A 144,179-nucleotide genomic window follows, 5' to 3' on the forward strand; every position below is an offset into this window, starting at 1 on the left:
CTCCGAAGGATTGGGAGGTGACAAACTGCGCCAGTGACGTGCAATAGCTAGCGTTGAGGCTAACAATATGTGTGAGGTCAGTGTTCTTGCCTTAGGTGGGATGGCGTCAAAGCCCAACAGGAGAAGTGCTAGGGCTGGGTCGGGGTCCACCATCTTGCCTGTGATTTGGGAGACAATGGAGAAGATTTTCTTCCAGTAACTAGTCAGCGATTTACAAGACCAGAAGAGATGGAATATGGTCCCATGTTGTCCACATCCTCTCCAACAAAGTGGAGACAAGGAAGGGTAGAACCTGGCCAGTAGTTGGGGGGTCCTATACCATCTTGTCAGGATTTTCTGGAACGTTTCCCAGTGATTAATGCAGTGAGAGGAGGAGTAGGCAAATTTAAAGGCCTGAGCCCATGTGGCAAGGGAAAATTCTCTACCTAAATCTGTTTCCCAGTGATGCATGAAGGGAGTCTTACAGAGTTGCGTTTTATGGTGGAACAGGGAGTAAAAGAGGGAAATGCCCCTCGTGTGTGGCTTTGGTTGAGTGAGGTGGTTCCAAGCTTGAAAATTAACAGTGATAGTCGGGGGGGGATGCCTCAGTAAGAAGGAAGAGATACGGGAATGAGAGAACCTGGCCTTGGCCGGGAGACCATACTTGGTGGAGAGGGATTCAAAAGTCATCAATTGCGTGCCTGTATAAAGTTGATCAACCCAAAGAATGTCCCCTGTCTTGAGATGGTTGAGGGATAGGTGGGGGATCAGTATTTCCAGGGTTGGGATAGGTATTCTAACCTTGGTGGTGTTAGAGTCTGATTGTGAGTGGGAGATCAGTGACCTCCAGGCAAGGATGGAAGCTTTGGTGGGGGGTGGGAGGTTGGAGAGGTTAATCGGGATCCATGAGTCCGCCAACAGTAGGAGGGAAAGATCGGGGGTGTGCGAGCAGGATGCCTCCAATGAAGCCCAACAGGAGTGATTCGGGTCCTTAAACCAGCATGAGAGTTGGGTGAGTATAGAGGCTTTATAGTAGTCCTCAATATCGGGGAGGCCAAGGCCACCCACTCTCCTATGGAGAGAGAGGTATTTTGCAGCACATCTGGCTCGCTTCCCCTGCCACAGGAAGCGTCTCATGGATGAGGACAGTCTGTTAAGTTGAGGGGCGGATAGGGGGATTGGAAGGGTCCGGAAAAGGTAAAGGATTTTGGGTAGTAGGAGCATTTTAAAGGTGGCTACTCTACCCACCCACGAAATCTCGTGTTTAGTCAGGGACGCCACATCTTTGTTTAGTTGGGTCAAAAGGTGGTCCAGGTTAAGGGAGGACATTTTGGGGGCAGTGGGTGCAAGGAAGATCCCTAAATAGGGTATACTCTGATCCGTCCAAACGTAGGGCAAAGAGGTAGATAGGTGTTTTTTGGCCGAGGCCCCCACCCCCAGGTCGAGTATGACTGACTTGGCGAAGTTCACCTTGTAGAAGGAGACATTACTAAATTGCTGTAGGAGGTCATGGGCAAAGGGGAGGGATACTGTCGGATTTGATAGGGAAAGTATTATGTCATCCGCGAACAAGTTGATAGTGTGGGATTGTCGGTTCAATTTGAAACCAGTTATATGCGGGTGTGAACGCACGGCTTCAGCCAGTGGTTCTATGGCCAAATTGAAGATGGACGGTGACAGGGGGCAGCCCTGACGGGTCCTGTTTGTAATGGGGAAAGCTTTGGAGAGCATACCGTTGGTCAAAACTTTAGCCGAGGGGCAGGAGTAAAGGGCCAGGATGGACGACATAATTGGGCCCTGGAACCCAAATTTGTGCAGTACTGCCCTGAGATACCCCCAGTGGACCCTGTCGAACGCCTTCTCCGCATCTATGGACAGAAGAAGAGAAGGCGTCCGACTGGCCCCAGCATGGTGGATCAGATTAAGCATACGTCGCGTAGCGTCCGATGGCTGTCTGCCCTGCATAAAGCCGGACTGGTCTGGGGCAATCAAAGAAGGGAGAATACGTTGAAGTCTGAATGCCAAGAGTTTGGCATAAATCTTAACGTCAAGGTTGAGGAGGGAGATAGGGCGATAATTGGAAGGGGAGTCTGGGGATTTGCCAGGCTTGGGGATAGTAACCACATGGGCCAACAGCATCTCCTTGGGGAAGGAGCCACTGACAGCTGCGGCTTGGAATGTCGTTAGGAGGTGTGGGGACAAAATAGGGAGGAAGGACTTAAAGTATTCCGAGGATAGGCCGTCCGGGCCCGGAGATTTGCCAAGGGGCAAGGAGCGGACCACAGCCGAGATCTCCTCGGTAGTGAAGGGTTGGTTCAGGGATTCCAATTGCGTGGAGGATAGGGAGGGAAGACGTAGCTTGGACAAAAAGGAGTCTATAGTGGTGTTCGCGGGTTGGGGTGTAGAGGTGCAGGACCCTAGATTGTACAGGGAGGAGTAGTAATCAGCGAATGCATCAGCAATTGCTTGAGGGTTAGTCAGAGTATCGTGGGTATGTGGGTGAGTAAGGGACGATATCTTGGTCTTGGTTCTACGGGCTTTCAGGCGGTTAGCCAAGAGCTTGCCAGCCTTGTTGTTGTTAGCATAGTAGTTAAGCTTCAGCGTGCGCATGTAGCGGTCATGTTGGGAGGACAAAAGTTCCTTAAGCGAGTTGCGAAGGTTAGAAAGTTTGTCGGCCAAGGCAGGGGAAGGGGAGGATTGATTCTGGGCATCAAGGGCACGGATATCTGTAAGGAGGGTATCAAGTTTGGAGCGGAAGGACTTACGGAGCCTGGAGTTCAACTTCAGGAGGATACCCCTAATAAATGCTTTGTGGGCGCACCAATTATTAAGGGGGCTCGTGTCTGAGGGTAAGTTTAGGGAAAAGAACTGCTGTAGGTGTTTGGAGACCTCATCGCGAGTGGCGGGATCATGGAAGAGAGATGCGTTGCATCTCCACACTCTTGCTAGGGAGAGGGAGTTACTATCCTCGAGTGTGAGGGAAATCGGGGCATGATCCGACCACACGATGTCGTGAATAGAAGAGCCAGAGACTCTTTGTAGTAACCATTTGTCCACTAGGAAGTAATCTAGACGGGAGTAGGAATTGTGACTGGGGGAGTAGTAAGTGTACGACCTATCTGTGGAATTTAGACAACGCCAGACATCGTACAAATCCTCAGACTCAAGCAGGTCCGCCAAGGCGGCGGGCCTCCTGTTGTGGGAGGAGGAGGTGTCGAGGTCAGGGTTGACAGGCGCATTCAAATCCCCACATAATAACAGGTTACCATAGTTGGAGAGGGAAACTTTCTTCAACAAATTACGCAGAAATTTCTTTTGACGCATGTTAGGGGCATATGCAGCTACCAAAGTGAGAGGCATGTTATTAATGACACATTTCAAAACAATATACCGACCGTTCGTATCAATGGTAGAATCTGTGAGGGTGAACGTGACAGTGTCTCTTATCGCTATGAGAACTCCTCTCTTCTTCTCTGCGGCGGAGGCTCGGAATACATGGGGGAAGGCTGGGTGGGAGCATTTCGGAGATGACTGGCTGTTGAAGTGCGTTTCCTGAACTGCAAGGACATCCGCATGGAGGTCTAGAGCTTCCTGCCAGAGGGACCTCCTCTTTGCCGGGTGGTTGAGACCACGGGCATTTATCGAAACAAATTTAACCCCCATGGGGAGAAGCCAACAAAAGATTTAGTAGCCAAAGGTGGTGGAAAACATCAACTTGCAGCAGGCCAATAGTTCGCAGAGCACAGGCAGGCCGGTCCGAGGAGTAGTAGTGGATCGGAAGGATGGCAGTCCAGTAGTGACGGGGTATGAGCAGAGCTACAGTCCAGGAGATAGGGACAAAAGGTAGAGCACAGTCAGCAAAAGGGAGGGTGGTACCAGAACTGTGGTGGGTAGGATACAGGCGTGGGAGCAAGGGGTAGCCATAATGACCTTGTATGGTACATCCAAAAAAGATTAGGAACAACCAAAAAAGGGGTAAAAAAGTGGCCCCAGTGAGGCCAGAGCAGTAATCACTGCGAGCAGCGGGGGGGAACGGGTACATCAACAAGTACCCGCAAAACACTCAGGATTCAGGTCGGTGGTGGGAGGAAAGAAGCATTTCTGGTTCCCTTGGTTTTCTTGGGCGGTTTCTTGTAGGAGACTGTGTGCCATTCTTGGCGGAGATGTTCCGGAGAAGGAGCAACAGAGTTGTCGCGGGCAGGTTGCTCTTCAGGCAGAATGTTCCAGGTCCGCAATAGGCGGATGCCGTCTTCTAGGGAGGAAACATAATGTCTCGAGCCCTCACGGGTGATTTCAAGCTTGGCCGGGTACTTCCAGCGGTAAACAAGCTGGTGGTTCCGCAATGCCTTTGTGATAGATGAGAGGTTGCGGCGCCTCTGCAGGGTAAACTGGGAGAGGTCCGGCAGGACTTGGAGATTCGCAGCCTGGGGGGGTAGTTCCGTGCGTTTGCGGAAAGCTGAGAGGAGATGTTCCTTAACTTGGAAAAAGTGGACACGCAGCAGCACGTCACGGGGAATCTCAGAAGGCAGAAAAGAGGGTTTGGGTACTCTATGGATCCTATCAATCGTGAGATCCGCATTGGAGAGGGATGGGAGTACCGCTAGGAAGAGGTCCTTGGCAAAGTGTGGGAGTTGGTGAGGCAGGATGGTCTCCGGGACTCCCCTGATTTTCAGGTTATTCCTGCGGGACCTATCTTCTAAGTCCGCGATCTTTGCTTGCATGGAGGAGATGATGTTATGGTGAGAGGCATGAGAGTCCACTAAGGTGTTGAAGGAAGAGGTGAATTCTCCCATATGCTGCTCAACAAGGTTAACCCTTTCACCAAGGTGGGAGATGTCTGCCTTGCATTCTCTAATACAGGATTGCATGTCCAACTGGATGGATGATCTGAGGGTTCTCAGCATGTCCAGCATGAGGGTCACTGAGAGAGGCTGGTCAGATGGGGTGAAGTTGCCAAAGGGATCTGGAGAGGGGGCCGCAACCGTGTCCATAGGGGATGAGTAGGCCTCATGGAGCTGGTGGTCAAACCGCGGCCTAGATTTGGCCGGGCTCCTCGATGTAGGGGAAGACGGCTCAGACGTGGGGGAAGGAGAGGAGGGCAGAAGACTTGCCTGGAGTAGAGGATGCCGTTGCTCCTTGTCCGGTCCGTCCATGGATGGATGCGCCTGTGAAGTCTGAGGCGGAGGGCCGGCCGCGGCGCCATCTTGGCAGCGATCGCGCTGCATGGGAGAGAAGAAGGTGGACAGCTTCGGTATGTGCAGCGGATCGAGGCGGTGTCTCCGCATAGCAGGAGTCCCTGTAAGCGGAGGGTGTCAGGCAGCAGCAGCTGGCGTGGAGATCGGGAGCTGGAGGCTTGATATGTGCCGATATGGTCCTGAGTGGAGCGGAGCTCAGAGACTATGCGGCCATGCTAGACGGCGGTCGCCACGCCCCCCCCAATTTCTTCTTTTCAGTGTGCAGCTACCGCTGAATAAAGTTGCACATTGTTTACCATTGTTGATCTCACAGTGGGATTTCAAGGATGTCACCAGATTCAGGTAGGAACTTAACCTGCACACTTACCAAAGTCTGGTGTGCTACTTGTGGATAAGTATATATGGAAGTGAGCAATATAGGCACATAGGTGTATTTGGTGTATATTTTGCTGGAGTCTTGACTTTACATCAGTAAAGATTATTATTTCATCTTTTTATAAAGTTCAGAATGGATGTTTTGTGACTGTTCACATAAAAAGGTATTCACTACTACGATAATTCTGATTTAATGTATCATAGGCATGTATAACAGTTCTCTGTTCACATTTATTAACGCTGCACTGTTTTCCTTTTTTTTTATTATATCCGTGTGAAATATGTTTTTGGTGCTGGCTCGCTTTTGTAGTTTAATTATTAAGTAATAAATGATCTTAACCTATCATTAATATAGTATCTTTGTATTTTTAGAATAGGCACCTTTTTGTATGTATTGTTCACTGTACCCACATGCTTAGCAAGGCCAACATATGGTGAATAAGGTGTACATTTAAATGTGGGTCTCATACTAATATTGTAATTTAGCTAGCTAATTGTGTTATATTTTCACAGTCCACTTGGAGACCTTCAGTATAACATTTTGTACAGAAATGAAAATATATGTATAAAGAAGACCATTTTCCGACTGAGTGCTTGGACTTTGGTTTGGAACCTTTAATCATTTCTTTATAAATGGTAATTATAATATTTGAATGTATATTTTAACTAGAGAAGATAGTAAGCCACATGCATCCATCTTTTATTCTATTCAGAATTTCAATCATGTATTATATCAAACTTATTTATTATTAAAAATTAATTGCAAATCACACTGCCTGTATGAGCTGAACACTGAAGTGGTTTTGTATTATATGTTAGTATTCAGAAAATGTTTTCCAATTTCAACTAAAGTCCAGAGCCTTTCATCTGACTTCTATTTTTCAATAAAGAAACTAATGTACTGTTTTCTTTGAAATGTAAAAATCCATCAGAGTGGATAAGACATAAATTCATGTGTGTTTGGTCTAATACAAATCAGGAACGGTGCACTGAAAAGCAAGACATATTAATCTAAAGCATTCATATTTCACAGTGAAATATAACAAATATTTCAGACTTTTCGTTTCAATTTTTATTTAACTTTTTTTGCAGCAACATATACAAATATTAAAGAGCAGTTGTACATATAAAAAATATAATACACAGTATATAGCGCATGATATGTCAGCAATAAAGAAAAAAAAAAGCCTTGTCATTTAGCATTGTGAGTATTGCTCAATAAGCATGAGATATTCTGTTTTCTTTTTGTCTTCTTATGTAGCAGTGTATGCACTGTTTGATCACTTGATCATGCCTGTATCACTTAACCAGGGTGAGTGGATTGCTAATGTTGAGGATAGATCTGCATCATAGAAATCTTGTCTCAGCAATATCATTATGAAAAGTAGCAGTGAGGAAAAAATAGACTTTACAGGCAGAGCTGAGGGGATGAGTGAGAAAAAAAAAAAAAGAGAAAGAAAAATAGGAACAGTGGTAAGTTTGGGAATGAGTGATGGAGAGAAGGGGTGGACAGGTCACCACCTCATAGTAAGGGACCGTTGTGATTTGTGGTGAGCAGAACTTAGTGTGGAAAGAAAATGTCCCTTTGGCTATAGCCTTTTCTGTCTACAAATTACTAATGTATCTAAAAAATGTGAAAATAAGCCAGGGTAGTTGGGTCTACCGAAGTTGCTCTGAATTCTTCCATACTAATTGCTGTGTTGACCTTTTGAATCCATACCGATGTTGATTGTGGGTGGGGGGGGGGGCGTAACTTAGATTTACATTGGAATGGGATTAGGGTTACCCAGTTAAAAAATGTGTAGAACCACAGATGATTTATATTTCTCAAGTAAAGTGTATGAAGTATACAGTAGGAAGATAGCTAGGGAAAAGTTCAGATCTGCATATTTATTTTTTATTATAAGGTTTCAAATATCAGTCCATTATAGATGGTTTTTCCATACTTCAAAATCTACATATTCAGACTGTAAATTTTTTGCCATAGGGTAACTTAAAACATATATACTTTTGCCTACACATTCTTTGCTTTAGATACATATTATATTTATAACATTAAATATTTCTAACAATTTTTTTTAGAAACAAATAAAACTTTACATGGCAAAATGAAAATTGTCACCATTTACTTCCACAGAAGCTTGTACACATCCCTGTACAGTTAGTTCAGGTAACATTTGATCTAAAGATCTGCATGCGCTGAGTTTACATGAGGAGGAAGGAAAATGTTTTGGCAGTGTAATAAGTGATACGTAACTTTAAGGTTAATAAAGTGAATTACATTTTATGTATGTGTTCAGTTATGTCTCCTGAACTATATGGCAGCCAGATGCATTCTATAAGGCATATGTTAGGCAAAAATTGCTTAACTGGTTCATCCAGAAGCTTGGATAAAGCACTTCATACTTTCTCCTTCTTGTTTAATTTAATTAAACATAGGATGCTGAAAATACAATTATATATAAAAAAGAAACAATTAGCATATTGTGCTGTTTATTAATGAACTAAGCATGTTATTTAAAAATGTATTCTCTATTCATATCCAGATTAAGAATCCTGCAAATCAAAACATCTATGCACATATCATGGTATTAATCAGTTATCACAAAGCAATAATTTAAGACAACTCATGATCAGAGCACTAAATTGGTACAAGACCTTTATACCCTTCATTAGCCACTAAAGCAATTACTGCATGTTTTTAAGTACAAAAGATGTGCAACACTCAGCATTTGTAAGATCTACTAATTATTCTGCATGTTTAACCCACGTTAATTAGTCATATTTGTTTCTTGCAAATTCATTCATCTCATACTTGGCCTTGTCAGTAACTTTTACATTAAAGAAAGTGATATGCTAAGAGATTAGTTATTTAACTAAGCCAGGTGAAATCATATTTCTTTCTATCTACAATTGATTGGGCTTGTGTTTGCTTGAAAAGTGTAAAAATGTTTTATATAAAGATATATTTAATAAATTACCTCTAAATTACCTGCTTAAACTGGTTGTTAGGAAGCCAGCAGCCACCAGATTCCTTGCAACAAGTGATGCATCCCTCCCCTCCGGGAAATCAGCTGGGGATTCCTACTAAATTCACAGCTGATTGCAAACAAAGAGGTGGGGATGGTGACTAGATTTAAGTGGACACCTGAATGTTCGGCTTTGAGAAGTTCGGCCGACCTTCACGAAAATGTTCGGGTTCGGGATCCGAACTCGACCCGAACTTGACCACTAACCCTAACCCTATTGAAGTCAATGGGGACCCAAACTTTTGTCCACTAAAAAGGCTGTAAAATAGCCCTGGAAAGAGCTAGAGGGCTGCAAAAGGCATCACAATGTAGGTAAATCCCCTGCAAACAAATGTGGATAGGGAAATTACTTAAAATAAAATAAAATAAATAAAAATTAACCAATATCAATAGGCAACTTGGAGGAGGAGGTGGAATAGGAGGTTGGGGTGGCGTCAGGTGGGAATGCTATGGGAGTTGAAGTTCTCATCACAGCCAAAAAGGATTCATGTCTGCCTGCAGTGCCACAGGCCTCATTCACAGACTCAGGGCCATGGCAACCATACATGGGAGTTGAAGTTCACATCACAGCCAAGAAGGATTCATGTCTGCCAGCAGTGTCACAGGCCTCACTCACAGACTCAGGCCAATGGCAACCATACATGGGAGTTGAAGTTGTCATCACAGCCAAGAAGGAATCATGTCTGCCTGCAGGGCCACAGGCCTCATTCAAACATTCAGGCCCACGGGACCCACAAAGAGGAGAGTTAAAATCACGCCAATACAGTATTGATTTAACCCAGCAATGCCACAGGCCTCATTCACAGATTCAGACCCATGGCACCCACAAAGAGGAGAGTTACAATCATGCCAAAACAGTATTGATTTCACCCAGTAGTGCCACAGGCCACATTCACTAATTCAGGACCATGGCACCTAACAGCAACACAGGCCTCAGGTCAACCTGCAATGGAACAGGCCATTATCATTTATGTAGGCCCCTGACACCCAGATAGAGGAGAGAGGTCCCATAGCAGAAAATCAGGCTTCATGTCATCCAGCAATGGAAAAGGCCACTTTCAGTTATTTAGGCCCCAGCAGCCAGACAGAGGAGAGAGGTCCCATAGCAGAAAATCAGGCTTGATGTCACCCGCCAAAGCAGCAGGCGATTAACTGAATTGTAGGCCCCTGACACCCAGACAGAGGAGAGGTCATTTGACAGCATAAAGAGGTTAATGTCACGCATCAAAGCAGCAGGCGATTAACTGAATTGTAGGCCCCTGACCCCCAGACAAAGGAGAGCTTCATTCAACTTGGGGTTGCCTCCAAAATAATGGTACAATTAAAAAAAGAGGAATCAATAAAGAAGTGCCCTGGAGTACAAGAATGTATGGTTGAGGGCGAGGCAGTTATTAATATCTATTCTGCACAAGGTACGGAGAAGTCCTGTGGGTTCCATGCCTGGTTAATTTTAATGAACGTGAGCTTGTCCACGTTGGCTGTGGACAGGCGGCTGCATTTGTCTGTAATGATGCCCCCTGACATGCTAAATACACGTTCAGACAATACACTTGCAGCAGAGCAGGCCAGCACCTCCAAAGCATAAAGGGCAAGCTCTGGCCATGTGGAAAATTTGGAGACCCAGAAGTTGAATGGGGCAGAACCATCAGTCAGTACGTGGAGGCGTGTGCACACGTACTGTTCTACCATGTTGTTGAAATGCTAAGAAGGCAAGGGTGACCAGCGCTATGGAAGTATATAAATAATATGTAGTAAACAGGTGTAAGCTGCCAGCAACAGAACCCCAAGGGGTTAAAGTAAGTGAAAAGTGCAAAGAAGTTGCCCCGGCGCTACCTCAAAGTGACAATTGTCGCTTATTTAAAATATATGTGCCATAATGTGAATGGTTCAGAAGACAGTGAATAAAATTGAAATAAAAGTGCACAAATAAAAATAAATAATATTCCTTTTGTGACCAAAGATTTTTCTTGTAAATAAATTGTGCTGGGTATAAAAACCGATGTGAGAAGGTGCTCATGTGCCAATAATTAAATAAATAAATAAATATGCAATGATAAAATGGTGATGAAATTTTATTCCAATGTATAAATACAGTGCATAAATAAATAGGTACAGTGCAAAGAAAAACTGGATGGTGGTGCCACTAGAATGGTAACCCAGTGTAAAATTTATTGTAATAGAAGTGTCAATGGGACAAGTGAACACAAAAAAGAAATTCCCACTGTGAAAAACGTAAAGTGAAAAAAATAGAAAAATAATAATAAAGGGTTGCGTACACTAGTGTGGCCACTAGATGTCGCAATTGCAATATAACCTGTTGATGGTATGTACTGGACTAGATGAGCACAGTCACGCAGGTTCCTTCCCCTCGGCGAACAGGTACACGCCAATTGATGTTATGAAACATAAGAGAAAGGGAACCCCATTTGTGCAATAATTAAAGCCAATAGCGAAAAAAGGCATAGATACACTCACAGTGTAGGCTGTTGGTGATCAGTTGCGGTCCCCCGGGAAGCTTCCGCGTTCCACGGTCAGATGCTGGTAAACCGGAAGTGACGTATGACGCAATGGACCCGCCCTACGCGTTTCGTGAGAGGACGTCTGCTAGGTAACGATAAGCTGTCCTCTGTAGGTGGTGTATCATCTGTGTACTCCATATCCCCTCAGCCACGCTCCAGTGATGGCCCTGAGCTGCATAGGGTGCCACCCTGCAGTGAAACCGGTTCCTCCTCCTCTACCTCATCCTCCTCCTCCTCCAGAAGTGTGCCCTGGCTGTCCACATGTGTACCTGGCCTCTGCTGGTGCAGGAACCCACCCTCTGAGCCACTTCTGTATGACCTGCCTGAAACCCTGTGAAATGGCCCCTCTTCCTCCTCCTCCTGTGCCGCATCCTCTTCCATCATCGCCATAATATTTTTTTCAAGGAGACATAGAAGGGGTATTGTCATGCTAACAATGGCGTCATCAGCACTGGCCATGTTGGTTGAGTATTCCAAAGACCGCAACAAGGTACACAGGTGTCGCATGCAGGCCCAGTCACTGGTGGTGAAGTGGTGCTGATCCGCAGAGCGACTGACCCGTGCATACTGCATCTGAAACTCCACTATCACGCGCTGCTGCTCGCACAGTCTCTCCAGCATATGTAAGGTGGAGTTCCAACTGGTGGGCATGTCGCATATGAGGCGGTGAGCAGGAAGGCCGAAGTTACGCTGCAGCGCAGACAGACGAGCAGCAGCAGGTTGAGAACGCCCGAAAGCGCGCACATACGGACTGCACTTTCAGCAGCAGCTCTGACATGTCTGGGTAGTTTTTAAGAAATTTCTGCACCACCACATTCAGCACATGCGCCAGGCAAGGGATGTGCGTCAAACCAGCCAGTCCCAGAGATGCAACGAGATTTCACCCATTATCACACACCACCAGGCCGGGCTTGAGGCTCACCGGCAGCAACCAGTCATCAGTCTGCTGTTCTATTCCCCTCCAAAGCTCCTGTGCGGTGTGGGGTTTGTCACCCAAACATATGAGTTTTAAAATCGCCTGCTGATGTTTACCCTGGGCTGCGCTGAAGTTGGGGGTGAGGTTCTTTCGATGACCGGATGTGGGGGTGGTAGAAGAGGAGTAGGAGGAGAAGGAGGATGATGCAGAGTAGGAGGAGTAAGCAACAGGAGGCAACGAATAATGCCCTGTGATCCTCGGTGGTGGAAGGACATGCGCAAAAACCGCTATCCGCCTCGGGCCCAGCCACCACTACGTTTACCCAGTGTGCAGTTAGGGAGATATAGTGACCCTGGCCGTGCTTACTGGTCCATGTATCTGTGGTTATGTATACCTTGCCACAGATGGCGTTGTGCAGTGCTGATTTTATCCTCCACTTGGTTGTGCAGGGAAAGGACGGCTCGCCTGGAAAAGTAGTGGCGGCTGGGAACAACGTACTGGGGGACAGCCACCACCATCACCTGTTTGAAACAGTCCGTCTCCACCAGACGGAATGACAGCATTTCAAAGGCCAGTCATTTTGAAATGCTGGCATTCAGGGCCAGGGCTCGAGGGTGGGTAGGTGGGTATTTCCTCCTTCTCTCCAATGTTTATGTTTGGGAGATTGACAGCAAAATGCTGCCGTGTGACATGTTGGAGATGCTTGGTGATGGTGTCGTATGTGGTGGTGTTGGTGGAACATCCTCTGTTTGCTGGTCGCCAGGTGTCACGGTGACGCCAGCAGTGGAGGGAGAGGCCGGGGCAGCAGCAGAAGAGGGAGCAGGAGGAGCATGAGAGAGTGCCTTGTTTTTAAGGTATTTACTCCAATGCAGTTCATGCTTTGCATGTAGATGCCTGGTCATGCAGGTTGTGCTCAGGTTAAGATCCTTTATGGCACAACATGCAAACCACTCGTCTCTTGTCTTCAGGACATTGTGTGAAGGACTGCCACACCAATGAACTCCTTGGAGCAGGCCTTGGTGTGCTCTGTGCCAGGTTGCGCTGGACAGTAGCAGGTGTACTGTCTCTGGAATGGCCGCTGCGCTTTTGTACCCTGCTTCCTCTTTTGTTGTGCTGTTGCCTCTGTGCGACCACAGCCTCTTCCTTATAACTGCACGCCTCACTAGCATGACCTTCAGTCCAGTCTGGGTCTAGGACTTTATCAACCTCCACATCATCTTCCAACGATTCATGACCCCTCCCCTCTTCGTCGGTCTGCACATTGCAGAAAGCCACAGCAGTTGGCACCTGTGTTTCGTCATCATCAGAGACGTTTTGTCCCATGTCCTTATCATGCAACAAAAGTGGTTGAGTATCAGTGCATTCAAGGTCTTCCTCTTCTGGGGTGGGGCTAGGTGGATGGGCCGGGGAAACCCTGGCAACAGAGTCATCAAAAAGCATAAGACTTTCCTGCATGATTTGGGGCTCTGACTGCTTGGCTGATTTGCAAGGGGGTGAGGTGGAAGACTGATGGGCATGGGCTGCAGGTGCCAACTTTGAGCTTTCTGCAGAGGACTGGGTGTTAGATACTGTGAAAGAACTGGAGGCACTGTCAGCCACCCAATCTTCTATCGCGTGTACATGTTCTGGCTTCACCATCCATAGAGCGGCATTTGGGCCTATCAAATAATGCTCCAGATTCTGTCGCCTACTCGCACCAGAGGAAGGTGTTTGACTTGGAGCGATAGTTGGCGCTGAACGGCCACGTCCTCTACCAGCAACAGGAGCTCCACCAACACCACCACGACCATGCCCATGTCCCTTATTTGATGTTCTCCTCATTATTTGCGTTCACCCACCAAGCTGAAAGATTGGTCTCTCTCCGGTGTCAATTTACCTGGCAGTAGTCAACAAATACGTTCGTTAAAGCAGTGCCGTGTCATAAAAATGCTCTGTGGACCCAGAATAATGTTTTAGTGCCCAAAATACACTGATTCTCAATTTCTATGCGGAAATGTAAAACATTTTTTGGTATGCTGTATGCACAAGTGGTTTGTGGAACAAAAACAAATATTTTTGTAATAAAATACCGAAAATTTGTATTTCACTGCTGTAAATTAAAATTAATTATTTATACGCCGGATGAACAACTGTTTTATCGGCCTAAAACGCGTCCATTTTCAATAACACCCCATAATGCAGCTTTTAACTGCTGTACATTAACAGTATATATTTATACTATGTATGGACACCAGATTTGGGGACCCAGAGCACAGATTTGGTCACCAATATTCACAAATGCAGTAGTGAACTGCTATAAATTTAAATTACTTTTGAAACGCTGGATGCACAACTGTTTTTTCTGCCTAAAACACGTCTTTTTTTCAATAACACCCCATAATGCAGCTTTTAATTGCTGTACATTAACAGTATATATTTATACTATGTACGGACACCAGATTTGGGGACCCAGAGCACAGATTTGGTCACCAAAATTCACAAATGCAGTAGTGAACTACTATAAATTGAAATTACTTATTGAAACGCTGGATGCACAACTGTTTTTTCTGCCTAAAACGCGTCTTTTTTTCAATAACACCGCAAAATGTAGCTTTTAACTGCTGTACATTAACAGTATATATTTATACTATGTATGGAAACCAGATTTGGGGACCCAGGACACAGATTTGGTCACCAAAATTCACAAATGCAGTAGTGAACTGCTATATTTTGGAAAAAATTATTGAAACGCTGGATGCACAACTGTTTTTTCTGCCTAAAACACGTCTTTTTTCAATAACACCTGTGACAGGAAGTCAGGAAAATCTGTGGATGTAGTCACAGACAGGAGATACATTTCCACCTGGTTTAGAAAATTCACCAATTACTATAGGGTGTCGGCTGCAGAGGTAGCCAGAACTGTCTAAGGACGTTGAACAGACTTCAGCTGTTCAGAATGAGGAAATTAAGGCCTCTATAATTGGTCCAGAGGAAGTCGATTGATTGCTGCCTCCTGACGCTGTTTGAGCTGGGGAGAGGAGGACAGTCAGATGTGTGCCTCCCGACGCTGTGTGGGCATGGGAGAAGGAATGCCCCCTGAAGATGTGTGAGCATGGGGAAGACCTCCTGGAGCGATGTGCGCTGAGGAGGGTAAAAAGTGTGAAGACTTCTCAAGGTGAGGAAATTAACAATTTCTATGTGGAAGAAATAAATGAACTGTTTGCTATGTGAAGAGACAAGCAAAGGGACATGTTCAATGTGAAGAGGAAAAGGGACATGTTCAATGGACATTTGTTGTGTGAAGAAAAAACATGGACTATGGAGTGTCTGCTGTAGGATCAGCAAAGTCTGCCCAACAGTAGGTTGGAGACAGACTTCCTTAGGTAGGTTCCTGTGTGTGAGAAGGTAGCCACCCACAGTGGCAAGGATTTATTTTGTGTTTTATTTTTATTTTGATGTTTTGACGCTTGCACTTGTGTGAAGAAAATTGCATGAATAAACCAAACTGTTGTTTGCAACCACTTCTCGGCTATCTCCCTGTGTAACTAACCCCCCCCCCAAATGGGTCATCCACACCCGCCACCGAGCTGAATCCCCACACACCCCAAAACGCAGCTTTTAACTGCTGTACATTAACCGTATATATTTATACTAAGTATGGACACCAGATTTGGAGACCCAGAGAACAGATTTTGTCACCAAAATTCACAAATGCAGTAGTGAACTGCTATAAATTGAAATTACTTATTTATACGCCGGATGCACAACTGTTTTTTCTGCCTAAAATGCGTCTTTTTTCAATAACACCCCAAAATGCAGCTTTTAACTGCTGTACATTAACAGTATATATTTATAATATGTATGGACACCAGATTTGGGGACCCAGAGCACAGATTTGGTCACCAAAATTCACAAATGCAGTAGTGAACTGCTATAAATTGAAATTACTTATTTATACGCCGGATGTACAACTGTTTTTTTCTGCCTAAAACGCGTCTTTTTTCAATAACACCCCAAAATGCAGCTTTTAACTGCTGTACATTAACGGTATATATTTATACTATGTATGGACACCAGATTTGGGGACCCAGAGCACAGATTTGATCACCAAAATTCACAAATGCAGTAGTGAAAAGCTATATATTGGAAATAATTATTGAAACGCTGGATGCGCAACTGTTTTTTTCTGCCTAAAACACATCTTTTTTCAATAACACCCCAAAATGCAGCTTTAAACTGCTGTACATTAACAGCATATATTTTATACTATGTATGGACACCAGATTTGGGGACCCAGAGCACAGATTTGGTCACCAAAATTCACAAATGCAGTAGTGAACTACTATAAATTGAAATTACTTATTGAAACGCTGGATGCACAACTGTTTTTTCTGCCTAAAACGCATCTTTTTTCAATAACACCCCAAAATGCAGCTTTTAACCACTTAAGCCCCGGAAGATTTTACCCCCTTCCTGACCAGGGCGTGACTTTAACGGACAATTGCGCGGTCGTGCGATGATGTACCCAAATTAAATTGACGTCCTTTTTTCCCCACAAACAGAGCTTTCTTTTGGTGGTATTCTATCACCTGTGCGATTTTTTGATCATGCGCTATAAACAAAAAAAGAGCGACAATTTTGCAAAAATAACAATATTTTTCACATTTTTTTATATCAAATTCCCCCCCCCCCCCCAAAAAATGTAAAAATCTAAATTTTTTAATATTTTAGGCCAATTTGTTTTCTGCAACATATTTTTTGTAAAAAAAATCTCAATAAGCGTATTTTGATTGGTTTGCGCAAAAGTTATTGCGTTTACTAACTAAGGGAAAGATTTTTGTCATTTTTATTGTTTTTTTTTAACGAGTAATGGTGGTGATCTGCAATTTTTTTTGCGGGACTGCGACATTGCAGCGCACAGATCGGACCCCTGACTGACATTTGTGACACTTTTGGGGGTACCAGTGACATTACTACAGTAATCAGTGCTATACATATGCACTGTTATTGTAAAAATGACACTGGCAGGGAAGGGGTTAACTTTATTGGAGAAGGAGGGGTTAACTGTGTCCCCAGGGGCGTGATTCTAACTGTAAGGGGATGTGGCTGTTTGTGTAACTACAGAGATATACGATCCTACATAGCAGGACTGTATGATCTCTGCACTTACACAACAGTATATTATATATTAACAGTATATATTTATACTATGTATGGACACCAGATTTGGGGACCCAGAGCACAGATTTGGTCACCAAAATTCACAAATGCAGTAGTGAACTGCTATATATTGAAATTACTTATTTATACATACACCGGATGCACAACCGTTTTTTCTGCCTAAAACGCGTCTTTTTTCAATAACACCCCAAAATGCAGCTTTTAACCACTTAAGCCCCGGAAGATTTTACCCCCTTCCTGACCAGGGCCTATTTTGCGATTTGGCACTGCGTGACTTTAACGGACAATTGCGCAGTTGTGCGATGATGTACCCAAATTAAATTGACGTCCTTTTTTTCCCACAAACAGAGCTTTCTTTTGGTGGTATTCTATCACCTGTGCGATTTTTTGATCACTGAACTGCTATATATTGGAAATAATTATTGAAACGCCAGATGCACAACTGTTTTTTCTGCCGACTTTTTTAAATAACACCCCAAAATGCAGCTTTTAACTGCTGTACATTAACTATAGTACTATACATAGTATAACTATATGTACTATTTGATAGCTGAAATGGAATATATGGTTTAGTGCATTGTATACACAAGTGCTCTGTGGCACCACAGATCCCAGGCTAGACAAATGGACTATGTCACCCCTTAAACATACAAAAGGCAATATAGGGGACTTGAGCAGCCAGAAAAAAAAGTTTTTTTTCCTTCACTGAGCTGGCTGGGCTAATATGGCCACCGAGCACCACCTCAGTAACAGATGGATTACAAAAAAAGATTTCCCTTGCAGTGGCTGGGTACAGAAATGTTGGATTGCTGATGCTCCTTCCCTCCTTCTCTATTTGCCGTATCTTGTGGTTAAAAGTAGCACAGGTTCTTCTAAAATGTGCCCTATTCTGTCCCTGATCATGGCACCAGCATCCTTTCCCTAAGCTCACAGCAGCAGAGTGACGTGCAGCAGTACATGACTCCAGCTTATAAAGAGGCTGGGTCACATGCTGCACTCAGTCAATCACAGCCATGCCATTAGTAGGCATGGCTGTGATGGCTTCTTAGGGCTGTGCAGCCCTTCAGAAAGCATGAAGAAATCGCAGAATAATGGACCCGGACCCGAACGTTTTTGAAAATGTCCGGGTTCCGGTCCGTGACCCTAATACCCCAAAATCTGGTACGGACCCGAACTATACAGTTCGGGTTCATTCAACTCTAGTCAGTAACACTGGTTTATATGTATCAGGTGCAGCCCATTCTGTGCATGACCCAAATGGTTAGTCCTTTTCAACATTCATGGAAAGTAACATGATCTCTCAAGCTGAAAGACCAATCTTAATGTATAATACAGATTGACTGCATGAGCATAAACAATTATAAAAAAACAGTAGCCTGTCATGGTGGAATCAAACCAAAATAAAATTAAATAAAAGTTATGCAACCCAGAATGCTGCAAATCGCCACACGCCCCCTTGTTGTAAAAAATCAAATTACTCTTAAAACCTTTATTAAAACAATACTATTAAATATACAAATAGTGCAAAGAATTAGAATAACTCCATGAAGGAGAAACATTTTAAAATAAACATAGACCAAAGGATACATTTAGCTGTTATTAATAAAACAAAATTCCAATTAATGTGTAGTCCAAATGGATGAAATGTTGTAAGTGTGAAAACCCTCAGAGTCTCTAACTTAAAGATTCCTTGGATCTGATGACTACCTCTCCAGTTTGGGCTAAAATTATCAATGCCCACTAATTTGAGAGAGGAAGGATCCCTATTGTTGTACAGCCTATAGTGTTAGGATAAACTGTGGCCCTTGAATCCCCTCCGGATGTTTGCTATGTGTTTGGTAATTCTGACCTGCAGTGCCCGTGAGGTCCTCCCAACATATTGAAGATGGTATGGGCACTGCAGTAGAAAGACCACATATTTGGTAAAGCATGAAATAAAATCCTTAATGTTATACATAGTCTGTGTGGTCCATGATGTAAATTCCTTAGTCCTAACAGTGTTATTACCAATAGTTCTGCACATGGTACATTTACAACATGGGAAAAAACCCTTTAATCCTCCATACAAGGATGGTCTGACAAAAGGGTCAATCACATTCGGGGTGATAAAATCTTTCAGCGTCCTGGTTTTCTAGTATAGGATTTTAGGATTATAGGGTAAAAACAGCCAAGGATATTGTCATTTTGCTAAACCTTCCAATGCCACACTGATTAGAGAAGGTAGGGAGAAATTAAAATCGATGGTCATTTCTGGCATTAACCTCTCTTCTAGCTTTTCTCTCTAAAAGAGACTTCTTATCTACTAATGAGACTTCAGTAATTACCCTGTCTAAAAATCTCTGTTCCAGAATCTGAGACTGTTGAAAAAAGTCCTTTATTTTAGAACAGTTATGGCAGATCCTCCGGTACTGGCCCTTGAAGATCGCCTTGATCCATGATGGATGGTGAGAACTACCCTGGGTAATGAATCCCTTTCTATCCATTAGTTTGAAAAAAGAACTTGTTTTAAACTAGTTACCCTTTCTCTGTAAAACTAAATCCAGTAAATGGACATGTAGAGAACTAGACTCAAAAGAAAACTCAAAAGAAAACTTAATGCTTCAATCATTGGCATTAAGTTCATTCATAAGCATGTGTAGAGAGTCAACACCACCTGCGCAAAAAGAGGACATCATGCATATGGTGCCTCCAATATAGGGAGGTTTTTACTGTAGATGGCCAACTCTTCTCACCTCGCTATGAATAGATTGGCGAGGTTGGGGGTAGATTTTGCCCCCATAGCCACGCCTGGTTCCTGTAAATAGAATTGCTCAACAAACAACACATAATCATGGTTCATAGCAAATACCAGGAGATGTAAAATTAAATATTTCTGCATCCTTGGTATAGATTTAGTCATACCTAAATAATAAGTGGCCGCCTCTTCCCCCCTCTCGTGTGAGAAAATACTATAATAAGAGGAGACATCTGCCATTATCAACAACAGACAGGCTCCTACAACCATAATTAAGTTCATTATTAACTGGGTGGTTTCAACTAAGGGTTGTAAGAAGAGATCAACATATTTTCCAGATGTGGGTCAACCCCACTGATATCGGGACAATCTCTGGGGTTTTGGGTGTATTTGTGTATTTTAGAGGATCTTTTTGTCTTGTTTAAAAAAAAGTGATTATGTGATGTCTTTGAATAAGATTCTTTCAGATAAAGACACATATCAGCTGCTAAAGAATGACCCTACTATATAAAAGAATTGGAACATAATAATAAAGAGGGATATAAAAGTGGTATCTTAAATAAAAAAAATTTAAAAAATCATTTAGTTCCCACAACTCCCAGAATTCCTATAATGTATTTTTTACCTAAAATGCACAAAGACACCACACAAATTCATCTGGTAAGAGGCTGAACTGTTTTGCTGGGTGGAAGAGTTATAAGGAGCAACATTTACCTTCACCTGCAAAATATTGCACGGACTTTGCACATGATAAATATTGAATGGACACTGCACATAACAAAACTCTTTTTGCACTATTGATTTGCACATTTATATATGGTTTATATTGATTTGTGTGTTTACATAAGCACTGGCACTTTTTGTATACCAATTCATTGTTGAGGAATTTTAAAGATAAAGCTCACCAATTTATTTTTAAATATTTTTTTGTTTGTGAATTGGGATTTTACTTTTTGATATCTACTGTATGTATGTGTGTAATGGAAAACTGGAGCTTACAAATGTTTTAAGTAATGTATATGTTTCTTATTTGTCTCAAACTAGTAAGCTAGTACGATTTTAATAGAAACCTAGTGAAAACCTAGAAAACATTAAAACTCTGCAGTAAAATAGCAACATTTTCCTTTATAAACTTTTGCAAGGGGAAAGCACTTTGACACATTTTGCTTTTGTTAACACAACAATACAAGTATTTTTTTCCCCCAGAAAACAAACACTGTATACATTTATAAAATATTATATTAGAACAGCTATACTTAACCCCTTCCCGCCCATCATATAACAGAAAGACAACCGCAAAGTGGTTAAACTATCCTGACTGGGCGTCATATGACGTCCAGCAGGATGTGCTGCTAATGCACGCCCCTGGGGGCACGCACCATGGCAATCAGGGATGACGAGTGTCCCTGATCAGGGTAAACAGCCAATAAAATTGCCTGTTTGCCACTTGATTGGCTGTGCCCAATCACAGCCGGTCACAAATGTAAACAGAAAAGCCATTACCAGAGATCTCGGCTTCTTCTCCTTACACACCGATCTTGTGAGGAGGAGAGCAGGGATCAGTTAGTTACTGCTATTCTGTTACATTTTTACACCTTACTGTGCACCACACGCCCCCCCCCTCTAATAAAGAGAACCTGTCACCGGGGATCTGTCAAACAGCCCATCTGGATCTGTCACAGCCCATTTAGATCTGTCACAGCACATCTGGATCTGTCTGGATCTTTCACACCACATCTGGATCTGTCTGTATCTGTCATGTCCAGATGCAATTCTTACTATGTCGGATGATGAGAGCAGCAGGGAGCTCTCATTAACTGATTCTGGTTCGGAACTGGAGCCAGTAGAGAGTAGTGGATTGGAAATTGAATTAGAGGAGGAAACAGTCTCTCCAGAATAAAGAAAATATAAGAATAAGGGGAACAACAAGATCAGAAGACCTGCCTACCACCAGCAGCGTCATACACCCCAACGGCACCAACACAAACAGAGCTAGACCCCAGGAAGAGGAGCCCAGTACCAGCACTGGAATAACAACCCAAAGCTGAAGAATCAGGGCCCAAACCTACCTTCCTGATACCCTGGTAAACCCCTTATGGTTACCTGCCAGCTCCGGGTCAGCTATTATCCCCCCTTTCACTGCACAGCCAGGTGTGCAGCCCAACACTACAAATTTTTCGCTATTAGATTATTTTTGTTTATTTTCCCCACAAAATTTGCTGTAGTATATGGTGGACCAAACAAATCTTTTTGCAAAGCAATTTATTGCCTCCAACCCCAATTTGTCCTGCGCCCGTATGTTCTATTGGCGACATCTCACACTAGATGAATTCAAATTGTTTTTGGGCCTTACATTTAATATGGAGCGTAGAAAGAAAAACAAAGTGCATGCCTACTGGTCCTTTCACCCCATCTACCACATGCTGATTATTCTGCTGTCATGTCCAGGAAACACTATGACATTATTATGCGTTTCCCAAAGATTATCCCAACCATGATAAATTGTATCAAATACAACCTCCTAATAAATTCTTTTTCAAAGCCATTTGCTAAAGTGTATATTCCAGATCAAAATATTTGTGTGGACGAATCCCCTATCCACTTTACTGGCCAGCTGCACTTCAAACAGTATATTCCCAGTAAGAGAGCCAGGTACGGGTTGAAACTGAATAAACTATGCAATAGGCCCACTGGATATGTACATGCCTTTCGCGGCGTGTTGAAAAAATGTTGAATAATATAACTGCAATACCTGTTGGTCATTTGCCCCCCCCCCCTCATATTAGCAGATGTCTGGCTTAAAAAGCTCCCATGGCTATCCATGCTTTGTCCTGTAATGTGGCTAGAACATTTTAGCCCTTGGAGTCTCACCCCCAGCATCGCTGCAGGGGGATTGCTTCCTCTACAAATCTCTGTGCATGCACAGTTTGCTAGCATAAGGACTGGACAGGGCACAGATGTGTCTAATTGGTCAGCAGTTCCAGTTCTACTTGTTGAAGCTACAAATTAATTCAGTTGGTCTCACACTTCTGATGAACTGGCTCACACCCAATATGAGCCTGCATGGCAATTCCTGTACATGGTTCTCAAAGGATGGCAGTACAGCAGGTAGTGCACTTCTCAAAGCTTTCCAATGAAAGGCTGGCTTGATGATAACACTCTGCATTGCAATAGCTAGTCATTAGTAATGAGCCAAATTCACCCAGGTTCAGTTCGGGATACATTTGTCAAACTTTACCTCATGTTGACTCTGAACTTTATTAAAATCAATAAGTGCTGAATCTTAGAAACCAGTAATGGCCATTTTCTAGGATAATATGCAAGAAACTGTGAAACAAATGGCAATGGGAGGTGGTCAGTGTCCTAGGAGACATGTACCAAAAGAAAACAAAATGTTTTTTCTTGGTGTTTGGTTGGATGCAGACATTTTAATAATGCTGAAAGTGAAACATTAGCTAATAGTTGAATGTAAACAAAGGGGCGGTGCCATCACTGACACTATTTGATCAATGACTTCACCCCAGATCCCTATGATGTCACCGATCAAACATGATTATGTCCATATCCTACCCCCCCTGTTTACATTACTTTTTCTTGAAACATATCTTTATTGAGTTTTCAAAAATAACAGTAACAAAAAGAAAAACAAATATTAAGGCAACATACTGTACAACCAGAGTATAAAGGACATGAGTTGAAAACAGGTAGTTTAAAGATATACATGTATCATTAAAGGGTTTCTATAGCAAAGGATTTCAGCGTACCAATCTACCCAGGCTTTCCACTGTTTATCAAACAGGTTGGAGGAACCTTTCCTAAAGGCTAAAAGTGGTTCATATTGATAATTGAGGTTGACTTGAGCGACCATTTCAGACAGGTTAGGGGGGTTTTTGTCTTTCTGATGATTACCAGTTTTGCTGTTAGTAGCATGTGGGTTGTTAGTGCCCTAAGTGTAATGGGGTAATTGTCTATACCAATGTGTAGAATTACTAATGCTGGATCAGGAGCTGTCAATATCCCCGTAATTTCTGCAAGGATCTGGAAGACCTTTCTCCAGTAACTAGTGAGGCTCTTGCAGGACCATAGTATGATAAATCACCCAAATGTTACATAGTTACATAATAGGTGAGGTTGAATAAAGACAATAGTCCATCCAGTTCAACCTGTGTAGGTGTGTGTGGCTGTAATCATCTCACATAGCCCTGAATGTTCTGATCCTTGAGATGTACGTCTAAGAGTCTTTTGAAAGCCACCATACTTCCCGCAGAAACCACCTCTTGTGGTAGAGAATTCCACAATCTTGTAGCCCTAACAGTAAAGAACCCCCCACGTTGCCTGAGGTTAAAACGCTTCTCCTCTAATCACATTCTATGCCCTTGAGTCCTCATGCAATCCCTTCGACTGAATAGCTTTTTTTCTAAGCTGAGATCCCCATTGAGATATTTATAAATTGCTATCATGTCCCCCTCAGGCGTCTCTTCTCCAGGGAGAATAAATCAAGCGATTGCAGACGCTCTTCATAATTAAGGTCCTCCAATCCCCTAATCAGTTTAGTTGCCCTTCTCTGGACTCTCTCCAGCTCCAACACATCCCTCCTGAGGACTGGCGACCAGAACTGGACAGAATACTCCAGATGCGGTCGGACCAGAGTTTTATAAAGTGGAAGGATTATAGTCTTATCTCTGGAAAAACATCCCTTTCTATATGCATGCTAATATTCTGTTGGCTTTGGCAGCTGCCGCTTGACATTGCATGTTATTGCCTAATCTATCATCAACCAAGACTCCCAGATCTTTCTCCATTTTTGATTCCCCCAAAGGTTCCCCTCCTAAGGTGTATTGTGCTTTTGTGTTTTTAGTCCCGAAGTGCAACACCTTACACTTTTCCACATTAAACCTCATTTGCCATGTCGTTGCCCACTCCGTTATTTTGTCCAGGTCCTTCTGTAGGATATCTGCTTCATGCTGTGCAGTTATTGCTCTGCCCAATTTTGTGTCATCTGCAAAAACTGATATCGAACTACTGATTCCGACCTCAATGCTGTTTATGAATAAATTGAACAAGGTTGGTCCCAGGACTGAGCCTTGGGGGACCCCGCTTACCACCTCAGACCAGTCTGAATATGCGCTGTTTATTACCACCCTTTGGACACGCCCTTTTAGCCAGTTTCAAATCCAATAGCAAACCCTGCTGTCGATACCAGCAGACCTTATTTTATAAATTAAGCGCTTGTGGGGAACTGTATCAAATGCCTTAGCGAAATCCAAGTACACCACATCCACTGGTCTGCCCCTATCTAGCTCACAGCTCACCTCCTCGTAGAATGTTAAGAGATTGGTTTGACAAGAACGCCCATTTGTAAACCAGTGCTGATTACTGCTGATTAGGGATGATCGAACGGTTCGGGTCGACCATCGGTTCGGCCCGAACATTGACTGTTTGAAATTCGGCCGAATTTCGAACTTTTTGCTGAAAAAGTTCGGAATTCGGCAACCAGAACCAACCAAAATGCAATGGGACAGGAACTGGGCTTTAAAAGCCTGTGATTGGACCAGAACCATCAGTAAAAGCCAATTGAGGTGGCAGGAGAATGCTAGGAATGTGATTGGAGTGACTAGGGGGTCCAGAGGCCAATCATTAGTGAATACACCCCCCAGTATATAAGATAGCCCCGCCAAATCTCTAGCATTGTAATACAGGGGCTGTGGAAGAGAGTGGAAGCAGTTCTGTTACTCCTGCTTCAAAGTGTCATTTAGCAATTATTAGTGTGAGGAAAGGGGTATCTAGTGTAGTTAGGGTACTATTTTCCACTATAGTTAGATTCAAAAATATAGTTTCTGTAGGGAAAGTGTTAAGTGTCAGGGGACTGTAGTGTAGTGTAGGGTTAACTGACTCTGACTGCTATGGCAGGGTGACCAAACCCTTCCATGGCAGGGTGACCGCTATAGAGAAAAGATTGTTTCTCTTAGATCTGCTATAGAACAGGAGGGTGGCTGTCACACCCGGCTTTTTGTTGCAGGCGTTTATAGGGCTTTTTTGTGGACGTGTTTGGAGGCAGGCATAACATCAGAACTTCTGTGTAGGGGTATATACACACACACACATGTATGTATATATACACATACACATATATTGGTGTGAAAGTAGCAGAACACTATGCTTGCGCTAATGAAATTATTAGCAGGCATATGGCTTCGCTCCTTTCACACCTATATGTGTGTATGTGTATAAATACATATAAGTGTGTGTGTATATATATCCCTATTCACAAGTTCAGATGTTATGCCTGCCTCCAAAGACCCCCAAAAAAATGCCCAAAAAAACGCCTGCAACAACACACCTGGGCGTTTTTGTAGCAGGTGTTTTTTTGGGCATTTTTTGGGGGTCTTTGGAGGCAGGCATAACATCAGAACTTGTGTATAGGGGTATATATATACAAACACTTATATGTATTTATACACATACACATATATAGGTGTGAAGGTAGCAGAACACTATGCTTGCGCTAATGAAATAATTAACACCCATATGGCTTCGCTCCTTTCACACCTATATGTGTGTATGTGTATAAATACATATAAGTGTGTGTGTGTGTATATATACACCTATACACATGTTCAGATGTTATGCCTGCCTCCAAAGACCCCCCAAAAATGCCCAAAAAAACCGCCTGCAACAACACACCTGGGCGTTTTTGTAGCAGGCATTTTTTTGGGCATTTTTTGGGGGTCTTTGGAGGCAGGCATAACATCTGAACTTGTGTATAGGGGTATATATACACACACACTTATATGTATTTATACACATACACACATATAGGTGTGAAAGGAGCGAAGCCATATGGGTGTTAATTATTAGACAGGTACACTTATTAGACCACCGAGACACTAAAAACTTTTTTTTGTGTGATTAATAGTCCCTGGGGCATGACCCAAAACCCTAGGCACTTTTTAGGGGCATTTATTGGGTTTTAGGGCTTCAAAATGGTGTTTTTTGATTACCAAAGTTCGGGTCCCATTGATTTCAATGGGGTTCAAAAATCCGGGCCGAACTTTCGGGTAGTTCGGGTGTTCTGGTCGAACCGAACTTTTCAAAAGTTCGATCATCCCTACTGCTGATGATGTTGTTGTCTTTAGCAAACTCTACGATATAGTCCCTTATCATCCCTTCCAGAAGTTTACATACTATCAATGTCAAACTGACAGGCCTATAATTTCCCGGGATATGCCTCTGCCCCTTTTTGAATATTGGAATCACGTTAGCTTTCCTCCACTCCCCTGGTACATCTCCTGTCCTAATACTGTCAGCAAAGATCAGGAACAGTGGTCTAGATATAACCTTACTGAGTTACTTGAGTACTCTCGGATATACGCCATCCGGACCTGGTGATTTGTTTGTGTTAAGGTTATCCAGCCTTTCCCTGATTTCACCCTCTGTTAGCCATAGTGGCAAGTCCTGTGTATTACTACTAACCATACAGTCATGGTCAGTGTACCCCTCCGTTTCCTGTGCAAATACTGACGAGAAAAAAGCATTCAGCAAGGTTGCTTTTTCAGTGTCCTCTGTAACCATCCTTCCATCATCGTTAATTATGTGTGAAATATGCTCTGCCCTAGTTTTTTTGCTGTTGATATATTTAAAGAATTTCTTTGTTTTTTTTTTACTATCCTCCGCTATTTGTCTCTCAAAGTTGATTTTAACCATCTTGATTTCGTGTTTACTTTTCTTATTTGCCTCCTTGTATTGCTCGAAAGCCGATACTGTCCCCTCTGATTTATATTTCTTTAAGGCCAATTTTTTTCTCCTAATAAGTTTTTTAACGCTACGGTTTAGCCAGCCAGGTTTGGCTTTGTCTCTTCTAAATTTATTTCCCATAGGAATGCACTGCAAGATGCATTTGCTTAATATGTTCCTAAAGCATTCCCATTGTTCCTCTATGGTCAGTGATCCCAGGGTTTGGTCCCAGTTTACCCATTCCATCAATGAGTACAATTTTGGAAAGTTTGCCCTTCTGAAGTTTAGGGTTCTTATGTTCCCCACTTGCCTTGTTATATTGTTATTTACACTAAATGTGATCATCCTGTGATCGCTAGAGCCCAGGTAGTCCTGGACTCCTACCTCCGAGATTAGGTATGGGTCATTAGTGATCAATAGATCCAGGACTGCGTTTTCTCTAGTCGGAGAATCCACCAACTGTGACGTATAATTATCCTGTAAGGTTTCCGAGAATTGACTGGCCTTCTGTGAGTGTGCAGTCCCCTCTTCCCAGTCAATGTCGGGATAATTGAAGTCCCCCAATATGATGACTGATCCCAGCTTTGCTACTTTACCCAATAGTGCTAAAAATTCCAGCTCTACCTCCTCCCCTTGGCTAGGTGGCCTATACCAAACCCCCACAATTACTTTTCCCTTTTCTCCTTCCCTATGGAGTTCTACCCACACTAACTCTAAATCCATACTCATCCCTTCCGTAATATCACTCCTCTCTATCACCCTTACATTGTTCATGACATAGAGACAAACCCCTCCCCCCTCTTTTTCCTACCCTGTCCTTCCGGTACACCGAATACCCTTGGATATTGGCCAGCCAGTCATGTGAGTGGTCGAACCAAGTCTCCGTTATTCCCACAAGGTCTATGTCATCCTCATGTACTAACATTTCCAACTCATCCATTTTATTATATAGAAGAGGAGAAGGTTGAGACTTTAAATGAGACATGTGACAAAGGCCAAGGTTGTTAAAATGGTAATAATAAATTTATTATATAAATTCACATATACATAACATTTATAAATACAGTAAAAAAGCAATGATTCTGAGCTGGAGTACATACATACATCCAAATTGCACAATACATTGGTCAAAATTGTACAGCATGAGAGTATCAAAATAACCCATAATATGGGTAATGGTCTGCATCAAAATAGGCTCGACATGTTTCTGTGGACTGATATTCCACTTCATCAGGAGCATATGATGCAAATCTGCAAGGAATATATGTATAAAAAATATTGCAAAGGATGCAAAAAGGGTACAAATTAAAAATAAAAATAAAAAGAATATAACAGAAAATCAAAAATGGAAAAAATTCCACCCAGATCTACTTACAGGGCAGCTCAAATCGTGGCAGATCATATGGGTACATATTGCTGGCAACGGTCAACCAACCAGTCTCACCGGGAGCTGTGGGGACGCAAAAGAAGGGGCGAAAACAGGCATGAAACATGGCGCATGAGTATAGAAGAGGAAAAAGGAAATGTAGAAAAAAGGAAGGGGGAGTGGAGCAGTGAAAGTGGTAGAGTTTAGGACATACCTAGGGACTTGTAGGTGGACTGATACTGAAGTTCATATAGCATAGAGTCAAAAAATATACAAAAAAATATATAATGATATGATAAAAATAATCCTAGGTATGTACCGAGGTAAGAGTGATGCAAAGTGGTGTCAGGGACAGATACCAGATAACCCCAAAAAATAAAAGAAGCAAAGAGTATCACCAAAAGAATAATAAAGAGAAAGATTCCCAGGACAACCTCGTGAAGAAAACCAAAAAGGTGAACAGTGTATATAAAAATTTAAAATATTTGGAGGTAGCCATATTGGCTAACATACCATGGGAGGTGATTGAAGTTTTATCGTGAGGTGTGCTGAATCGATAGGGCAATGGAGCCAGAGTTGGATTAGGAATCCTAGAGAGAAGTGCGCCAGGAGTATCAGCCATCAGCCCCCTCAGCATACCCAGCGCCACACAAGCGTGTGGAGGGAGAGGCATACCTCTACGGAGTGTAGACGCCTGCTGGCGATCGACCTCCTGGGGGGTGCCTTAACACACGCCAGATGGAAAGTGCGCGGCCAATCCCACGGCGCCAGGAAATGGCGTCATGGATATGGCGCGAAGCGTGGCGCCGATGCTCAGCGGGACAACCACCCCATCGACCACGCCCAGATGGGCTGGGGAGAAGGGGAGGAGTCCCGATGTCATCCTCATGTACTAACATTTCCAACTCATCCATTTTATTAGCTAGGCTCCTGGCATTAGCATATACCCCTCTTAGTTTTACAGATGTTAATCGTGATTGGTGATTATGTTTATTCCTGTTTGGTCTGAGGTTTTCCCGCACAGACCTACCAGTACGTGATAGATGTTAGCTAGTTGCCCGCAATTCCTCAACACAGAGGAAAGTTTGAAGGAACAAATTTTGCTATTTGTTGTGGTGTTCTGTACTATCTCGATACTGTTTTTTGTATTAACTCCCAATGATTAGTACAATGAGATGACCTATGATTGGATCCAAGTGCTTGTGACCATTGTCATGTGGAAAATTCTTTACCCAGATCGGTTTCCCAACGTAACATTGGTGGGGATTTTTCCAGTAATCGTTTGTTTTGGAGTAAATTGTAGAAGAGAGATATGCCTCTTTTTGCTTCAGGAGAAGTGGCGTAAAATCTCCAAGCCTGAATGTCTACAAGTGAATTTGGTAGGGGGTAGCGCAGTAGAAAGCTTTTAATGCGGGTGTGAGTATAAGAGATGCTGGACGGTAAGTGGTATTCCTTAATTAGAGCAGGCAGCGATTTGGGAGTGTCATTTATCATTAAGTTTTCAATCCACAGAACACCATGATCTAACCATATTTGCACTGATAGGTAGGGGATAAGTAATTCAAGGGTTTGGATAGGCATTTGGACATCAGTAGTGTGGTGGGTATGTTTGGACTGGAGGAGGAGTTTCCTCCATTCTAAGATCGATATTTGAGTCGTGGGCGGTAAAGATGTTATGTTGATCTGATTCCAAGTGTCAGCTAAGAGGAGGTGATACAATTCAGATACCTAAACAGTTGACGATTCTATAACTACCCAACTTGCTTCTGATGGATCTAGAAACCAGTGTTTGAGATGAGCTAGTTGAGTAGCAATGTAGTAGTCATCTATATCTGGCCAGCCCACTCCACCTGCAGATCTATGCTTGGTAAGGTGTTTAATGGAGCATCTCACTCTTTTCCCTTGCCAAATAAAATGTTTGATTTTATTGATTTCCTTAATGTACAGTGGTGATCGAAAGTTTGTGTACCCCAGGTAAAAATGTGCATTAATGTGCATAAAGCCAAGAGAAGATGGAAAAATCTCCAAAAGGCATCAGATTACAGATTAGACATTCTTATAATATGTCCACAAAAGTTAGATTTTATTTCCATCATTTACACTTTCAAAATAACAGAAAACAAAAAAAATGACCACAGCGTTCAGAGAGACCAGTGCACTTACCTGATGCAGTGGCAATTGTTCGCCTTTCGGCCAATCAGGAAACTGGTCTCGGACCCGCTTCCTGATTGGCCAGGAGGAGGATCAGGAGCAGGATCCGTGTGACAATAGCGAATATTCATTCGCTATTGTCACACAATGGGTGGGCTCAGGGTGCACTGCTCTGCGCCCCGTGTCCACCCTTTTCTGAAGCCAATGCACCGGCCACCACTGATGCTCGCGCTGCGAGCCTGTGAGGGACGGGGATGTGTATTAGGTGGGGGTGGAATGGGGAGGTCCCAGGGGCCCAGTAAACTTAGTGTAATGCTCGCGCTGCGAGCCTGTGAGGGGCGGGGACATTCAGGAGGTGGAGAGGAGCTGTACTAAAGAATGCAGGCTGCGCTGTGAATGGCGGCGGCAGCATTATACATTCCCCATACAGCACAGCCCTTACTCGCCATCCTCATTATTCCAAAGGCGAGTGGAATGTTTGAGGGCTGCAGTAAACCATATGCCCTACTGCCTTTTAGCATCTCATCAAAATCACCAGGTAATATTAATAAAAACTGAGTAAAGCTAAAAAAAAAAGTTGTCATATTTGTGGCTAGGAATGAGCTGAGGGTTCAATCAGAACCTAGGTTCAAACTAATCTTTGACTGTTTGGGTATTTGAACAAATGTCTGAACTTTTGCCTGTTTGGACCCTTGTTTAGCGGGAGCCAAAAATCATATATACGTAGGAGTGGTATTTCCACTGTTTCTACTTATAACATCATCTTGCTGTCCCGGGTTGCTATAGAAGCCCTGGGTACTTGCACTCGCTGCATCCCTAGGAATGGATGACATCACCAGGTATCCCTTGTCATCCAATCAAAGGGTGGAGACAGCAGTGGCATCACTGCCCAAATATGGCCCCTTCTTTTATATAGCTGTTAAAAGCTAAACATGTCAAACATTTGGGTATCTTTATTTCTAGGTGATATATTTTTTGTTTTTGGTGAATGACTATGGATAGTATGTACCCCAATGCTTTCTTCACAGGGGGGGGTCAGTAACTGGGGACCCACTTATTATTTAAGGGGCCTTCAAGTTTCCATAAGCTCACACAAGCACTTGGCAGGAGGACAAGCACACACTCATCCATCCTTTGCTGGCTAGACAGGCTGCATGCTCGGATTAAGGGCCTGTTATGGACTTTTATGGGTACCATATTTAAAGAGTCTGGTATGAATTCTGGGGGGGGGGGGAGTTTCAAAGTTTCAACAATTGTTAATTTTTTAAAACATTTACAGAGAAAAAAATAACACAGTTTAAAGTGCCAGAAAAAAAAAAACTGCAAATTTAAAAATGAGCACAGAGGCCCCTCCAGAGGTCCCCCCACAATACATAACAGATCATTTGGGGTCTGCTATCTATTGTGGGAAACCTTTGAGGTCTGTGTGCCATTTTTTCTTAGAAAAGAAAAAAAGAAATGGAGCCAGGAGGGAAAAGTAATTTGCCAGCAATGTAAATCTCATTTTGCATTTGTAAATGTCAGTGCTTTAAAAAAAATCGCTGCTCCCAGTCACATGGAATTTAATATATTTTTTTTTTTGCGTTGGTGCATGTTCCCCAGGGCAGTCCCACGTGCTATTTATTTTACATCGTCTTCCCAATTACCCCAGAAAATTTACATTTTTCATTTGAATTTGTATCCTATTGATTTCAGTGGGGTTCAGTTTCAGTATCCAAGTTTTTTTGGATGTTAAACAAACCCTGCTTGAACCAATAAACCAAATACAGGGCAGATGAGCTCATCACTATTTGCTTCTTCTACACTTTTCCTGCAGAGGTAAGCACCAAGTCACGCATCATTTTTTAAATTCCATTTCAATTCTAAGTCAATGGTAGGGGAAAAAATATCAGAATATTAGTAGCAGAACACATAATGAATAGGGGTGACCTTCAGGTTTGGGTTGACTATGATTCTGACCCGAACCAAAACGGTTCTCAGTATGTTGTCTAATTAAACACTTAATACGTTTGCCTGTATGCCTGCACCTTAGGCTGCTGCAGCTTGATGTCATTCATTTAGTGGCAGCATTACTACTTCCACTAAATTACAGCTTCCGATTGCTCACTGACAAATGGTAAAGTCAGTGGGCATCCCAAGTGACAATACTGACTAAATATGGTCAATACATCAACCAGCATCAGTGGCCAATTTGTTGACCTTCAACAGCAAGCTGGGGATCTGTCATTTATTTGAAAAGATTATAATAAATAAATAATTATAAATTATAAAAGTGTGCTTCCTAAATGATAAACAAACATATCATATCATCATATACAATAAAGTGTAGCACATGAAAAACAAATGGTGAAAAAATATTGCAGAAATGAAAAAAGTCTCTTTCAACTGAAGATAAGTGATAACCATTGATTCCGGGTCGGAGTCACCAGTGAAGGAAATCAAGCAAATGTGGTGTCACTGGTGTGAAAGGTACTCGGGTGGCCTCTTACCGCAAAGTAAATCCAAATATCATAAGGATGGGTGAACTAACGGTGAGTAGTGATGGTGACACCCTAAAGTGAAGGTGGGTTCTTACCACAAATGAGGGAGTGGTGAGCTGTGGCTGTAATACAAAGGGATCCAATTCCTGGTCAGCTTGGAATGGAAAAATTCTCAACTGGGATGGATGGATCAAGCGACTCCTTACTGCAAGGTTCTGGAATACTCCTGGATATGGGAATTCATGGAATATCCACCATGGAAAAAGGAGGGGACTGATGCGTTACCCAAATAATTTATTGAACAAAAAAATAGGCAAACACTTACATACGTCTGTAGTGCATCAGTATAGTATATGTATTATTGTATATGATGATATGATATTTTTGTTTATAATTTAGGAAGCACACTTTTGAAATGTATAATTATATATTTATTATAATCTTTTCACATACTTACCATATTCACAGTGCTGCTTCTATTTTATACTATTTGGTTTTGCACACCTTTTCACTTTCTATTTGATCTGTCATTTATTGACAGGAGTGAAGTAGATCATCATGGTGGCTGTCACTTCTACAAGCCACCAGAATGTTCTTAATCACAATCACTTAATCTTAATCACTGGATTTACGTTTCCGAGTGATGTGCTTGATGTTGAATTTACAATAGCGGACAACATTTATTTTTTTTATTTATTTGTAATAAATTACTTTTTAATGTGTGTGTGTGTGTGTGTGTTTTACTTTGCCATTAAGTATGAATGATTAAAAAGAGGTATTATTTCCCTTTATTCATTCCAAAATTGGAAAGACATCTGTGATCCCCCTCTTTCAAAAGGGGGGTTTCCGATTCTGATAAAGTCTTAGTTGCAGACCCCCACATTCAGGCTGCATGCTTGGATAAGGATCTGTTATGCAACACGGTCAGAAGGGGCTTTGCCAGGGGTGCCCCTGGCAAGGTATCCTCCATGCTAAGGGTGTATGGCATCAGGAAGGGGGGCTGTGTAATTGCCGCATGATAAAAGTCTTGCTTGGATTTGGGGGGGACTGCATGCTATTGTTTTTTTTTTTTTAATGGAGGTCCACCTTAAAATTCCATTATAATCCCCTGTCTTAGATAAGTGGTCTGATATGGATTTTATAACCCCACACCATTTGTTTTTCTTTTTTGTTTTTTTTTCATAGCATGCCTTTTAAAAATCAGCAAAGCAGACCTGATCTAAATGGATCAAATTAGGGGAAAAGGCACACAAACAAAGGGCTATAATTTTGGTAAATTGTGTAAATCTGAATTTGTCTATAAATAATGCAAATTGTGTGATCCTTATCAAATTTAAGAATAACAATGATCTGAGAAGAAAATATATAGGTCAAATTAGGCTGGGTTTTAAGAGAACAACTGTATAGTTTGTGTAAATAGGATTTAATGTTTGAATGTTATATAATAAAGATAAGTAAAGCAATTACTGGAACTTTCCCGCTAAGTAGTTGTTTTATTATCTGCATAGTAACAAGTGTTGAGAGAATCCAAATCTGTCAGGGTTAATTTAGAAAGGCGAACTGGGAAAGATAGGTTTGGCTGTGGGTGGTAAGTGTGGGATCTTAGGTGGTATACACTGATTCCAACAGATAATATAAATTGGTGTACTAGTCCTGAAAAATGGCTGCTACTTTGACAGGATCATAATGTTAAATACCGTGTTTGTCCTTAATGGAATTATAGATTTGGTTGTGTTTTCCTTTGCAGGCAAGCATTGTGTGAGTGTTGTTACTTCTTTCATAAAACCTTTGATGAACATTTAGGTTTTTTTTGCAGGGATTGGATATGGAAGGTTTCAGTGACAAATTATTTTCCAAATATTTGAGCTGGTTATCAAGTTGGATTCTCTAACAGTAGGTATCCCTTTTTAGTTTGGAGGATAATGCTAAACAGTGACCTCTAATTAACATTTATTGGGTCTCCCATAGTGTGCTAAGTTGTTGAATGTATTTGAATTGACAATATTGGTTTAGGTTGTCTTCCAGTTGTGATTTGGTTGCCTCATTTCTGGGGAGCGATTGGTTGAGTCTTCGTTGGTATTGTCTTGAGGAAGTGGGTTTATGGTGCATGGTCTGACCAGGTTTTAGACCTTATGACAGATGTTAAAGTGTTTTGGAAGGTAGAGAAATTAGTGAGGATTTGATCAATTCCGGTGTGTGATTTGTCTACAGGGATTTGAAAGATATATCTTTTTCAGAGAGATTCATTGTTTGCCAGGAATCAAATAATGTGTGTTGTTTGAGGAATAGTTGAGCATTCTTGTGTAGGTTGGTGAGTGAGGTTTTTACCATTTAAATAGTTTTCTTCTTAAAAAAGAGATGTGCCATGTGTTAGGTGCATATATATTGCATGGTGTAAGTACTGTACTGTGTAAGCACTGTACATTAGACCTTCGTTTGTCATTTAAAATTATATACCAACCTTTCTGGTCAAGAATGTAGGTTGTGGGAGTAAAATAACATGTAGCTTTCATAGGAAACCTTGGAAGGAATCAGGAGAGAGACTGACAGGAACAGAAATCTGTATACCATAGACTGAAACTGTGAGGTAACTTTTTTACTGTTCCATGCTTGAGTGATAACTTTACACTTCTGCAGAAGAATGGCAGGAGCCAATCACATTGAGAGAAAACTGAATATACAAGAAAAACAAGGTTACTTTTACTTTTGTATCCAAATATAAAGCCAGTGGCTACTTTTGTATCTGAACAATCAGAGTGCATAGTGCTGTGTCAAGAACAAGGAGGGGATGCCAAACTACAGGGTTTTTTTGTGTGGACAGAGTACATTTGTAAAGTAAATAGTTACTATTTGTATCTGAAAAATCAGAGTGCACCGTATAGTGTGAAGAACAGGGGAGTGATTGGAAAAGTTACAGGTGTTTTTATATATATATATATCTATATATATATAGTTATATATACATTTTTGTGTGAAGAATAAGGGGGGGGGATACTGGGGCTACAGCTAATTATGCTGTTGTGTATTTCATAAGAATTGGTGCCTCAGCCTTTTTAACAGTTTGTGCATTGGCTCTATGGAATGCAGTGGCTCCATGCCAGATATACCTACAAACACATTCAGCATAAACCCTCAAAGAAGTCTCACCTGTGCTGCATAATGATACTACATCCAACACTCCCCTCTCTAGGCTTTTTAAACAATCTTAAGCGGGGAGACATGAATCAACATGTGAGCAGCACAGATCCAGGGCTCTAAAATAGCTGATTAATCCTGCAAAGATCCTGGTGAATCCTATTTAATCCTGTGGTCAGCCCTGCCCCCATTAGTCGCCCAACACCACCTGGTTCCTCATCATGGTAAAGACAGGACAAAGGGTCTGTGAAAAACCTGGGAAATCACCTGGCTATGTTTGCCAGTGAACCCCTGCAAGATGATGCAGACTGTATGGAACCCACAAGGCATGGTTGAGGGTATCCAACAACAGCAGGCCATAGTGGAAGAGAAGCCTTTTCCACATTCATGACCACTACCTCGAAGAGGCGGATCACTACTTCAGAGTAATCCACTGGAATTGTTAGAGGTGCATAATATTGAAAATAGACTGGGGGAAAGAGAGAAAATTCACTAACATAGATAGTGGCAGCCATACAGCAATGCCAAATTACTCTCACAGAGCATACACATTGGATATATATGGGATCAGAGTAGACCTTGCTTTTCTCAAACAAGACATGTAGAATGTGAAGGAGAGAGCAACACTTGCTGAACAACATATAAGTGACCTTGAGGGCATTATACAACCACTGAGAGGAGATGTGAGGAATACCAAGAAATGATTAACTGAGCAAACAAGTTGGAAGATATAGAAGGCCACCTAAGGCAGAAAAATATTAATTTATTTGGTATCACCAAGGAAGCAGGTAAAAAAAACTGTGAATTTTTAGGTGATTGAAAGGAACAATATCCATGTTTTAACATCTCCTAGTGAGGAACTCACTGGCAAGATACTAGAGGGTGTGCTAAGACTAATGATACTCCTAATCATAAATTACTCTCTTATGGAGCTTTTCCACTGCATGGAACCAAACGGTTCGGCTCGCTTTTGTGCTTTTCCACTGCTGGTACCGCATGGTACGGTGTAGGAACGGTTCGGTACGGTACGGTACGGCGGTGCTTTTCCACTGCATGGAACCGAACGGTACGGCTCTCTAAAACAGTACCACCTCGATTGTGGTTCCAAGAGGTACCATACCGGTACCATATCCCACAATCCTTTGCATGCAGTCACTACTAGCCACTGATTGGTCAGAGAATCGTTGTTATCCCACCCACTTAACTTTAGTACTACTTTAGTGGAAAAGCAAACCATACCAAACCGTACCGAACCGTTCCAACACCGTACCATGCGGTACCAGCAGTGGAAAAGCAAACTGGGCCAAGCAGGGTCAAGCAGGGCCGAGTAGAGCCAAGCCGGTACTTGCAGTGGAAAAGTGCCAATACAGTTACAATTATCTCCTGTTTCTAATATTCCTTATTCTATCTGAGACTTTTCATATTTTGGAAAAAACGACACTCCTGTTGCTTTTCAAGATGTGTGCAATCTAATGAACACTTCAGGATTTTATTCTACCTCGCCTATCAGTCTACCTGTGTTCATGATTTGAATTTGTATCTCCTAGTACCTGGGTGGAAAGATAAGGATACATGTTTATTTTTTGGGTTACGGTTTGGCTGTTAGGAACAAGTGTTATGTTTGCAATGATGATGGGATGATGTGCACCTGCACAAGTCTTTTTCATGACAACCCAGAACTGACTACCGATTTCTGTATCTGGATGGAGAAGTCAAACATTCTACAAGAGGACAATGAGGTGTAGAGGGTAGTCTCTATGACAGAAGCAAGAGTATTTCTGCTTAATAGGCTTTGAAATTAAAGGTTTATGCAGAAAAAGCGCCTCCAGGCTGCAAGTCGGTAGAATGGATGATTGTATAACTGCACTTTCAAAATAAATTAAGACCCCCAGTGTAGACAAAGTTTTAATTCCCTTATCTTGAAATTTGTTTCAGGTGAAAAGCTCACAGCAGTTTGGGCAGTAAAATGTTTGGGTTGCTTTATAGTTTTTGGAGTGCAGAGACTAACCAGCCACAGCTGGAAATGTTTTTTTTTTGCTTTACAATTTGCCGGTATAAAGTGTACGCCAAATGTGATGGAGCCTTTGACCCTGAATCCCTCCCAGATAGTTTAATATTGTGATGAGGAATTTATAAATAATTTTAAATGTCATACTCTTTTAAGTTGTTGTCCTGGAATGTACAAGAACCTTAAATACTCCTATAAGTGTAAGTCACACTTTTACCTCACAACTGTTCTTATCAGTGTAAACCACGCTTGCACCATACCACAAAGCTATATGCCTCAGTGTAAAAATATACAAAAGAATTGTGAAGAAAAAAATTAATAAATTAATAATAAATAAATAAATAAAAATTGAATTAAAAATATGAATATTACAAAAATAGTGCTGCTGCCCCTTTAAAAATTAACCAAACCAAAATACTCAGCCATTAGATAGCGTTGCCCATCCTCATACCTGTGGTGATTCAAACTGAATAAATGTGTAATGTGGTTCTCTAGAATTTATTACACATTGATTCCGTTTGGATCACTACAGTCCAGGGAATGTGCATATTGTGGCAGGTCAGCTCTGTCACGCGAAATGCCCCAATTCACCACAGGGAAAGCCAATTTGCGGGTCCGGCAGCCGCGATTGCTGCCGCCTCTTATTTAGGAACACATGTCTCTGTGTTCATTCAGCAAGCCCACCCCATCACAGTTAGAAAGCACCCTCTAGGGACACATTTAACCCTTTGATCGCCCCTGGTGTTAACCCCTTCCCTGGCAGTGTCATTAGTACAGTAACAGTGCATATTTTTAGCACTGATTACTGTAGTAATGTCACTGGTCCCCCAAAAAGTGTCATAAATGTCAGTTAGGTGTCTGATCTGTCTGCCGCAATGTCGCAGTCTCACTAAAAATTGCTAATCACCGCCATTACTAGTAAAAAATAAATAAAAATGACATAAATTTTTCCCCTAGTTTGTAGACACGATAACTTTTGCGCAAACCAATCAATATACACTTATTGGGATTTTTTTTTTTACCAAAAATATGTAGCAGAATACAAATTAGCCTAAAATGATGTAAAATTTTGATTGTCCGTTTTTTTTTTTTTTTTTATTGGGAATGTTATATAGCAGAAAGTAAAAAAAATATATATATTTTTTTCAGAATTGTCGCTCATTTTTTGTTTATAGCACGAAAAATAAAAATCGCATTTTGTGGGGACAAAAAAAACAACACATCAATTTTAATAGGGTACAGCGTTGCACGACCACGCAATTGTCAGTTAAAGTAACACAGTGCCGTATCGCAAAAATGGCCTGGTCATTAAGGGGGTGAATCCTTTCGGTTCAGAAGTAAATTTCTGTGTATTTTGGTTATAGTTTCAGGCCCTGGTTTAGTAAAACCTTAAGCCTGCGGTCACACCGGTACAATTTAAAGCAGTGCAATTTAAAGCCCGACTTCAGCATGACTTCAGCACTACTTCTGTGAGATTTGTAACGATTTGATAAGACTTCAGTGCTACTTCAGTAAGAGGGGCTGTCCATGTCACATCGAGGAACACTATTAACCTCCCTGGCGGTATGATTATGTCCAGATTTCTGTGCTAAAAGCGGTACATTGTTTTGCACGGAAATCTGTTCTTTTACATTTTAAAACTCACCTTCCCCTGCGATCCCCCGCCGTCCTCCCCCGCTGTCCTCCCCTGCCGTCCTCTTGCTGTCCTCCTGCTGTGTGCTCGGCCGATGCCGGGCCCTGTCTTCCGGTTCCCTTCCCTGCGAGCATTGCGACGCAGGGGGTGGAACCAGCGGCAATTTCAAAAATGTAATTACACTAAATGACATGATACAAAGTTGTGATCCTAACGGATTACACTGTATCATACAATTTCACCACAGGATTGCACCTGGTGACTTTTCCAGTCCCCTGCCTGTGCTTTTCCAGTTCTTTGTGCCTGGAAAATTGAGAAAATATTTCAGTCACAAAGCACTGGAAAAGCACAGGCAGGGCACTGGAATAGTATCCAGGTGCAATCCTGTGCTGAAATGGCATGATACAGTGTGATCTGTTAGGATAACAGCTTTGTATCATGACATTTAGTGTATTTACACTTTTGAATTTACCACCGGTTCCACCCCCCTGCGTCGCAACGCTCGCAAGGAGGGAACTGGAAGGCAAGTGCCGGCAATCGGCCGTGCACAGAGTGGGGAGAGACAGTGAGGACGTCGGGAAGGACGACGGGGGAGCGCAGGGAAGGTGAGTAACATTGCGGGTAATCCCGAGTGTGGCTCGGGGTTACTGCTTTTGGTACTGAAAATTAACCCCCAGCCACACTCGGGAATACCGCCAGGGAGGTTAAGACACTGCCATAGAAACACATTAGATGCTACTTCAGGTACGATTTGTAAATCACATGTCGTACTTGAAGTTGTACCAGTGTGACTGGGGCAAAATGCCCTTTACCATACGATCAAAACAAATCTTCCAGAAAGATATGTAATTCTTGTACTTACAGTTCACAACATCACATTCACTATAGAGAATGTTTAGATATCACCTCCTTTCTCTAGCTCACAATTCTTGCCACAGCCTTGCTAAAAGCAAAAGGCATGTTGCTAGTAGTGGGAGATTTTATTATTGCTTTGGATGTTTTTCTAGATAAACAGGTTTTGTATAAATTGACACCTCTTCGCATTCCCCATTTCTTCACCTTATTACATGTAAACTTGTGGATGTGTAGCAGTGAAAATACCCTAAGGGGAAGGTTTTCTCCTGCCTCTCAGAAACCTACCACACACTATCCAAAATGCATTTTGCGTTGTCTACTACTGATAGTTTAAGGCAGATAGGTGATATGCTGTACTTACCAAAATAAACTTTTTGTCATTCTCTGGCTGAGGTGTGTTTTGATTTAGGTCCTAGGTCAGGTATAAAACCCTGGATAAAAAAACAGTAACAGAAGCTGAAGATATTTATGTTAATGAGATATAATTACGTCATATGGAATGTCAAGAACATCGTCTACTACCTAAAAAAAAAAAAACAACAAAAGACAACTACATAAAAATACTCAAATGTTTGAATTTGGAGAAACTAATTGTCATTCTTAGCTCAGCCAGAATATTTACCTTTTTGATTGTTTGGACAGACCAAGAGGTTATTGTGAAAGGCATGCAATATATTATTTTGACCTTCTTGTGTGTTTACACAAATTTCTATATGCCCCATTTGTCATTCTCTAAAAATAATTATGTAACTCTGTTCTCAACAGAGGTCCCAGCACTACTCAGCTCTACTCAGAGGAGATCACTTGAACATATCAATAAAGCTACCCTCCAGGTTATACCCGCCAAGGCATAGCCACTGGCACACATGATTGACCCTATCAAAAGCTTTAGCCTGATTCAATGCCAGCAAAAGCATTCTTTAACCCAAAGCTTTACAACACTCAAGAGCCTCCTGGATGGCTAACACTGCTTGATTTTTACAGAATAGGAACCAATAGGAATAGGAACCAATTTTAACAAGTTAATACCAGCCTGCCACAGAGAAATGCCACTTTTACTAGGTTTGTATCTATTTAGTAGTATCCACCATGAATAGTATTAGTGGAATCCAGTGCTGAGTAATGTATTCATTAGATTTAGTGGAAACCTCTATACCAAGATAATAAAAGGAGATGACATGTATTATATGGGAAAGAGTGGATAGTAGGGGCATTAGGAGTACATAATTTAACACAATGGCAGATTTGTGCCAATTTACTTTAAAAGCAGCAAATGAGCTGGTGGTAATTAGTTAGTAAATTGGCTAAAGATTCACTCTAAAGTGTCAAAAACATACAATGAAATGCACTCTTCCAAGTCATTGTATCCAAGGCTAACACATAAAGGAAGGTTTTGTGCCAAGACAGCCATTGGTTCAAAAGCCAGAGTAAGATGGGCAGAGGACAAAGGAAACTCTTGCCCTGTGCCCCCATGCAGAGGGATTTGAACTCCTGATAACTGCAGAGGTGTGCTTCTATAAAAATTGGAGCCAGGCTAGAAATTTGGTGCTGATTTTCCATATGAGCAAAACCTGAGTTGTAATTTCAGAAATAATCTATAGATAGTCATGGAAATCTTCATTTTTGTAATGAAGCCTGTTTGACTTTAACATATAATAGTGGCAATAGCTTAGGACAGTTGAAGGGCAAAAATGTTACCAAAGATCCTAATATTAGTGTAGCACCCTGCTATGTAGGTGCCAGAGAGAGAGAGTATAGTTTTGGATTTTTCTGCTTACCAGAGAGATTGCCAGGTAAATCTATATTTTTCTCTGCCTACCAGAGACTAGTATCTACTAATGAGGTCTGATCATGGTGCTCAGGTGCAGTTTAGTTTGACTGAAGTGTTTCACTATTGGTCCAATAAGGAGGCATATTGGACAGTGGGAGGAAACCTGACAAATGAGTGCACGGGCATTTAGTACAGCCCTGGTGATTGGCAGAGGAATTTCCTCGGTGCATGCTGGAATACTGCATAAATGCCAAGGGCACATTTGCTTAGGGTCTTTCTGCTGAAGGGGCCCAGCAGGGGGGGGGGGGGGGGTGGCTGCCCCTTCTCTGTAGAAGTTGTCATGCAGGTGGTCAATCTGAGGGCCTGAGAGTTAGAGAGAAGCTGAACCCGGAGGTCCTGCAGAGCTGACTGAAAGGGAAACACTGGAAAGGTTCTGATTCTGCAAATAGTGAGTACAGATATGTGTCATGGGGCCTGTTCTGAGAGGGCCATCCCTATAGCTAGAAGAGTCAGTGGACGGGTGTCAGCCAAGAAGCTGTTAGAGAATGTCCTGAAGATAATGCATTTGCATCAAGTCTGCTGCTGGAGAGAGCAGGAAGACTTAACCTCTTCCATACAAGTGGTAGTATGCTTAAAGCAGTATGACTGCTTCTACAAGTAACCTTGTGAGGCCAAATGAGAGTTGTCCTTATCAACTGTAAATTGTTCAATTTGGAGTATCCCACTAATCCCTACTCCCATCCAATTTCCACAAAAAATACCAAAAACCAAAACCCCTGGACTGTTTATAGAGCTATGAGCCATTGGGGGGTAAGGATGGATGTGTGAACTCGCCCTAAGTGGCTGTCTGCATGTAATCAGAGGAGACCTGAGAAGTCATCACACAGCAAGTCCTATGACAGTGCTACATTAGTATTTATTACATATTGGAATGTATGAGTTAGGTAAAAAGTTGACATTTCCTGTCTTCAAGAGTAGAGTATTACCTGCTTGGTAACAAGATTGTGGGATGTGGCCAGTTTCCAAAGATTTGTTAAGGGAAGTTAGCAGGAGTGACAATAAAACAGAGACATGTATTTTATAGCCTATCTTAACCTGGGACCTTTCTATTAGGAATAGTGGACATCTCAATCTGAAATCCCTTCAAAGATATCAGGAAGTCTAGCACACAACTGAGTTCAGAGTCAAACTAGGAAAACTCTATGGTGTCTCGGCACTGGGAAAGATCCAGATCAGAATTATATGCTCTGAATGAGTTTAGAGAAGTATAGTATTGAGGGTGTTCCTGAGAATCACCTGTCCCTGTTTTTTAAGGAATAATTGAATTAGGTCTTTCACTAGTTTCTCTGTATTGATAAAGTTCACATTTAGTCAAATGTATTTACCTAAGATCCTTGTCAATGAAAAAGTTCTAGAGCATTGATAGGAAATGCTCTTACCAGAATCTCCAAATCTCTATCCTTACCTGAATATTACTGGTATGATATCTGTTATAGACTCCATGGCTTTTGCCTTTGGGGTCATGAACTCCCTGTTTAGACCTGTTTTGATATTCAACCAATTTAGGTTTACATTCTTTTACCTGACAGCAACTGGAAGTCTATTTTAAACATATAAGCGATGCTAGATCTTCTCTACCTGGATCCCTACTTTATTCTGTGGCTCATTTTGCAGAGTAATTCTCCACTGCAAAAGAGTGTATGGTGAAAAAGTGTATGCTCATCCCATTGACAGAAGTGAGAGCTACACAAACAAATAAAAAAGATAGACAATATGGGTAGAAGATTGTATGGACAGAGTGGCCATAAAAAATAAGTGTACAGAATGGGTCAGAGAGGGATTATACTGATATGAAGGTCAAGTATGCAGAAGGGTGTAGTTTGTAAGGCGAGTGGCACAGAGCAAATATATGGTTTAAGTAGTGGAGATTGGGATTAGGGATGTACACAAAGAATTGACCATTGAGAAAATATTGTTGAGAAGGAAAGCCATATGTAAATAGTTTAAGAGGTTTGATCATGATAAATATCTTTCTTTAACAGCTTTTCAGATACTATTTAAGCTTGATATGCATCAGTTGGCCTTTCCTATTATTATTCATGTGATATATTTGGTGACAAAAACTGCATATGTATTTCACGCTGTGATTTTCATGCTAATTTGTTTGTACTGCAGTTTAGTATTTTCTTTTGTATTTTATTTAGCACCTAATTAAGTTAGGTTAGTTTTGAAGGGGGGAAAGTCTTCAAAGTGATCAAGACTTCCCAAATGGTCCTCAAGTCTAAAAAGTTTAAAAACTGCTTCAGGGTTTATTTAATAATAAAGTTCAACTGTAGAAAGAAATAAGCTACATGTCATTCATGTTGAACAATTTAGTATAATTAGACAAATTGTGTTTGACCTATTGTTATCTACTACTGGTTATTGCATGTTATTACATTTGAACCTTCAGATGAAAGAAACTCATCCTGCCATTAGCTGGTAGCAGAAAGAAATTCACTTTAAAATTTTCCTGCTTTGGGGATCATCATACAATGGTAAACTGAGTGCTGCATCATGATGTGAGCATTCAGCTGGCCTTGAAAGTTCTGTAAGGAGTAAAGAAATAGCATGGAGACAAAGGCCCTGCTTGTCAACTAGGAATAAGAGATATTCTTTCCATCAAAGCATGATGAATATGTCAATAAAGATTTCTTTAAAAAAATAATATCCAATATAATATGCACTGCTGAATCACTAGGAATCAGATGAATACTGATTCAGGCAATAAGGTTACCTTTGATTTATGGTGCATAAAAATGTAAATGCTAACCGAAAACTGTACAAATATCTATACAAATTAAATGACGTTTTCCTTTTAACACATATAATCATTCTGTTTTTTTTTACTAAAGTCATATATTTTCAGGTTTAGGAAGCATTTAATGTTGTATTCTACATAGGTAATTGAATATTGACAAAAAAGTTCCAAGCAGTGATTTATAATGTAAAAATAAAAATGTACTATTTTTAAATTCTCATTGAAATGCATTGTGGCCACAGACATGCTGAAATCTCTTTAGTCCCAAATTAAACATTTATTATCAAATCTCTGCCCTTACAGAATATACATCAAGCTTGTATTATTAATGGGTCTCCGTTCATACAAAGGTTACTTGTGGTTAAAAAATAAATGACATTCAAAGCAATGTTGTCTAATGGATTCAAAACAGAGCTATTCCAGGATTTTAGTAGAGCACCAGCAAGTTATCATACAAACATGCCATAACATTGCAATAAATTTGTGCTGTGACATCCTTTCCAAGGAAAGCACCATCCCTCAGGCAGGAGACAATAAAGAAATGGTTATACACAGTTTATTCACTGTATAGGTGTCGGTAGTGGTAAGAAGATTTCATCCTCAGACTATTAAAACTGTTGAAGGCCGCAGCATCAGATTACAGAATCCATACAGAAGCTACACAAAACACATCAGTGGCAATTAATTCTGCCTTATGGGCAGGCAGTGTCTCCCCTCAATAAGTCTTAAAGTTTGTCATTAGTCACCTTTCTTTGGCGAGCTTTATTTCCTGTCCTTGCTATCACCAGAGGGTAGACAAAATTCCAACATCTTCTAGAGTCTACATTTCCTTTCCAAGAATACCCCGTTGACATCCCTGATTTGTTCACCTAATTCATTTAAGTGCAAGGATTTTGTTATTATTGGGTTATAAATGTTGTTCTCTGGAATCCAATTTGTTCTGTATTCTTTTATGTTTTGGTTCACTTTAATATCACTTTTGGTTATCTACAGAGCTTGCAAGGTTGAGTGGCACAATCAACTCTTATAGTCATGAACATATTATGCTCATAATGAGTATGTTTTGTTCAGAATAATGTTGTATATTTATCTTTTAAAAATAAATACATATATAAAACTGGCAATAGACATAATTTAGAACTAAAATTCTTAGAAAAAAGTCTTAGAAAATTTTGTATGAAAATTCTCAAAACATTTAAATGTCGTTCAAAATAATTTGTTTGCTTCCAACACTAGAGTTTGCAATGAATGGACTTTACCGAATGAAAAGGACACACACTGTTAGAAATTCATTCTTTTGAAAACAATTTTCCATCCTGTGCATTTAAATTTTCTTGTCTCTGTGGTCAAAAACAAACGTTGATTTGACCCACTAATGATTTGGAAATACAAACTCTCTAAGAACTTTCTTTCCCTAAGAATTTTCATTTGAAATTTTTTACATATTTTGCCAGCCTTATTGTGCAATTTATTGACATTTCTTTTACTCACAGATCCCCTAGAAAGATGGGAAGCCATGGGAGAATATGCTGGCATTTTCTGGGAGAGCTTTGGCTCCCTAGGAGGTTCAGGAGAGGAGGTAGCCATATTAGAGTTTGAGAGGCTGCTTTCTGCCACTGTGTGTGGAGAAGGAGCATGCTTCATAGAGTCCTCCGTGCCATCTTGATGTTCTTTCCTGCTGGCACCACAAAATAAATGTGTTCATGACCAGACCCTGTTATTGTTACAAAGGTGTTCTACCATTAGACTAACAGCTATCACCTTCTAGGCTGGTTGGGTTATAAACACAAGGGAAAGTTTGCAGGCTTTCTTGCTACTCAGATGGAGACATGTCCTTCTAGAGAATAGTTTCAAAGGAGCTGTCATCCTATAACTCTTTGTCTACTATGCCCCTTTTCTGAAGCTTCACCTTAACCACTTGCCGACTGCCGCACGACTATTTACGTCGGCAGTCAGCCCCTCACAGGCAAAGCGACGTAGGGCTACGTCGCTAGCCTGTAAGGGTTTTGGGAGCGCGCGCGCGCCGCTGGATGCGCGCTCCCGCTCCCGCTCAGTCACGGACCCCCCCGCGTGTGTGCACTCGCGATCGTCCGTGACAGCGGGAGAAAGGCAGGCGGCTAGTGTAAACAAAGCCGCCTGTCAATCTCCCCTGTTTAAGAATGGTGATCAAACGGTTCTACTATGTAGGACCGTTGATCACTGTTCTTACACATCAAGCCACAGCCAATCACAGTTAGAAACACGCCCCTAGGGACACACTTAACCCCTTCCTCTCAAAAAAGTTAATCCTTCACTGCCAGTGTCATTTTACAGTAACAGTGCATATGTATAGCACTGATTACTGTAGTAATGTCACTGGTAACCCCAAAAGTGTCAAAAGTGTCAGTCAAGGGTCCGATCTGTCCGCCCCAATGTCGCAGTCCCGCAAAAAAAAATCGCAGATCGCCGCCATTACGTGTTAAAAAAAACCTACAAAAATGACAAAAATCTTTCCCTTTGTTAGTAAACGCAATAACTTTTGCGCAAACCAATCAAAATACGCTTTTTGCGATTTTTTTTTTACCAAACATATGGGGAAAAAGAAATTGGCCTAAAATGTTAAAAAATTTTGATTTTTACATTTTTTGGGGGAATTTCATATAAAAAAATGTGAAAAATATTGTTATTTTTGCAAAATTTACGCTCTTTTTTTGTTTATAGCGCATGATCAAAAAATCACACAGGTGATCAAATACCACCAAAAGAAAGCTCTGTTTGTGGGAAAAAAAGGACGCCAAATTCGTTTAGGTACAGCGTCGCACGACCGCGCAATTGTCCGTTAATTCACGCAGTGCCGAATCGCAAAATAGGCCCTGGTCAGGAAGGGGGTAAAATCTTCCGGGGCTTAAGTGGTTAATAAACATGCTTAGGAAAATAATCAAAATCAAGGTAGATATAGATGCTAAGGACCTATAAACATAATCAAAGCAAGCTCTTACTCTTAAAAAAAGTGCATTGCGCTATAGTCACCAGTAGGGATGATCGAACGGTTCGGGTCGACCATCGGTTCAACCCGAACATTGACTGTTCGAGGTTCGGCCGAATTCCGAACTTTTTCAGCAAAAAGTTAGTGTACTAGTGGATCTCTCAAAAAAGTGATTGAAGCAAGAGAGAGTTCTAACAATGTATTTGTAAAAATATCAGCCTGCTGGATTAAATCCAAATTATAGTGATCTATACATTTGAAATCCATTCTAAAGCAAGAGTTATGCACACATGAGTAAAACCAAAAATTCCTATTTTTAATACTACCAGTATAGGATGTAGACACATGTTTAATAAAACTTAATTGCCCTATGAGACTGTTGTATGGCCTCTAAACGATCCAATCATTGTTCCAAGCTGAAATATTTTAGAATAAGAAACCAATCTTTAAATTTATACAGCTCAGATATTGTCATTTTTAGTCCCTATTATAAATAAGTATCTTACTTCTGAGTCCAAAATAATATTACTAAGTCTGAAAAAAAACTTGCTTACTCAATTTAATTGCATTAATATTAGAAAAACTATAAAACCAACAATGGAAATTGATTGGTCTCAAGGTTGATTTTAGATGATGCCTTAAGATGGGTGAATTGAGACCCCTGACATTGTGCAAGAAAACCTTCAGAACAGTCATAGAACAATCCAGACCATATTTAAGGTCATACGCCATGGGGAATCAAAGCCCGCACAGAAGAAACCTACAAAATCACACAAATGAATAAGACATGTTGTTTCGCATCTTCTGATTGATATCATGCATTTACTGCGGTTTAGTGAGACATTTTCACATACCATTGAATTGACAATGATATGTAACTTAATTTACATACCACTGAAAAAGAAAACTTAAATAGTAAAATAAATAGAAAAGTTAGGTGGGAATATGTATTTAACTTTTTGTTTAGATATAAATTTGCTTATTTAAGAAACATCGAATCTAGGCTTATGGTATAATCCAAATTTCTCCATCTACCATACAGCATCACTAGTACTCTAATACAGGGGGTCCCCAACTTATGGCCCTCCAGTTTTCCTGGAACTACAATTCCCATCATACCTAGTCATGTCTGTGAATGTCAGAGTTTTACAATGCCTCGTGGGACATGTAGCTCTGCAACAGTGGGAGAGCCATAGTTTGGAAATCCTTGCTCTGGTATGGGGTGTTCTGGTGCCTCAAGCCAGGGGTGTGGGACTTTATCGGCAAGTGATCATATACAACATTTTGTATAAAAATATTAATAATAAGATTTATTTATATGAAATATACATGGTTCACTAGAGTACATAACATGTAAACATGTGATGAATACGTGCTTGGGTTAAGAGCCCAAGGGTGAAAAGAGTAGAAGGAAGATTCATACGAATCTGTGACAGGTGTGGGTATGGTGACATTTAGTATGGATGTTTTCTCTCTGTATTTCCTGCAGGAAAATACAGAATGTTGTATATGATCACTTGCCCATAAAGTCCGACACCCCCTGGCTTGAGGCACCAGAACACCCCATACCATAATTATAGGGACGGAGGCAAAACCTTTAACTATAAGCTCTCTCAAGATCAAAACCCACCCCCCTCTTGGAAATCCTTGCTCTAAGACATTGAAACACAGTATATATACAATGTGCAGGACACACAGATCAAGCTTAAGCCTCAATACAAAGAAGAGAAAGAGCACCACAACAGTGGATCCTATTAGTATAGCTTAATCCATAACTGAGCCATACCTGAGTGTCGGTTTTAATCAGGGCAATTCTAATCATGGGTAATTAGCCTAACCAGTATATGCCTAACTTTTTATTTTAACTCTGGACATATGGGGTGGTGATTGATAATGACATAATTTGAGGTGGTTTAGGTGGATTGTTCTGCTTTGTGAACTACAAACATATAAATGGCCCTATCGACCTAAAATGGAAATAAAACATTTATAGAACAGAAAACCTCCAAATACCACCCCCTGAACCAAAAGTCCCTTTTTTTAAAGGGTTGCCTTGCAGAGAAAAAAAAAAAAAACAGGACAGGTAACTAGCTACAAGTGACCATTGGCCTCAAATCAACCACAAAAAAGTACTCAATTATACGTCAAATAAGAAAGGCAGGTAATGGGTTAGTTGTGCAAAAAGCTAGCATTCAGAATTAGCCTGTTGATGCTGCTTAAAAATATATGCTGTGTCATGGAGGTGGACCTTCACTTGAGGTGCCACATACATGTGCACCTGAATTTGTGCCTTTATGCCAAGCACTAGGAATGAGTTGTCACTGAAAGCTCCTGGTCTTGTACCAGTGATTGGGAAATAAGAGGATGTGATTGGCTATCCCAGTGATCACCAGTAAAACTCATTCCCTTTTACTCCTAGACAGAGAGCTAGGGAGAATTTAAACCAAATAAAAAAATGTTTGTGCAAAATAAAGATAAAATATTTAGATTGGGGATTAATCTAGAATAGGGTCAGGGTGAATATCAGGGTCAGAGTCAAAAGTCAGGGTCAATGTGTTTTAAGTAGGATTAACAATAATGTGATTAGTGTCAGTGAGTTTAGGTAGGATAAAAAGCAAAATGTGCACAATTGTTTCTTGCTCTACTACTAGTACAGGCAATGTACAGGCCATACATTGGTGCAAAATCAATTATTGGAAAATTAACATCATTAAATGTCATTAAAATAGTACCTAGTGATCCTACCATGAAGTTCCTTGTTTAGGCACTTTCTATTTTAAGATGAAAGGGCTCTGTCCCCATTTCCCAATTCCTCCCTTGTGTTTACATCCTATTACAAGGGCTTTCTGATATAGACTACATGTAAACTCAAATTATGTCACTGCTCTCTCAATTATGTCAAGCATTTGTTTATTTTCTAGTTTGAGAGAATCATGAAAATGTCAATAATAATACATAAATCTAAGTTCACACTTGTTTGCGAGCACACATTGCGGGTACAGCAGCCCATTCATTTGAATAGGCTGATGTACCTGTGAGAAATGTGGGGAAAGAAGTCCCCTACCCTTTTTTAAAAATGTGTTCTTGGATAAAAATACAGGTATTTTGCTGATTCACGAGCGTGCCATTAAGAATTATTAATACCCCCTGGGTGTTTGCTGAAGAACAGTGGATTAAGCCTGTGGTTTGGGAATGAGCACGACTTTGCACACGTTCCCAACCCATACATATGTGAACTTAGCCTAAATCTAGATTTGGAATATGAACATATTAGCATATTGCGATCCTTCCAATGTATAAAGTATTGCATTCCCTTTAGTCAGCTGCCCCAAAGGATAAAAGGCAAAATGATTTATACATTTCCCCTGAAATATTTTCTTAGTAAACCTACAACACATTTATGAAAAATAGGTAAAAGCTCTACACAAATCATATCACGTAACAAACCAGATGCAATTTCGCCACCTATGGTATTCATCATTTTTAACTTGGTAAAAATTGACAAACGTCAGAAAACGTATGGCTTGTATGCATTATAGCTCAACATGATTAAACAGAAATGTTATTGGACAAAAAAATATTGATGTAGAACCTGACATTGTATTAATTTCATTTTTCTAACTACAGTTATTTTTAATCAGTGCTGAATACAGTTAGTTCTACAGTGTTCAAATGATGACTGTGCTGTTAACGCTAGTTGAAAAGGGAATTTGGAAAACCTGTTGTTCTTTTTCATTAAGTCTATTATAGACCATATCAGAAAAGATCAATGCCTAGAGCTAGTGTGCATCAGGATTTTAGAAATAATGCGGAAAATCTTCAAGTTACAATAAATATTATTGCAAAATTTAAATTCTTGTGTTGGAATTCTATTTTAAAAAGCTACTCATAAAAAAAAAAAAGGTATATCCTATTTTTACTGACAACAGCGTGAAGTAGAATAAAATTATGGAGAGAAAATGAAAAAATCATATTTAAAAGGAAACTTTTTTTGTGTATTTCCTAGCTGAAAATAGCAAGCATGAAATATTTATGAGTATTCACAGTGAGTGGAAAACGTAAAAAAATATTTTTTCTAGTCTTACCACAGGTATTTTCTCTTTTTCAAGCTACAGATATTCATAGAATCTGAGTAAACCTGAGGACTGAGCCTCCACTACAGTGGTGGAATAGGACACCCAAGCTCACTCTGTCCCTAGGCACTGTTAAATTGTTACTTACCTTTGTTTTTGAACAGTCCTTGACATTTTGTCTTTAACTCTGTTGTATAACTTGGGGTGAAGGGGGGGATATTCAAAAGTGAAACTGCACTTTTCCATAGACTTTTCTTATACCCTGCAGTTTTGTGTGCTTCCAGAAAGTGCACCATAACGGGGGGGGGGGGGGGGGGGGGATAATAAAAGTCTATGGGAAAGCGCAGCTAACCAGCATGAAAATCATGAGTACACTGTGCTGTACCCGTGCTGCAATCAAAACACAGCAGGAGCAGTATAAAGGCACCCTGGCAGCCTCTGAGTGAGTGCTTAGACTTACCAAGCTTCCTGAACATATTTATTAAAGCCTTGTCCAAACCCACTGATGACAAATAAGGGACTGGCCAACTAAAAAATATGCAGCGTTAAAGTAGTTGGAAACCTCAGTCGTGAAATATGAACTAAGCAAATCAGTTACTTCTGACAAGTTTTCCTGACACATGAGATAAAATTTGTGACAGAGAGGAAAGCTCAGCACACAGCTTGTCTATTCGTAACACAGTTCTGCATTGTGTGAAGGGGACTGTGTCCCTTTCCTCCAATCAGCTCTCACATAGCATCTCACACCTCTAACTGCAGCTCTCCACCCCCTCTTTTGTGACACTGAATAATGCAGAAGGATTTTATCTAAATTTGCCACTTTTGAAGGGGTGTGCAAAAGAGAAGACTGCAGATAAAAAGGTAAAACTTATGTAGGGGGATTTGTTTAATCTCTGTGTATCATCTGATGCTATTTACTTCACTGGGTATATGAGAGGGTTTGCAACCACTTTAACCCAGGCTGCACATTTGACACAACACTCTAGGTCTCTCAACAAGGCAAAAGAGATGACACAGTATGAGAAACCCTAGGACACAAATTGAAAAAATTCACAAGGAAACACGTATTTTAGTGTCATTCGAAAAAAAACTATCATACATAAGTACAAAAAAATCTGCTTAGTTCTTGCGAACAATAATAAAATCTAGACAAACAAGTAAAACATTAGTAAATAAGTATGTAAAAGGAAGTCTAAAGATAAAACTGTAAAGATAAATAATAATAATAATAATAATAATAATGAAATAGTATTCCAAACTACCATCAGTTTCTTCAATGTGAGCAAAAACTACACACAAAAAGCAGCGGAATGCCACATTTTTCAGTCATAAGTTGCAGTATCTCTAAAATTGCAGGGATTGCAAGAAATGTAACAATACGAATATCAGCAATAATTCAGGGTGGCTCAGAATTTGTCAACCTAACAGCTTTAGGGAAAAGGCTGTTTCTTAGCCTGGTGATTTTAGCTCTAATGGCGAGTAACCTCTGACCTGAAAGTAAGGGGATAAACAGTCCTTAAGCAGGATGGGAAAAGTCTATCATTTTTTTGCCTGCCTGTTTATCTGCAGCAGAGCAATTACTGTATCAAATGGTGATACAACAAGTAGGGATGATCTCCATCACACACCTATAAAAATAGATGAGGACTGAAATACCAAGGCCAGCATACTTCAATCTCCTCAATAACTAAAGGTGTTATTAGTTATCTCTACTATGCTGGCTGTATTATTGCTTCAGTGAGGTTTTTAAAATATGCGCTCACCTAGACTTTTTACATAGTGAGGGGCTCTGGGGTTTGTAATAGATGCAGAGAAAGCCTAGAGAAAGTTTTGGATCCTAAAGGCTTTGTAGAGCTTTGTGTGAGATACAACCTTCATTCCTATTTCCACATCTTACCTGGTAGCCAAATCTCATTATTAGTCTCAGCTCAGAGGACTTTATATATGTGAGCTAAATTATGGTAAGGATTTCTCTTTCACTTACTCTCTCTTTGTTGTGAAAGCCTGTTTTCGGGTGAAAGGGCCAAGTGCTAGATCACTAAAAAAAATCACTAAAAAGGTACTAATGCTGCCTGTTTGATTTGTTTTTTTAGTGTCTTACCTGAATAAAAGTGCAAGACAATCCTGTTTTGACTGGGGTGTAAAGTTGGTAAAGATGCCCTGATCAGGAAGGTAGGGATTGCTGCACTTAAAATTCTCGAATAGTGGAATGATTAACTGTGAAAAAATAATGTTAAGTGCGCTATCCCAAAAATACAAGGGTTTCATCAAAAGTTAATAATGACCATGTGTGTAAACAAAAAAATTTACAAACCAAAAGTGTTGTGAAACAATGTGTGAAAAAAATACATTACAAAGAATATATGAATTGCGACATAAAAATGCACAAGTGAAAAATGTGTGAAAGTAGTGATAAAAAACCATACGATGCCTAAAAGGCTATTGAAATCAATATGAGTTCATATACAATTGCTCAGAATAAGTCCTGTATGAGATCACACACAGTGACACATGTGAGATGCTGACCAATGAAACATCCAGGTGCTCTGAATTTAAGTAAGGTAATAGCCGCTTACCAGCAAGCTGCTTTAAATCGCCCAACCTTTTAATACAGGAATGCAATCCCTCTCCATTAGAGTTCTTCAGACAGGCATCCTTTCCATGAATGCAGCTGATATGGAAATAATCTGGCTCTTCTAAATGGAATCCCAGTCTCCTTTCACACTCTGTTTAGGTTGAGATCATCAGCGCAGCAGCTGGCGGGCTCAATAGGCAAAGATCCTCTTTCTCAAACTATTCAAAGTTAGCCTTTCCCCTGCCGGAGGTCCTCACATCATACAGATTACTAGAGAAGTGGGACCTGTTTGGACTGTTCCTGGGTGTCTTTTTCTCATGCATGGCTTATCACTGCTAAAGACCGTTGAGCCTGTCCCCATTACAATATACATGTTTTGCCTTTAGTTGGTCCTTTTTGTCACCGTACAAAGCATGATGTCCATGTTTTGGGTAATGTTGATGAAATTATGTTATCCATTAACTTCACTTTGAAATTGCCATTTAGTACCAGGATATTGATTACATGCCTAGCCAAAAGCCTATTTCCCAAGGTATTGGAAAATGTGTTATGACAGCTGTGGTTATGCATTACCACAGAAGCCTAAAACTTATACATATATATATATATATATATATATATATATATATATATATATATATATATATATATATATATATATAAAGGAAATATGGATGTTTAGCCAGCTGTACAGTATGTAAGACAGGGTAATAGCATCAACAGATGCCCTTGACACTGAAGTACAGCACGTATTGCAACCACCTAAATTCCAAAGGAGCTAGAAAATGAGAGTAAATAATTTCACTGGTAGTTGTAAGCAATACCACTACTTTATTTTTCCTTGTTCAATTGTTTTTATGAAGACTTTCAATATGAGTACAAAGAAAAAGGGGAATAAATGTCCCAACATAGTTCTTTTCATAAGGAATGTATAGAGAACATTAGGGTACAATGTGATAGAAAGACTTTATTAGGTAGCTGTTATCATAAACATCTGTGTGACGGATGGTCTGGCACCCCGCCTGGGTGCCTCTGCCAAACAGTGCCTCCTGCTCTCCAAATCCTTCCAGCAGACCAATAGCGAACACCAGCCCTTTACCCCAAGCTTCGTACAAAGACAAGATGTTGAGGTAAAAACCAAAGGAATGACTGTTTATTGAACAGAAGTAAAGGTTTTTATACACTTCAAAAATAGGGGCGGTCACCACATTAACAATGCAAATTTTAAACAGAATTCCAATCAATAGCTAACAGTGATCTAATTAAACAGTAAATTAGTTAACAGCTAGACCTCTAAACAAGTCCTATCAGTATGACTAGCAGTCAAAGGAATTCCCCATTCCAGACAGTCTGGCACCAGTACCAGTTGGGGGCTAAAAATACACTGCTCAAAAAAATTAAAGAAGCACTTCGAAAACACATCAGATCTCAATGGGGAAAAATATCATGCTGCATATCTATACTGATATAAACTGGGTAATGTGTTAGGAACAAAAGGATTCCACATCATTTGATGGAAATGAAAATTATCAACCTACAGAGAGCGGATTTCAAAGGCCCCCCCGAAAAGCAAAGTGAAAAAATGATGCAGCAGGCTAGTCCATTTTGCTGAAATGTCATTGGAGCAACTCAAAATGATACTCAGTAGTTTGCATGGCCCCCACATGCTTGTATGCATTCCTGACAACAGTGGGGCATGCTCCTAATAAAATGACGGATAATTTTCTGGAGTTTTTCCTCCCAGATCTGGACCAAGGCATCACTGAGGTCCTGAACAGACTGAGGTCAAACCTGGCAGCATTGGATGGACCGAAACATAATGTCCCAGAGGTGTTCTATTGGATATAGGTCAGGCGAGCGTGGGGGCCATTAAATGGTATCAATTCCTTCATACACCAGGAGCTATCTGCATACTCCCGCCACATGAGGCCGGACATTGTCCTGCATCAGGAGAAACCCAGGACCCACTGCACCAGCAAAGGGTCTGACAATGGGTCCAAGGATTTCATCCCGATACCTAATGGCAATCAGTGTGCCATTGTCTAGCCTGTAAAGGTCTATGCGTCCTTCCATGAATATGCCTCCCCAGACCATCACTGACCCACCACCAAACTGGTCATGCTAAAGATGTTACAGGCAGCATAACATTCCCCATGGCCTCTTCAGACCCTTTCACGTCTGTCACATGTGCTCAGGGTGAACCTGCCCTTATCTGTGAAAAACACAGTGGCGGACCTACCATTTCTGGTGTTTAATGGAAAATGCCAATCAAGCTCAATGGTACTGGGCAGTGAGCACAGGGCCCACTAGAGGACGTTGAGACCTCAGGTCACCCTCATGAAGTCTGTTTCTGATTGTTTGGTTAGAGACATTCACACCTGTGGCCTGCTGGAGGTCATTTTGTAGGGCTCTGGTAGTGTTTATCCTGTTTCTCCTTGCACAGAGGAGCAGATACCAGTCCTGTTGATGGGTTGAGGACCTTCTATAGCCCTGTCTAGCTCTCCTAGAGTAACTGCCTGTCTTCTGGAATCTACACCATGCTCTTGAGATTGTGCTGGGAGATACTGCAAGCCTTCTGGCAATGGCACGTATTGATATGCCATTCTGGAGGAGTTGGAATGCCTGTGCAATCTCTACAGGGTCCAGATATCACCTCATGCTACCAGTAGTGACACTGACCCTAGCCAAATGTAAAACTAGTGAAAAACATTCAGGAAAGATAAGTAGAGAAAACATTTTTAGTGACCTCCATCTGTTTTGGAGGTGATCTCATTGTTGCCCATCCAGTGCACTTGTTAATTTCATTACCCCAAAAGCAGCTGAAATTGATTAACAACCCCTTCTGCTTCCTTACTGACTAGATCAATACCCCAGGAGTTTACTTGACTTGATGCTATACTCTGAATTAAAGAAAAAAGAGAAATTCCCCTAGTTCTGGGACTTTAAAGACATTTGTAGTAATCACAAAAATAGTTACAATAATATAGTTTTATTGATAACAATCATAACAAAATTTAAGGAATTAAAAAATGCAATCAGTGTGTTTTCAATTCCTCACATTTTGTTCTGATTGTTATTATTAAAACTATATTATTGGAACTATTGTTTGTAATTATTACAAGTACCTTTAAAGTCCCAGAACTAGGGGAATTTCTCTTTTTCCATGATATTTAAGGGATGTGGCACTACAATCAGTGACTCCGCTGAGGTCAAACCTTTCCATTGCTCTGAATTAAAAGTGTTCCTTTATTTTTTATGAGCAGTGTATGTATGCGTCATACATACTAGGGAGAGTACAACTTGGGGAGTCAGAGGTGGAGAAGGATATGGGTGTTCCGGTAGATCATAAGCTTAATAATGGCATGAAATGCCAAGCTCTAGTTTCCAAAGCGAGCAAAATACTTTCTTGTATTAAAAGAGGTATGGACTCTAAAGAGAGAGATACTGTATCATGTTACCCTTGTAAAAATCATTAGTAAGACCTCATCTGGAATATGCAGTTCAGTTTTGGACACCAACTCACAAAAAGGATATCGGGGAACTGGAGAAAGTGCAGAGAAGGATAACCAAACTGATAAGAGGCATGGAGAAGCTCAACTATGAGGAAAGATTTGAGGAACTAAATTTATTCTCTCTTGAGAAGAGAAGATTAAAGGAAATATGATTAACGTGTATAAATACATGTGTTCCACATGGTGAACTTAGTGTTGAGTTATTCACTTTAAGATCATCACAGAGGACAAGGGGGCACTCTTTACCTCTGGAGGAAAAGAGATTTAATCTCCAAATATGGAAAGGCTTTTCAAGAGGTGGTTCTGTCCAGCTCAGTAGATTGCTTTAAAAATGGTCTGGATTCTTTCCTAAATATACATAATAAAACTGGATACTAACATGTATAGGTAAAGTTCATTCAGGGACTATGTGATTGCTTCTTGGGGGATCAGGAAATATTTTTTCCCCTGCTGGAGCAAATTGGATAATGCTTTGCTGGTTTTTTTTTTTTTTTTTTGCCTTCCTCTGGATCAACTGTGGGTATTGGATTGTGTGTACAGGATTGTATTTTTTTCCCCTTTTATTGGTTGAACTAGGTGGACTTGTGTCTTTTTTAAATCAGACTAACTATGGAACTATGTAAAGTTCACAGAGTAACCATGGAGGAAGGTCAGGAAAAAGGAAGACAAATGAAGAGGGGAGAAGAATTTAGGGAGACAGTAGGAGGGTAACAGGGAAGGAAGAAGGTGTGAGAAATGTGGGGATGAGTTGCCCCCCCCCCCCCACAGACCATTTGGGTATGTTAGTAGTTCAGAGACCTGTCATTCTCTGGTTTGGTTGGGAAAATTATATCCATGGGGTCCATATTTTTAAAAATTTGTTATGAGGGTCTGAGGAAAGTGCAGACAATTTTTAATTTACCATGTTAAGTTGAAAAAGGACTTCAAAAGGGGAATTACATGAAGGGAATTTACATAAGTTGGAAAATGTTTGCTTGGTGGCATTGAAAATTAAAGTTATTAATTTTGCTTCTGAAAGTAAGATACCCTCAGGGGTTATTTACCAGAGCCTTTATTGGATACATGCACAGATTACAACCCAGCACTCTGTAGATCAGAGTATAACCCCAAACTACAGCATAGATAGTTACTTCTGCCCAGACCTCCTGCTGTTCAGTACCTATTTGCTTGCCAGCGTGTCTCACCCAGCCTGGATGAGACTGAAGGGGTAAGGGTTATTCTCTGGTTCCTACTCCTCTCTACTCCTCTCGGTCAACTCTCCACCTCCTGGACTGTTTTCACCCAGGGATTGGTAGAGCTCCCATGAATATTCAGGTCTCTGTCTCTATCCCTTCACCCAATAAGGTCCAGGACTTTCAGTAAGCTTCCAGAAGCCAGGGGGTGGCGACACAGACTCAGCATTTAGAGTCTGCCAGCTGAGCTGTACACAACCCCAAATAACCCTGGCTCCAAAGACTACAGTGGAGCGTAACTAAATGTACCTAGCCTATACACACTATGTACACAAGGGGGTGCTACACTATTAGAAGTTACATTGTTTTTAGTTAGATCAGAGAACTACAAAACCACATCCTTTTATATTATGAACAATAGGAAAAGAGTGGGGTTCTGTGATATTATTTTCTAGTCCATTGTTCTAATACTGAAGGGTAATTGGGTGTTGTTATCCTAGGACTGAAAGTATGTTATTGGCAGAATAATCAGAAGAAAATAAAGTTTAAAAAAACTTGATGGGGGCGGAGCCGGCGAGCGAGGTGAATGGCAGCGTGAGCTCACAGCTCCTCGCTACACAGACAGTCCGGAGCTGATTAGAACGGAGAGGGTCACTCCACACATACCCAGCTACGATCCAGACACCCGCGGGCACACTCTGGCCATGCATCGGAAGAGGAAGGATCGTGGGAAGCCGGGTAAGATGCTGAATTTCTTCACCCCGCACAACAACAGGCCGCGCAGCCAAGATGGCGCCGGCCCGCCGCGCTCCACACATCCTATGCCCGTGCAATCCCCGTGCTCAGAGGAGAGAGGGAGTACCTCAGGCACACTAAAAGGAAGTATGGGGACCCCTCCACAGTCTTCCCCGACATCGCAATCTAACAGCCCCGTGAAATCGAAGCAAAAGACTGTCCACACAGCTGCGGCCTCTCAACGGGGCCTCACTATAAATGACACCCTAGAATTTCAGGAAACAATGGCTGCTCTCCCTGCAAACGACCAGCCTGTCATGGCTTCTATGCTAAGGGACATGATGCTCTCGCTGCGCTCGGCTATCCACTCTGATATGCTGCAGTTGATGTCCCAATGTAATACTGCGGTAGTGGCAGTGACTGACAGGGTGTCCACAATAGAGGACAAAATGGGGGAGTTTGCCACCACATTCAACGATATGGTCGATGCCCATAATGAGCATGATGATGAAATAACATGGCTGAAATCCAAAGTTGCAGATCTTGAGGACCGTTCCAGACGGAACAATGTTAAAATAAGAGGCATTCCTGAATCTATTAAGCCCCAAGATCTGGCAGACTACCTCACCTCCATAATGCAGGAGTTGCTACCGAATACAGCCATCTCTGATCTGGCAATAGACAGAATACACAGGTTGCCTAAACCTAAACATATACCAGATAAGTACCCCAGAGATGCCATCGCTAGGATACATTTCTATACTGTGAAGGAGAGACTGATGGCACGGATGAGAAGGGCTGTGGATCTCCCAGACAGCGTGAAAGGCCTGTCCTTCTTTGCAGATCTATCAGCACACACGATGAATCGCAGACGGAACTTAATGACCGTGACAAAACCGTTGAGGAATCATCATATACAGTACCGCTGGAACTACCCAGCTACGCTTTTGGTCACAAAGGGAGACAGGGAATTTAAAATAGCGACCTTGGAATATGGAATTACACTGCTTCGCCAATGGGGCATTCTGGACTCTGATAACCCAGAAGATCAGCCCACTCCCCAGAGGTCTGCTCACTCTCCTGCTACTTAAACAGTGGGTGCTCCACAAATGTGCCCCATTTGGCTCACACAGGAGTTGACCCTCCATATTCAAAACATGTCTACCCAACGGTATCCGGCAGTTCTGTTCGGCTTTATGAAGAGTGTTTATTCTAGTTGCCCCAAGTTAGCAGATTCCTAATCTGCTCAGATTTCCATTCGGATATCGTCTAATTTTTACCAACAGGCGCAGCCTCTTTTGGCGCCTCTCGTTTTGTGTGTTTTTTGCTTTCTTTTCCCTGTTCCCCTGTCTACTTTGAAGGTTTAACTTTTTCTCTTCTCCTGCCTTGTCACAAGAGAACTGTCACCGGTGATCTTCCATAAGGAGGCCTTCGGCTGGCTTACATCTACTGAGTCATCCACGCAGAACCCTAGAATATCCAGCTACTGAGCTTCTCATCCAAACTAAGGAGTGGGGTAGGAGCCGTCGTTTTTATTTTGTTTTGTACGTTTTTTATTTTCCTTTTCCTTTTTCTCTGTAAATTTCTACCGAAGAGTTCACATCGCTCTAATCCACCATGGCTTTTAAGCTGACATCTCTGAACGTCCGCGGTCTCAACAGTCCCTTTAAGAGACATATGTTGTGGAGAGAGCTCAAGTTGCAAAAATGTGATGTCATATTACTACAGGAAACCCATTTCTGTGCTGCTGCACATCCCTTACTTAGAGCTAAGCAATTCCCTCATGCCTACTATGCCAACAGCCCCAAGAAAAAGGGGGGCGTGGCCATCCTCATCAAAGATACTGTGGTATTTAAATATATTTCACATCAGTCTGACCCAGATGGCCGCTTTCTTCTCCTTACATGTGAAATCAACAATGTTGCCTATTCCATTCTCAATGTGTATGCCCCAAATGTGAACCAAAGTGCCTACTTGAGAAAATTGTGGAAACGCCTTAAACCTGGTATCAGGGGGTATGTACTTCTTGGGGGTGACCTGAATATGGTTGCAAATACCCGCCAGGACATATCCAGGGACAGCCCGATACACTCCCACAGATCGGACCTCTCCTATTTTTTAAGATCCTCAGACTTACAGGATGTCTGGAGGTGTCATCATTCTACTGAATGGGATTTTTCATTTTTTTCTAAAGCACATTCCTCCTATTCCAGGATTGATATGATCTTAACGGACAAATTTTTGCTTCAAAAAGTGGTGGACTCGGCCATAGGCCAAATCACGTGGTCGGACCACGCTCCAGTTTCAGTGACTATTGGCCCCCAAGCATGCACGACTAGAGCCAATAGATGGAAAAATGATATCAGTATATTTTGTGATCCGGGGTCTTCCTCCGAAGCCCGCGGGGCTCTGGAGGAATTCTTCCGTATTAATGACGATGGGGATACGTGTCCACTCATAGTTTGGAATGCCCATAAGGCGTATATGCGGGGATTTCTCATGTCTAAAAGTGCAGCTAAACGGAGGCAGAGGAGGCAGCAGATGGAGGACCTTATAGCAAAAATCCAACGGTTGGAAACTATTAATAAGCGTGCCCCACTCCCTAACATTAGTGACCAACTATCCCACGCCCAAAATGAATTGCGCCTGCTTTTAATAGGTCAATACCAGGCACAGACCCGTAGACTTAAAGCTAACTTCTTTGTTCATGGGAACAAGGCTGGTAAACTTTTAGCTAATCACTTAAAAGACGAGCGTGCCCGCCATCGCATAACTAAACTGACTCACCATTCTACTGGACTGTCTTTGACCAACCCCAAAGACATTGCGGACGCTTTTAGCCACTACTACGGTTCACTTTACAATTTAAAGGACGACCTATCCACTCCCCAACCGTCCCCGGAGGACATAGATGGATTCCTAGCATCTATCTCCCTACCCAAATTGAAATCTTCGGATCTCGACGAATTGAACCTCCCTATTTCTGAGGCAGAGATATCCAAAGCAATCCTATCACTACCTCTTAATAAGGCCCCTGGCCCTGACGGGTTTTCCTCAGAATATTATAGGCAATTTGTGCATATTTTGACTCCGAAACTTCAGGGGGTGTTCCGCAGGGCTGCCTCGTCTGCCTCCTTTCCTCCAGAGATGTTGGAGGCTACTGTGATAACGTTACCTAAGCCGGGGAAGGTCCCGGACTGTGCGAAGAACTTCAGGCCCATATCCCTATTGAACGTGGACCTGAAGGTCTATGCAAAGATCTTGGCTAATCGAATATCTAGGTTCTTGCCTGACCTTATAAAGCAAGACCAGGTGGGCTTTGTCGTGGGTCGTCAGGCCACTGACGCCACGAGGCGCCTCCTGAATCTTATCCACCATGCCGAATCCACACAAACGCCCACTGTATTCCTGTCCCTTGTCGCACAAACCCCCATGGGTTCTTCATTTAAGGAATGGTGTGATAGATTCCCCTCCTTTGCCAAGGAGTATCTCACATTCCTCCGAGTCTCCCATTTAATCTCGGCCCTGGATACAACTAGCTTCTATGTCCCAGCGCAGATCCACTCCCTATGCGTCGGGACTAACAAACACTTGAAGGGCATAGGCACATTCTACACTGCTCTTCAGGACAAAAATTAATTTAAGAAAAGCACCTACCATCATAAATGGGAGGGCGAACTTAGGCAGGAATTCTCAGAAGAGCAATGGCTGAGGTCATACAAACTCACCTATGCACATACTAGATGCGCTAACTTTAGGGAAGGGCTTCAGAAAATACACCTCAGATGGTATAAAACGCCATATACTATAGCCAAATTCTGTCAGGGGGCGTCCAATCTTTGTTGGAGACAGTGTGGGCAAGTGGGCACCTTGCTACATGTGCTGTGGTCGTGTATCTCCTTGAGGGGCTTCTGGACCTCTATATCCAAACTTGTAGCAGGGGTGACTGGGATGCTAAACAGAGTGACAGTGGAGCAGGCCCTTCTAGGAATCAACATTGACAGATACCCTCCCCAATTCAGAACGGTGGTCCAGAATATCCTCTTTGCCGCTAGACTTTCTATAGCTCGTAAGTGGAAAAGTAATGAACTCCCTTCCCAGAGGGAAGTTATCCAGCTAGTGGGAGAATCATATATTTATGAAAAAACTTTAGCTCTCAATGATTTTAAGATGCGACAATTTCAGGCCAGGTGGTCTATCTGGAACGAATTTATTCAAAAACCGGGTTCACACTAGATATAATTGATATCTGGCGAAGTGTGAGGTTGAGCCCGGGTGGGAGGGGGGCCCATGGTGTAGTCGGGGGGCGCAGCATGTTCCCTGTATGGGGCGCCCACCCTATGGTGTTGAAGGATGTGGCTGAGCCCACTGTATGACATTGATCAGTGGCTTCCCCCCTCCTCCTCCCTCGGGCAGATATGCAACTATATGTAACTTACGGCTTTAGATGACGATACTTTACGGTGATCGCTTGAGAAGGTTAAGTAAGTAGGATGTTTACTCTATTTGGGCCATACTCGTGGCCATATGCCATACATGTTTGTTTTACTGCATTGATGCTTTCTTTTTCTTTTTCCTTTATTATGTGACATTGCAATCTATGTATTTGTATTCACGTTTGCCTTGTTTATTTTTCTTGAAAACCAAATAAAAAGATTTGACTAAAAAAACTTGATAAAAAAATAACTAATGCAGACACCACATCTAAGTAATGACTGATAAGCTGCAATGTCTTATTGTTGAGAGGTTGAGATATGCTTTAGGTACAACTGTCACTATATAAGACTACCTAAACTGGTTTCAAAATTCAAAAACAGACAGTTATCGCCATGTACTTAAATGCAGTGTCTGAAGGATGTTGAAATCCTGACTTTTCCTATAAAAGCCAAATGGTAGCCCACCCATTTCTGTTTCTCTCAATTCTCTATTGGCCTTTTAACCAATTGCCTACTGGGCACTTTTACCAATTTCCTGGCCAGGCCAATTTTCATCTTTCAGCACTGTCAGGCTTTTTATTTAGCATTTTTTCCACACAAGTAGAGCTTTCTTTTGGTGGTATTTATTCACCACTGGGTTTTTTATTTTTTGCTAAATGAATAAAAAAAGTCTGAAAATGTTGAAAAAAAAAGTCATAGTTTTTTATAACATTTTGCAAACAGGTAATTTTTCTTCTTCACTTATGTGAGCTGATGAGGCTGCACTTATGAGGCAGCACTAATGAGGCAGCACTGATGGGCATTGATGGACACTGATGAGGCTGCACTGATAGGTGGCACTGATGGGCACTGATAGGTGGCACTGATGGGCATTGATAGGCAGCACTGATAGGTGACACTGATGAGGAGGCACTGATTGGAAGCACTTATGGGCACTTATTGGCAGCACTGGTGGAACTGATTGGCAGCACTGGTGGGCACACTTTGGCAGCATTGGTGGGCACTGTTGGGACTGCACTGATAATCAGTGTACATGTCCCTTTCCTGACAGACTCCATGGCAGCATACGTATCGGGTTTGGCCCCGCCTCCAAACCTACCCATAGGACCTCACTCCCATAAATCTTTGCTCCTGTTCAGCACACGTGTTCTTTTTTTGTCCTCCAAAGGATTACCTGATATCCTACCTGAAGATGGATTCCGGGTGATGGATGGCTCTACCAGTCGGGTATGGAGCTCTCCAATAAGCCCCAGCTGCTGCGGGGTATGGAGTAGGGGCGAAGATGTATGCAGCCTTGGCCAAAAAGCCCAGCTGCTGCGGGTGGCCGGTACCCTAAGAATGAGATAAGTCCGGTGTGTGCATCCATCCCTGGTGATCTGCGGTCCGTGAGTACAAAGTCCTCCATGGCAGCTATTTTGTTTATATATTGCTTGCTTGTGCCTTTTATGTCTTACCTGGTTTTTCTCCTGCCTTCCCTGGTGGCTAGTGGTCCGGGGCCGGTCAGCGATTCACTTCCTGACCGGCCTCCGGTGCGCGCTACTGCGCATGTGCGGCGCCTCGGGATCGAGGCTTGGTTCTCGCGCATGCGCAGTGTAAGCACGGCGCATGCGCAGTAAGCTGGCGTCGGTGGCGATCGCTGATGACGTCACCAGGCGCCATATTTAAACCCCAAAGCTGTCAGCAGTGTTGTGTTTGTACACACTGCTGATATTGGGTGTTACACATACGGAAATCGTTCGTTTTTGTGGTCTTTTTGCTGTGCGCTGCCGCTCTGCCTGCTAACCTTGGTTCCTGGTGAGTACTGGCCCCAGTTTGGGAGCAACCCCCCCCCCCGCTTGCTGGTTTTTCTGACATGCTGTCCGGCTCATTCTTGTAGGTCAGCATCAGAATGGAAGCTACTTTGCCCTCCGGTGGTCAGCCCGCCCCTAACAGGTATTTGGGGCTTCTTGGTGGGGTTGTGGGTTATAGGGGGTGGGGGTAGGAACTCAAGTGTTCCTAGCTTCCTGTCTGTGTTTTTTCTGTTTTTTCTCTTGTTCACAGCCCTCCTCGTTCAGAGACTAGGCACTCTTCTCAAAGAAGTGAAAGGCGCTCAAGCTCTCGCCACCGGCACTCTACTGGAAAGTCCCGTTCGGGCTCACATCATCGTAAAGCGTCCACTTCAGCCAGCCACGCACAGAGACCTGACAAAGCAGGTTGCAGAGGCTGTGGCGCTAGTGTCCCGGAGAGGAAGCTTTTCTGTGACAGATGTTTCTCCCAGGCTGCGGGAGAAAGGGATACTTCTGATCAACGCATTGAGGCTTTGGTTAAGAGAGTGGTAAAGGACTCTTTGGCAGAGTTGGGTGTCAGTCGTTCTCAAGACACTGCAACGGCTTCCCCAAGCCCTTCCCCTGTAGCACTACAGGTACAGGAAGATTTCGAGTCGACCCACACAAGCCATCAGTCGATGCTCTTGTCGGGTAGCGACTCTGAAGATGAAGATCCCTGCTTGGGCTTTGAATATTCCTTGGTGCCTTCCCTGGTTAAAGCGGTCAGAGAGACCTTAAATTGGGAAGAGTCAGCTGTTCCCCCTCCCAAGCAGAAGAAGTACTTTAAACAGCTCAATAAGGAGCGTGTTAATTTTCCCTTCCTGGGAGAGTTGGGTGAAATCATCTTAGAGGAGTGGAAAAAGGTGGAACGAAAGAATTCCTTAGTATCCAAGATGGCTAAACTTTACCCCTTCAAAGAGGATGACGTGAAACATCTTGAGTCTCCTCCCCTAGTTGACGCAGCAGTCATGAGACTGGTCAAGCACGTGACCCTTCCATTAGAGGATACGGTCTCATTTAAAGACCCGTTGGACCGAAGGATGGACTCTGATTTGAAGAGAATCTACCTTACAGCAGGTATGGCCTGTAAACCAGTCCTGGCTTTGGCTGCTCTATCCAAAGCCATGGAGTCTTGGGCTGATGTGGTAGACGAATCGGTCAGATCGGTTTCGGAGGAGGTGGCCAGAAGCGCTCCAATCCAGGAGCTTAGGCTGGGCGCGTCGTTCCTTGGGGAGGCTTCCATAGACTTGATCCGTCTATTGGCAAGAGTTATGCTGTCCTCGGTCACAGCTAAGAGAGCTCTTTGGCTCCGCCCTTGGGTTGCGGATCCGGCATCAAAGCAAGTTTGGTGCCGTATTCCCTTTGAGGGGTCCTCCCTTTTTGGGAATAAACTTGACGAGGCCATAACCCGGGCTACAGGCGGTAAGTCTGGGTTTCTTCCCCAGGATCGGCGCCAGTTCAACGTCAAGAAAGGACAGCCTACCAGAAAATTTGTGCCTGACCGGGCCAGGGAAGCTCGTTCTTATAGACCTGGTCGGGAGTTCAACCGGAGCTGGAGATCAAGACAGTCTTCCAGGAAGACGACAAAGAACGTCTCCTCGGGGGACCGTGAGCCCACTAAGTCCTTTTGAAGGTGGGCCCGCTCAGACATGTCGGGTGGGTGCGCGTCTACGCTCCTTCCGACATGTCTGGGCGGCTTCGATTCAGGACCCCTGGGCCGTCAGGACGGTGTCTTCAGGCCACAAGTGGGTCTTCAAGGAGAGGCCAGGCTCAAGGTTCCTGCCTACTGCCATACCATGCCTAGAAGAAAGGCGTCAGATTTTGTTTTCTTACGTCGAAGCTCTCATTGCTCAAGGGGCTGTCATCTCCGTTCCAGAGTCCGAGCGAGGCCAAGGAATATATTCTCCGCTCTTTCTGGTCCAAAAGAAGAACGGATCATGGAGACCAGTAATAGATTTGACCTTCTTGAACAAATTCATAAAAAAAGAAAGGTTCAAAATGGAGACCCTGTTGTCCATACAGCAGTCAGTCCAGCCGGCAGATTGGATGGTGTCCATCGACTTGAAAGACGCCTACTTTCATGTCCCTGTGGACGAAGATTTTCAAAGGTTTCTCCGGTTCGAAGTGGGAGGATTACATCTTCAGTTTATCTGTCTCCCATTCGGGCTCTCAACATCTCCACGGACCTTTTCAAAAATCTTATTGGCCGTGGTAGCCCTACTGAGATTGAAAGGTATCCGTCTTCACCACTATTTGGACGATCTACTCCTGTTGTCCCAAGACAGAGATCAACTATTAGTTCATCTGGAGCAGGTCGTGTCCACTCTCCAGAAGTTTGGTTGGTTACTCAACAAGGAGAAGAGTCACCTGATTCCAACTCAGTCCCTGATCTACTTGGGCGCTCTGTTCGACACAGAGAAGGCGACTATCTCTCTTCCAGAGGAAAAGATAGGGACTCTTCGAGACAGGATTCGCTTTGCCCTCTCATCCTCTCATCTTCAGGCACGTCAATGCCTGAAGGTGATCGGGACTATGGTCGCAGTAGTCCCCATGGTGAAGTGGGCCCTGTGGAGGATGAGACCCTTTCAGAAGGGATTCCTTCAGCAATGGGATACGTGGCATCTGGATCAACGCATCTTCTTAACCCCTTCAATGAGAGCGAGTCTCCCCTGGTGGTTATGCAGAGACCACCTGCTGAACTGCCACTCTCTGAAGCCAGCTCCGTGGGTAGTGGTTACCTCGGACGCCAGCAACATAGGCTGGGGTGCCCACTGTCTGTCGGAGGTGGCACAGGGCAGGTGGGAGTTTTCCACTCGAGGAATAGTATCCAACATACTAGAACTCCGAGCAGCATTCCAAGCTCTTCGAGCATTTGCTCACCTGACAAAAGACCAACCTGTCATGCTGCGCCTGGACAACACCTCAGCAGTGGCATACATCAGGAAACAAGGGGGAACACGCAGCTGGTCCCTATTGAGGGAAGTGGAGCCGATTATGTCCTGGGCACAGAAAAATCTCTCGAATCTTTCAGCGGTTTATGTTCCAGGAGTCCAGAATGTCAAAGCAGACTTCTTGTCCAGAGTGGATCTGGACAACAACGAGTGGTCCCTTCACACGGAAATGTTCAACTGGATCCTAACATTGGGGTTTTCTCCAGAGGTAGACCTCTTCGCCTCCCCCTGCAATCACAAACTGCCGAAGTACTACTCAAGATTCAGAGATCCACAAGCATCAGGGATAGATGCACTCTCGGATCAGTGGAGATTCCACAGGGCATACGCCTTCCCACCAATTCCGATTGTGTTGCAGTTCCTTCGGAGACTCAGGTCGGAGCCAGTGGAGGTAGTGGCGGTGATTCCCTTCTGGCCGAACAGGCCATGGTTTCCCCTTCTGACACTACTCAGTGTCCGAGACCCAATTCCGCTACCCTTCAGACCGGATCTGTTGTCCCAGGGGTCTGTGCTCCATCCGTGCCCAGACCGTTTACATCTCAGGGTCTGGATGTTGAGAGGAGGAGGTTACAGGCTTTAGGCTGTCCAGAAACGGCAATCTCGACATTACTTAGTGCTAGAAGAAGCTCAACGAATAGGGTGTATCAGAGAATCTGGGAAAAATTTTCTGCACAACTGAATACAAGGCCTGATCCTCAATCTTCAATTAAGATCCAGGATGTATTGAGCTTTCTCCAATCAGGACTGGATTTGCCTCTATCAGTGAGTTCGCTCAGAGTCCAGGTCTCGGCTATTTCCGCTTTTACAGGGATCTCCTGGGCCACTCATGCCCTAATTCGTCAGTTCTTCCAAGGGGCAGTGAGAATCAGACCTCAGAGAAAACCCAGGTTTCCCAAGTGGGATCTGCCACTAGTTCTGGATTTCCTGGCGTGTCAGATTCAGGACATGTCTGATTCCTTGACCATAAGAGAGCTTACACTGATAACAGTGTTTCTAGTAGCTATAACCTCAGCAAAAAGAGTGTCGGAAATTGGGTCCTTTGGGACACAAGAGCCTTTCTTAACCTTTTTTCCTGACAGAGTGGTGCTCATCCCCATGCTGGATGCAAGACCAAAAAGGACTTCTGTCTTCCATGAAAACATAGAAACAGTATTACCAACCTTTAGACAGGAAGAGGAAGAATCTTCGGTTCATCCGCTGGATGTTGGAGTGTGTATTAAGAAATATTTAGATGCCACTTCCTCTTTCAGAAAATCAGAACATCTCTTTGTTACCTTCTATGGAAAAAACAAAGGTTCAAGAGCCTCGACGAGATCCATTTCCTCTTGGATCATCCAGACCATCCAGTGGGCTTATAGGGCTAAGGGCTTGACCCCTCCAGCAGTAGTTACAGCTCATTCGACGCGGAGCATCTCTACCTCCTGGGCAGTATCCAGACATGTGGCTCCTGAAGTCATTTGCAGAGCAGCGTCGTGGTCCTCTATTAACACTTTCTTATCCCATTACTGTGTTGAGCCAGCGGCTCTTTCTTCTGTGAATTTCGGTTTGCAAGTCCTGTCTGTTTGACAAAATGCATTAAACTTTTCTGTTCAGCACCTGCCCACCCTGTGTGTACGGCGAGTTATTTCCCGATACGTATGCTGCCATGGAGTCTGTCAGGAAAACGGAAAATTTATATCAAATACTTACCGTAATTTTCCTTTCCTGATGGACTCCATGGCAGCAGGAGTTCCCTCCCGGTTTTCTGTGGAGGATAGTTACAGAACACGTGTGCTGAACAGGAGCAAAGATTTATGGGAGTGAGGTCCTATGGGTAGGTTTGGAGGCGGGGCCAAACCCGATACGTATGCTGCCATGGAGTCCATCAGGAAAGGAAAATTACGGTAAGTATTTGATATAAATTTTCCGTTTTTAGATAAGCTATTATTGGCTCTCTTCCACTCTCCTTATGCTGTCAGCATGAGGAAAGGAGTGCTAATAACTGGCTTCAATTTACATCCGTGATCAGCTGTGATTGGACAGTCAAATAATGGCCTCCCAGAACTAGCCTTATGTGCTGTAGCCATCATTCGGCTATAGCGCGGTCAGCAAGTGGTAATGTCAAGGATTTCTAGGGGTGAGCAGCCCACAACTTTCCTGAAAAAGAATGAGATATGAATAACTAAAGTGATTTTTAAGGTTGTTATTGTTTTTTAAATAACAAACATGTTATACTTAGCTTCTCTGTGCAATGGTTTTGCGAACAACAGCCCCGATCCTCTTCTTTCTGGGTCCCCACCAGTGGTCCTGGCTCTAACCCCCGCCAAGTGCCCCCAACAGCAAGCCTTTTTCTATGGGGGCACTTAAGCAGGCTAGCTCCTAAACTGCGCTCCTGTAAAGAGATATTGTCCATTCACACGCAGAGCATTGCTTGGCCTCACACCCACTCTCTCCTTATTGGCTCACTGGCTGTGATTGACAGCAGCAGGAGCCAATGGCTCCAGCTGCTGTGTGATCCAATGAGGAGAGAGAGATCTGGGAGAGCTGCTGCTCTCATGCATATCTCTGGATCGAGATAGGGCTCAAGTAAATATAAGGGGGGGGGCGGGGGGGGGGGCTGCACCCAGACATTTTTTTTTCCTTAATGCATTGAATCAATTAAAGTAAAATACTTTCTGCCTTTATAACCACAAGATATTACTGTATGTTAGAAGACACACTAGGGGAAATTCTTAAAGATGTCATATACACTCTTTAGAATTCTTTTGGGGTGCAGCACCAATAGTGTTGGGGTTTGTGCCCAAATCATGTACTTGTCAGATACATAAAGGTACATGCATTTGCTTATGTATGCACTGAGGAAGGAGTGTGCACACTGGACACTCCTTCCTCTGTTCACTCCCACCTTCCCTGCCACTGCACCCATTACACTGACAGGCTCATTTTATACTAGGGGTGAGCCAAACCTGATGTTAACTGAGAGACTAGTGGGTGGATCCACAGCCACAATTCAGTCCAATAGTGGCTTTCAGATTTTCCCACTGTTGTGCACTGTCAATCAAAAATGAAGCCGACCTGATGGGGTTCCCCATCAGGCTCCACCCACTCACTGACAAGTCATTTCGAAAATATAGATAATAAGGCTATACCAAATTTCCCTGACTGTGAACTAAGACAGCCCTTGGATGACTGATATATGTGGAAAATTCCAACATCCAAAATGATTTTATAATTGTTCTAATTTTCATGAAATAAATCTGCTCAGTGATTACATATGAGGCATGATCCTCTGAAATAATTGTGCATGTTTATAATGAAATAATTCAGAAGAAAGAACTTTAGATGTTCAGTTTCCTTTTCAGTTGCTATGTTATGGCTAGCCAAAGGCTTTAAATCATGCTCAAATTTTACTTAAAGTATTCTATAACAAGTTACATTTGATTCAAAAGTAAAAAGCAGGCACTCTCAGGTGCCTGCATATACCCCAAAAGGCATAGCTCCACCTTACATTGCAATAACAATGTCATACACATTTTTATAGGACAATCAATGTTAGCCATTGGTTTTAATTTTTACAACTTTAATGGATGTAAAAAAAATGATATTTTAATTAATTATTCTTTTTTCCTATTAGCATACAACTTAAGTGAATTTGACAGCAAATCGCCAATATTGATAACTTCTACTTTTTGATAAAAGCTATACCTAATGTGTAAAGTAATGTTTTTTTTTGTGCTACAAATATTCATCGTTCAGGAAAGTAAAACTCATTTTTCTATGTCATTGTTTTCACTTTCCTTTGTAACCTTCCATAAACTTCTTCCCCTACTGCAGCTTTTGCCTGCAAGTCACATTGCAATTATCTGAACAGCCAAATTCCAATGATTTATTAGCTCTACTCTATCTAGGATAAAATGTAAATCTTATAATAGCTGACTTATTCAGGTTAAGAGCTAGAGGTAGAAGATATAGATTGGTGTTAACTTTTCCCTAGAAATGTAGGGTGATTCAACACTTCTTTAGGACTTTACACTTCATCAGAGACTGAGACAGAACTAAAGTCCCCAGTGATTTGTTGTATGAATGTATTTTATATAAAGAAATAATGCATGAAGCAATACTTATGCTAAATGTTAATCATTTATAAAAAAACAGTTGTAATTTTTAGCACTAGTTCATTAATATGAATACCGGTGCTAAAAGAGGCACAGAAGAAGGTTATGTGACATAGGTTATTCAAAATCAGTCTTAAAAATGTTTATTTTAATTGTGAATGGGTAGGAGTAGGTGGGGTAGGAGAGACAGGTAGCTTTTTATGTCCAATATAGGCTAAACATTTCAAATCCAGGCTAGAATTTCACTGTTTTGGCAAATGGTCAAACTACGGTAAATGGGTTTTTCACCCACCTGTTGAATCAAACCTCCAGCTGCAGCAGGAAATCATACTCTTGGTGCAGTGAGACTACTGCTGCTAAATGTAACAACTCCCTGCTCATGCTGGTTTTTAGAAATCCAGTGGCCACAGACTCTCCATCAACCAGTAGCATACATTGCTTCGCCATTTAGCTGTCAGCTGGGAATTCCTGGCTGACAGATGAATGTAAGTGGCAATATTTGGTCAAGGACATCATCTACCATTCTTGCCACTTTGTTTACAATTTATCTGTCAGTCCAGAATCTGTCTTGTAGCATGAGTCTTCTGAAGGAGTAGATGTATTTATTTGGTAATAGTGGGTACCAGGGGGGAACAAAGGGAAACCACCAGAAAGACTCTGGAAAGTGGGGATTTGAATGTGCCCAAAATACCAGAACAATAATTTAAAAAGGTTTATACATTTTATTCAGAAACACAGAGACATTTTTTAAAAAAAAGTAAAATCATGTATAACATAAAATATGTATTACACATTGCACATGTCATCATACAATAGGAGGATCATATGTATTTCACATTCTACATGTCATCATACAGTAGATGGAACATTCAAATCCTCTCTTTCCGGAGCCTTTCTGGTGGTTTACCTTTGTTCCCCCCAGAGAGACCTGGTACCCACTATTATCTTTCAATTTTCAGGGGACAGTGCCAGAAATCATTTAAACAGGTATCTCCTCTCCCCCAATTTTTACCCTAGATGTATTTATTTATTTATTTATTTTTTTTATGGCAGGCATCGTTCATTGAGATTGACAAGGATCTGCATTGCTCGACAATGTGATTGATCAATAGATTTGCATCATGGGACATTTTTGGGACTTGTAAAAGTGTGTGATGCGTTTATTATTTGGTGAAAGAGTAGAACTTCTACAGTATGTACCCTTTTTGCATTCACATGAGAGGGCAGTTTCTGGGTTTTTTCAGGTTCTGATGAGCCCCAATCCACACACCCCCACAACCACTGGGTTAGGGTTGTGGGGAGGAGGCCCTTGTCTTCATCAACTTGGGAACAAGGTATTTTGCCAGAGGGGTCTACCATTGCAGGATACCATTTCTATGTTAGGTGCATGTTACCTGGAATGATTCAGGAGAAAAAGTACATGCTGGTTTCCCCTTTTCTTGGCTACCCAGGCTACATATTCAGTTAGGATGTTGCCTGGAATGGTTCGGGGGGGGGGGGGGGGGACATGCTCATTCCCTCCTTTTCCTGGCTATTCAGTCTTACTTCTGAGTAAGGATGATCGAACTTTTGAAAAGTTCGGTTCGGCCAGAACATCCGAACTTCCCGAAAGTTCGCCCCGGATTTCAGAACCCCATTGAAATCAATGGGACCCGAACTTCGGTAATCAAAAAACACAATTTTTAAGCCCTAAAACCCAATAAACGCCCCTAAAAAGTGCCCAGGGTTCTGGGTCATGCCCCATTAACTATTAATCACACAAAAAAAAAGTTCTTAAAAATTGTAATTTTTGATAAAAAAGCCAATTATTGAAAAAATTAAAAAAAAAAGATTTTTTGATTTGGATTTAGTATCTGGGGGGTCTAAAAGGTGTGCATGTGAAGTTTCAGCTCTGTAGCATGTCCAGAACCATGAAAAAAAAAAGATAATTTTTCAGTAGAACAGGGATATGGGTCGGGACCCTCCTTTAACTTTAACACCTATATGATCTTTTTTCTGGTTCTGGACATGCTACAGAGCTGAAACTTCACAGGTACACCTTTTAGACCCCCAAGACACAAAATCACACAAAAAAAGTTCTTAAAAATTGTTATTTTTGATAAAAAAGCCAATTATTGAAAAAAAAAAAAGAGATTTTTTGTTTTTTACTTTGGATTTCAGATCTGGGGGGTCTAAAAGGTGTACATGTGAAGTTTCAGCTCTGTAGCATGTCAAGAACCAGAAAAAAGAAGATCGTTTGTATTAGAACACTTTATTTCAGGACAGGTAGTTAGTTTCTCTCCCGGTTTAATAGCAGGCATTTTTTGGGGTTCTTTGCAGTCAGGAAAAACATCTGAACTTGTGTATAGTGGTACTGTGCACAAGTTCTGATGTTTTGCCTGCCTCCAAAAACCCCCAAAAAATGGCAGCAAAAACACACCTGGGTATTTTTTTTTTGGACGCTAGCGTTTTTTTTGGCATTTTTTTGTTTTCTTTGCAGTCAGGAAAAACATCTGAACTTGTGTATAGTGGTACTGTGCACAAGTTCAGATGTTTTGCCTGTCCCCAAAAACCCCCAAAAAATGGCAGCAAAAACACACCTGGGCATTTTTTTTTTGGACCCTAGCGTTTTTTTGGCATTTTTTTGGGTTCTTTTGAGGCAGGCAAAACATCTGAACTTGTCTATAGTGGTATATATACACACATACTTATATGTTTATACACACCTAGACATATATAGGTGTGATAGTAGCAGAAATATATTAGTGTAAATGATTTCATTAGCGCAAGCATATATTTCTGCTACCATCACACCTATATATGTCTAGGTGTGTATATAAATATATGTATGTGTGTATATACACCACTATAGACAAGTTCAGATGTTTTGCCTGCCTCAAAAGAACCCCAAAAAATGCCAAAAAAAACACTAGCGTCAAAAAAAAAATGCCCAGGTGTGTTTTTGCTGGCATTTTTTGGGAGTTTTTGGAGGCAGGCAAAACATCAGAACTTGTGCACAGTACCACTATACACAAGTTCAGATGTTTTTCCTGACTGCAAAGAACCCCAAAAAATGCCTGCTATTAAACCAGGAGAGAAACTAACTACCTGTCCTGAAAGAAAGTGTTCTAATACAAACAATCTTTTTTTTTTCTGGTTCTGGACATGCTACAGAGCTGAAACTTCACATGTACACCTTTTAGACCCCCCAGATACTAAATCCAAAGTAAAAATCAAAAAAATTTATTTTTTTTATTTTTTTTTATTTTTTCAATAATTGGCTTTTTTATCAAAAATTACAATTTTTAAGAACTTTTTTTGTGTGATTTGGTGTCTGGGGGGTCTAAAAGGTGTACCTGTGAAGTTTCAGCTCTGTAGCATGTCCAGAACCAGAAAAAAAAGGATTGTTTGTATTAGAACACTTTAAACACAGGTAGTTAGCTTTTCTCCCGGTTTAATAGCAGGCATTTTTTTGGGGTTCTTTGCAGTCAGGAAAAACATCTGAACATGTGTATAGTGGTACTGTGCACAAGTTCTGATGTTTTGCCTGCCTCCAAAACCCCCCAAAAAATGCCAGCAAAAACACACCTGGGCATTTTTTTTTTGACGCTTGCGTTTTTTTGGCATTTTTTTGGGTTCTTTTGAGGCAGGCAAAACATCTGAACATGTGTATAGGGGGTATATATAGACATATATGTCTGAATATATACCCCTAGACATATATAGGTGTGATAGTAGCAGAAATATATTCCTGTAAATGATTTCATTAGCGCAAGCATTTATTTCTGCTACTATCACACCTATATATGTCTAGGGGTATATATTCAGACATATATGTCTATATATACCCCCTATACACATGTTCAGATGTTTTGCCTGCCTCCAAAACCCCCCAAAAAATGCCAGCAAAAACACACCTGGGCATTTTTTTTTTGATGCTAGCGTTTTTTTGGCATTTTTTTGGGTTCTTTTGAGACAGGCAAAACATCTGAACATATGTATAGGGGTATATATAGACATATATGTCTGAATATATACCCCTAGACATATATAGGTGTGATAGTAGCAGAAATATATTCCTGTAAATGATTTCATTAGCGCAAGCATTTATTTCTGCTACTATCACACCTATATATGTCTAGGGGTATATATTCAGACATATATGTCTATATATACCCCCTATACACATGTTCAGATGTCATGTCTGACATCAAACATGTCCTCAAAAAACACTGGCAGTGGCAGCCCCTGCAGCATAAAAAATTCTTGGCTGGTGAGAAGCCATATTCCAGTTACGAAGCTATTCAGAGAAATGATCATTTCTCTATAGCGGTCACCCTGCTATGGAAGGGTTTTGTCACCCTGCCATAGCAGTCACTGCCAGTTAACCCTACACTACACTACGGTCCCCTTACACTTAACACTTTCCCTACAGAAACTCAATTTTTGAAGCTAACTTAAGTGTAAAGGAGCACTCTAACTACACTAGATATCCCTTTCCTCACACTAAAAATAGCTAAATGACACTTTTAAAGTAAAATTAACAGAACTGCTTCCATTCTCTTCCATGTCCAGTATAACAATGCTAGGAATATGGCGGGGGCGATCTTATATACTGGGGGGCGTATTCACTAATGATTGGTCTAGGGACCCCCTAGTCACTCCAATCACATTCTTAGCATTCTCCTGCCCCCTCAATTGGCTTTTGCTAATGGTTCTGGTCCAATCACGGGCTTTTAAAGCCCATTTCCTGAAGCATTGCATTTTGGGCGGTTCTGGTTGCCGAATTCCGAACTTTTTGGGCAAAAAGTTCTAAATTCGGCCGAACCTTGAACACCCAATGTTCGGGTCGAACCAATGGTGGACCCGAACCATTCGATCATCCCTAATTCTGAGTGCTTTACTTGGATTTTGGGGGTACCCCCATAACTCTTGTTTTTTGCATAGGTTACACCTTAAAGTTATTAGCTAGCAGACTCTTCAGGAGAAACTCCACATAATTTTTTTTTATATACCCCCTGTAGCAGAGCGTCCCAGAGAGTGTCAGAGTTTGGGGTTTATACATTTCCCAGGCTCCTCTCATACACATTTAGGGAGTCTCTGATCAACGATCTAGTTTGGATCTTGGTCCTCTCCCCCAGGCCAATTTATACTCATCTGAGACAGACAAACAGTGCTCTTGGCCTGGGAACCAGACAACTCCTGTCTGTGAGAGCAAGAGCTTGGTAAAAGCTAACAAGCTGTATATGTGGAAGCTGGCAAGCTCTAGGCTTGCTCAGCTTGTTAGTTAGGGCCTGTATAGTTTGTATAGTTAGTCTTGAGACACGGCTAGGTTTTTGTTTTGGTATTTTTTTTCTTGTTTGTTTTCTGAGACACTGTAAAGCACCTGTATATAAACTGAAGCAGGCCAGAAAAGTATGTGGCCATTTCCAGCATTCATACAATGCCAGTGCTCAGCTATCTGACATTCAACTGGAATTCAAGCTGCCCACCAACCGCCTCATTTGGGACATGCCCACCAGGTGAAACTAAACATTGGCAATACTGCAGCAGCTGCACACAGCAGAGGGCCATCAATGAGTACCTGTGTGAGTATGGCACAAGGACAGGCTCAGGGGAACTTGGCTTTTTTTCGCCACGCCAGTGGCTTTTGATAAAGGATGCATGCACCATCCTGTCATCATTTGAGGAGGCCACAAGGATGGTGAGTGAGGATGATGCATGCATCAGTGACACTATCCCTCTAGTCTACCTGCTGGAGCACAGGGTTCGTGGAATCATGGACAGGGCACTTGAGGCAGAACAGCGGGAGGAAGAGGAGGACTTCCTTTCCTCACAAGGCCCCCTTTATGCAGATCTCATGCCTGCAGGGACACAAAACACACAAGAGGAAGAGGAAGAGGAAGAGGAGGAGGAGGATATTGGCAGCATGGATGTAGAGGATAGCATACAGCAGTCTTGATGGGATGGTTTTCAATCCCCAGAAACCCCAGGAGTTGTACGTGGTTGGGGAGAGGTTGCTCCTGACAATGTCATCCTTAGTGACCCAGAGGACTCAGAAGCTCATGCCTCCTCAAACTTACGTTGCATGGGCTCCCTGATTCTGCAAAACCTGTGAAAGGAACCGAGGTTTCGTTCTATCAAGGAGAGGGATAATTACTGGTTGGCAACCCTTCTTGATCCACGTTACAAGGGTAAAGTTGCAGAGCTCATCCTGCCTTCACAGAGGGAGCAGAGGATGAAACATCTTGAGGGGGCCTTGAAAAAAAATGTGTGTAAAAACTTTCCAGACACTGGGAGATTAACATTCTCTGGACGTGTTTCTGAGGCATCGTTCAGCCAAAGGAGAAGCGGTGAAGAAGGCGGCCGGCTGACCGATGCCTTTAAATAGTTCTTTTGTCCTCAGCAGCACCCAGGGCTGTTAGGTTTATGCAACCATCGGCAGCATCTCCATCATGGTGCATGATTATCTAGGGGTAAGAGCAGACTTGGAGACCTTTCCAAGTGAGCATCCACTGGGTTACTGGGTCTTGAGGATGGACTACTTTCCAGAACTTGCTCAATATGCAATGGAGCTATTGGCCTGTCCTGCTTCCAGCATGTTTTCTAAATGGATGTTCAGTGCTGCTGGAGGTTTTGTGACGGACAAAAGAGTACGTCTGTCCACAGACTCTGTTGACCAGCTGACTTTTATCAAAATGAATCAGTCCTGGATCAACAGCAGCTATAAGGCCCCTGATGCTGATGTATGATTGAATTTGCTAGGGGTCTGCCATCCCTTGAAGACTGCATATGCTGCCTATCCTATTTCTCAACCTTGATTCTGCTACTTTCCAACAATGTTTTGGTTTAGGTCACCACCAACACCCAAGGCCTAATTTTTCTGCACTTGTATGACATGCGCATACAATTTACATTTTGTATGTCATTTTAACAGCAGGCCCTCTCCCTGTACCCTGCACCCAGCAAGAGTAACTGCGAGGGGTTACGATGTTCAGGCATCACCAACACGAAAGGCCCAATTTTTAGTACCTGTATGACAAGTACATACGATTTCAAATTTGTATGGAATTCTTACCATCAATTCCCGTTCCTGCACCCAGCAAGATTAACTGTGAGGGTTTATGGTGTTCAGGCACCACCAACATCAAAGGCCCAATTTCAGTTTCAGTTCCTGCCGATACTAATCTTCCAGGTCCCCATCACTGCAGCAGGTTTGCATAGCCAAAACCCAACCTTGGCCAGGTCAGATGACAGCACAGCACCCCCACTAGATCACTGACAAGAACACATAAAACACTTGATCTTTGCCAATTTCAAATTTGTATGGAATTTTTACCAGCAGGGCCCGTTCCTGCGCCCAGCGAGAGTAACTGCGAGGAGTTGCTGTGTTCAGGCACCACCAAAAACCAAGGCCCAATTTTTCTCCACCTGTATGACAAGTACATGCGATTTCAAATGTGTATGGAATTTTTACAAGCAGGTCCCGTTCCTGCGCCCAACAAGAGTAACTGCGAGGGGTTGCGATATTCAGGCACCACCAACAACCAAGACCCAATTTTTCGGCACCTGTATGACAAGTACATTCGATTTCAAATTTGTATGGCATTTTTACCAGCAGGGCCCGTTCCTGCACCCAGCAAGAGTATCTGACAGGGGTTGCGGTGTTTAGGCACCACCAAAAACCAAGGCCCAATTTTTCTCCACCTGTATGACAAGTACATGCGATTTCAAATGTGTATGGAATTTTTACCAGCAGGACCCATTCCTGCACCCAGCAAGAGTAACTGTGAGGGGTTGCGGTGTTCAGGCACCACCAACAACCACCAAGGCCCAATTTTTCTGCACCTGTATGACAAGTTCATGTGATTTGAACTTTGTATGTATATTTGTATATGACATTTTTTCCTTTAGAAATGTCAGTATTGCTGCAACAGGCTACATACATCGTACAAATGCGCTACTTTACAGGCACATTAGGGGACCCCCCACGTACAATATTTGAAGGAATTTTTCATTTTTATAGTTTCACTTTAAGCCTTATTAAAATCAGTAAATCAGTGCTCCTTTAAAAACAATAGTTTTTTAAAAAAATGTTTGCATTGCTACATGTTCCCCAGGTCAGTACCTGGACTCCCATGCACTTTTTTTGGGCAATAATTTGCATTTAAGCCTTCAAAATGAGGACTTTTGATTTTTGACATTCGAGTCCCATAGACTACAATGGAGTTCATTTGTTTGAACAAACTTTTCCCTTGTTCACGGAGTTCTAGTGTGAACTGAACAGGGGGGTGTTCGGCTCATCACTATTTGTAATACATTTTCTCAAACTTTAAGTGTTTTTAAAATGCCAGCCTTTTGCATATATCACATATTATGTACTTTTCCCTAGATAAAATAATACATATTCCCTAATGTTTATAAATCACATTTTGGCATTTTGGATTTTAGCTTTAAGAAGACAGTAAGGCTTCACATACAGATTCAGACTTTCTGTGAAAAAAAGCATATATATGTGTGGAAATCGAAATACAAATGACACAGTGTTTGCACATATCAAGAATTCCAGAATGTAGGGCTCCAGAATATTAATTATGCTGTTCTCTGGGTTTTAGTATACTGTCGTTTGGAGACTTTGAAGAGTTTTGGTTGGGAAGAGTTTTGGTTTTGCAGGAGACCAGCTGGCTGTGAAATCTGGTGCTCCTTGCCCTTATAATGAATGACCTGGCATAGTGCAAAGCTGTTGTTAGGAGACAGGTGTGCTCCACTCAAGAGACAGCAGTCCATGCTGGAGAGGAGAGATTTCTTGTCCATATGACTGAAAGAGTCAAGATGGCTAAATTAGTCTGGAGGACTGAGAGAGCACAGACAACTAGACAAGTCCAGGGGACTAAGGCACTCTGGAGGTCTCAGAGGAGTGAGAGAGCCCAGGGTGTCAGGAGATCCCCTGTCAAGAGGCAGAAGTGCCCAGGGAGCCAAGAGAGCTGGGTGAGATGAGAAAGGGACATAGGAACATAGAAGTGCTGTGTGAGATGGTCTAAGGGACTGACCAGAAGCCAAAGGCTACATTTTTGGGCCTAAGCAGTGGTGCTGGCTGCTGAAGACACGACCAGGTGACTCGTAGTATTTTTTCTGTGCCTGTTTTTGATGGTGAAAACCCCCTGCAAACTGTTTATGTCGAACTTTAATTTTGTTTATTAAAAGTGGGTTGGTAAGCTCTAAACCACAGTTTGGACTAGCATGGACACATTAAAATTACTTCTATAACTGAGCTAAATACCCCAAATATTACAATTGGTAAAAAAAAAAAGGGGAAAACAATTACTGGAATCATCAAGATCTTCATGCAAAAAAAGTGAGTGCGTGTCAGGAACTGATGGTCTCCATGAAGAGGAGCCAAAAAATGGGCATTGCATGCAATGGGAAATGTATTTAGGAGAAGGCAGAAGCCTTAAGGAGATAAAAATGGTATGACTGAGGGGACGTGTCCACCTTTGACCTGACCAGAGAGTCTGCCAATATATGAGGATGCTGCAGACTGGTGTATGAGACATCTGGCAGCATTAACCCTGGCTGAAAGGGATGTGTGAGATTTGTCCCTGGCAGCACTAGTCCAAGTGCACCACAGCATGGGAAAGGAATCCGCATAGGAAGCTGGAAGAGACAAGGAGACCTGCACTTTACCTGCAATGTGGTTAGTGGGGGCACACTTTAATTAAACGCTAGGTCTAATATAGAGGCAAACAACTGTGTTTCTGGCATAAAGTTAATGCTGAATTAGCAAATACAAAAGATGAAAGGCCTGTAGAAGGAGCTGGAGCTCTGAGCGTGTAGCTTGCCTGCCTATCTGACCATCCAGTGACGTTATTTCCACCTGCATTCCACTCTGGTTTGCTCACTGGTGGCCACAAGATGCTTAGAGGACCTACATCTGACCATTATAGACCCGTGGATGGCGTAAAACCCGGGGGATGGATCAGAGTGGCCTTCTCCTCCCTCTCCCTGCTTTGATGTGCTTTTTACCTGCTTACATCCTGTAAGTGTTTTTTAATCCTTGTGCAATAAATGTATTTTAACCTCTACACTTAGGTGGCGCTTCCCTTTCTCTCCCTTCTAGTACAGAGGCAAATATACCTCCATCCCAAGAATAATTACAAAGAAGTCAAAACAAATAGCCCATGGAACTTAAAAAAAAAAACAGAGTATAAAAATCAACAACCTTTACTGGAACAAAAAAAAAAAAACAGGAAATAGGAAATTGCACCATAAACAATTTTTACAATTTCCCACACATCAGTAATTGAAGAAATTAATAACAAAGAGTTCCATCAGTAAAATGTGTCAATCAGGAAAATGAAATTCATCATAAATTTCAACGTGTTTCGTGAATCATGGTTCATTTTATCAGGCGTTTGATGTTATTGACAGGGTGTCTACAAATTAAATATCAAAAAAAAAAAATATACCTACAAACTATACTTGTCATTACTGGGTAACCCCTAAAAAACTCAGTGTAATAAATAGAGAAAACAAAAGACCCTGCTGGCAACACCAGAAAATTATTACAAACTGAGAAGTCTGTCCCGAGGGTTGTGAAGTCAGGGGGGAAGGAAGGCTAATGTAATTTTTAGTAGGTAGTGGCTGATGGACAGGTATGGCTCTGGCTTTAAGAAAGTGGATTTACTAAGCCCCAAAACCAAATTTTTGTATTAAAGAACCTAAGAAATTGAAATAAAGGAAAAAAAGAAAGAACAAGGAAAATAACATAGACAAAAATTGTCCAAAACCATTGAAGCGACTAGGCAATTAATATAATGCAAAGTATAGGAAATAAAATGACAGCCCAAAACCAAAAATGGGAGCTGTAAAATGTAATATAAATATAAAGGGAAAGAAATGTGTAACCCCAATATGACCAAGCCATATATCTGGAATAGGTCTGAACCCAATTAACAGGAGTCAAGTAAAAAATAATTAATGAGAGCATATTGGAAAATGTACCAAGAGATGAAAAAGCCAATTACTTACATAGATAACCAAGAAACTCCTGCAAAGTGGTGCAATCAAAGGAAGAGCTTGATAGCAAATGAGCTGCACCATCACAACAGCCTCCAATAAATCGCCCCTCATGCCAAAAGCCCCCCCCCCCCTCCAGAGTCCAACATCATGTAATGGATGCTATCTAAAATCCATCAAATAGGCCGCCATATGGGCAAAAAGAATGCCCAAAACGGCAGTCAAATAATAAACTGTGCAGAAATGCTGCATAATGATGACATGCATGTAAACGTGCATGTGCAGCATTCAGGCGTGATGATGTAATGTACGTACAGTGCACGGCATGGCACGGCACTGCACCAGCTGCTTGATGCCAAAACAAAGCCAGGAAGCTGCCAGAAACAACAGAACTGGCAGAAACCAAAGGTTTCATGACCCCTGACCCCCAACATTCATAACAACTACAACAAGAGGACAAAATACAAAACCACTCATTAAAGGGTAACTCCACTGTCATGAAATAATAGCAAATAAAAAAAAAATGATATAGTATTCACAATTGCGACACAAGTTATATTGTAGTTAAATATTGTTAAAAATGACCTTTCCCTTTCAATCTTCAGCACGGTAATTTTCTGTAAAATGCAATGCAATATGTCTGCCTGGAGGCATTCTGTACACAGCTGGTGGACAGAATGTACCCCTCCCCCCCCCCAGATATGTCATTTCCTGCTTGTTTGATTGGCTTACTGATTTTCCCAGAAGCCTGCACTAAGATACAATTCAGAGTTTAAGCATCCCTGCAACAAAAAATTTTGGTGTCATTTTTGGTGAGATACTCCCAAAGGGAAATCACATCTAAAGGGATGCAGACCCATCCAATTTCCCCAATCAGAGCCCTGCATGTGCAGCAGCTGACTGATAATTATAAAACCACTCCTATACAAATTCACTCACCACATGGACACAGACAAATAAACAAAGCTATAAATATATATATATATATATATATATATATATATATATATATATTGTGAGGGATTAGCTCGGTGGCGGGTGTGGATGACCCCTTGGGGGGTGCGTTTTCCCAGAGAGGTAGCCGACAAGTGCTTGCAAACAAACAGTGTGGTTTATTAAATGGTGTTTTTTTCACCAGGCTGTATGCAGCAAAACATCCAAAATAAAATAAAACAGAAAATAAATCCTTGCCTCTGTGGGCGGCTACCTTCTCACAACTGGAACCTGCCTAAGTGTCTGTCTCCAACCTACCGTCGGGCAGACTTCCTTGTCCTACAGCGGACACTCAATAGTCCTTTTATAATAGCTTCACAGGGCAACACAGTCCTTTTGTTTCTTTCACATCAACAGTTCGTCTTCTCACCTTTGAGACGTATTCACCCTTGGTTACCGTCCCGGGCACACATCACTCCGGGGGGTCTTCTCCCAGGCCCACACATCCTGTCGGGAGGCACACGCTGACTGTCCTCCTGCTCCCAGCCCACATGGCTTCAGGATGCAGCTTCTGGAGGCAGCAAACAATAGGACTTTCTCTGAACAAATTATAGAGCCTTAACTCCCTCATTCTGAACAGGTGAAGGCCTTTCAACTTCCTGCTGGCTAGCTCTGTAGCCAACACCCTAAATTAATTAATGGACTTTCTAAATCAGGTGGAAATGTATCTCCTTCCTGTGACTACATTCCCAGATTTAGCTGACTTCCTGTCACATACCCCCCCCCTCTTGTTTCAACCCTAGGGTTGGGACACATATTTCCAGGCACGCATGTGTCAGGCACTGCTGACTCACTGATAAGCCTCCTATTATCCTCAAGCTTCCGGATGAAACTGTTTTGTCATCTTCATTGACGGATTTCTCATAAATGCCACACAGTTTGTCTCTCATCTCATATACACATTCTTCAACTGCATTTTTGGCATCATTTTGCTCCTTCTCGTTTCTGTCATCTTCATTGACAGCTTTCTCATAAATGTCAGACAGCTTGTCCCTCATAACCGTCTGTCCAATCCACCATGGAGGACCGTGATCCATAGGCAACTCAATTGGGCTAGTCTTAATGTCTTCAACATTCTTAAGACGCCTCTCTCTGCAATCCATAAATGTTTTCCACAAAACTTTGAGAACCTTTGCTTCACTAAGCTTTGTTCCAAGTAGGGACTCTTGACATCCCTCTGTGACTTGAGTTGCCTCTCCATACATCTGTACACAATCATTGACTTTTTGTTGTAAAAGGGAATGATCTTCCTTCTTGAGCTTTGCTTGCTCTAAGATGCTGTGCAGAGGATTTTCCAATTGAGACAACAGGCTGTCACACATTTCTTCAAAGTGACCCCTGTTCCTTTTCCCAGAGATATCAATATCATTCACCAAACATTTCATATTCATAGGCAGATCTGAAGCATTTGCACTCATCAACTTCTTAAACTTTTCGCCCTCCTGAGCGAGTCGCAGTAAAGGCCTACTATTTGATTTGATATTCAGTTTATATTTCTTGCCAAACTCTTCACAGAAGAAGCCAACCAGAACATCATCAACTTTCCTTCCACCAACATAGGGGTCAAAGGCAACAACACAGTTGAACCCAGCGATCTGGGTGGTATCCATTATAGACCTCCTCTCTGCATCAGTGAAGAAGCATGGAACTGCAACACATTCTTTTACAGGTTTCTTCAATGCACTTTCTGCTGAACTATTTGACCGCTCAAGGTCACCTAGTTCTTTTTCTCTATCTGAATTCCACATGGAATGCATCTCAAGATCACGATCAAACTTCTGCCACCCGTCTTTCACCAGTTCCATTTTGGAAACACTCCCTGAAAGGCACTTATTCATTTGCTTCACGTTTTCACCAACAGCCTTAGTTTTCTCCACTAGGTTTTCAGCCTGAACTGAGAAATCACCACATTTCTTACTCAGCTCCTTTGTTTGCTGAAGTTCTAATGATACATTTTCCAATGCTTGAAGTTTTTGAAGGAACGGTTTATTCCAAAGGGGTGATTCAAGCCACATGTCGTCACATTTCTGAGGCTCACTCAGGACAGACCCCAAAACACTGATCCTTTTAAAAACTGCATCAGGCACACTATCCCCTCTTTGGGACAGATCCTCTGTTGCCTGAAATTCCTCTTCCAGTTCCTGCAACGGAATCTTCATCTCTTCTACTTGCTGTTCTAAGGCTCGCTTAGACTTTTCTAGCTCCTGAACGCTTTTCACAACATCATCCTTGGAGCTGACCAATTCTTCCATTTCTGTACGCAGCTGTTTAACACTTTCTAGTTCAGCCTTACACTCTAGAGCTTCCTCCAAAGAGCGAGCCAAGAACAGGGCTTTGCTCTCGTTATCACGCACCTCCGTTTCTGCACGTGCGCGTTCTTCTGCATATTTTGCAGACACAGTCTTCTCTTCACCAAGCATCTGATCAAACTTCTTTTTCACATCTTCAACATACTGTAATGAACCAACGCTTTCTTCCATGCGTTTTTTCATATCCGCTATCTGAGCTTGCAATGTTGCGACTTGCTCTAAAAGGTTTTTCTTTGCTTCCGCCTCCTCTTTTAATTGTTCCAGGAAGCCATTTTTCTCATCTTCCATTTGTTTGAGCTTTGTGCTAAAACTCAGCCTTTGACACCTCTCTTCCTGTAAGAGTTCCTGCGTGTCTTGCAGCTGCGATTCCAAGATAGAAAAATCTTCCGCAATTTCTCTAGATTTGCTGTCTGCTTGAGAAAGCTGATTTGTAACATTGTCCAACTCAACCTGCAGTCGGTTTGCCTTCTCTGACAGCTTAGCACACAATCGGTCACCTTCTGACACCTTGACTTGCGATTCCAGAAGCTGTGCCTCTACTTTTTCCCTCTTATGTTCACAATCTCCTTTTCCCTGCATAAGAGCCTTCACCTCATTGGCTAGCATCTGGGAATAAGAATGTAATTCTGCCACACAGGCTTCTTTCTCCTTTAACTGCTGCTGGACACGTTGGGCTTCCCCTTTCCAACTTTCATAGTCCGCACGCCATTCATCTACCACATTGCTCAAAGTAGTGAGCTCATACACAGTACTCAGTAATTTAGCCTCTCTTTCACTTTTCTCTTTGTCGCTGAGAGACAATGTCGCTTTCAGAGCAACATTCTGTTCCTGCGACTCCTGCAGGTCTATTTTTGTAGCTCCCAAAGACTGAAGACTTTTTTCCAGCTGATTACGCAACTCCAACATATCAGCCATACTTTGCTTCTGCAAAGTCTGAATTTCACTTTCCTTTTCCATGAGGATGGTATCTTTCTCCATTATAGTCTCTCTGCGTTTTTGCAACTCGACCAAAAGAAGAGCAGTGGATTCTTCCCACTGTAACACATGAGACTTGAGTAGTTCATTCATTTCCTGCAAGTTTCTATGCTCCATTTTAAGCAATTCCAAGGCTTGTTCCTTTTCTTCCATTTTCCGTTGCAAGGCATCCAACTCAGCCCTGCACACATACTCGGTTTCCTCCAAACCGATGGCCTCCATTGGCTGCTGGCGTCTCTGTTTCCAGCCTGCCATGCTCTCTTGATGAGCCTTTTGTTGAGCTGCAAAGCTCTGCTGAAAATCCGCATTTGCCTGCTGTTGAGCTGCATTTGCTTGCTGTTGAGCTGCATTTGATATAATCAGATGTTTCAACATCTCCTCCATTTTGAGTTTACTTTTCATCTGAGCACACTGCGTCTCCATAGCAGTTTCATCAGTGTTGCTAGGGACAACAACCTTCCTCTTTAGTAGACTCTCTTTAGGCATGGATGGGGCTGGTTCAGACGGCAACATCCCCTCCATCCATAGAATCCGGTCTCTCATTTCATCTATCTTTGCATTTTTCAGGCGTTTGGACTGCCCCATCTTCAATAACTCCACAAACAAATTTTTCACAGTCCAGCAAACAATTTTCAGACCACTGTCTCTTCAACACATGTAGTTTTTCTCTCTCATGCGGGATCTCTTTTCCTGCGCACACAGTTTGTGCAGTCACTTGCACCAGACACAACAAAGTTCATCAAATAATTTTGAGACCGCTGTCTCTTTAAAACACTTTTTTTTTTTTTTTTTCTGTCAGGATCTTCTCTCCTGCACACATAGATTGTGCAATCTCATGCACCAGACAAAGTTCATCAAACATTTGCACTTCCTTGCAGGGATCTTCGCTTCTGCCCACTGCATACCTCCACCATATGTGAGGGATTAGCTCGGTGGCGGGTGTGGATGACCCCTTGGGGGGTGCGTTTTCCCAGAGAGGTAGCCGACAAGTGCTTGCAAACAAACAGTGTGGTTTATTAAATGGTGTTTTTTTCACCAGGCTGTATGCAGCAAAACATCCAAAATAAAATAAAACAGAAAATAAATCCTTGCCTCTGTGGGCGGCTACCTTCTCACAACTGGAACCTGCCTAAGTGTCTGTCTCCAACCTACCGTCGGGCAGACTTCCTTGTCCTACAGCGGACACTCAATAGTCCTTTTATAATAGCTTCACAGGGCAACACAGTCCTTTTGTTTCTTTCACATCAACAGTTCGTCTTCTCACCTTTGAGACGTATTCACCCTTGGTTACCGTCCCGGGCACACATCACTCCGGGGGGTCTTCTCCCAGGCCCACACATCCTGTCGGGAGGCACACGCTGACTGTCCTCCTGCTCCCAGCCCACATGGCTTCAGGATGCAGCTTCTGGAGGCAGCAAACAATAGGACTTTCTCTGAACAAATTATAGAGCCTTAACTCCCTCATTCTGAACAGGTGAAGGCCTTTCAACTTCCTGCTGGCTAGCTCTGTAGCCAACACCCTAAATTAATTAATGGACTTTCTAAATCAGGTGGAAATGTATCTCCTTCCTGTGACTACATTCCCAGATTTAGCTGACTTCCTGTCACAATATATATATATATATTGTGAGGGATTAGCTCTGTGGCGGGTGTGGATGACCCCTTGGGGGGTGCTTTTCACAGAGAAATAGCCGATAAGTGCTTGCAAACAACAGTTTGGTTTATTAAGGCAATTTTCTTCACCAGACTGCAAGCGTCAAAACAGCAAAATAAAATAAAACAGAAAATAAATCCTTGCCTCTGTGGGCGGCTACCTTCTCACACTGGAACCTACCTAAGAGTCTGTCTCCAACCTACTGTTGGGCAGACTTTCTTGTCCTACAGCGGACACTCAATAGTCCATTTATAATCTCTTCACACAGCACAAATGTCCATTGAACATGTCGCTTAACTCATCACAATGAGAATGTCTCTTGGCTTGTCTCTTCACATGGCAAACATTCCTTTATTTCTTTCACATAGAAATAGTTTGTTTTCTCACCTTTGAGACGTCTTCACACTTGGTTACCCTCCTTAGCACACATCACTTCAGGGGGTCTTCTCCCATGCCCACACAGCTTGTCGGGAGGCACTCATCTGACTGCTCTCCTGTCCCCAGCCCACACGGCTTCAGGAGACAGCTTCCGGAGGCAGCAATCCTGAGACTTCCTTTGGACAAATTATAGAAGCCTTTAACTTCCTCATTCCGAACAGCTGAAGTCTGTTCAACGTCTTTAGACCTTCCTGCTGGCTTCTGCAGCCGACACCCTATAGTAATTGGTGAATTGTATCTCCGATCTGTGACAACACTCACAGATTTAGCTGACTTCCTGTCACAATATATATATATATATATATATATATATATAAATATAAATAAAAAAAGCTATTTTTTCAGAATAACAAAAGGTAGGAATCTACAACAAAGTTTGTTAAAATCCTTCTAATGTACATAGAAAACCTAGAGAGGAATGTTTTTTCCTCAATAAAAGCGGACTTACTTTTTAAGTTCTCTTTGTCCCTGGAAATCACACAAAGTAGCAAGGCCCAGCAGAAATCCATGTCTGCCCTAGGAAATGCCATTCAAAATGTCAGGACAGTCCGAGAGGCTGACCGACAGTGAAACTGGAATGAGGTTGCCAAAAGCGCCAATGAAACCAGTGCTCTGGACCCAAAACAGTTTGCTGAGGGTCATGGCAAATGGAGTCATCAAGAGGGTGTGGGAAAAAAATGTGAATTTTAACCAAAAGTCCAAAGGCAATGAGAGAAAGTCTTTCATTTAAGATTTAAGATATATCAGGAGTTAGGAGTTGTGGCTCAGCATCCAGCACCCTGCAAGGGGTATGACCAAGTACTTGAGTCTGTTGTTACCCCTGGCAACAGAAATCCAGTTTGGCCTGCAGGTGGTGTTGGAGGGTCCAGGAAGGCTGTAACTTTGCCCCATGGCCACATGAGGGAATTAGAAAGGAAATGTGCAGCAGAGAAAAGACAATGCTTTCAAATGAAGAACACCTGCCCCAGGGAAAAGTAAGATTGTTGCCTATTTAAATGTGTAAAAGAATGGCTTTGGGAGACCTGCTGTTTTTGTGAAGATAAACTTACCGCTGTGTAGTACCGTGTGTAGTTGGGAAACACTCACAGTGATGTTGGTAAGAATATTTTCTCTGTATGGACCTAAGATAATCCAGCAGAGTGCTGGGTCAAATGTACTAGGGGTGACCATGAAGGTAGGAGTGTCATTTCCCCTAGTGACAATGCTTGTCTGACAGAGATGTCCCTTGAGACCTCCAAGGAGCCTACAGTGTCAGAGATTGAGATTTTCCAGGACAACTGTGGAGCTACCCTGGTCCCTTTAAAAAGGAAGGGCTGTATGATAATCAGGTCACAGGCTCCAGGTGGTAATGGAAAATTACAGCACACTAAAGTTAAATGATACTGTTTGTGTTTTTAGTAATACTGATGATGAAGAATGGTTGTCTCCCATGGTAACCCTAGGCAGAGCAGAGCAGATTTGATGTGTATGAGGAACAGCCAACAGAGAAAGCTAGTAAAACTGGGGTATTGCAACCTGTGGCTGGAGCACAATGGACTGGGATTAATAATACCGTTGCTGTGCCAAAAGGAGGGACTGCAGAACAGCTGGTAGCTAAGGTTGTGTTGGCTTCAGCAGAGGTTAACCGCCTCCAGATGAAAGAACCAAACAAGAGTGAGTGCATGTTAGGTGTTTTGTCTATAGCCCAGTGGGGAGGAGGTAGCTCTTGAGTATATACTAAATATGGAGATGGGGTATCATGATGTGACTGATATATTACTTGAAATGTTAAAACTCTTAAAGGCACAGCTGTTGTATACGTGGGTGTCCTCTCCTCAGTTGGACGAGCTGGTACTGCAGAGTTTCAATAGGTGGAGCAAGGTATTACATGCTGTACTGCTTAAAGCTGGTCAAAACTGGAACTGTTTGACACAGTGCTTGTTAACAACTGAAGCTTCCTCATGGTTCCCTGCTGGGGTGGTTTGGAAGTTGCTCAGATGGACTGTCAGAGAAATCTGAGACTGAGAGATGCGTCAGACGTCTTTCCTCTAAATGGTGTGATGGAGGACATTTCTGCTGGTATAGTCCGAGGTGGTGCTGAGCAGTGGCTGGTAAAGGGTGCATATACTGCGTCAATTGCCAGACGTCATGAGAGGGCCCAGAATGAATGCAGCAGTGGCAGAGATTCTGTCACCCACAAACCAATTTTGTACCAAAGACACAGAGAAAGAAAATAATTTTCAAGTGTACTACACTTGACAAAGGAGTGCGCATGCTCTGTTTGAGCTTTGCACATGCCCTGAAAGGCGTGTGTTTCCCCTCTCATCGGTGACATCACACGCCAGCCGGTGCTCCGTTCCACACTTCGGTCCGCACAGCGAGTACCTGGATCCAGCTCATCCTCACTGGAGATTATACGCCACACTGCTACTCCATATCCCTCAGGTTGGATGCGTGGATCCCTCCAGTGCTGAAGCATCACTACAGATTAGCTTACTCTTTTTATATTTCATGTGAGTTGTCACTGGGCTGATTTTCTTATTCATGTCCAATATAATATTGCACTTAGAGGCAGATGCTCTTCTCTTTTCCTTTCCACATTAAACCACAGTTCAGACCAGCATTTACGCACTAAAAATGCTTTTACCACTGAGCTAAAACCCAAAATATGACAAATGGTAAAATAGTAAATAGTATAGTATGACAAATGGTAAAAAAGTATTCCTTCACACACCATATGTTTGAGAAAGATGTCATATAAACAGATTGAGGTTTATTCATTAAAGGAGTACATTTTTAACCATGTAAATCTGAGTTAATTTTGATTTCAAATGTATACATTACAGTAAAAATGTTCGTTGTTTCTAGTTGACCTCCAGACAAAGGCCATATGGTAACTAAAGAATTCAAAGTAGAGAGTGGCCGATATGCACTTTCCCTGATATATTGAAATCTGGCTTTAGATTTAGCGATATTGCCAATATTTTTGTGACGTTATTGCGTATGTTGCGCTACGCGCCTCTGCGCACTGGGCAGCTCTTAGGCCGCCTCCCTCAGCCTCGTTACAGTGTGTACACACCATCGCCACACTGGAGTCTGCATGCTGCACAGTCGGTCAGGACAGTGAGTGATCTAAAGTGTCAGTGAGTGATCTAGTAGTTCTTCAAAATCACAGTGACCAGTCACAGACACACGTTCTGTAAAACAGCCGCCGCGGCCACCCACCACCCACAGCTGCCTGGTGCCAGCCAGCCACCCAGTCCCACACACCCACTGTGTACCAGATAGCCAGCCACAGGCCCTGCCTGAGTCCTGACTCCTGACTGTATCAGCTAGCCAGCCACAGGCCCTGGGCCTGTACATGCCAGCCACTACACATGGTGCCAGCCAGCATGCCAGCCACCAAAGGGTGCCAGCCAGCCACCAAAGGGTGCCAGCCAGCCACCAAAATATTGACAGCCAGCCACCCGGTGCCAGCCAGCCAGCCACTAAAGAGTGCCAGCCAGCCAGTCAACACAGGGTGCCATTGCCAGCCAGCCTAGGCAACAAAGGGTGCCAGCCAGGGTGCCAGCCAGCCACCCACCCGGTGCCAGCCAGCCAGCCATGAAAGGGTGCCAGCCAGCCATCAAATCAAACGGTGCCAGCCAGCCACCACAGGGTGCCACTGCCAGCCAGCCACCAAAGGGTGCCAGCCAGCCAGGGTGCCAGCCATCCAATTACCCACCCACCCGGTGCCAGCCAGACAGCCCTCAAAGGGTGCACGCAGCCAGCCAGCCACCAAAGGGTGCCAGCCAGACACCCACCACAGGGTGCCAACCAGCCAGCCATGTCACCCACCACAGGGTGCCAGCCAGCCACCCACCACAGGGTGCCAGCCTGCCAGCCACCCACCACAGGGTGCCAGCTAGCCAGCCACCCACCACAGGATGCCAGCCAGTCACCCACCACAGGGTGCCAGCCTGCCACCCACCCACCACAGGGTTCCAGCCAGCCACCCCCTACCCACCACAGGGTGCCAGCCAGTCACCCACCACAGGGTGCCAGCCAGCCACCCACCACAGGGTGCAGGCCAGCCACCCAGTGCCCACCACAGGGTGCCAGTCAGCCAGCCACCCACCCACCCACCCACAACAGGGTGCCAGCCAGCCAGGCAGCCACTTTGTTTAAGCCTATATTACTGTCTTTCTTGTTTCAATGGAGATGGATGGAGATAGAAAATTGAAAAGTGTGGTCTGGGGCTATTTCTCTTCTCCATCTCCAGGAAAATCAGCAGTACTGTGCAACACTTGCAAAAACAATGTAAGCATGGGATCAATAACTGCAAAAACCAAAAATATATATAATCTTTGGGCCCATCTAAGAGTTAATCATGTTGAATTGTATAATGCAGGACAGAAAAAACAAAATGAATCACAAGGTGAAACATCACTTTCCCAGGCAACAATAACAGATATGTTTCAGAAAAAAAAACGGGTGGCTAAAATCTGATGGAAGATCCCAACTGCTGGACAGAGTAATCACAGAGATGATGGTCACTGATAACCAGCCATTTACAATAGTGTATGACTCTGGATTTAAGCGGTTGATGTCCATAGTTGAGCCAAGGTACACACATAAGAGTGACAAATTTTATCAAACTGAAATGCTGCAAAAGATTCACCAAAAGGTCGTTGACAAAGTAAAGACCATGCTTCAACCAGAGAATGCTGGCAACTCACTCTCATTCACGACTGATTGCTGGTCAGGACAAACAAAATCACTAATGGGTCTTACATGCCACTTCATTGACAGTGGATGGACAAGAAGGCATTTGGTGTTGAATACAAAACTGATGCAAGCATCCCACAAGACTCATCTGTTTCCTCTGTGATCCCATGTGTGAGAGTCCTGAAGATGCTTCTTTATCAGAATGAAGGACCCAACACACATGGCATCAAAGCATGTAGGCAGGCCATGAGGGACAGCTCGCCAAGGTTTGAGAAGCATGAGGAGAATAAAAATGTTGTGCTTGCATGTCTTTTGGATCCTCGATACAAGAACCATTCTTTCTCATCTGATGATGTATTGGCCAGGGCAAAACAATGGCTGACAGAAGATATTCAACAGAAGGTGCAGGAGGTTCCTGAAGAAAATAAAAGTCAAGAAGAGAAGGTTTCTGATGTGGAAGTGCAGGATGCAGGAGAAAAATGTCCCAAAAGACAATGGACAGAAGAGAAAATTCATTGTGGTCAAATAGATGCAATGTTCAGCGTTTTATTGGGGCCTCATGCAGAGGATTCATCAGAATCAGCAATAATGAGCCTAGATGATGAACTTCATCTCTATTTGAAGGAACCAGTAATTGACATAAGAAGTGGTGATCCTCTTCAGTGGTGGAAAGAAAATGAGGCACGCTACAAAAGACTTGCTTCTCATGCTAGAAGATACATTTCTGCTCCTCCTTCCTCTGTACCAACTGAGCGTATTTGTTAGTGAAGTGGCAGCAATTTATGAAAAGAAAAGAAGCCGTTAAACTGGTGAACATGTGTGTATGTGATAAATATATTAAATAAATAAATATAAATAATATAAATATAAATAAATAAATATAATAAATAAATAAATGAGTAGATGGATAAAAATATTTTTATGAGTGCAATATGATATAGCTCAAAAGGTCCATTGGTGTGTGGACCAATATATGAAATAAATATGCAATCAAAAAACTGTGAAATCTCCTCTGTCCTGTTTTGGAGTGATCCGTGCTTTAAAACAGGTTGTGGGCTCTTCCTGAGGACGCCATCCAGTGAAATGCATAGAGGTTAATCCCATGGCATCACTTATGATTACGTCACATCCGGTTAAGGTGATTCACAATCTGGAATGCACGCTATGCGAGCGGCATTCCCATAACATTACTACAGGCGAGTCATAGTCAGTGCTACTCCTAAAGCACCAACGAATGTGAGTTTAATTGTTTTTACCTTATTGTGAACTTAACCTTTTGAAATAAATATATCTGTGCAATGAGAGCTTTTATTTGTTTCTTATCCCCGAGTTATTTTATGTGACCCCAATTAATTTGATCTGACCAGATAGAGGATCCGGATTAAAAACAGGTTATATATCAGCTCTATAGGTCCTGGGGGCCTGAATATTTCTGGTCAGTTGCTTGCATGCATTAGGGTTGAAGAGCACAGATTACTCACCAAGAGCACAACCTATTTTAAAGCATGGATCACTCCAAAATGGGACAGAGGAAATTTCACAGTTTTTTGATTGCATATTTATTTCATATATTGGTCCACACACCAATGGACTTTTTGAGCTATATCACATTGCACTCGTAAAAATATTTTTATCCATCTACTCATTTATTTATTTATTTATTTATTTATTATATTTATTTAAATCCACTGAGTACTTACTCATTAATATATCACACTTTGTCATTTGAGCATAATATATTTTATTTTTATTTATTTTTTATTTTTTTATTTTTATTCACAAACCACACACTATACTTTAAAATCCTTTTATGCACGTATTCACTTTAAATGAGTTGTTAAGCATAGCAAAATAATTCTGTTGCACATCTACATGCACTTTGGGATCTATACATTTTGCATCATTTGCACATTTTTTTGATTGCACTTAGAATTGCACAATTGCACCTTAAAAAAATATATTTATTATAATTTTCATGGTTAAATACCCACCAAACTTGTGTTTAATAAGGATAATAGTGCTACACTATACCCCACCTCAGAATACAGTGTACACTTAAATTTTATTGCACTTGAAAAGGCACTATTACACTTTAAATATTGAATACCGTTCCTTAATCCTAAGGCTACACTTCAAAATCATTTATCAATTGGTACAAAACAAGGGTAGTAGCGCCTCACTATACTCCATAACTGATGAACATGCTGAAATGTTATGCTTTCTGCACTATAATATTGTTCTACTTAACTGGGAGTATTGATTTGAAAGCAGTGGCGGCTGGTGCTCAAAATTTTTGGGGGGTGCAAAAAGAAAAATGTAATAGGTATTGCTTCGCGTCAAAAAACGCAGTAAAAAATTGCGAGACTTTGAAGTCATGGTACAGGCATGGCACAGGTGATGGTATAGGCATGGCATAGGTGATGGTACAGGAGATGGTATAGGCATGGCACAGATATGGTATAGGCATGGCACAGATATGGTATAGGCATGGCACAGGTCATGGTACAGGAGATGGTATATGCCCCCTTTTAATGCAGAGACCAGTGTACATGCCCCCTTTTAATGCAGAGATCAGCGTACATGCCCCCTTTCAATGCAGAGACCAGCGTGTGTGCCCCCTTTAATGCAGAGATCAGCGTGCGTGCCCCCTTCAATGCAATGAATATTGTGCTGTGCCCCCTTCAATGCAATGAACACTGTGCTATGCCCCCTTCAATGCAATAAACACTGTGCTGTGCCCCCTTCAATGCAATAAACACTGTGCTGTGCCCCCTTCAATGCAATAAACACTGTGCTGTGCCCCCTTCAATGCAATAAACACTGTGCCCCCTTCAATGCAATGAACACTGTGCTGTGCCCCCACAATGCAGAGTTCAGCGTGCGTGCCCCCTTCAATGCAACTGTGCTGTGCCCCCTTCAATGCAATGAACAATGTGCTGTGCCCCCTTCAATGCAATAAACACTGTGCTGTGCCCCCACAATGCAGAGTTCAGCGTGCATGCCCCCTTCAATGCAACTGTGCTGTGCCCCCTTCAATGCAATGAACAATGTGCTGTGCCCCCTTCAATGCAATAAACACTGTGCTGTGCCCCCACAATGCAGAGTTCAGCGTGCATGCCCCCTTCAATGCAACTGTGCTGTGCCCCCTTCAATGCAATGAACAATGTGCTGTGCCCCCTTCAATGCAATAAACACTGTGCTGTGACCCCTTCAATGCAATGAACACTGTGCTGTGCCCCCACAATGCAGAGTTCAGCGTGCATGCCCCCTTCAATGCAACTGTGCTGTGCCCCCTTCAATGCAAGGAACAATGTGCTGTGCCCCCTTCAATGCAATAAACACTGTGCTGTGCCCCCTTCAATGCAATAAACACTGTTCTGTGCCCCCTTCAATGCAATGAACACTGTGCTGTGCCCCTACAATGCAGAGTTCAGCGTGCGTGCCCCCTTCAATGCAACTGTGCTGTGCCCCCTTCAATGCAATGAACACTGTTCCGTGCCCCCATCAATGCAGAGTACAGCGCGCGAGCGCGCGAGCTCCTTTCAATGCAGAGCGCCACAGCATTGTCCCCAATCACTGCAGAACACCACAGCATTGTCCCCAATCACTGCAAAGCGCCACAGCATTGTCCCCAATGACTGCAGAGTGCCAACAGCATTGTACCCCAATGATTGCAGAGTGCCACAGCATTGTCCCCCAATGATTGCAGAGTGCCACAGCATTGTACCCCAATGATTGCAGAGTGCCCACAGCATTGTACCCCAATGATTGCAGAGTGCCCACAGCATTGTATCCCAATGATTGCAGAGTGCCCACAGCATTGTACCCCAATGATTACAGAGTGCCCACAGCATTGTACCCCAATGATTGCAGAGTGCCACAGCATTGTACCCCAATGATTGCAGAGGGCCCACAGCATTGTACCCCAATGATTGCAGAGTGCCCACAGCATTGTCCCCCAATCAATGCAGAGACCAGCGTGCGTGCTCCCTTCAACCCAATGCACTTACCTGGCGACGGCTCGGCTATCGGCGGCGGATTCTCCCCTCCTCGATCCTTCGTCCTCTTCTGCGGCGGCGGGAAGGTGAGCGGCTTCTCCCTCGTCCTCTTCTGCGGCGGGAACCGGCGGGAAGGTGAGCGGCGGTGACGGTGAGTGACTGATGCACGCACCGGCACCGCCCCCATTGCGACGTCAGCGATCGGATGTCCTGGATGATGATTGGTCCAGGCTGGAGACTGGACCAATCACAGCCAGGATATCACGAATGTGGGGGTGGCCAAGCGCTCTTTCCTGCACCCAGGTTACGCCCCCAGAAGGCAGCCAATCGGTGCCTTTCTGGGTCGTAAACCCCACCCCCCCTTTAGCCACCACATAGGCAGGCGAACAGATTTTTCTTTTTCTATAACTTTATTGTTCTTTTTTGTCATTGTTTTTTCCTTTTTTTTAAGGGGGCGGCGCCCTGGCGCCCCCTATGCACGGGCCGCCACTGTTTGAAAGTGTAGTAGTAGTGTCTGTCCACCAGTCCACTGAGTCTGTCCAATCCACTGTCTAGCTTGTGTCTATCTAGTGTGCTGCGCTGCAGTCAGTGCAAAACTGCTAGAAAAAAAAATATTGGATTGGAGTCAGTGCCAGTGGTCTACTGCTGCAGTAGAGCACCACTCACTGCTGCAATACATTTAAATCACTTCTGCAGAATAAGTGTCTGGTATAGATGAAGGGAGTCCCCAGATGCTTTGTTTACAGCATTTTCTTTCTTAGCAAATGTCAGTTTTCCTGTAGTAGGTTGTATACATTGTCCAGTCCAATCCACTGTGTATGTGTAGCTGTTGTTGCCTAGCTTTTTTTCTAGAACTTTTGCACTGACTGCAGTAGTTTCAGTGAGTGCCATACTGCAGAGGTAGTCCTCCACTGACTCCAGTCCAATCCACTGTGTATGTGTAGCTGTTGTTGCCTAGCTTTTTTTCTAGCACTTTTGCACTGACTGCAGTAGTTGTAGTGAGTGCCATGCTGCAGAGGTAGTCCATTGACTCCAGTCCAATCCACTGTGTAGCTGTTGTATTGCCTAGCTTTTTGTCCAGTAGTTTTGAACTGACTGCAGTAGTTGCAGTGAGTGCCATACTGTAGACTGCAGAGGTAGTCTGCTGACTCCAGTCCAATCCAATGTGTAGCTGTTGTGTTGCCTAGATTTTTTTCTAGCAGTTTTGCACTGACTGCTGTAGTTGCAATGAGTGCCATACTGCAAAGGTAGTCCACCGTCTCCAGTCCAATCCACTGTGTAGCTGTTGCCTAGCTTTTTTCTAGCAGTTTTGCACTGACTGCACTGCAGCAGTGAGTGAGTCCACTACTGCAGCACTTTATTATGCATTAATGCACAATCAGATGATGTGAAATACAAATGTCCCTGCAACTGAAGTTTTCCTATCAGTTTGTATGCAGTTAAGTTGTGAAGAATGAGCCCTTAATGTCAAAAATGTTAATAAATAAAGATTTACATGTTCAATAAGAGATTTGTGTCGAAATTTTTGTTTTTTTTGCCAACATTTTACATGTGTGGAAATATCGGCCTATAACGGCCGATACCGATATGCGATCGGCAAAATATCAGTATCGGTATCGGCAACGAAAAACCGATATCGGTCGATCACTAATTCAAATATGCAAGAAATTTGGCAAGTAAAGGTTTATCTTATGGTGTACACAAAGTAACTATATGTTGGCTAAATACAGATGTATGTTAACACATTTTTACAGGCAGAATACTACCTTCACATTATCAAAATTGTTAATAATTAGTGGGTAATTACTGTGAATATTACATTTTATATAATTATTCAAAGTATTATATAGACCTAGTGCTTTAGAAAATGTATATATTTTTAAGTTCAGGTATAGCAATATTGAAATAATCTCAGGCAGTGTGATATGTTTCTAATGATGTTTATTGTGTAACATTATGTTTAGAAGGGAGGTTTTTCTGACAGTAATAGACTAGTATTATTGTGTGCTATTCTTCACTGAATACAGTGTGTGCAAGCACTAAGCAAAATTTCAAGGTATAAAAGGTAACTTATAATTCTCTGCAGCCACTGTAAAAGAGAAGATGTAACGCTATAATCTGATTATGCTTTTAAGAGCGCGGGGAAACAACATTACAGGAAGTCGAATAAATATGCTGCTAAGTCATGGAATGAAAAAAAAATCCCCCCAAAATCCATAGCAGATCCCTGAAAGAGGAGGATAACCCCCCCTCCCAAACCTTAATAGGTCACATGCCCCCTGGCAAAGCACCTTGTCCGCTTGTTGATGAGACCAAATGCCTCTTCCTCAAAACCCTGACCCAGATGTTTTGGGGGGTCTGGCAGGGGGCTCAGGCTTATAGGAATTTGTAAGCCTCCTTTAACAATAATAGGGCCAAAGCTATAGTGCCCCCACTTGGTACCCCTACTATTTCACCCAAAAGAAAAAAGTCTAGTATGAATTTTTAAGGGGAAACCTTATGTTGTTTTTTGTTGCGTTCCCCATCAACATCTCTTTCATAATAGAATAGGTGTCTGGTATAGATGAAGGGAGTCCCCAGATGCTTTGTTTACAGCATTTTCTTTCTTAGCAAATGTCAGTTTTGCTGTAGTAGGTTGTATACATTGTACAGTTGCACCACATTACAGAAAGGTAAAGGGCATTCTCTCTAATGTTTACATTCTTTCTACATTCCCCTTCTAAATGTATTCAATAGTGACTGTGGAGTAGTAGTTATTTAGGGGAGATTTGCATTTTTTTAAATTTCACTTTCAACATTAATAACATTTCTACTTTCTGCCAAACAGATTTTTTTAAATGCGATTTTGCGTTGGTACATTTTTCTAAGGGCAGTGAGAAGATTGAAATGATCACACCTCTATCACTAAGTGAATATTCACTTTGATAAGAACTATTAGTAAATATAAGTATATATATATATATATATATATATATATATATAGAAAAAGAGAGAAAGGAGGCGCAAACACCTAGTGCATTACCCGTGGTCTCTGTTTGCAAAATTTTAATAAAATGCCAAATGCATACTCACAGACATAAAGATGATAAAATCGTGTTACAAGCATCCACCATGTGTGAACAAGAACAAGTCCTTCAATCAGGACCGCTAACGCGTTTCGGGGTTCAAGCCCCCTTCTTCAGCTCTGAAGAAGGGGGCTTGAACCTCGAAACGCGTTAGAGGTCCTGATTGAAGGACTTGTTCCTGTTCACACATGGTGGATGCTTGTAACACGATTTTATCATCTTTATGTCTGTGAGTATGCATTTGGCATTTTATTAAAATTTTGCAAACAGAGACCACGGGTAATGCACTAGGTGTTTGCGCCTCCTTTCTCTCTTTTTCTATGTACCCATGTTGGAGTTCCCTGCCTGAGGAGAGCAGCACGCCAGTCTTCCCCTTCGGAGTGAGCGCTAGGCTGAATTTTGTACTTTGGATATATATATATATATATATATATATATATATATATATACTATACTATACTAAGTAAAAAAAATGGTAATTTGGTGTTATAATTCTAAAAATATATAAAAGGTAAAGTTTAGCTAAAAAACATTATTTTCTTTACTGCTTTTGTTATTATACTTTTGTATTGAAGTAATGGCTGTTGTGCTGCCCTGTCCTTTCCTCTTGCTGAGCTTCCAGTACTGTAGGTGTTCTTTAAACTCAGCAGCACTAAAGTTGATCCAACAGGGACTCATCCTATCCTGATTTCTCCTGTATAGAGACATGGTCTTTTACTGATTACCCTGCCTGTAGCACAATCTATGATTGGGAGAGAGAATAATATGACTGACTCCATTCACAAATCACACATGGGCCACCCAATGGGCAAAACAGGAAGAGATAAAAAAAATAGAAGGGGAAAAATCAACAGAAAAATTAAGTGGAAAAATAGGATTTTTGCAGATGAATTGACATTGTGTCAACAGGGAGGCATCTGTTTGTTTACCACCTAGGTCAGGGGTCTTCAAACTATGGCCCTCCAGTTGTTCAGGAACTACATTTCCCATCATGCCCTAGTCATGTCTGTGAATGTCAGAGTTTTAAAATGCCTCATGGGATGTGTAGTTCCGCAACAGCTGGAGGGCCGTAGTTTGAGGATCCCTGACCTAGGTGATGCCAAGTAATGACCCTGAAGAAGTTTATCATGTAAGAAGAAGCTTTTTTAAAAGATATTTGAAGGACATTTTCGATATATTTGGAGATTATTCCTTCATTTTAGAGAATATGTCAATACTTGTTTAGAATGTTCCTAAATTGAGGCACTTAATTCCTACAGTATATTTGGTAATTATATACATTTTATTAAACTTATGTAAGCATTCAGCAGGGTATAATAATAGGTCCTTAGGACTGGTTTTGGCTCATTTATATGTATGTTTTAAAGCTTTTATCATATCCTTGTCTTACAAGTCATGCTCGAAGAAGTCCTTTTGCCTCATGTTCAAAATTCTCTATATTAGTACAATTACAATATTCTTCATGTTCTTCTGTGCTGCTTTCACATTCACTTCTAACTGGATTGACAGATTACTATCAATGTTACATATAGTAGTTGAGGTTGAAAAAAGACAATAGTCAACCCAGTTACATCTGTTTAGGTGTGTGTGGCCGTAATCAAGAATTCAAAAGTCTTTTGAAAGTAGCCATACTTCCCGTACCTTTTGTGGTAGAGAATTCCACAATCTTGTAGCCCTAAAAGTAAAGAACCCCCTGCATAGCCTGAGGTTACCGAGGTTCATGGTAAGCTATGCTGCTTTCACATCTGCCTCTAACTGGAATGGAATGATTGCTATCAATGTGCATTATGGTAATCAATGTTGCTTTCAACACCTGTAGCCCTGATGATGTTTATGTTGTTCTTTATTGTCTTACCTAAATGATGGGCTGATCTTAAACAGGAGGTGACCTTGTTTCCCCAATCAGCTCTTTCATCTTTTACCCAGAAGTTATAGTGAATGACAGGTTAAATTATTTGACACTGAAGAATGAAATTATTATTTTTTTAACAGTTCAGTAGTGCCAGACCAAAGGATCAGGATATCAACAATATATCTGTGCCATGGAACCACATGGCACAGAGAGATTGAGACCACATGAAATGAAAAAATATAGGGCTCCTACCCCACCGGTAACAGATTGGCATATGGCAGGGCACATGTCGCCCCCATTGCTACACCTTAAAAAGCTATAAGTACCTCAAAATTCAATAAAGACATTTAACTAAATTATAGGTACCAGATGTTGCTGTACTTTGAAAAATTAATTGGTCCTCCAATGCCAGGTTAACTATAGGAAATAACTCACTGTGAAAAACAAAACTAACTTCTTTGAGGGTATACATTTATGGCAAATTACCATGATATTGGCCCATACCCCTATATAAGTAATAACACAAGAAAGAAAAGATGGGGCTTTTTAGGCTGGATGGGAGGAGGAGGATCATGAATATCACACAATTTATAAAAAATACATCTTTATTAAACACATATTAAAAAATGTACATTACAATGGCATAGATCCCATACACATATAAAATGAAAAAAACAGAAAAACACATGTGTAGAAATAAATTTCCATAAGGGAATGCTGATACTTGGTATCAGATGTTAAAGGGTCTCTGATGGAGCACGGTCTAAGGGTCCCCAGCAAACCGACGCATTTCTCACAAGGCTTCCTCAGGGCCAGAGAGACCAAGACAGACCGGTATTTCTACAATTGTATATATACAACAAACATAATTAATAACTAAAGCACAAACAACTACTCAAAATAGAAACATACATATTCTATAGGTGGAGAGCAAATAAATATATCATGACAGATATAAGTGTGACTTATACTGACCCCACTGTGTATTGGACCATGGCGGGCAAAGCAGAATGATGGACCACTAAAAAAAGGTTGACCACAGTAGAGAACTGCAATGGTGATGACCGCAGAATATGTTATCACACTGATATGGGAATCTTCAAGTGTGGAGATGCATCTCTGAATACTTGCATTTATGTTGGGAATTCCTCTCAATTATGCTACCAGGGACTTGGTAGTTACTATAATCAAACAAATAACGGGTACACCGATAAGAAGATAATAGGTAAATGGATATATAAGTGACTGCATTCATAATGCAGGTAACACCTAGGTTACTGCTACCTACCTTAATCTGCAATGTAGGCAGCATACAATCACATTGTGTTGGGGTATTTCATTAAGTTTCTGCAAATCCACATAACATTAGCTTAGAAAGAGCCAAATGCTCCAACTAGAAGGAGAAGAGGTCACAATAATTGGGGATTAAGATGCAAAATAGCACTCCCCGAATGAGAATAAAAACCCCAATTACGGAATCATATATAGTAATACATACCTAGGCAAGATACAGTGTTAATGTGAGGCAGGTAAATTCAATCCAGATTCCTCATAATATCTTATAATAGCCACCAGCTCCTGCACTATGAGGCAGAATGAGCCTGAAAAGAATGAATTTGGGTAAGGGGTTATAATTAACCATGTCGCCATAATGGTGGTATGTTACTATCCCTATATGTGGAAATGTCCGTACCTGGTGTATGTCGTCCGATCAGTATGCCTGCCTGGGAGTTTAGTGGGAGTGGTGGTGTCTTAAATAGCCCTACTCCAAACCTAAACGGCACCAAAACCGCCGCTCTGCAGCCTATACCATTTCCGTCTCTGGTGGAAGTAGAATCTTCACTGCCGGAAGTGACGGTGTAGCTTGATGGGAGATGCAGCGGCGTCATCGGAAACCGGATGTTTTTAGCGGACGCTGCGTTCCAATACTATACTCCACGCGAACCAGCAGATGTGCGTGCACATCCACTGATTCCAGATACGGAAATAACATCATAGGGTGGGAGCAATACAAATGATCACCATCAAAATCCCTGGGACATATAGGTAGAGACAGCGACCCCAATACCATCAATATGCCGTATCGCAGGGGGGCAAACCATCCACAAATAAGTGAAAAAGTAACACACATTCCAGAAACTCCTAATGGTCCCCAGAAAACTTATTCCACCATGGTCTCTCTAAGGGGGATCAGTAATACAGCTGTCACTCATATTGCATAGACAAAATAACACATAACAATGCATATCTGTAAATATCTGAGAAAATAATCCATAGCATATTAATACAATTTTTGGCCATAATTGCCATAGCTGGAAATGAGTATTTGTTACATGTAGGTTATAAGGTGCATCTCAATAACCATGGGAGAGTAATTTATAGGAAAGGTTTAAAACTGTCATTCAAACCAGGAGACACGGTAGCTCTAAGGTCGTATATCCACCTGGTTTCGCGTGCTAAGAGCTTTTTATCGATGTTCCCACCCCTATTGTCTAGGGGAATGACGTATAGAACAGTAAATTGAATAATTGATTGGTCAAATTTATGCTTCAGGCCAATGTGACCACCAATCGGGGTATTGATAAGGCCGTTGTTTATATATGAAATGTGGTCTGAAATTCTTTTGTACAGTGGTCTAATTGTCTTGCCCACATAAAAGGCTCCACATGGGCAAAACATGATGTAAACCACTGCCTTAGTTTGACAGGTAACGTGTTGGTTAATGTATCTCATGCGACCAGTAGGTGGCATGAATGACTTACCTTCTAGTATCCATGGACAGAAGTCACAGCCCCCACATCTGAAAAGACCATTGGGGCTCCGACCTCCCTCCATTGGTCTAACATAGTGGCTTCCCACCATACCATCCTTTAGGGACCTGGATCTTTTGAACGTCATACTGGGGGGATGGTCTAAATATTTAGGAAGTATAGGATCAGTCATGAGTATGTCCCAGTTTCTTTCTATAATATTACGAATCTCTCTGTGCTGTTTAGAATATGTTGTGATGAATCTAACTTTAGTATCCTCATCCTTCTCCTTTTTGTTAAATAATAAATCATGGCGATTTTTGTTTTTTGATTTATTGAAAGATTTTCGCAACATTGTTTTGGTGTAACCTCTCTGTAGGAGCCGTGATCTTAATTTGTCGGATTCTATTTTAAAGTTTTTTTCATCAGAGCAATTATGTTTAAGTTTTAAGTATTGTGAATATGGGATACTATTTATAAAGGATGAGCACTTTCTGAATGCAGGATCGTGTTACCTGCAGTAGGTTTCCTGTAAAGTGTAGATCCTATTTTGCCATCTTCCTGAAAATATAGGGTGGTATCAAGGAAGTCAATTTTTTGCTCACTCCAAGTCATAGTGAATTTCAGATTCAATGTGTTCATCTTTAACTCCTTGAAAAATAGTTCAAAAAGTTCAATTCCCCCGTCCCAGATGGTGAGGACATAATCTATGTGCCTGAGCCAAGTAATAACGTGGCCCAGGTACATAGAGAGGGCCTCATCACTGAACACCTCACGCTCCCACCCACCCAGGTGCAGGTTGGCATAAGCCGGGGCACAACATGTGCCCATGGCTATGCCCTGCACCTGGATGAGGTGGGAGCCATCAAATGTAAAGATGTTGTTATGTAATATGTGAGATTACCCTCAAGGATAAATTGGTTATAAGCCTCAAACAATGGTCCCCATTCATCAAGAAATTTTTTAACTGTTTCTAATCCAAGGTTATGCGGGATAGAGGAATATAGTGCCTCAATATCCACCGCAATCATAATGCAATTGACTGGCATAATCTTATCATACAGTGCTCTAAGCCAGTCCGGAGTATCCTGTACATAGGAAGGGAAGCTGACTACATGAGGTCGTAGATATTGATAGATGAGTTTACTTAGAGGTTCGGTGTAGGAACCAATGCCTGAGATGATAGGGCATCCTGGGGGGTTGTGAGTGTCTTTGTGCATTTTGGGTTGTGCATAAAAGGTGGGTATACACGGTAGATCCACTTTTACAAATTCATAGGTCTCCTTATTAATCACCCCTTCCTATAGGCTTCATTGATGAATGCCATAAATTTGGACTGGGCCAAAATTACCCTATCCTCATTGACAGGCCTATACCATTCACGGTTTTTTAGGATGTCCCAGCAGATGTTTTTATAGTGGAAATGATCTATAATAACAATATTTCCCCCTTATCGGACGGTTTAATTACGATCTCTGAATTTTTTCTTAGTGATATGATGGCTTCCTTTAGGGGGGGGGGGAGATAAATTGTCATGGTCATTGTTTTTGATATTTAGGCGGTTAACATCTGCCATGGTTTTGTTCATGAATGCCCATATGTTAGGGTTTGTTTGTAATGGGGGGGATTTGGTGGATTTTTTCTTTACCAATGGGATATTATTAGGAGTAATTCCCTTGCCTGTTGATGATTGTGTAATTAATGCAATGGAAGGGCTATTTTCACAAGTTTTTAATGTAGATATAAGGTTCTCCTGTGTATCAGTTTCATTTTCATCTAACAACTGTATTAGATCTTTTAATGCCCTAAAGTCACGGACTGTAAAGTCTTTCCATAGTTCAGACATTTCTTTATTCTTTCTGACCTGCTGCCTTTCTTTGTCAAAAATATATCTATATGTAAGTTTCCATGCAAATAAATTCAAGTACTTTACTATGTCAAAATGAGTAGTATTTTGGTCAGGGTAAAAGCTAAGGCCACGGCGTAAAACTTCCAACTCTTCAGGTGATAATGTGTAAGAAGATAACTTAATAATGGTAAATGTTGATGCATCATTCTCTAGTGGGGTATTCGTTGATGATATGGGTGAAGTATCATGTCATTGTTTTTTAGATGTGGTTTTAGGTATAGCACCCATATTGGTGGGGGTGACAGTACCTGCATACGTCGTGATTAGTGCTTGTTGTGTGTGAGGAACTAAGCTATTATTATTTCTGTGAATTTTTGTGTTGCGATTTTTTTGGTTACTACCTGTTTCCATGATGGTAGAGTGAGACACAGGGGGTGAATTAAGAGTAGACAAAGAGCGAGCAGAGCCATCACCAAGATTGCCAGAAGAGTGAAAAGTAGCGGTAGCCTCCACCAGTCTTTTCTTGTCAGTACCACCGTGATCCTCCTGGGTTTTTGTTCTTTTCCTAGAAGAGCGATTTCTAGATCGTGGATACTCAGACGTACGGGAAGAAAAAGATATTTGTGAGACATCGGAATCTGATTCACTGTCATTAACATAGTTATTTCTTCTATTGCTATTATGTCCTCTCCATTTCCTATTGGTGGGTTTATTACGAGGTTGAGGCCATGCATAAGCGTGGCCACCTCCAAAAGCTAGTTTGTCCCTAGAGAATTTCTGTTCTTTTTTCTGAATTAGGTCCTTAATGAACCCTTCCAATTGTTCTTTAAATTCCTTTTCTTTGTCCTTAAATGCTGTTTTGGCAAATATTTGTTTATATTCTATCTGCATTTTTCTGCTCCCCATCTAGGGCTTCCAGCTGCTGTTCGTAATACCCCATCAATAGTTCCATCATTTTAGTCGAACATAGTTTAAGGTTAAGTTGCCATTGGTTTCTAAATTCTGAACTAATTTCCCAAATATTGGGGAAGACCTGAACCCGCAGACCTTTAAGATTCAGATCCTCAGCAATATATCTTTCAAAATATTTGATATGCCAGAAAAGTCCGGCTTTCTGTTCCAAAGCACGCTGTAGTTTCTGTACAACCAAATCAAGCTCTACATCTCCTCCTATTGATTCAGAGCATTATTTTTGAATTTTTAGCATATATCCTTCCCACTCATTTCCTAGGTAATCGGCCGTAATTACTAGATTAGTAGAAAAAGACAACAAAAAAGAGCACAAAATAACAAATATATGCAATACTTAAAATACTATTTAAGTCAAAATCATCCTACTCCCAAAGTTCACGGATAGAGGGAAATTGGTGTGTTATACACCTAAGAGAACATGTATGGCAAATTACTGGGATATTGGCCCATACCCCTATATAAATAATAACACAAGAAAGAAAAGATGGGGCTTTTTTAGGCCGGATAGGAGGAGGAGGATCATGAATATCACACGATTTATAAAAAATACATCTTTATTAAACACACATTAAAAAATGTACATTACAAGGGCATAGATCCCATACACATATAAAAGAAAAAACAGAAAAACACATGTGTAGAAATAAATTCCCAAAAGGGAATGCCGATACTTGGTATCAGATGTTAAAGGGTCTCTGATGGAGCACGGTCTAAGGGTCCCCAGCAAGCCGATGCATTACGCACAAGGCTTCATCTGGGCCAGAGAGACCAAGACAGACCCGTATTTCTACAATTGTATATATACAACAAACATAATTAATAACTAAAGCACAAACAAATACTCAAAATAGAAACATACATATTTCATAGGTAGAGAGCAAATAAATATATCACGACAGATATAAGAGTGGCTTATCCTGACCCCACTGTGTATTGGACCATGGTGGGCAAAGCAGGGTATACATTTGCACTTCTAATTGCTAAGGATTTTTTTTGCACATTTGCACATGTTCTTCAGGGTCCATAGTCACAATATGATTGCCCTTGTCTGCCAAATATTAGGCTTTATTAAGATTTGTTCATTTCTGCTAGTGTCATTTAGGGCTCTGAATTAATCATTTAGAATTTTATTAATATATTGACTTTAATTACCTTTTAATATCTTTTTTTCTAGAGAAATAGATTAACAATGTTATTCGTTTTACTGACTTATTCTTATATACGCTTGTAAAATTAACATCTATTTGATGTGGACTAGCCATATTTTGTCTGCCAATATCTATATTCCCAGGAATTGCCTTCCTTTCTTATTCAGTAATAATTTTAAGCATTCTGTAGTTCCAGACTGTTTTTTCCCCCTTCATTTAGTACCTAACTTTCTGGCAAATAAATTAATGTCTTTCATCATATCAAACTTTTCAGTATTTTGTTATACAAAAAAAATCCAAACTGTAACACTTACTTTTCCATGAATGATAAAGTTTGAAAGTACAAGTTAATGATCTCAAAGTAATCAGTTATATGTGCTGAATTTATCAATTCTTTTTTACCTTATAGTGATCGAAATTGGCTACTGTTTTGGGGGTTGCCTACAAGCTTGAAATCCTTGTGTAACTGGTGCATCATTTTGCTATTTGTTGTCTCTTAACAACTTCTCATCATCTAGTTACGGTTGTTTTCCTCCCTAAAGCCTTGTTTAAAAAGAAAATACATAAGTAGTGTATTTTCCAACCCATTTTTGTACTTCAGAGAGAGTTAAAAGGTTAAGCTTTGTTCCAAAAGACATGTGACTTCTACAATGTGAATATATGAGTTGTCATGTGAGTTATTATGTGTTTGTAGAAATTGAAAAGATTATAGTGTTTTATTCATTCTGTTGTTCTGTTGAACCAGGATAAAAAAAAATAGTAGATCTAATAACTGTTTGTATGGCACACAATTTTAGAAACGAAAGAACTGTTGACAAAGTTCACCAGTGCAGCAGAAATTAGGTACTGTACATTACCTTGGGTCATTTTGTGGCTATCTTCAAGAATGGCACTGTAATATTTAGAAAATGTCATATCTTTAAGGTGTGGACGTTAGTAATAGGCAATTCTACCTGGGTACAATTCACCAAGGGTTTGGAAAAAAAATTCAATAAACCCTAAGTTAGAAGCAAATCCCATTGACCTCTATCAGGTGAATCTTGTTGTTAACCACTTTTTAGGAGTAATAGGCAAACTACTGTAAGAAAAAAAAAAAAGAGACAAGTACTGCAAAGGTGAACATGCACTACAGCAAGAAATATCATACAGTGAGGAGAAAGTAGAAAAGAGAAAAATAGAACATGTATTACTGCAAGAATTAGGAAAATGCAGATGACACAGCATTGTAAAATTGGTTGCAGGATTATTTTAAATAACAAGGTTACACCTACATTCACTAGAGACAAAGAGCATGGGCTGAGGCTTCATTACAAGAATTATGAAACTGTAGAGGGTACAGCAGTGCACACTTAGCCAGTAGCAGTTTTATTTAGAAATGAAAGGGCAAAATGTGCTAGAGTCAAAGAGTGTAGTAAGTTGTTTAAATACATGAATTAGGAGACAGCAGATAACACAAAAGGTTACAATTAGCCAGTGACAGGACAATTTTAATGAGCAGGGTTAAGCCCAAATTACCTAGAGAGAAAAATCACAGGCTGGGGTTTTACTAGAAGAATTAGGATACTGCACAGTATTGTAAAGTTGGCCAGAAGTGGGACAGCTTTTTTTTTTGTTATTGGGTTTTATAGAAAAAAGGAGTCATAGTAAATATGGGAAACAGGGAAAAATGTACTTGGACATGACTCAAAGGCTACAGTGAAATACAAATGTTAAGCATACTCAGTTCATTGTATGTGACAGAAACAGATCATACACGTTCTATAACATTTTCTCCAAAGGGGTTGGTAGATGTAAATGATGAAAGGTCCCGCAAGGGTCATAAGTGACAAAAAGAGTCATGGCGTGCCCTTATTAGACTAGAATGTTCAAACAAAAGTAACAGGTAAATACACAGAAGAATAACAAGAATTTAGATACCCCAGTCCTGGCTGACTTGAAATATATGGAAATGCCTGAAAGGTCCGCGAGGCCTAGTTGCAATGACAAGTAGTTGGATTGGTGATGAGACCAACTGACAACATTGTGACAAGAGAGTATTCCTGAGACCTTTCTAAGAATCAGAACAACAGAGCAGTATTTTTCAAAGTAGGTAGAGTGAAGTCCATAAAAGCTCGCCATCTAAATGTGATAAGTTTAGTGGAGATAGAGTAAAATAATAACATATAAAGTTTCTTCCTGTATAGTAGAATTTTCAGCTGATTTTTGAGGTCCAAAATGGTTGACACTGTAGAAGAAGTAAATTTTTCGAGCAACCAAAAGACAGATGTAGGGCCATTGCAAGCAGTGGGAGAGTCTCTCAGACTGTTTTGAGGTGGGATGTCCTCTCAGTGAGCCATAAGCAAATATTATTAGCAGGGGATTTTTAGAGACGGAGCATTGAGTGTCCCCATGGATAAAACTGGCCATAAAACTGGCCCCAGTAGTCAGAGATGCGTGGGCACGACCACAGATAAAGCGAGGGAAGGTCTGTAAGAGCCGCATAGCAGACAGGCAGCTAAGTTTAGTGGAGAAGCTTGACTTGTGAGTCTCTCTACTATGCTAGCAGTAATTAATTGGAATTTGTTGGTCTTTTTTTGACATAGTCATTAACCACTTGACCTCCGGAAGATTTACCCCCCTTCATAACCAGGCCATTTTTTGCGATACATCGCTGCGTTATTTTAACAAACTAGAAAAAGGCAGAAGTTGGGACTTTAAATGGAGCACCGAATATAGTGCCCCCATCCCTGGTTACATGAATAAAAGGAAAGGTTTGGGACTTTGAGTGAGGTGGAGACCAGAACGCTGGGAAACATGGGTAATAAAAACATTTTATTACTGTACAACATCAATAGACAAAGTGCAACATGTAAAATAGCAATTCATGTATAAACAGCATATTACAAACATATCGATCAGTCTGATACATTTGCAGGTACACAAAATATGCATAAAGAGTATAAGGACTATAGCACTTCTGATTGGCCACACAGTCCAAAGTTGCTACATTATTGCCATACTGTAGGCGGTCTGCAGGGTGCACCATGGTAATGAATGTTGAATCAAAAACTTGCTGCAGCAGTCATGGACCTAATATATATCATGTTTTGGATCACACAGAATTGCAATAAACGTTCAATTGGTAAGTAACTGTTTAAATTGATTGAGTAGCGATTAGTTTCTGTATAGTAGAAAAATTGATGACATCCTTGTAGCTCTACGCATTTCATGGCGTTTCATGGCTAAATACCACTCTTCAGGAGCGGATGCCAAAAACTCTGTCAAAAGTATAAATGTAAAAAGTATAAAAAGTATAAATGTAACTATCTGTTGATCGACTAAAAGCGCATATATGAAAATGAGGAGGGAGGAAAGGGTTATCCAATCCTATGGTTACTTACAAGATGGCTGTCATTAACAAAGTGCGGCTCTGTGGGCGCAGAGCATCGCATGAGCCTCCCCCCCTTTTAACAAACAATTGCGCAGTCAGGCGAAACTGTACCCAAATGCAACTGTTACATGTTTGCCTAGCCAATGTTTTGTCTACACAATGTACTGCTTTCCCCAGGGGAAGAGGTTCTAGGGACACAGAATACATCCCCCCCCCGTCAGAACTGAGATATGCCTTGTTTACATAGGCATATCTCAGATCTCTGTGTTTTACTGAGGATCGGCGGATGCTGGAGGGCATCAAGTGCCCCACACCCGAAGATAGGCTTTTGCTATGAATTATCACAGCAGAAGCGGCCCTCTGGCAGCATGCACATGCCTCCTGCAGGTGGAAGTGCAGGATCACATATAAATGCGTAATCCTGTGCACAGCTGTCGTCCTGTAGCAGTAAAAGTGCTATAGGGTGGTCAGCAGGTATTTATTCACTATATGGGCTTCATGGGGCTCATCTAGCAATCATGAGATAGGATTCACAATAGACAAACAGTGTCGCCTTTTACTTAGAAAGGCCTCTAGATCCCATTGTGCAGACAGAATGTTTTAATATTACATTGTATAAACCTAGATAGAAATGTGTCTGGCCTTGTGTTTATAGTTACAGTGCCTGTTTTTTGCAGGTTGTAATAAGTTAGAATTCAATTATAACATATGGATTGTTTTATTTGGTCTATCTATTTGTTGTGCATATTTAACAGTGGCTCACTAATGATACCTTTCTTTTGTAAAGATTTTAGAAAGGAAGTTTGGCCAAGCCTAACCCCCCCCCCCTTCAAAGTCACTGTACAATGGATAAACAGCCCTTTTTTCCTCAGAACAAATGGTGTTGGTTAGGGGGGATGGTATATTCCTTAATCACAAGTCTAAATGACTGCTCAAAGCTGCAAGTTAGGAGTCTCGAACGAAACATCTATGAAGCAAGAAGCTAAACCTGACTTCCCTGAGCCATGTGCATTGGAATGAGACTCCATGGCTGCTAACTTCTTTTTAGCTAAGTATATTTGCTTTATCTTTATCTGTATCTGCTAGTCTTGTATTATGCTCCTAAATATTGTAATAGTTTTGTATGTACAGATTGTTTTTGCATAGTAAAAGCACATTTATATACCACAAAGGTCTAAGTTTCCTTGGTTGTACCGCAAAGTAACGTTGCTAGAAACGCACGCAAAACATTTGGGGGCTCGTCCGGGATTACGCTATAAATTCAACTGAAACAGACCTGTTTTCTGTGGTGTGTTGTGTAGCTTGTGCTAGGTAAAAAAAAAAAATGCTGCGTAAGCTGTTTAGGAAAAGCAAGGCTGCAGAGGTTTCTGGTGTCCAGAAGGAAATGTGCAGTTTACCTATCTGGGCCAGAGACAATGAGTGGGAGTCTATTGCTAAAGTATTTGCAAAGTATGCTTCTCCTTTGAATAAGACTTGGGGTGGTAAAATCTCAGATCATTTTGTAGATTTTAGCCTTAAGGGGTTGGATTTAAGTAAAGCAGAGAAGAGGACAGTTTCCACAGTGGGTTGGTATTTTCTTCATGCTCTCTATACAGAATCACAGAGAAGGGAGAAGGCAGAGGCAGAAGTTAAGTTATTGAAAGACCAGCTAGCAGTTGCTTCAGAGTGTGTGCGTTCAACTGCTAGTAGGGCTGATGATTTGCAAGAGCGGTGTGCAGCCCTCATGGCCAAATCAATTAATGCCTTAAGGAAAAGAAAGGGACGTAAACCTGTTAGTAAAGCCAGGGTACGTGCCATTGTCACATCCCAAACCTGGGATTGTGAGGATGTCTCCTCCAATGATAGTGAGGATGAGGAGATAGTGTTTGATGTTTCTGATGATGATCATCCAATGGGAAAGAAAAAGTGTGCCAGACCTCTCATTACTAAGCATAGGAAAAGGCAACATGATAGAGAGGATATGGCAGATGGGGAGGTGCATTATCGCAACCCCAGAGATGTTGAATTTGAAGAAGTCAGGGAGTTTACACAAACTGAACTCCATGAGCTGGCAAAACAATACAAACAAAGGTCCGGGGAACCCCTATTGAGTTGGCTCTTACGTTTGTGGGATGAAGGGGTGGACAGTGTTGTTTTGTCAGGCAAGGAAGCAGTGGCTTTGGGAGTGTTAACCCATGATCCACAATTGCGTCAGGCCATGCGAAAAGCCCGAGAGTTTAGTGTGAATTTTTCACTCTTAGACCTCGTGAGAGATGGTATAGTCCGAGTATACGCTAATCCTAGTGACCTGGAAAATACCTACTCGTGGAGAACATTAGGAGAAGGTATTTCCAGGTTACGTGAGATGGGTTGTATAACCGGATTAAATACATTTCCAGAATGGATGGGTCCAGATATGGAACCCTTCACGTCTGCTCTGCGCTCTAAGCTAATGAAGTCTGCACCATTTAATCTCAGGGCTCCTTTATTGTCTTTGCTGGGAGGCCTGGGTTTAAACAGCAAAATTCATGAAACCTGTCAGGGCAGTAGATAAGGTCAGACAGGAAGAGAACAGGCTGAAAAGAACTTTTAAAGAGAAGAAAGGGAATGTGGAAGAGAAGACAGGAGGTGAAGAGAAAACCAGGCTAGTTATCTCTAGGAAACAAATGTGGGTGGACCTATTAAAGGCAGGAGTACCTAAAAGTGAGATAGATGGCATCTCTACTGCAGAAATTTTGAAGCGGTGGAAACATTTAGTGGGGAAAACTGTCAGGGTTAGAAACACTACTCCTAGTGAAGATAACATCAGCCTAGATTTAGAGACAACAGAACAGACCCCTCCTGTTAGTCCCAAACCCATTCCCAAAACTGAACATGAACCAAAACCCAAATCCCTTTATCCTGGGGAGGAGTTAGAGAGAATTAGAAAAGGGGATTGGGAGGTCCCTTATCCTTTATGAAGGGAAGGTGGGTCTCCTGTAATAGCAATAAGAACAGTGACAGCAGGAGACCGACGCCCATATGCACCTGTCACTGTATGGTGGGGGAAGTCGTCTCCTCCTACACATGTCATGGCTTTAGTGGATACTGGAGCTGAAGTTACACTTTTGCAAGGAGATCCTTCCCATCACAAAGGAGAAGTGATTTATGTAGAAGGTTTGGGAGGGCAAACCACACCAGCAATTAGGACACGGGTGAAATTGGCTATTGGCAAGGGACCAGGATTTTGGACAAATGTTTTGGTATCAGAGTTACCTGAAAATATTCTTGGGATGGATGTACTTCAAGGTCAGTCTATTCAGACTGAACAAGGTACATTCACATTCGGGTATCCTGATAAAACGTATCTGGTCAGGGCGGTGAAGGCTGTGGTCAGAGGTCATGCAAAATGGACCCCTGTCTTTATTCCTCCACCAGAGAAGCCAGTCTGTCTCAAGTAATACAGACTTCCTGGAGGCCACAAAGAAATTGGGGAGACTATTCAGGAACTGTTAAGAGTAGGGATCCTTAGACCTGCTGTAAGTCCATTCTCATCTCCGGTGTTCCCAGTAAAGAAACCTGATGGGACATATAGAATGACTGTGGATTACAGAGGTCTAAACAAAGTGGCACCTCCATTAAAGTCAGCTGTACCTGATATGATCTCAATCATTGAGAAAATTGCTAAAGAGGCAGGAGAATATCATGCTGCAATAGACCTGGCTAATGCTTTCTTTTTGATTCCAATAGACCCAGAGTGTCAGAACCAGTTTTCCTTTGTGTGGAATGGCCGCCAGTACACTTTCACTGTTCTTCCTCAAGGATACCTTCATTCTCCAACGATTTGTCATGGACTGATTGCCCGAGATTTAAGCACCCTAAATCTGAAAGTCGCTGTGTTTCACTACATTGATGACATCATGATCTCTGGAACAAAGGAAGATGTAACTGAAGCACTGCACCTGCTGATACAGCACATGGAGAACAGAGGGTGGGCTATCAACAGAGACAAAGTCCAAGGACCTGCCACAGAGGTGAAATTCCTGGGAATGATGTGGACTGGGCCACAGAGGAAAATTCCAGAGACAGTTTTGCAAACTATCCAGGCATTGTTGCCACCTACTACCAAAAAGGAGGCACAGAAGTTCATTGGAGTTGTGGGATTCTGGAGATCATTCATCCCACATCTTGGACTGATTCTGAGGCCTATATACAATGTCACAAGGAAAAAGACTGAGTTCACATGGGGTTCAGAGCAGCGGACCGCATTCCTGGCTGCTAAAGAAGCCATTTTGCAGCATCAAGGATTGGGACCTGTGAGACAAGGAGTACCATTTCAGCTGGATGTAGTTGAGCAGGATGGTACAATATCTTGGAGTCTGTGGCAGCCAAATGAAAAGAAGGGACTGAGAGCAATACCCATTGGATTTTGGTCCAAACAACTTACAGGGGCACAGAAGAGATATACGCCCCTAGAGAAGTACCTGTTTGGGGCCTACACAGCACAGCACTTCAACACGTAGAGACCATTACAGGAAAGGACACAGTCACCATCCATACTGCATTGCCGATAGCAGGATGGGTGAGAGATGATGGACTGACCACTAGGGCAGCTGTAGCCCAGAACCAAACACTGATGAAATGGAAGTGGTACCTTCAAGAAAGAGGGGGTATTGCAGCTGGGGATGTCAGAGACATTTCAAAACAGTTGGCTGGGCTTGTCACTTTCACCCATACAGAAGAAGAAATTCCTGTGCTGCAGTTATCCCCCATTCAGGAGGCTCCACCCTTTGAGTCTCTGTCAGATAAGATGAAGGAGTCAGCATGGTTCACTGATGGTTCAGCCATAGTCACCTCGTCTGGTCGTAAATGGACAGCAGCAGCCTACAACCCGAGTACAGACACAGTCCTGCAGGAGACCGGAATTGGAGGGTCCAGTCAGTATGCAGAGTTGAAAGCTGTAGTGATGACTCTTCAGGAGGATCTTCCTTCCCATGTCACCATCTACACTGACAGCTGGGCGGTCTTTAAAGGACTGACAACTTGGATGCCCACGTGGAAGTCCAATGAATGGTTGATTCATGGAAAGGTGGTGTGGGGAGGCAAGGAAGTCTGGGACTTCATCTGGAAGGAAGCTCACTCCCGCACCATAAAAGTGGGGCATGTTGATGCACATGTGCCCCTGGTCCCAGATTTTGAGAACTATAACAGAGTGGCAGACGAAATTGCCAAGGTGAATGCAGTTGTGCCAATTGATCCTGTCTTGATGAACTTGGCCAACTGGGCCCACAAGCAATCTGGACATTTGGGGCAGAAAGCCACATATGAATGGGCACAGCAAAGAGGATTTCCCATATCAATGGACATGATAAGGACTGTAATAGGCAACTGTACAGTGTGTGGAGAAGTGCGACAATGGCCATTGCAAAAGTACTCCACCGGGTCGATTAAGAGGGGAGAGAGGCCTGCAGAGATTTGGCAGATTGACTTCATAGGTCCCCTGCCCCGGGGAAACAATGGACTGAGGTATTGTTGCACTGCAGTGGACACCAATTCAGGACTTTTGTTTGTTCATCCTTGCAAACGCGCAGATCAAGCCGCAACACTTCAACTGCTACAGAAAATTGTTGTTGCGTATGGCTGTCCCAAACAAGTCCAAAGTGATAATGGCTCACACTTCACCGGATCAACTGTACAGCAATGGGCCAAAGATTCTGGAGTGTACTGGTTGTGTCACATCCCATACCATCCACAGGCAGCTGGATTGAAAGATACAATGGGCTATTGAAGGACCAGATACGCAAACTTACACCCACATGTACACTAAGGGGGTGAGATCGGGTCCTCACACAGGCAGTCATGTTGTTAAATTCTAGGCCACTAGCCAAAAGCACACCATATGAAAGGATGGTTGGGGCTGGGGTGCAGATTCCACAGCTAGAGTGCAGAGTTCAGTATTTACACAAGGTTCCTGAAAGAACAGGGTTTAACAGGTACCAAGTTACTGCTTCCCATGACATAGAAACCAAGAGTGAAGTATCTGAAGCTGAAGCCTATCTAGGAATGAGAGGGAATCTGGCAGGAAGGTTTGAAGTTATATTTGCATTGGCAGATGAGCTTCAAGACAGTGGCTGGGACTCTGATTGGTTAGTGGATACTTCCCAGCAAGAGTGGAAGGTGAGGCTCTATAATATCAAACCTTCCAAAATAAACAGCAGTGATCTTCTAGGAAATATCAGTATATTTCCTCTCCTCCCTATTGATGTCCTTTGGGAGGGTCAGAAGTGGATACAGGCAGGTGGAAAAGTGTTGGTCAGAGATCCAGGCAAGAAGTCAGTTAGAGGAGAGATTGTAGCTGAAGGGCCGGGATCTACTGTATATGTATTATTAGAAGGAACAGATAATCCGCTTTGTTTTCCACTCCACAGGCTGTCTCCGATTTGATCCATAGGAAGACCAGAGAAAGTGGTTACATGATGGACAGAATGATGGAAGACCGCAAGAGCTATGGAGAGCAAGGCCTTTTGATGTATTACAAGCCTGGACTTGTCTTCTAAAGAACGTTAGATTGGACTTTTCTAATGAACTTTTAGCCAAAGACTGAAATACCTTCATAGTTATAGGAGGGGGTTGTATTTTAGTTTAGTTCCCCCATTGTGTTTTATTTAAGATAAACCGGGGGGTGGGAGAATTATTAGATGTCTTTATGTAAAGTTGGAGGCATTATGTCATTTGTGAGCCAAGGGGTGGAGTGTTGTGCATATTTAACAGTGGCTCACTAATGATACCTTTCTTTTGTGAAGATTTTAGAAAGGAAGTTTGGCCAAGCCTAACCCCCCCCCCCCTTCAAAGTCACTGTACAATGGATAAACAGCCCTTTTGTCCTCAGAACAAATGGTGTTGGTTAGGGGGGATGGTATATTCCTTAATCACAAGTCTAAATGACTGCTCAAAGCTGCAAGTTAGGAGTCTCGAACGAAACATCTATGAAGCAAGAAGCTAAACCTGACTTCCCTGAGCCATGTGCATTGGAATGAGACTCCATGGCTGCTAACTTCTTTTTAGCTAAGTATATTTGCTTTATCTTTATCTGTATCTGCTAGTCTTGTATTATGCTCCTAAATATTGTAATAGTTTTGTATGTACAGATTGTTTTTGCATAGTAAAAGCACATTTATATACCACAAAGGTCTAAGTTTCCTTGGTTGTACCGCAAAGTAACGTTGCTAGAAACGCACGCAAAACACTATTGCTAATGTCTTTTGTGCTTCTTTCATTTAGTTTCTGTACTGAAACATTTTAATAAAGAATACAAAAAAAAAAAATTGTGAGTCTCTCCAGGTCTCCTACACCACAAGATTCAGGATCCTATTGTAGCCACTAATTAGTTTATCAGCAAGTGTAGCATCTTCACTTCAAATCTTTTTTAGATACCAAGGAAGACGAAAATGGTTTTGTGAAGCTTAAGTTAGGGGCTGGTAGATGTCAGAGATTGAGTAAGCTTGACTCTGTATCACATGGTCTAATGAAGATAGCTAAAATCTCTTGGCCTTCAACGGGCAGCAGAATTTTACATTGTAGGTAGTATAAAAAGTGATATTCAAGCAAAGCAAAAGTAGTAGGGAGATCTTTAAAGGACTTGAGGTTGTCAGAGTCCGGCTCAAAAATTGAGAAGACCTGTGATAGACCCTTGTGTTTTCATATAGAAAAGGCTTCATGTTTCATACTTTGGGGAAATATAGGGTTACCATGAATTGACAAGCACCTAGATACACATGGAGAAAAGTCCTAACTTTTTCTAGATTTCCTTCCATGTGGCCACTGTGTCCTGAAGTAGCAAGTTGTGTTGAGGTTTATTAGGCAGTAATTTCAGTTTACTGTGCCCAATAGCTGTCAATTAATATGGGTAGACTATTGCGGATTCTAAAGTTCCAGATTTATGCGCAGAAGGCAGGCTAAATTATATACTCTTATGTTTGGTAGGTTTGTCTTTACTCCTTAACTTCTATAGAGTTCTTGTTTTGATAAAGCAATACGTGGTCTTTTCTTTTGCCATAACATTTTTTTTTTTAATTTTATATTCTTATAATTTTAAATATTTTTTATAATTTTAAATTTTATATATTTTTTTCAAATTTTATTTAATTTTGTAAATCTTCATGCTTCAACAAAAGTAAAATTGTCTGAAGGGGTGCAATAAACGGGTGACGCTAACTGTTTTAAATAGATGACATCTCCCAAAAAGAGAAATTGGTAGGTCTATCCATGCCTCGGTATAGAAAATAAATGTGCTTATCCAAAACAACAGTGCTAAAAAAATCATTAATGGCATCAATTAAAAAAGGATGTTTTTCCACAAAGTGAAATAATTAAACCAAAAGTGAGTCCATGGTTAAATAAATAGATGAAAAAAGTCCCATGCACAAGCAGGTGTGATCAGGTATAGATTCCCAACAACCATTCAGAGGGGATTCTTCCTGTATAAGATGTTGAACCTATTTAAATAAACTGTTCTCCACTGCACACAAAAGAGGATTTGCCTCTTACCAGATGGACCGACCTTTGCAGGTCAAACACGGACTTTTTGCAGCTTTTTCAATGCAAGCAAAGAGCGCCTCATCTATGGGATGACACTTTCTTAGCAAATCCAGGCTCTCAGTATGGATGGATAAACCACATATTATTAACATCAATCTGTGCTAGTAATCCACACTCCAGCTTGTTGTGTCACACATGAAAAAGGAGGAAACAACTCATTGCGCAGACATCCATAAAAAACTATTTATTGGTATAGACATGTACTTCAAGAAAGAAGGATATCATAGGCAAATCGGTTACACACTGTGTCCGGCGTCCTTACAGATGATAAGATGCCACCGCTACCACTATTCTGAAGTATGTTTCGTTCTAATGAACGTGGTCACTCTAGTTTACCTAGTATTTTTGATATTAAGGATAGCTAGTTTTGGTAGTACAAAGATGATGGCAGCCTACCAATCCCAATACCGAAATAAGTCATATGAAGCAGGGCAGGTTTAATTAGAGGAGATAGACCTAATTTATGCATGTCTTACTTTTGTTTTATCTATGACAATAGGGGATTCAATAAATGTGAGTGTTTTAATATGATGTGGATTAGGTGCACGTTGTCACAGTGCCAACTTTAAAAACAAAAAACCCTTTAAAAACCCACAAAAGAAGGGAATACCTCAAAATACAATTACTGAAAAAAAAAATCCTACTTTTTGAAAAACAAAGCCTTAAAGCAAAAAAAAAAAAAAGTACAGTATCTTAAAAAAAGCCATATTCTGTACCTTTCCCAATGAGAGTAACTCATTTGCTTGCCAAAAAGCTGCAAATTCCCGATTGTTTATGAGGAAGCAACAATGGGCAACATCTTGCTGGTCCTACCAACAAGGGAAACATACCATAACAGAAGTCTAGTAGACTCTAGTTGATTTTGTCCCCAGTGAGTTTGTGTGCCAAGTGTGTAAGTAGCAATAATGTTACATATTATAGGATTCAACTGCATATATAATAGATAAACAAAAAATTATTAGATGTCATGTTTGGAATATTGAAAACAAAAGAAACACTTGGAACTAAAATGTCACATAGCTACAGTACTTTTCCAGTATTCTCAGAGCACAAAAAACAAATCTGTATTTTTCTTTATTCAACTGTGGAAAGAAAATCATCTCTTTCATGAAATTGTATTTACATACAGCATGTTGAGGTGAATATGACAAATGGGAGAGTTGCTTCCCATGAAGCATGTACCCATAATATTTTCCGACTGAAATGGATGTGGCCTACCAAATTGCTAATCATTCCCAGTCATTTAAACATGCAGAAAGTGCCGAATGAGGAATGTGAGTGATAGGCAGCAATTCATATATATTTTCATGAGAGCAATCTGCTTTGCAAATTGACAATCTGCAGAGCCGAGAATGGCAGAGAGGGAAAGAGAAATACATCTGTATTCAGATAAAGTAATAAATGATCTGTCATGACTAATAGCCAGAGGAGAGGCTTGGCAGCTTAGTCTGATTAAATAAAAGACCCCAACACACTGACACTGAACACTATCGTTGAGAGCTTTAAGAAATGTACTACTTTTACAAACACTGAGGTTTCTGTACAAGCTAATTATAAAGTTATAGAATTCATACGTTTGCCATGAAAGACAATTATATGTGTTACCAGAACTAAACAAAATTGGTAAAATAGCATTTAACACCTCCAATCTCATATTTTCATTTTCAAGCAAAAATAATGTTGTTTTATATATATATATATATATATATATATATATATATATATATATATATATATATATACAAATATATATATATATATATATATATATATATATATATATATATTTAAAAACCATAGCAAATTTTGTTGTGTGCTTATTTACTGTTATTATTGTAATGTTTACATGAAAGTAATTTTGATATGTCCTTCAGCTTCACATAAGCCTACAGTACCAATAGTTTATTAATAGTAATTCATTAATACATTTATAATTATTTTTTTGTTCAGTGGTTTACTATGAAACTGTGCAGTTTTCCATATTTGGTCACAGTTTTTAGCAATGTCTGAAAACAGGAAGAGACCCAGACTTTAAGAAAAAGGCTATAAATTTATTAGAAGAGTTATATATGAAAAGAAAACAGTTACATATAAAAGAAAACAACTTGGTAATTGTGGTTGATTCTTCTGTACACCAAAGAGCCCCTCGAGCATATCCAGCTTTCAGTGTCAGTGGCATTAAGGTATGCATTGCACCTTCAAAAATCCTGGCATTGAGTAACTATAGTTTGGGCATTATATTATTCCTAGCTGGCTACATGTATCATGCATTTTTAACCAATCACAACTGAAAAACAAGGTTAACCAACTGCAAATTGCAATTAATAAAGAAGCATGGTTGTATGATCTATACTGCATGAACAGTGGATGACAAGTTAACATGATAAAAGACAAGCCCTAGAACAACATACTGAAATATCTCTTGAACAGCAGAGCTATATTTTGAAGATATTTAATAATCTGTTGACACATAGATTTTTTTTGTCTTTGATGGTGTTTGCTACCTCCAAAGGTGTGGGGCCACGTTGGGGGCAAAGCTTTTGCCCTTGCTCGCTAACCTATATAAGGGTTGGTTGGAGTGGTCTCACATCTAAGGAGACAGCAACCCATTTATGGGTCATACCAAGACCTATTTTAGGTATATAGATGATCTAATATTCATCAGACAGAGAGGTGGGATATTTGGATCCAATTTTGGCTTACATGAATGACAATATGTGCAATTTAAGATTTACCAGCCATTTACATTGAAATACAATTTTTTTTCTGGATGTCCAATTAATAGCTAAACAAGAAAGGGTAATGACCCAGTTATACAGAAAACCCTTTAGCAGGAAATAGTCTTTTATTACCTCAATCTTGTCACCCTAAACGTACTATCAGTTGGATCCTGGTTGGACAATGTCTACGGTTCCATCGTATCTGTAGTGAATCAGTAGATTTTTAATGGGATTCTGCCTTGCTATATCCAAGGTTTTTGGAAAGAGGTTACACCAGGTGGTCTTTGAACAGGGCTTATAATATTGCCAACAACAAGGATAGAGCAGAATTGCTTCAGGTGAATAAAAAGAGCAGGTGTAATAGAAAGGATCTTCCATCATTGGTTTTTTTCTAATAATCTGGAATTTAGACAAATCATTAATATTGTCAATAAATACTTGCCTATTCTGTTCAATAACCAGACCTTCTCCGATATTTTAGGGGATGGTATCAATATTGTTTCTAGAAAAGCTTGTTCTTTGGGAAGTCTCCTAGTTTTTTCACACCTGTGTACTCTCAATCCACAAATGGCCCCACCTTAAGGGAAATGTAAAATGTCGACTGCCTGAGAGCTCCTGTTGCCTGCACATACTGTCTGGAGGTTTAATTTGATGGACCAACAATGGCAGGTCATTCAAAATCAAATGCTTTTATAATTGTAATACTAAATATGTTATATGTATTGTTAATTGTAGAATCTGCTCCATACAGTATGCAGCGTATACTACCAGGAGACTCAGGGATCACTTTCATGAACATCTTAGAGATATTAGAATTAATCCATCTACAAATCTAGAGCGGGAGATATGTTTCATCTCCTGTGCAGAAGGGATGTGTTCTGGATTTTTCACCTTCGAACCTGGATCCTTAATGGCCCTAATTTTAAATGTGATGCTACCCATTATTATGAGTGAGGCCATACTACTCCTTTTCGCATTTTTTACGTTGATGCTATAGAGATAATATTCTGATTCCTACAACATATTTCCTGTTTGGTTTTTGTGATGTATCAATCAGGCTGAAATTATCATTTTTTGGTTCAGCCCTGTGATGTTTCTGGTTTCGTATGTCACTTTACATTTTACAGTTTTAGTTTTATTGGCTTCTCTCTCTCTTTTGAGAACATGCTCATATAGAGGTCCTGTGATATTCAGAGATGGATTTAGCACTGCTGTGGAGATCGGGAATAGGGATGATCGAACTTTTGAAATGTTTGGTTCGGCCGGAACATCCGAACTACCCGAAAGTTCGGCCCGGATTTCAGAACCCCATTGAAATCAATGGGACCCGAACTTCGGTAATCAAAAAACACCATTTTAAAGCCCTAAAACCCAATAAATGCCCCTAAAAAGTGCCTAGGGTTCTGGGTCATGCCCCATTGACTATTAATCACACAAAAAAAGTTCTTAAAAATTGTCATTTTTGATAAAAAAGCCAATTATTGAAAAAAAAAAAAAAAGAGAGATTTTTTGATTTTTACTTTGGTTCGTAGCTGGGGGGGTCTAAAAAGTGTACCTGTGAAATTTTAGCTCTGTAGCATGTCCAGAACCATAAAAAAAGAGATCGTTTGTATTTTGTCACTTTCAGAGCACTAATATGGCTCCGCTCCCGTCAGCATTTTTTTTTGCTGCAGGCGTTGATAGTGCTTTTTTGAGGACATGTTTGGAGTCAGGCATGACATCTGAACATGTCTATAGGGGTATATATATACATACACCTATGTCTGTATATATACACCTGCACATATATAGGTGTTAAAGGAGCAGAACACTATACTTTTGCTAATGAAATAATTTCCATTAATATGGCTAGGCTCCTAACACACCTATATATGTGTAAATGTAAAATACATATCAGTGTGTGTGTATATATATATACCCCTATACAGAAGTTCAGATGTTTTGCCTGCCTCCAAATAACCCAAAAAAATGCCAGCGCCAAAAAAAAAATGCCCAGGCATTTTTTTGGGCATTTCGATCATCCCTAATCGGGAACAGTATGGCTATTTATGCATTCATTTATATAGACACAATGTGATTAATGAATGTACTTTGTATATTTGGATGTATGGGGTATTATGGTATTTCATTCATTAGATTAGTATATATGTTTAAAGTATTTATATTCCCTGTGTGCAGCAACCTATATATAATATTGTACTTTTTAACAATATATTGTGATTTTATTTTAGTTATGTTGTTAATAAAATGTTACCATTTTACTGCAATCGATAGATGCAGTGTAGAAGGTACACCAAATTAAGTTCAGCTGAAGTTGAGAGTACTTTAGTAGACTCATTACAGGTGTATCTCTGGTATGATTGAGCGCATTCTGCGTAAAATGTGTTAACTGCTGAAATGCACAAATAAGTATAAGATACACACTGGATATTACCCCCCCCCCCCCTTTTTTGTTTTGTTTGTTTCTTGCTGTTTTTTTTTCCTTTCTTTATGTATATGTACATTTATATTTTATATACTTATTGTGACGAGACCAACCTCGCTACATTGCATTGGAGGAGCCTGGTTGCCCGCCTGCTGCCTTTGGATTATGGACCGGCAGCTAAAGGGTTAATTTTACGGTGCAGAAGGATTTATTTCTCCCTTTCTGCACAGCCGTTCGGTAGATTCTATCTACCGAACAAGCAGCCCCTGGTTCTAATTCGTATGGATTTGGTGGATGCAGGGTGACCAGGAGGGTGTTGAACACTGACACTATGGTTTGGACTACTACAAATGGGACAGTCATATTCAAGAATAATGTCTCCCTTGTAATATGAAGATTTTTGTTCCCATTTGCCATGAGCTCTCTGAACAGGAAGTCAACTCCTAATATGGTCATTACAGGAAGTTCTGAGGAGACGGGCTGTCTAAGGTGGCTCCCCATTCACCTTTTGTCAGGTGTGCTAATGATCTCACCTGTTGTCTGCTAAGGGAGGTATTGACTCTCAGAGTAATGTGTATTGAGGGCTCGTTAGGGAACCATTGTTCTGTGTCTGACTATAGTTTACATTGATTGCCCCCTGGGGCTTCTGTCTCCTTGCATTGGTCAAAGCTATCTGACCAATCCCTGTTGACTCATTTTCAAGTCCTCATTTGCATAGCAGCCCTCCTGGTCAAGCTATCTGACCAATCACTACTGACTCATTTTCGAGCCCTCATTTGCATGTCTGGAGAGGACCTTATGGGGGACTGCAGGTACTGTGCAATTGACCAATGGGAAAGCGGTTGTTGGGGGAAAGGATGTTCCAATTTCTGTATAAAAGTGTGCTGTGTTCTTCCAATAAATGTTGTTGTTGTTCCTGTTTTACCCTCAACTCGGAGCTTTGTCTCGTTCTTGGGGGGATTCACTGTATGCTGTTGGAGACTGATTGCTAGGAGTGTAAGCTGATGTATGCTTTTCCTGTTCGTCTGCTAGCAGCTATTCGTGAGGTTCCAGGTTGGAGTGCTATTTTGTATCCAGTTCGGGAGTTTGATGTCCTGCAAGTAGCTGTGCCTGTCTCTCAGAAAGGGGCATATCGCCTAAACGGATTTTAACCCCTTGTCTGCTGAAACGGTCCGTTACACTTATATACTTGTGTATTTGTATATTGTTTATTGTTTGAAATTTAATAAAGACTTATTATATAAAAAACAAAAAAAAGTTAACTGCTGTTAACAATCTTGTGATCTAGAAACGGTGATGTCTTTGTGATATGGATTGAGTGCAATAACGTTTGGATTTCCCTGGCCATTGGAGTGTGGTCAACCTTTGTTCTTTGAATGATTGAATTAAGGTAACAAGATGACCGTTACTGCCAGGCAAGTGTCCTCTGTAAATGTGTCATTAAATAGGACTACTAAATAGGACACAATCTTCATAAGTGTAATGAACAAATATGGCTGCTCCAAAAACATACATAACCGAAAGCTAAAAGTTGAAAGGGGTTTTATACAACAAAACCTGATATTGATGCAATTAACTACATTGAAGCTGATCACAGTCACACACACACATACACACACATGCAGACACACACACATGCAGACACACACAGACACTTTAAACCCATATATAGAAACTGTTTATCTGCCAATTATTCTGCAAAACCAGTATTATGATCAAGGCACACCTGCCAGTCAGTATAGTTACATCGTTCCCCTCCACTGTTGCAAGTTGCAACAAAGCCTGATTAAGAACACAACTCAAAATTGTGATCAATCTATCATCAAGTTAACTGTGCATACATGTATTATAGCAGAATCTGCAGACAACTGATATAAGAATAAAGAAAATTGCATACAGTACATACATAAATTGCATTTAACCACTTGACTAATGGAACGTTTACCCCCTTCATGACCATTCATTTTTTTTGCTATTTAGCACTGCTCTACTTTAACTGGTAATTGTGCAGTCATGCAGTACTGTATCCAAATGAAATGTATTTCATTTTTTTCCACACAAACAGAGCTTTTTTTACTTTTTTTTTTTTTTTTTTTGTTCACCACTAGTTTTTTTTTTTTATTATATAAACGAAAAAAGACAAACGTTTTTTTTTTTTTCATTTTATTCAATTTTTTTTTTTTTTTTTTTTATTAGTGCCAAAATCTTGTTGCCTTTCAGTTTTCCCATTTCCTACACATTACATTCTGCACAGTAAACATAAACCCTCTCCTTCTATTAAGAAGAAAGACAAAATACATCAGGACACCAACAGACTGTATATAGATTTCTCTATATAGATTGTTTTTTTCCAATAGATTGATTCTTTAGTGGGGGGGTGGGGAAGGCAATTCTCCATGAAGATGCCATAGAATAATGTATTTGCTTTGTAAACAATATTACTTTATTATGTCATGAATTCCCTTAAATAAAAATACATCTGACAACATTTTTATCTGTGAATATATATATATATATATATATATATATATATATCTTTTTCTTGCGTTTAAAGTGCACCTGTCGCCCATGGCTAAATTCCCATAAGCAGTCACCAGTGCACTATTGATTTGGAAGCCTCCTTTTGCACCCAATTACACTAAAATGGGCACATTACTGCAATGCACGGCTCTAGGTGTGGTGCGTTGCAACGCCATTCATTGCGTTTGCCCCAACGCACAGCATGGTAGCAGCCATTGCACCACAGCACACAATTAAAGGTGATGTGCGTTTTTTATTGATTCAATGGGCTGCTTTAATGCAATGTATCTTACATGCATCACCCTCCTGCAGAAAAACATGGCGGTTTCGTAAGTATTCAGGCTTATGGGGACTGATGACCTGGTATTACAATAGCATGGCGCTACAAATAGGTCCTAGCTAGTAATTTGCTGAATCCTCATTGATATAGTTTGAGTCAGCAAAAAAGTACACTTGACCGTACTGGTGACAGGTACTCTTTAAACCTCATGATCTTGCACTGTCACTGCATTACAGGTCAGTGGATCATAAAAAAGAGTATGCCTGGCCTAGGTAGCCATTTTTGTGTAGACAATATTAGGGTCAAGAATTGAGTGATGGCATCAAGTTCCTAGAGCTTCGGATTAGTCTGGTTTAGAAAATAAATGACGCCCCTGCTGCTTGATGGCAACAGTGCACTTTATACTCAAGCTCGTTCCGTCAGGCTTTGAAGACTCACCCAAAGGACATATACGTAATGTGTCAAGGATTATGTTTTTTCAAATGTACGTTAACCCTTACCGCAGCCATGCAGTGCAATATATCACCTGGCGGATCTGCTGTGACAGCAGCAAGGATTCCCATTAGCAATATCACTAATACAGGAAATTACGACACGAGGGATTTGACCTACTCGAAAATTGCAACGTAAAAACACAAAAAAGAAGACAACGGACACGCGTGAACATGAAGCAGCTTAGAACTGAAGCTCCTTCTGGATGCCCCAGAGCATGTCTGCACTCTTTTTAAGACGATCCTCCTCGTCCTTCTTAAGCATCATGTTGATGACGTCTGTGATTCCCTGATTGCTGAGAGCAGATGATACACTGAGGAAGACTTCATAGTTCACGTTGTACATTCCCTTGATCATTGTGGAAATGGGGTGCACACGCCTGAGATTCTTCAGTATGGTTTTAGCCAGATCTGCCACTGAGAGGCCAATGGCCCAGGAAGTGTAACCCTTCAGCTTAATCACCTCGTAGGCACTTTCCACCACTTGTTTGTGAACTTCCTTCCAGTTCTCCTTGTCGGAATCAGCGCCCATATCTGGGTTGAGAGTCTTCAGGGACACGCCGGCCATGTTCAATCTCCACTCCATACAGGCACGCTGGAGTCTCTCTGTTCACAGATGACCCAGCCGTGACAGCTCAGTGAATTGATCCCCAACTTCTCTGACATGAGGTAGCAGAAACGGGCTGAGTTCAGGTTGCAGTCGCTGACAATCACCCGGTTTTTGGGGAAGCCGCTGATCTTCCAGGCCACGTAGGTCAAAATATCCACAAGGTTGGAGACGACGAGCAGTATGGCATTTGGACTGTATTTCACAATATTGGGAATGATAAATTTGAAGATGTTGACATTGCGCTGGACCAGGTTCAGGCGGCTCTCTCTTTCCTGTTGACGAGTGCCAGCTGTGATCACCACCAGCTTGGAGTGGGCCATAACGCTGTAATCTTTGTGGAGACAATCTTTGGGGTCTTCAGGAAAAGGCTGCCATGCTGCAGATCCATCATTTCACCCTTCAGTTATTCTTCAATCACATCAACCAGAGCAAGTTCATCGGCCGGCTCCTTCTGCAGGATACTGATGATGGCACAAGCCATGCCCACTGTGCCCACGCCAACTATGGTGACCTTGCTGTGGGAAGAGGGAGGGTCGCTCACCAGATTGTGAATCAGCTTTTCCTTTGTGCTGGCCATCTTGATGTCTAGGTTCGATCCCGGGTCCTCTCCGCTCGCTCATGCAAGACAGAAACATTTTGAATGAAAAAAATGTTTTTTTTCTTTTTTTTACATTCTGCTTTACAACATATCAAAAAAAATTCTAATTTCTTCAAAAATGTATGCCAATATGTATTCTGCTACCTGTCTTTGGTAAAAGAAAAAAATCCCTAAAAGTGTATATTGATTGGTTAGTGTAAAAATATTAGCATCAATAATGAATCACTGCCTGAAACCTGTTGACAAAATACCACTGTGTCCGATCCCAGTGGGAGTCAGTGCATGCTCGCCCTGAACCCGGAAGACAGTGGCTATGCACTGCTACGTGATAATGCCTGTACGAGCCACCCACCTGCAGTAAAATGCTAGCGGGTGGTCGATTTTTAAGTGGTTAAAAATAAAATAATCTTTCATTTATTTTAAATACATCTTGATGCATAGAATCCCAGCACAGGAAAGGTAACTATGCAAACAGGGAGTTAGTTACATAATGAAAGATTTCCGTTAAGGTTACAAGAAGAGTTATTGTAAGGGTCAGCATTAGGGTTACAGGAGGGGTTTGAGTTAACAAAGAAGGGTTTGCATGAGGTTACAGAAAGGCCTAGCTTTTTTGTTATGGCTATTTGAATGGTTAGTGTAAGGGATGTTTTAAGATAAGGCATTTTTTTTATCTACAAAAAGCTCACAAACGCATAGCCCTTTAAACTGAAATCAGAACACATCCTTATGGTAATCATCTGCACCAGAATAGCTACCATTGCCTGTTCTGTTTTCAGTTCCATAAATCAATTCTAAATGGATGTGCTCAGATTTAAAAAAATAAAAAATAAATTGTGACAAACCTAATTTGCATTATATATAAACTAGGCATATCCCTTATATAGGTTAGGAAATAAACTCAATAAAATGTCAATATAGAATGTGCTCAATTTCACACCAAAGGGAAGACCTTAATGATAAAAGGCAAGAAGATAAATCTTGATCACATACATACAGTATGTGTGTATTGTTTATGTCAATGTGCTTCAGGGAAATTGCAGTGTCACCTTCATCAAGGCTGTTTGTATAGAACCATTGTTTCTGAGGCAAGATAAAATGATTCAAAACCCATCATATGTTTTAAAAAAAAAAACTCTTGAATAAAAAAAAAAAAAAAAGCATATAGTCACAAAGGACTTGGACCAGAAAGAGCAATAATCTCTCAGCAGCTGCAATGGGCAAATAAGTCAACGAATAACAGTGTTTAACCCTTAAAGTGTCACTAAACACACTACTGTAAAATCAGTAAATGCAGTAAATCATGCTTGTTATACTCACTGTGGAACTTAAGGGGTTAATCCTCCTCATTGTGTAAAAAGGCTGTTTGATCCTGTCTTATCTGATCCTCCCCATCTCTTACTGTCCCCAACCCTTCTGCTGGTAGCACAGAGCTCTAGGAGGCACTCTGCACAGGCTCAGTTTGGTGTGTATTGCTAGAGAGCTTTTTTTTTTTGGGAGGGTGCATGCATTTAGTACAGGGCCATGTAACACTGTCCAGACAGAGGGTCAGGGGTCATAAAACCTCATGGAACAGTCAGAGGAGAATGGAAACTCCTCCTACAAGCTTTAACCAGTGCTCGGCCAGACACTGATATAATTTACACTAATGCTATATACAGTGGTGATCGAAAGTTTGGGCACCCCAGGTAAAAATTTGTATTAATGTGCATAAAGAAGCCAAGGAAAGATGGAAAAATCTCCAAAAGGCATCAAATTACAGATTAGACATTCTTATATTATGTCAACAAAAGTTAGATTTTATTTCCATCATTTACACTTTCAGAATAACAGAAAACAAAAAAATGGCGTCTGCAAATGTTTGGGCACCCTGCAGAGTCAATATCTTGTACTGCCCCCTTTGGCAAGTATCACAGCTTGTAAACGCTTTTTGTAGCCAGCCAAGAGTCTTTCAATTCTTGTTTGAGGTATATTTGCCCATTCTTCCTTACAAAAGTCTTCCAGTTCTTTGAGATTTCTGGGCTTTCTGTCACGCACTGCTCTTTTAAGGTCTATCCATAGATTTTCAATTATGTTAAGGGCAGGAGATTGTGAAGGCCATGGCAAAACCTTCAGTTTACGCCTTTTTTATGTAATCCCCCGTGGATTTTGAGGTGTGTTTAGGATCATTATCCATTTTTAGAAGCAATCCTCTCTTTAACTTCAGCCTTTTCACAGATGGCATCAAGTTACCATCCAAAATTTGCTGAAATTTTATTGAATCCATTTTTCCTTCTACTCGTGAGATGTTCCCTGTGCCACTGGCTGCAATACAACAGTTGGACAGAGTTCTTTTCATTAAATTCTGTGCCCCTTCTTCTCCAAAAACGCCTTTGCTCATTCCGGCCAAAAAAGTCAATTTTAACCTCATCGGTCCACAGAACTTGTTTCCAAAATGCATCAGGCTTGTCTATATGTTCATTTGCAAAGTTCAACGCTGATTTTTTGTGGTGAGGACGTAGAAGAGGTTTTCTTCTGATGACTCTTCCATGAAGACCATATTTGTACAAGTATCTCTTTATAGTGGAATAGTGTACCACAACTCCAGTGTCTGCCAGATCTTTCTGGAGGAATCATGCAGTCAAACGTGGGTTTTGAATTGTTTTCTCATAATCCTGTGAGCTGTTCTGTCTGATATTTTTCTTGGTCTTCCAGATCTTGCTTTAACTTCCACTGTTCCTGATGACTGCTATTTCATAATTACATTCCGAACAGAGGATATTGACATCTGAAAACGCTTTGCTATCTTCTTATAGGCTTCTCCAGCTTTGTGAGCGTCAACTATTTTCAGTTTCAGTTTTCTGGACAACTGCTTTAGAGGATCCCATGTTGCTGACTGTTGGGGCAAGGTCAGATGAGTTTGGGCATTTAAAACCTTTGACAGTGGCAGGTCTCAGCCTTGCAAAGGGGGCAGTGCATGCTATAAATTCTGCAGGGTGCCCAAACTTTTGCAGACTCCATTTTTTTGTTTTCTGTCATTTTGAAAGTGTCATTGATGGAAATAAAATCTAACTTTTGTTGACATATTATAAGAATGTCTAATCTGTAATTTGATGCCTTCTGGAGATTTTTCCATCTTTTCCTTGGCTTCTTTCTGCACATTAAAGTGGAGTTCCGGCCACAAAAAAATATTTTCAATGAAAATACCCCCGGGACAGTCAGGGCTAGTACATTCCACAATGGATAGCCTCTGATCTGTCCTGGTTCGCACTTACCTGCAAGAAGAAATACTCACTTTTAAAATTTCTTCTCCAGCGTTGCCATCTCTGATGTGGGCAGCTGAAACCAGCGCGATCCTTTTCTGCGTCCTCTTCCGTGTCCTCTTCTCCCAGAATGCGCCTGCACCGGCCCCTCTCATCTCTCCCGGTGCGGCACCGCATGCCCAGAAGCTGTTTAGCAGGGAATGCGGCGTCGCACCGGAAGTGACGAGCGGGCCCGGTGCCGTCGCATTGATTCCTGGGAGCGATGACATTCAGTTCCCAGGAATCATTGCAAACCGGAAGTGACGGCGCAGGCCGCGGCCGCCGAGGGAGGAAGTGGAAGAAAGGTGAGTATATTTTTCTACAATAACAAGGTAAGTAAAAAAAAAAATCGTAACTATCCATTTCCTTTTCAGGTGAAAAGCAAGCGGATGGCCACAAAATCGATTATGTCGATTTTGTGGCCGGAACTCCGCTTTAATATAAATTTTTGCCTGGGGTGCCCAAACTTTCGATCACCACTGTACTGCTGATGAGAAAATGTATTTAGCAGTTTATATTTACTAAAATAGTTGCATTTCCATGTTCTTTGTACTGTATGAGACCAGATATAGCGAATCTAGGGTCCTGGGTCTAGTAACAATTAAGGGTTATTAGTAGAAATGGAATACAGTGGTTTCACAGTGAATTTGGTGGGTTTGGTATGGTGAAATTCACTGGACTGGATTTTTAAGGACACAAAACGCCTTGTCTGACCTTTCAGCTGTGGTCAGCCTGGTTAGAATGACCACTAATAGTGGCCTTTGTTATGTGTATTTACCTTCCCTAAAGTCAGAGGTAGAGGTTCATGTGACAATAGTGGGGGGAGCAGGTTCCACAGGACAAACTTGTGGTCAGGCCACACCATCTAGAGGCAGGACACATCTGCCTTTTTCAGGTGCAGAGCAGCAAGTTGTCTGAAACTGCTGCTAATGTGCCCTCCTCCTCCTCCTAGGCTGCTCATCCCACCATAGCCCCTCAAACCCACTACAAAATGTCAGTGGAGTTTTTGATCGCACAATCACTTTTTTGCTGCATTTCTTTAACAAGATACCAAAAATAAAATAGGTGCAAAAGCGTAGTGCATTACCTTACAACAATATGTTAAAAAACAGAAGTGTAAGAAACATACTCACAAAAACCTGTTTTAAGGTAACCTGTAGATAGTGGCCACATGCTGCAAGGATCCATGTATAGTATGTATTGAAAAGCATACACTGTCATCTCATGTAATTTACAGGGGGTCCCCGGGTTACAAACAAGAACGTAGAATTTGTTTGTAAGTCAGAACATGTAAATTTTTTAAGTTTAGCTCCAGCCAAAAGAATCATTTTTAAGTTTTTGGGATAGCATAAGCAAGGGTTAACACCCCTGTACCATTTTGTTTGCTGTCTCTACCCCTGTTCAAAGATTTCCTCTCACTTTCTGTCCCTATGACAATTGGATTTTGAAAATGTTGGGTTGTTGTGGAAACAAGAAATGGTGATAAAGCTTCAGTGGAAACACCTTTTTCCCATGATAACTCTTCCAGGAGTGAAATTCTCTTCCTAGGGGTAGATTTCTCCTCACTTCATGTTGTCTCTCTCTGTAAGTAAAAGTCGTTTATAAGTCGGATGTTTGTAACCCGGGGACATCCTGTACATATACTTTACAATTGTTTTGCAAAGCATATACACCTAAAAAGGGTAAAATAGTCACCAATCGTACCCCATTAATTTCTTGCTAGTACTGTAGATCGCCAAAGTCAAAATCAATCCATGCAATGTGGCTGCTAAAACGCATGCCAATGATTCCAACCCAGAAATACTAGCCCGCTACCGTAACGCTAACATGAGTGGCATGCTGGTTCCTGAAAAGTGTATTTCTTTCTGATTCAAGTGATTGTAAAGCCTATTTTTTTTTAATAACAAACATGTTATACTTACCTGCTCTGTGCAGTTGCTTTTGTACAGAGCAGCCTCTGTATTGCAGAGACTCCTCTTCTCCGATCCCGATTCGCTGCTTCTGGCCCCTCCCTCCTGTCGAGTACCCCCACAGCAAGCAGCTTGCTATGGGGGCCCCCGAGCCAAGCTGCAACTCCGTGTATCCATTCAGTCGGACAGGGAGCTGCTGTTAGGCCCCACCCCCTCTCTCTCTCCTGATTGACTAATAGAGTTTGATTAAAAGCCGTGGGAGCCAATGGCGCCACTGCCGTGTCTCAGCCAATCAGGAGGGAGAGTCCCAAATGGCCAAAGAACTTGTAGACATCGCAAGACAGAGAAGGACCTTAGGAGGGGCTGGGGAGGATGCTGCACACAGAAGGCTTTTTTATCTTAAAGCATAGAATGCATTAAGATAAAAAAAAAAACCTTCTGCCTTTACAACTCCTTTAAGTATGAGGAAGATAGCACCATAAAGGGAGAAAAAGGTCCAGCCACACAACAGTCAGGGGACATAAGGCAGGGAGAAAAATTAGGAACTGATGCTCCGGCAATTTGAGATTACTGCAAAGTGAGCTGTAGACATGAAAAAGGGGTGATGAGATGGCGAACCATTCCAGGGTGTCACTGATTGCAGAGGAATAAAGTTTTTAGGCAGAGTCAGAACAGCCATACTATCCATCTGGTGGCCCACAGGTACCGGCCACTGCTTTCCCCAGGGCCAGTCCACAGGGATTTTCAATGCAGGCCTTTTTAACATGTCTGCTGCTGACAGCACTGTTGTGATCTCCAGTCTCTGCTACAGAATCAGCAGTGGTAAAATTGCCAGTCATTTGTAGCACATACATGAGGAAAACAAGACTCTGCATCACAGAGCTCAGTACATTATTAAAATAAATTGGCAGCAAAAGGCATGCACTACTCCTCCTTTTGCTGCATTCACCTCAACATTTGGTGTGGAAGAGGTTCATGGAGTTCAAGATTGAGTGAAGGCTTGAACATCTGCAGGATTCTTCTACACCCATCCCACTGTCTCCAGCAGCATCCCCTCTAAGGTAGGTGCCTCATTCTTAGCTGATGGTGTAGAAGGAAAAATGTCTAAACCCCCCCCCCCCAAAAAAAAAAAAAAAAAAAAAACATGCCTAGTGTATTAATGCCAACTTGGAAAAACTGCTGGCTTTGCAGTTGCTCCCATTTCAGCACATGGAATCAATCTCCTCATACGGGTTTATGGCCTGTGCTACAACACATGTAATCTGCCACCCTTATTTTTCCCAGAAATCCATCCCAATCTTCCACCAGAATGTGAAACATAATTTGTCTGTGTTGCCGGACTATGCTGTAAGTGACAGGGTACACATGATCATGTCGCCCAGTAAGCATGGACACGGGCACTACATATCCTTCATGGAATACTGGGTCAATATTCTGACAGTTGGGAAGGATGAAGGACAGGGCACACTGTTGGAATTGGTGATGCTATACCATATATTGTTTTAATGTGAGAGCACAGTCATCTATAACCCCTCCTTTTCACTGGCCTCATCCTCGACTCCTGGAAATAACAGTCTCCCCAAGCACACTAGATAAGTGTTTCTCAACCTTTTTTCAGTCAAGGCACCCTTTAAAATTCTGCACGGTCTCAAGGCACCCTCTTCTAAAATTTTGCTCAGCTAATATAAACCTAGTGGTGATAGGTTGGGGCAAACAAGGATGCTGTGCAGGCACCAGACATTGTCCTTACAACCAATGTTGTAATTGATTATTAGAAGGCCAGCAGTTAGAAATGTAAAGTAATGGTGCACAATGAAAACCTGGGGCTTTGTGTAATTAAAAGGCAGGCTTGATCCAGCTGCTGGCTTGTATAAAATTTGTGAGCAATTTTCAGCATTTTAGGCATTTTGCCAAGGCACCCCTTAAGAAACTAAAAACGTAACTCAAAAACTCGTCACCCTGGTTGAAAAATGCTGCACTAGACCATATGCAACATCCCAGGCTGAATACTCACTTGCTGTGTTGCAGCTTGTGTGCTTGGAGGACAGGATGGCTCCTAGGCTTTTGCTGTTGGCAGCTATCTAGACCCAGGCTGATAGATGGCTGACCACACACCATCTTCTGACAGGCAAGGTCATATGGCAATGACATTAACCTGCTGACCACACTTTGTTTGGGAAACAAATCACACATGTTTCTTGCTTGGCACATGACCTCAACCTTGTGGTGCAGACGTTTATCATAAATTCTAGCTTCTAGAAGGGTGATGGATTTTCATCAATATTTCAAGGATCAGCAGCAGATTTCGTAAACAATTGTTAAGGTGATTGTAAAGTCTAGATTTTTTTCAATAAAATAACAAACTTATGTAACATAGTCCCCGTAGGGCTTGCTGTGTGATGACTTTTTGGGCCTCCCTTTGGTTACCTTGCAGACAGTCACTAGGGGATTTTTCTCACATCTCTCCTTACTCTTGTTTGCTCGTTACTCAATAAACAGTCCAGGGTATTTGTTTTTGTTTGTTTTATTCACAGTAGATAAGGACAACTCTCACTTGGCCTCACCAGGTTATTTGTGGAAGCAGACACACTGTTTTGACCATACTGCCACTTGTATGGAAGAATTAGGTCTTCTTGCTCTCTCTAGCAGCAGACTACTTTATCTTTAGGATACTCTCTAGCGTCCCCTTGACTGACACCCATCTACTGACTCTTCTAACTGAAGAGATGACCCTCACAGGACAGCCCCCATGACACAGATTTGTGCTCACTAGAGGCAGAAACAGATCCTTTCCAGTGTCTCCCTTCCAGTCAGCTCTGCAGGACATCTGGGTTCAGCTTCTATCTGGCTTTAAGGCCCTCAGATCAACTACCCAAGGCCGCATGGCAGCTTCTACAGAGGAGGGGCAGGCGCCCCTCCCTCTGGGACCCCGCTCTCCAGCAGAAGAGCCCGAGCAGATGTGCCACTGGCATTTATAAAGTCACCCAGCATGCATCAAGGTACTTCCCTCTGGCAATCACCAGGGCTGTAACAATGCCTGTGCTCTCAGTTGTCAGGTTCCCTCCCACTGTCCAATATGCCTCCCTATTTGATCAGTGTGAAACATTTCAGACAAGCTGAGTTGCACCTGAGCACCATGAGCAGACTCTACCAATGGATCCTGTTTCCTGGTAGGCAGAGAACAATCTAAATTTACCTGGCAAGCTCTCTTGTTAGCAGAAAGATCCAAAAACTATACTCTCTTCTCGCACCTACCTTGGAGGGTGCTACACATGTTATACTTACCTACTCTGTGCAATGGTTTTGCACAGAACAGACCTGATCCTTCTCTTCTGAGGTCCCCCACAGTTGCCCAGGCTCCTTCTATTCTCAGACTCAGACAGTGTGGCTTAACTCTGTCCCTCAATCCTTTTCGACCATTTGGTTTACATTGGCTCCTGCGGCCACTGAAGTACAAATGAGATGAGGAAGAAAGGAGAGAGAAGAATGCAGCCAGGCCCAGTGCTGGATAGGTTCAGGTTCAGGCAAGTGTATAGAAAGGAGGGGGGGGAAATGAATGTTTTTTTACCTTAACCACTTGCTGCCCGCCCACCGTCAAATGACGGCAGAGTGGTGCGGTTCTCATTGTGGGATGACATTATATAACGGTGCCCCAGAACGGCCTCTCTTACGTGCCCACGGGGTGTGCAGATTGGTGATTGTGGCCACGCCGTGTCCTAGGTAAAGGGCCAATGACGTGGCTCTTTACCCATGTGATCAGCTGTGTCCAATCACAGCCGGTCACATGTAAATAAGGAAGTGCCATTATTCCACTCTTCTCGCCTCACACTGTCAGTGTGTGTGGCGAGGAGAGCTGTTCAGCGGCTCCTCCTCGAAGGGGAGTACAAGACAAGTAATCAGGGCACTAATGATCAGTGCCCTGATTACAACACAGTAAAATAAATGCACAAGAATGACATAAAAACATGGCACATCAGTTAACCCAATCAGTGCCAATCAGTGCACCCCCAATCAGTGCCAATCAGTGACCCAAATCAGTGCCCATTAGTGATGCCAGTCAGTGCCTGTCAGTGCCTGCTCATCTGTGCTGCCCATCAGTGCTGCCCATCAGTGTCCACCAGTGCCACCCATCTGTGCTCACCAGTGCTGCCCATAAGTACCCATCAGTGCTGCCCATCAGTGCCGCCTATTAGTTACTATTAGTGCCACCTATCAGTGCCCTTCAGTGCCACCTATCAGTGCCCATCAGTGCTGCATATCAGTGTCACCTAATTAGTACCACCTAATCAGTGCCCTTCAGTGATACCTCATGAATGCCCATCAGTGCAGCCCATTAGTGCCCATCAATGCCACCTCATCAGTGCACATCAGTGAAGGAGAAAAACAACTTTTTTATAAAATTTACTGACATAAACTAAAAACTTTTTTTCATCTATTTTCTGTCTATTTTCTTTTTTTTTTTGTAATTAAATACCACCAAAATAAAGCTCTATTTGTGTGAAAAAAGTGATAAAAATGTCATTTGGGTACCATATTGCATGACTGCGCAATTGTCATTCAAAGTGTGACAGCGCTGAAAGCTGAAAATTGGCCTGGGCAGGAAGGGGGTGAAAGTGCCCTGTATTGAAGTGGTTAATGCTGAGAATGCATTAAGACAAAAACACCCAGCCTTTAGAACCACTTTAATGGATGATATGTGTCCTGGCAAGACCAAAGAGTGCTCCCAAGGGCTTTCAGGCAGCAAAAAAGATCAAATTAAATCATTGAATTGGTATATAAAAAGCAACATCACTTTATACCTGATGTTACTTCCCTGTGTGCTAAGCAGCACCTTTTTGTAAAACTAATTTATAAAACTAAATTAAATTTAGTTTTATAAGCTCATATATATATTTGATTTTAGAGAATAAAATAATTTTTCTATGAAATTAATATATGAAAAGGCATTATGATTCTTGAATATTGATTTTAATAACTTTAGTAATATACACATGCGTAAATGTAAACATGTGTGATATAATACATATAAATGGAGTGAGAGCCGTGTAATAAACCCCTAATAGCTGCGGAAGATGCAATGGATTAAGTCCCAGATAGCTCCGGGAGGTGTATCTGCTAGCGGAAGCCTGTATACGAATAAGGGAGGAGATAGTATAATGAGGCACGGTATAAATAATAGACTCGGGCAGCAGCGTGTCAGCTTCCGAAGACGTCACATAATGACGAAACATGTAAAGCTGACACGCACGCCACCTCACTGTGGAGTATAGCCATGGAACGCACGCTGGGTGCCGGACTGCAAGCCAGGAAGGAACAATGTGATTTGTACCCTGACGAGCTCGCTACCTCCTGCAATCCGGTAATAGTGCATACGGCTATATAGCGTAATGCTGTTTAGGCACTGATATATTATATTGTTGTGTATAAGCTTTTAATTAATTCTTAATAAATGAAATGGTCATTTTAAAATATACTACACTGTGAGGGGTCCCTTGTTTCTGCTCTAAATATCCACCCCGAGATATACAGGTGACCCTGGTACCGAGGAAAGTGGACAAGAGGGCTATCCAACAGCTAAA

At 41.7% G+C, this 144,179-nt stretch overlaps 1 pseudogene across 1 annotated transcript; it reads right to left on the reverse strand.

Moving 5' to 3' along the window:
* Positions 1-132,181: 132,181 nt before the first annotated feature.
* Positions 132,182-133,431, reverse strand: LOC309545487 (L-lactate dehydrogenase A chain-like; annotated as a pseudogene). Its single transcript has one exon. The product of its transcript is annotated as an L-lactate dehydrogenase A chain-like (transcript).
* Positions 133,432-144,179: the final 10,748 nt, after the last annotated feature.

Source organism: Pelophylax lessonae, assembly GCF_965119305.1.
Source record: "Pelophylax lessonae genome assembly, chromosome: 2".
Classification (NCBI taxonomy): domain Eukaryota; kingdom Metazoa; phylum Chordata; class Amphibia; order Anura; family Ranidae; genus Pelophylax; species Pelophylax lessonae.